The following is a 132,508-nucleotide window of genomic DNA, read 5'->3' on the forward strand; positions in this document are numbered from 1 at the left end:
ATGTGGGGTGCCTGGGTGGCTCAGTGGGTTAAAGCCTCTGCCTTCAGCTCAGGTCATGATCCCGGGGTCCTGGGATTGAGCCCCGCATCAGGCTCTCTGCTCAGCGGGGAGCCAGTTTCCTCCTCTCTATCTCTGCCTGCCTCTCTGCCTACTTGTGATCTCTGTCTGTCAAATAAATAAATAAAATCTTTAAAAAAATTATCTGAATGCTTCTTCTTTTTAAAAATGGAATGTAAAAATGGAATGTAATATCTTCCTCCCTGAGAGTTTCATGATATATCTATTTTTTGAGATTTCTTCTCCCTGTATAGTCTGTTGGAAAAGTTAATTTAATTTAATTTTAAAAGTCTGTTTCTATGTTAGAGGCTTTGCCTACCCTCTATGTCTCATAATCCTTGGCTGATCAAGAATGGTTTTAGTCAAGAATGAGGAACTGGAAAACTCTCTATCATGTTGGTAGTCTTTGAGTGTCAAAGTGATTTGATGGGTTGTTTGTTGAGAACTCCTAATGTCAATTATTTCAGTCAGCGTCTTCAGAGAAGGACCTTCCAATCTCCTGTGGAAGGATAGGATCTTTCTACCTGTTTTCTGGGCTGGAGGTGGAATGATCAGGAAAGAAGGCTGGAAATCTCTGGATTCACAATTCAGTATGCACATGGTCACCTTATAGCCCTCTTTGAGCATAGTGTCTCTGTCCTCCAGTGGGCCTGGTAGCTTCTGGTCTGGAGGCTGTTCTATTCTCTCTGCACTGTAAACCTCTAGGTTTTGGCTAGAATAGGGGTGGGGGTCGGTTCCTAGTGGCATGGAGTGGGAAAAAGAACCTGAGGATCTAGCTTCTTCTCAAATAGCTTTTACTCGGTTTTATTTAGCCTTTTCCCTTTCACCTCTAGATCCTGTACTAACTTAATTGATACTGCCAATTTCTGCAACTTTTCTGAATTTTGTGGTGCAAATTGTCTTAATTCTCAGTCTTCCTCACATTGGGTTTGGAATTTGGCTCTTTCAGTTCTTCCGAATCTGGTTTCCAGTTTCCAAAACTTGTTAATTTTGTCTCAGTTCCCAATGCACTATGTTTTCATTAAAAAAATTCATTTGCTGCAGTGAAGTGTGTAAACCTGGCGATTCACAGACCTGTACCCCTGGGTCCTGGGGTACATTATATGTTAATAAAAAATAAAAGATTAAAAAAAATAAAAGATTTTAAAAAACAATAGCAATGCTATAAAACTCAAAAATAAAATTAGGAGGGCGCCTGGGTGACTCAGTTGTTGGGCGTCTGCTTTCGTCTCAGGTCATGATCCTGGGGTCCTGGGATCCAGCCCCACATCAGGTTCTCTGCTCAGTGGGGAGCCTGCTTCTTCCTCTCCCACTCCCCTGCTTGTGTTCCCTCTCTCGCTGCCTCTCTCTCTCTGTGTCAAATAAATAAATAAAATCTTAAAAAAAATTAGGAAAAACAAAACAAAACAAAAAATTCATTTGCTGTTGCTTTAATGGAGTTTCTGGATGATATAGAATTGGATGCATGTGTTCAGTCTTCCATCTTAATCCAGAAGTCTCCAATCCACAAAAAAAATCTGATATTTTTCTTCCCATCCGAATTAGTCACAATTTAATTAGGGGATTAAAAACTACTATACTTATTTTAATAGAATTTAATATAAAGAATTGTTAATGAAGTATAAAGAATTGTTCCCTAAAAAGCTAGAATAGAAAACTCATCTGTTAGGGGAATAGAAATTGTGGGAAGCAGCTACCACCGCTCCTAGGCCTGCAGAACAAAGAGAGGAAGTCAGAATGACTAAAAGTTAGAAACTTAATGAAAGGGCCTCCCGGAGCTGAAACTCGGGCATCTGAGGAAGAACACTTGGCTGGAACGGGAATCTCTGAGCCCACACGGTGAGGCCAGCTAGGAGTCCTGGAAAGCTCCATTCAGTTGCTTCTGAACCTTTGCCCTGGGGGGAAGAAGCAGCAGCCTTGAAGGATAGCAACAGGCACAGAAGCCAAAGAGAAGTTAAACAGAAAAGAACACATGCCAGGGCACCTGGGTGGCTCAATTGGTTAAGTATCTGCCTCTGGCTCAGGTCATGATCTTGGGGTCCAGGAATGGAGCTCCTTGTTGGGTTCCCTGCTCTGCCGGTAATCTGCTCTTCCCTCTCCCTCCACCCCTCCCCGCACTTGTGCTTGTGTCTCTCTCCCAAATAAATCAGTAATATCTTGAAAAAAGAAAGAAAGAAAGAAAGAAGAAAGAAAGAAAGAAAGAAAGTAAGGAGACATGTGCCATCCTCCTCCACTAGCCTTGAAGTTTCTCCTGAATGGGCCTTATTGTCAGAGCTTAAAAAGAGATCAGCTGGCAAAGGAGAAACATGGTGTATCAAATACCAAGCTCCATAAACATTAGCAAGTAGGCTTAGTGTCAACAAGTTGATTTGCTAATGGTCCAATGTGCATGCGTTCCCAAAAGCAGGATGAGTTCAAGTGCTTGTACATCATCTACTTTTAAGTTTTGCCAACCTCTGAATGAGAAATTGCATCTCACCATTGTTTAATCTGTGTTTCCCTTAGTGAGGGGGAGGTGCATCTTTTTTTCATATGTTTACTGGAACTGGATTTCCTTTTCTTCTTATATATTTGCCCATTTCCCTAATTTTTTTCCTTAATGATTTGCAGGAACTCTTAACTTTTTCGGCAAATGTATCTGAAACATAGAGGTAAGAATAGAGGCTAATATAAAAACATGCATGTTCCAATTACCGAGCTTTATTAAATTATCTTATTTGTATTCATTCATTGTCTTACTCTAGGTTTTGTTTTGTTTTGTTTTTAAGAAATAAAGCATGTATATACTTGAGATCCTTTTGACCCCCTTCTTCAATCCTATTCTCTTCCATTCTCCACAATAATCACTATCAGGAATTCAGTGTGCCATTCCCATGCAAAGTTTTTATATTGAGTAGAAGTTATATTCTGGATACTAACCCTTTGTTAATTTTATGCATTTTGAATTGCAAATATCTCCTCTCATTCTGTGCTGTGTTTTTCACTTTGCTTATGGTGTTTTTTGATATATGAAAGTTTAAATTTTAATGTGATCATATTTATCAGATGTTTCTTTTATGGGGTATGCTTTTTGTGTTACATTTTAAAAATCCTTCTATCTTTCCTGTATTCTTTGTAGGTCTTATCTTTTTGACAAATCTCTATGTTCCCTTGAGGAAAGGATCATGATTTATGTACTTTCATCCTCTACAATATTAATTCCAGTAAATCCCAACTGGTGGGTCATCAGCCCTAGCTGATGGACAGCAGCATATTGTGTTTCTTTGCCTATCTGGCTCTCGCAGCTGATCTCTTCAGTCCCTATCTTGAGTTCTTCGCTCTTTTTCCCTTTATCTTCATGTCTGCATTTCTCCTTCCTATTCTTTTAGGCAAGAGTGATGCGTTTAGAAGAATATCAGTTATAGCCAAAAATTATTAGAAATAAGGGGGATTACTAAAAAGTTAAAAAAATAAAGGGGATTAATAGGATCATACAAGGCTGAAGCCTTGAACTTCAGCAGATCATCGAGTAGGTCAGCGACCAGATACAGTATCTTTCTGTCTTTTTGACCTACTTCCTACTATGTCAGCTTTATTCTTTTTTTCTTTTTTAAAGATTTTATTTATTTATTTGACAGACAGAAATCACAAGTAGACAGAGAGGCAGGCAGAGAGAGAGGGGGGACGCAGGTTCCCCGCCGAGCAGAGAGCCTCACATGGGGATCGATCCCAGGACCCTGAGACCATGACCCGAGCCGAAGGCAGAGGCTTTAACCCACTGAGCCACCCAGGCACCCCCGTCAGCTTTATTCTAAAGTTTATTCTTTGTTACAGCTACAGGACATTTTTATGCCTAACTCAGTGACATTTGGGCTATAATTCTTTGTTGAGGAAGGTGTCTATCTTAAGCATTGTAGGATGTAAGAAGCATCTCTGGCTTCTACCTGTTAGATATCAGTATCATTCCTCTCCACCTTGGACTGGGACAAGCAAGATTGGTCCAGACATTGCTAGAAGTCTCCTGGGGGGGTGAGATCACCCCCAGTTGAGAGCTGCTCACCTAATCCGATGGGCCTTAATCATGTGTCTGGTCTGAAACAATCATAGAAGGTGCTACTTGGCTTAAGCCAATCTGGACTTATCTCTAGAGATGGATCAGCTTTTGGTCTGTGTTGGTGAAGGGCAGAAATCAAAGAGAAAAGCTAGGTACTAATGGGAAGGTAGAGGTGATACTTGATAGTCAAGAAAAGGCTACCCCCAGAAAAATCTGATATGAGGCACAAAGTGGCAGTTAAATGACCATTGCCATATTTTCCCATTATAATACCTGATAATTAATCAATGAGTCCTAGGCCCCCATTATCTCTTCCATTATAATGGATAGAAGGTGGGGGTGGGGAGCAGAGAGAGAGAGATATCTCTGAGGTCTCCTCTTATTAGGGCACTAATTTCACCATGAAGACCCTGCTTTCATTACTTTATCTAAACCTAAGTATCTCCCAAAGGTCTCATATCCAAATACAATCACATTGATGGTTAGGGCCTCAACACACGAATTTTGGAGGAAACATAATTCAGTATTATAATATCATTATTTGGAAGTTTGGTAATTATAATTCATTTAAAGAAGAAGTAGAAATGCATATCTTTCCATTATAGATTAGCCCCTGATCAGCTAGTATGCCCATCATTGAATTTTCATACAGATGACAGTAGAGGATGTCAAGAGTTTATATACGTGCCAGTATGTCAGAGACTTTTGAGTTAACTATCATAGGTCCTCAGGTTCCTTGGAAATGGTTTCTGAGACTGATGGTTTTGAGAGTTTGAGCAGAGGTGGTTTACTGAACAATAGCTGTAAGGATTGTTAGGAAGCAGGACTGAATGGAAGAGGATGTTGAACTGGGCTAAAGTTGCAACAGAAGCTCAGCCAATGGTATGGTATGGCTGAGACCTGGGCGGGCCCTGCACAGAGGTCTCACTCTGAGGCAAGGGGCCATGTCCCTGGACCGCTGTAGTCGTTAGATGCAAACTGTCTCCAGGGAGGGTGCGACCAAGCGGGAAACAGCTCCCTAATGCTGACAGTGTTTTCTAGAACGGAAGTAGCCTTTAGTCCTGAAAACCTGTGGTGAGGGAGGGGGAAGCGTGGGCAGCAAACCACAGCCTTCACTACAGGACTAGAACAATCTAAAAGCAGGTGCCTCTAAACTCATCGAGGGGATAGCACTGCAGTCACTGATCATGTTCCCCTTCTAATTGCTTACGTCTCCAGGCAAGCATGTTTTCAATTATCTCGAGGATTTCAAAAACAAGTCTTTCTGGCAGCTTCTAAAATTGGCTTAATGCCTGGTTTATCAAACTGAGCCTTGCTTCTTAATACTATAATTTCAGTGCAATAAAATGCCCGAGTTTTTGGTTGAACCCTCTGAGACAGATGTTTTCAGGGATAGAAGGACAGCAGACTTTCGTACCTTTTCCATGATCTCTGATCCCCCGGGGATAGCATATTCCTTCCTGTGGTGATCTCTTGATTGTGGAGTGCTGACAGTCCTGTGCCAAGGTATTTGGTAACAAATGTGGAAGCTTTTGTGATTTTTGTTACAATAACATCACCATCCAGTTTCCGTAGTGTAGTGGTTATCACCTTCGCCTCACACATCACCATCCAGCAGACTTTCATATTTTGTCTCTATACAACAGGGATTGTGTACTCCCAAGCATATTTTACTCACAAAAATATTTTTTATGTTCTGAAGTATCGCATTTTTCATGTCCACTCTTTTCTGAGAGCTTCACAGATGTAAGTGATTGTCAACCCCAGTAGCTATATTTGTAAAAAGCTCTTCCGATTGGATAGAAGTTTGTCCCCATCATAAATTCATATAAAATGGGTCATTATATGTTCATTACAGATATGTTCATTGCAGATGGGAGAGGGAAAATAGGACTAAAAGCAAAGAGCCAAAGTCCTAGTCATATATTTTACCCTACTCTTTAGAAATATCCTCAGGCCAAGAGAGCTCCATGTAGAAAATTAGTACTTGGTTCTTATAACCTCCCTTCTCTCCCATAAAACAAGAACATGGAAATAATTTCATAGGACAAAACCCAGTTTGGAGAAAATATGATACCTGCTGAAATGCTTCCATATATTAGAAAACTCAAGTTAGCTTGAGGTATAGAGAAACTACTGGGTTACTTTTACTGAGAAATTAGGGAAGTCACTGTTGTTTGCTCTAAGACCAGCAACAAAAGTGGATGGTGGGGGCACCTGGGTGGCTCGGTGGGTTAAAGCCTCTGCCTTCGGCTAGGGTCATGGTCCCAGGGTCCTGGGATCAAGCCCCGCCTCGGGCTCTCTGCTCAGCAGGGAGCCTACTTCCTCCTCTCCCTCTGCCTGCTTCTCTGCCTACTTGTGATCTCTGTCTGTCAAATAAATAAATAAAATCTTAAAAAAAAAAAAAAAAGAGAGGGATGGTCTCGTGTTTAAAGACAGAACGGCAGCAACAATTCAGGCTCTTGGGCTCATCTCTCACTCATAGACACTGAATGAGCTCCATATCACAGTGCAACAGGGAACCCGTCCCTCCAGATTCTTATGCTGGACTTATGTTTACTAAAACGGACCGGCTGATGATCTTGACAGAAACTCCTTTTATTTATTTATATTTATTTATTTATTTAAAGATTTTATTTATTTATTTAACAGACAGAGATCACAAGTAGGCAGAGAGGCAGAGTCACCTAGGCGCCCCCAGAAACTCCTTTAAAATAGGTACAGTGTTCTTTTTTTAAAATTTTAATTATTATTATTTATTATTATTATTTTTTTAAGTTAGGTATGGTGTTCTTAAGAATGTTTTATGAGGGGCACCTGGGTGGCTCAGTGGGTTAAGCCTCTGCCTTTGGCTCGGGTCATGATCTCAGGGTCCTGGGATCGAGCCCTGCTATGGACTCTCTGCTCAGCAGGGAGCCTGCTTCCCCCTTCTTTCTCTCTCTGCCTGCCTCTCTGCCTACTTGTGATCTCTCTTTCTGTCAAATAAATAAATAAAATCTTTAAAAAATGTTTTATGGAAAACTCAGGGTCACAAACGCTCACACTTAGCCTCCCACAGAACAAAATTTGGCATATATTTTAAAAACAGTTTCAGTTCTTTCTCTCTCGCATGGTTTTTCATGTTCTCCTAGACTCCAAAGCTCTTTCTCTTGGGAGACTCCCCTGTCCTCATGGCATAAGTCCAAGAAGTACCATCACCATTGCAATTTCTGTGGTAGGCGACTCAGATTCCCTCCATGTTTGTTAGCACCTCATCTGTTGTTTTTAAGTTTTCCCTGTCATTTTTGATACTTTCCTAGTGTTTTGGCAAATAATTGACTGTACAGCACAGTGTAATGTGAAGCCATGTGGTGATTAAATCATCGTGGTGGCTATTTGTTGGTTGCTTGCCCAACTTCCCTTATCCCTTCTTCCTGACAATATGACTCTATCTCCTAGAAGGCACTTCAAGCTTCCCTGAACTTCAACAAGTTTTTTTGGGGGGCAAAATTGACCCTCTACTCCCAGGAGCGGGTTCTGATCAGCCAATTAGCATATCCTTTTTCCCTGGTCTCAGTGATTTATCCAGGGATGGGTGTATTACCCAATCAGAGCTAATTTGATGGAAGAAGATAAATATCTCTTCTTTCTCCTCCCACTTCTGTGTGAGCCACTAGAAACATTTCACTCTTTCCTGCTGCATGTAATAGAGGAACGTGGCAGTGAACAAAATGCCAAACCTCTTTCCTCAGGAACATACATTTTAGTAGGAGGAAGAGGGCAGTACACAAGATATATTTATTAGATGGTGTTCAGAAACATGGGGAAAAGTTGATAAGGGAAAGGAGTAGAGAGATAACGGGTGGCAAGATCTGTGTAAAAATTTGTAGACTGGGGTGCCTGGGTGGCTCAGTGGGTTAAGCCTCTGCCTTCAGCTCAGGTCATGATCTTGGGGTCCTGGGATCGAGCCTGGATCGGGCTCTCTGCTCAGCAGGGAACCTTCTTCTGCCTCTCTGCCTACTTGTGATCTCTCTCTCTCTGTCAAATAAATAAATAAAATCTTAAAAAACAATAACAATAACAACTTCATAGACTCTTATGGATACTTTAGCTTTTACTCTGAGTGAAATGAGAAGTCATTGGAAATTTCAAGCAGAGGAATGACAGGGTATGACTTAAACTACGATAGGACATTCTGGCCGTTGTGTTGAAAAGGGAAAATGGTGGAAGTAAGGAGACTAATGGTTGTGATAGTTATGAGGCTTTAGTATATTGATATATTGGTTCCAATTCTGCATTCCTTTTAATATAATTAAATCTAGAGCAGGGGAGGCATATCTTGAAAGAAATTATAGGTTCAGCTTTTGGCTTCTGAAGTTGATTAGAGTCAAACACAAAACACTTGCAAAAAGTTTTTAAGAAAAGTCTATTGGCAAAAGTATTTCCAACAACTAAAGGAGATAATGATGTGCAAGATGTGAAGAGAAATTTGGGTTCTCAATTTTCTACAAGCAGGAATCAGGTTCAGAAATTCACTTATCGGGGTGCCTGGGTGACTCAGTGGGTTAAAAGCCTCTGCTTTTGGCTCAGGTCATGATCCCAGGGTCCTGGGATTGAGCTCCACATTGGGCTCTCTGCTCAGCAGGGAGCCTGCTTCCTCCTCTCTCTCTGCCTGCTTCTCTGCCTATTTGTGATCTCTGTCTGCCAAATAAATAAATAAAATCTTAGGGAAAAAAAAGAAAAGAAATTCACTTATTCACCAAGAAAGACGTATTTGCCAATGCCCTTTACCAGTGACTAAGGAAGATGATGGGAAAAGGATAATTTTCTAGACTGAAGAACCAAGAGTTAGGTGAATAGACTGGAAAGTTATACTTGAAGAGGAGAACCTGTGCTTAATCATGGAAAATTATCCTCTTTTCCCAAATATAGGAACCTGACAATCTTCACTCAATGGGATTTCATAATTGTTATGGGCCAGTGACTCCTCTTCGCTCCCATTGTTTTATTTTTTGACTAAGAGTATATTTTTGTGGTTATATTGTCTCTGTCCATCATTTGTTGCATGCTGGGTGTATGAGAAGAAGAAACTTGCTTTTTTAATCCATAGGCTCAAGAACAGGCATATCTGGACCTGTTATAGATCCAGAATTTCAAGAATTTGATGGATCTTTTAGAGGTCTTGGGAATAGGAGTGAATCATTTTGTGCATATTTGAAAGGGACGTGAATAGTTATAACCAAGAGAGCAGACTGTGGTAGATTAAATTATTGATCCGTCACAGTTCTTCATTACCCTGTAGTGGTGTTATGCATATATGAGGACTTTGCTACGGTTGCGTGGTGAGCAGTGTATTTTCTCACCTCTTGACTTTGGGCTCAGTGAAGTGGTTTTCTTTGGTCAATGGGATGTCAGGGGAAGTAATATGGGCAAAAGCTTGAGATATTCTGTGTTGGCTTTTCCTGCTTGTGCTTCTGTGACTGCCACGAGAAGAACATGCCTTCAGTAGCATTTTTAGTATGGGCTCTGAATAGGATGTATGAAGCAGAGGTCCTGCACTTGACTCCTGTTCTTACAGCCTGAAGCAGACCTTCTCCAATCAACCCATGAACCTTCAGCATACAGCTGATCTAAACCTAATCTCCAGCCTACATCCAGCCTACCTCAACAAATGATCCACAGACTCATGAGAAAAAAATAATTGTTTTAAATCTCTGATCTTTGGGATGGGTTATGAGGCGTTAATGTGGTAATGGCTGAGCACTAAGGAGGTAATTGCAATAATTCATGAGAGAGAAAGAGAGGATGGGAACTAGGACCAGGGTGGTCACAGTAGAAGTGTTCAGATTCTGGATGTATTTATACATAGAACCCACAGGTTTAGCTGATAGATTATAAATGGAGTGTTAAAGAAAGAGAGGCATTGAGGATGAAGTCTAGGCTCTTGACTTGAGCAAACTGGAGAATGGAATGGTCATTTTCTGGGATGGGAAAAACAGAGGGACTTGAAGACTTGGCATAATATTAGGAGAGGTTGTCAGGAGCAGTAACATGGTATTGGCTGTGTCAAGTTTGAGTTGCCTCTAGACATCAGTAGGGATGCTAAGCTGGCCATTTCTGAATATACAAGTCTGGAGTTGGAGAAAGTGTATACAGGTACACAGTGTATACTGGTGCACATCTGAGAGTAGCTAGTCTGTAGATGGCTTCTAAAGCCATGAGACTGGGTCAGATCAATAAGTGTGATCACTTGAAAAGGGGGCCAGTGACTGAGCCTGGGGACATTTTAGAGTTTCATGGTTGGGGAGTTGAAGTTATCAGCAAAGGAGTTTGAGAAGGATCAGGCAGAGATATAAGAGGAAAACCAGTTAAATGATAGTAAAGTGTTAATATGTTTTGTTATGAGATGAATCTATTCCTCCCTACTCTCTTCTCTTTTCTTCCTTCTTCTTCCTTCACCAAAAATGTCACCACCACTAGATTTGTGTATGTGTGTGTGGATATGTGGAAAGCACAGTGTTAATCACTTTATATATAGAAAAGAATTATTAAAAAGCTAACAGGTATATATTTTTCTTTTTTCCTTTCTATATACTTGCTAGGGGGAAAATAAAATCTTTTTCTCTTCTGGATTTCTTTCCAGGACGGAGAAGCTAAGTCTTTGTATTAATTCTGGGATCCCTTCATAATCCTGCAAGCAGGATGGCTTTAAAGAGCAAGTAGATTGGAGGCTGATGCTTTGAAAGGAATAGGGGAATGAGTAGCTGGGATGCTGGAGGAGAGTTGATTAATTTTTTTCTCCCTAAGCCTGGGAGGCAGAGGGCGGGGGGTTCAGGTAGGAGGAAGAGGTCCAATGGGCATTAGAGACTTGTGTTTAGCTAGTATGCAGCTCCCTAGTGGAAGTCAGACCTTGGAAGGGGGGATGGCTCTCTGGAGGTGAGTGGAGATCGGAGATTGAATGCCACAACCTTGAAATTGTTTTCACAAGTCATCTGATTTGAGTGGAGAAGATCACTTGGGTGAACTTCTGTTGTACACCCTGATAAAGGCTCAGGGATGGTGGTGGGGGGAAATGGGGCACCTGAAATAAAAGTGCTTTGCAGAAAGAGAATGTCTGAGCTTGAGACAAGGATCTAAGTGTTGGCAGGTGTACTCCTGTTACACATAACATGGGGCTGGTTTTAGAAGCTCCTCAAGACAGAGCCAGGCATTTTACTGAACTTTGGGGAACAATGGCTGTGTTACTGTGAACTTAGAGAGGTGTCGTCCTAGAACCAAAGCTCGGGACACCCAGTGTGTACAGACAGGAGTCCGAACCAGCCAGGACGTTACCATGTGTCGCATCATTGCAGTAGAAGGTAACAGCATTGGTTAAACAAGACTCCACCTCCTCTCTCTTTTGTTTTGGGAAGGGAACTGCATCTTTTGGTCTAAGTCATGAACCTCACAGTGTCTTAAGATATTCAAGGATGAGAAGGTCTAAAAAAGGAGAGACTAAACTTTCTAAAAGGGGGCTTGAATGATTCACTGAAAAAAAAAAAAAAAAGACGTAAGGCCTCTGAGTTTATGACACAGGTATTTACCATTTCATGCTTTGGGGAAAACTTGGGAAGTTCTAGTATTTATGGGAGAGTGTTTATGATGTTATGATGGCTTCTGTTTTTGTTTTTGTTTTTGTTTTTTTGCAAATATGTATTTGTCTTATTCTGTGAGGTTCTGGGTAGCAAGATAATACAAAAGTGTGTTAGCGGCATGGGTGTAGGAACAGATATTCCCTAGCAAATCCCAGCACACGTTTTGGGCTCAATACATTTTTCAATAAATGACTGCATGTCTGCCGGCAGGACCAATGAAAACATATGGATGAAACTTACAGGGAGGCAGATTTTGGATTCAGCTTATCTTTTTAATAATTTGAGTTACCCATAAATTAAATGGGACTATGCGGGAAAGGCAATAAAATTCTCTATTACTGGGAGTGAAACAGAAGCAGAAAGACCATTTTTCAGGGAGGTGATAGAGGATTTATTTATTAGATACTGGTTAGACCACATAAGCACCGAGAGTCCTAAAAACTCAGATATGCCAGTTCTAAGACTTTAAATCCAGGGGTCTTCATACAGAAACTTGGGAGAAATATAAATAAGACTCATGAACTCTGAGAAATCTTTAAGAGGCATGTGTTCAATGGCATGTTTATTAAACAAACGCTCATGACAGATTTTCATAACAGCAACAAATGTTATTTCACTACATCAAATCTCCCTTCCTAAGAAAAAAAACAACAATCACAGCGAGGTTGATGGATCTGGATGGTTTGCTCATGTGTGTTTTTTTTTTTCCCCCTGGGGAGCGGGGGAGTAAAACCAGTCTTCTCACTCGTTTTCTTCTCTTTTCTCTTCTTGAGCCTCACCTGATTTCATTTTCTTCACCTCCTCTCTGGCTAAGTATCCCCGGAAGGCTGCTTGAATTTTGAGAGCAGCGTTCTCTCTTTCTTCTTCAGAAGTTTCCTTCATGGAAAGGAGAACAAGTAAGAGACTTCTTAAATATCCAAATTAAAAAAAATTAACATATAATGTATTATTAGCCCCCGGGGTACAGGTCTGTGAATCGCCAGGTTTACACACTTAACAGCACTCACCATAGCACATACCCTCCCCAATGTCCATAATTAAATATCCAATATTTTGATGCCATAAAAATAAGTGCAGAAATGTAATCAATATAGGGATGTAACAGTCGAGATCTGTTGCTTCCTAAGGGAATTTTATATACTGTCATGTTGTGCATGTTCCAAATGATGAGTGCCAAAATAGCAGGCATTTTGTTTTCTCATTCTTTAATATGCCTCTGCAATAAATGATCAGTGCCAACTTCCCCCCTCAAAATAGCTCCTATTTAACAGTTTCCTAAGCAATGACATTTTTTTTTTGGAAAATAAGTAAGAATCCTTGAAGCATGGTAAAAACGTCAAGAATAGTAAATGTGCTGTTTCAAAATAATGATCACATGAAATTAATTTCTTAATTTTTCAATGATTAGCTAATCAGAATCATACATGTAAAGTGGACTACCAAAGAAATCCTTTTAGTCCAATAATGTCAGTTTTAAGGTGGTTGGCTGAACTTCTGCATATAGTTTTTGTTTTTGTTTTGTTTTTTAAAATTTAGGTATAGGGGTGCCTGGGTTGCTCAGTCCCTTGAGCACAAGGCTCTTGATTTCGGTTCAGGTCCTGATCTCAAGGTCCTGGGATCGAGCCCTGTATTGGGCATCATGCTCATCAAGGAGTCTGCCTGTCTCTGTCTTTCTCTGTCTCCCTGCTCTCTCCTCTCAAGTAAACAAATAAATAAACAAAACCTTTCAAAAAAGAAATTTAGGTATTATTTACCTAAATTATAATAAGTGAGACACACAGATCTTAAGTGTCTAATTCAAAAGATATATAGTTTTTTAAAAATTATTTATTTATTTATTTGTCAGAGAGAGAGAGAGAGAGAGAGAGAGAGAGAGAGTACACAGCAGGGGTGGGGTGGGGCAGCAGGCAGAGGCAGAGGGAGAAGCAGGCTTCCCATGGAGCAAGTAGCCCCATATGGGAATCAATCCCAGGGCCCCAGGAACATGACCCAAGCCAAAGGCAGATGCTTAACCGACTGAGCCACCTAGGTGTCCAATATTTAGTTTTAGTTTTTTTTTAAGATTTTATTTATTTGGCAAACAGAGATCACAAGTAGGCAGAGATAGAAGGAGAAGCAGGCTCTATGCTGAGTAGAGAGCCGGATGCAGGGCTCGATCCCAGAATCCTGGGATCATGACCTGAGCCGAAGGCAGAGGCTGTAACCCACTGAGCCACCCAGGTGCCCCCGATACATAGTTTTTAATATATAGTTTTAAATTATAACAGTGATACATATACACTCAAAAACTTAAACATCAGGGAGCCTGGGTAGCTCAGTGGGTTAAGCCTCTGCCTTCGGCTCAGGTCATGATCCCAGGGTCCTGGGCTTAAGCCCCATGTCTGGCTCTCTACTCCGCAGGAGACTGCTTCTCCCTCTCCTTGCCACTCCCCCTGTTTGTACTCTCTCTCTCTCTGTCAAATAAACAAAATCTTAAGAAGTAAATAAATAAAAACTTAAATGTCACTCATATTGGAAGTTCTCTCCCCCTTTCCAAATCTACTCCTAAGATGTAACCATTACCATGGGTTGAGTATATACAACTTTCAAAAATTTCTCTATATAAAAAGTATTTATATGGGTATATACATGGCTTTTTATTTTAAAAATGAGATAATACTAACTATAGTGTTCCCAATGACTTTTTCCTCATAACTATATATCTTGGTTCTCTTCTCTTTATTATTATTCAGTATGTAACTGCCCATTCTTCTTCTTTTTTAATGATACCATTGTATTACATGTACTAATGCAACTTGATTTATTTACTCAGTCTCCTGTTGACAGACCTTCAGGTTGTTTACACCCCTCACCCTATTAAAAAAACAATGAGGCAAATGTAGATCTCAAACTTCTAAATGCAAACAGAATGGTATTAAATCCTTTGAGATGATGCCCCAGTAGGAGCAAATGAATTATAATGAAGCTGGAAATCAATAGGATCTCAACTCAAAGTCATGAAATGCTGGTTAAAGTCAACTACTAAAGATGTAAGGAAATGACTCCCTTTCTTCCCTGACCTCCCATTGCATCGTATGGCAATGCTAGGCTGACTGGGTTGTGTAGATACAATTCTGGAATAATTTATAAAGGTTATAGGGAAAAGTTAAGCCTCCAACAGGGGAGGAGGTAAGGTATTCCTTGAAGAGGATGTCTACTTTGGGTGTCAGTTAATGGGTGACTAATGGGGACATTAGAACATGAAAAGGAACTCAGAAGTTTGGCCTTCAGCACTGTAGAGAGTGAGTTCTTTCTTACTAGGTTTGGTTCTCTAGCATCTGGGCTGTGAAGAGTATAGATAGTGATATGCTGGTAAATGCTTAGATATAGACTCTCCAGAAAAAATGTCTGATTTGCAATATTGGCCATGATCTTCATACTCCTACCATGGCTGATTTCAAGCTACCAAGCAGACATTGCTGATCATGGGTTGTATAGAGAGAGATGTGCACAATTGTCTCTTGAGAGCTGGATGTAGCACACTCCTGGGCATAGGTGTCTTTGAAGGTGGGCCCTACTCAAGTCTTTATTGCTTAGAGGTAGGCTGCTCATCAGGAAGTCATTTTGTAGACAACAGTACATGGAAGGTGAATAAGACCCATTGTGTAAAGCCATTCTGTTTGGTGGTATGTGATTCTCTGGGTTTCCTTTTGTTATCTCTGAACCTTTGTCACTGTGTGGTGGTGAGAGCATCAATTAGTGAAAAATTCTCAAAGTGGAAAGTGAATCTGAAGGATGAAGAGTGAGGCAGTGAGTTCTGTCTGTTTTTCCCTTTGGGGAGATTTCCCCACTCATTGAATTCTTGGAAAAAACAAAGATTTAATTTTTAAGGGGAAGAAGGAGTTTTCCTTTACGATAGGCATAGCTAAAAATGATCCACCAGTTAGTTTATCACTGATGCCAGTTATCTAGAAAGCAAAATCATAATTTTAGCAATATGGGTAACAGACTGGATTCCTATTTGGAGTATAATTTTAAATTGAGTGATATGATTCTTTGTAGGAATCTAATAGTATATGGAAAACATAACTTACTAAGACTTTGACTGGTGTCTCGTCCTCTTTCACAGATGTGCTAGACTTTTCTTTTTCAGACTCACAACTCTCAGGTGATTCATGTTCCTGGAGGAGGGGTGACAGGACCAAATAGTCAATCCAAAATAGTAAAGTGTTGGATCAAACCTCTTAAAGTCATTAAATACTGCTGTTATTGAGAAGTAGTAGGAATTAAATATATACTGATTTTTTAAAAAAGGAAAGTAGGTTGGAAAAAAAGAAATACATGAAAATTTTCAAAGGAATATGACCAAATGGTGGATTGGTGAATCAGTGAAAAATGCAGATTTTTTGCTTTTGGAATGTGTGTAATATTATTTCATATGAAAAACAAACTATTGTCTTATACTAAAAGGTGTTAAGATGCTGTAATGAATCTTGAACAAAGTATAAAAAAGAAGTGCTGTTAGTTTTTAAAATAAGAGCAAAATATATGCTACTATGTCCCATAGTGTGAGTCAAGTTTTGATGGTGTTCCCCAGTAGATTTGGGGAATTTGGAGAAAGTCAAGTTGACTTTTTAATGGAGTCTGTAGATTCAAAACCATGTCCAAGAGTTAAGTTCTGCTTGGGGAACAATTTAAGTAAAAAAAGGGAAATCAGCTCTGCCTATTTTGACATGGTTGTTGAAATATTCCACCAAAATATTAGAGGCATTGCTAATTTACAGCTTATGGGAAGAGTTTCTTTAATCTATAAAACAGAAATTTGAAGACATATAAGCTAATTAGTAAAGTCTTTAGAATTCAAAAGAGATGAAAAAAACACCTTGAAATTGCCATGTGACACAAAGATTTAAAACTTTCTGACATTATTCCTTTGATTGAAATAAAACATGAACACAGAGAATCTTGTTAAATGACTAGATGGAAACAAACTCAACACCCCCATATCTGGCAGGCACAAATGGATGGAACTTTACTTTTGAACTCATGGAATAAGTGACAGGTATTTCCCCAGGAAATTCCCCAAATCTACTGGGGAACACAATCAAAACTTGAACTTGGCTAATTCCCTTTAATTCTAATATCTGATGGAGCTTTGTGGCTAACGTAATATCTGAGTTGTCAGGAAGAGTGCTTCTCAGACTTGAATGTACCTACAAATTACTTTGGGGGAGCCTGTTAAAGTTCAGCTTCCAACTTGCAGATCTGGAGTAGGGCCTGAGACAAAATTTCCATCAAGTTACCAGTTAGATGATGGCAGTGATGCAGGGTTGTACACAGCTTTTCTCAACCAGTGTTCCTCTTCTGGACCACAGAACACAGAAAGTTTTGAGTGATTCGTCTTGTAATTCTCTCAAGGATGGTATATAATTAGAGCCATTCGAGGAAAAAAGGAGGGACACCAATGCCTTACATGCAGTGAGTGCCTTTGGCTTAGGCAAAATATTATTATTTTATTTTATTTTTTAAAGATTTTATTCCTTTATTTGACAGAGAGACACAGCAAGAGAGGAAACACAAGCAGGGGGAGTGGGGGAGAGGGAGAAGCAGGCTTCCCGCTGAGCAGGGAGCCTGATGCAGGGCAGGCAGCCCGATGTGGGGCAGGGAGCCCTATTCAGGACTCTATCAAAGGACCCTGGGATCATGACCTGAACCACCCAGGTGCCCTAGGGCTTAATTATTTTGAGGAACCTTGGCTGAAAAAGGCTGATTCTGAGAATGCTGCTAAAGAGAAGGTAGGTTCAGTCTCTGAACAGATTAGCTTTGTAGAAAAAACTCTCCCATTATGAATTTAAATTATAATCAGTCTTTTGTAAGATGTCAATGATGATGAAACAACGGGATGAATGGTGTTTTATGAAATGCCATTCATGAATTCAACAAAAGTTTATTGAAGATCTGCTATTGCTAAGCATTGTGATACCCAATACAATTTGAAGAATAAATGAGTAATTACTCTGTAACTTTCAAGTTCATTCTTCCTGTTGATCACCTTTCCATTTCCGCTAAGTATCTGTCCAAGATTCAAATAATTTAGAAAAAAATTTCTCATCAGAAAGAACAGCACAATTAAAAAGGTTTAATAAGATATTTGTTTGCCTTTCATGATGTTCATGATTCTGGGAAGACTGCAATATTCTCTGTTTTGGAGACAGGGAGAAGAAGATAACCAAATCCACGAGTTTCCTGGGTCCATACCTTGAAAGCATGGTTGTTATAGAAGCGGTCATCTACCTTAGTCCCCCATTCTGCTGGGTCAAAGTTGGTTTCTAAATAACAAAAATATTATAATTTTGGACTTATTTTGAGTTCATTAAAGTAAATCCAGAATAGTAACACAAAACAAGTTTTCTTTTTTAAACCACAGGTTCTTTACTGCCAGTTGAAAATATTATTATGTATATAACCTAACATTGTAAACATAACCAGTGATCACAGAATAAATGATGATGAATTAAACATTAGATGAGCCCTTGGGGATATTTAGAAAGGCACTTAAAAAAAACATAATTTCTGCTTTATAGAATTTATAATATGGGAGAGAACAAATGCCAATACTTAAATACAAATACAGAAACTCATAAACATGTATCAGTAAACACAAGAAAATGTATAAAAATAAATGCTAAATAGCAAGGAAGTTTGGAAAAGTGAAGAATGGGAGAGGTTATTAAAAATGAGGCACATTATATAGTTAGTAGACATAGACAGGCTATATTTATATTCAAGCAGAATTTTCCTTTAACTTTTTATTATAAACAATTTCAAACTTAGAAAGTAGAAAGAAATAATACAGCAGAATCTCATGTGCACATTATTCACATTCAACAATTATAAACTCATGATTTATCTTATTTTATCTGTAATTTCACTCAATTGACCTCTCTTTCGTCTGATTATTTTCAAGCCTGTTCCAGGCACCCTATTGTTTTATCTGCAAATATTTATTTTAAACCCATAATACTATTATCACGTCTAAAAATACTAACAATAATGCCTTAATATCAGCTATCCAAATTTTCCCTATTGTCTAATATATTTTTGGCTTTTTTCTTTTTATTGTTGATTTGTTCAAATCAAAACCCAAACATTAGGCACACACAGTATTTTGTTATGCCTTTCCCATCTCTTAATTGAACGAGATTTTCACCTATCTCTCAGCCCACATTTTTTCCCTGCAATGTTTTTGTTGAGGAAATTGGATCATTTTTCCTTTGGAGTTTTCCACAGTTCAGATATTTCTCATTCCACTCCTGTGATGACTTTTAACAAGTTCCTTTGCTTTTGAATTTCCTGTAGCTGATTCAGGATTTGTTTATTTACGTATTTATTTATTTATTTGGAAAGCATACTTTATAGATAGCGTAGTGTAATATAATATCTGGTTGTATCTCTTTTTATAATCTTTAAAAGCCAATTGATGATGATTGCTTAGATCATTTCTTTAGGGGTTGCAAAATGGCAATGTTCTTATTTGATCATGACTTCTTTATTTCTGGAGTAATCAGTAAAGAAAAACTTACCCATAGCAATTATTTGGTTACCCTGACATACAGTTCATCAATAAAAGGCATTTTAAAGTTTTGATTATTTCCCCTTATCAACCAGTTTACAGAATAATCAGTTGGTTCCTTAGGGTCCTCTTAAGGAGGTTTTCTTTGTTTGTTTGTTTTGATCATTATGAACAAATGAATATTTAAGAAATTGGATCAACTTCAATCCCTTGCATTTATTCTTCTTCTTGATGCTCTAATTGTCCAGAGTTGGCTGGTAGGAGCTCATTCAGGTGTTCAGATGCTCCTGAGTGCTTTGGAAACAACTCTAGTAATCTTTGACAGTTTCCTTCTTTTCTGGTATGACTAGATGTTCAGGTTCAGCTTGCATATTTCCTCACCAATTCACAGAATTAGGTAGTTCTCTAAGAAACCTTGGTTCCTGGGAAATGGTAGCTAAAGGCCACAGTCTAGAAGCTAAGTGCTCACCAGTACTGGGTTAATTATTGTTTTGTGGCCTTTTAAAAAATGCATACAGTTAGAAAACATTTTTTCATTTTTACAGAGAAAACATGTCATTGAAGTCACACTGATATTTTTCTGTTCAAATTTAGGATTATTAACTTCCTTCATTTTTATGTTTGTCATTTTTCTTATGGTAAAAATCTTAGTCCTAATAACATTGGATAGTGACTTATTTGCTATGTCCCACAGTGTATAAGAACTATAATTATACTATAACTTTAATTAAACTATGATATTATTAACAATGATTACTGAAAACAATTCAAGACTATCTAATGTCATTTTGTTTTTAGGCTATCTCCACTGAGGGATGTATAGTCAAATTACTGTGTTATAAAGTCACTTGAAAAAAAAAAAGAATTAATTCTTTTCTGTGTGGTTATATCTACCCAGTCAATACTAGCTAGGTTTGTTTGTTTCATTTTGCTTCTGAACTTTAGAGATTCAACAATTTAAAAAATTTATTTCCACTTTAAATTATGTTAAACATTTATGATTTTCAGTTCAAAATATATTCAGAGAAGTCTAGTTTTTTTTTTTTTTCTCAAGATTTATTTGACAGAGAGAGACCTAGTGAGGGAGGGAACACAAGCAGCGGGGGTGGGAGAGGGAGAAGCAGGCTTCCTGTGGAGCAAGGAGCTTGATGGGGGGCTCCCGCTGAGCAGGGAGCCTGATAGTGGCTCAATCCCAGGACCCTGGGATCATGACCTGAGCTGAAGGCAGACACTTAACATACAGTTAATGTATATGTTAACTGTGACGGAGCCACGCAGGCGCCCCTAAACATACTTTTTCCTATGTTACTTTTTTCACCTAATGTATCCTGAAGATCACTCCATGGCAACATATAGAGATCGTCCTCACGATCTCTATATGTTTGTTTTACAGTTGTATATAATTCCACTCTGTGGATGTCCTCTAGTTTATACAACAAATCCCCTATGATGGATATTTGGCTTGTTCCCCTCAAAGAATGATGCCATGAAATGGGGAGAATTTGAATTTCTATGTCAAATTCTCTCTCTAGGTGTTCTATCATTTTGTGTCTCCTCCAGCAATGTATATGACTGCCTATTTCCTTTCCAGTCCTGCCTGGAATAAATTGGCAAACTTTGGCTTTTTGCCAGTCTGATGGGAGTGGTCCCCACTGTAGTTTTGATTTTCAGCTTCTGTTGCTATGGGTTAGTTTTAGTATGTTCTCATATGTTAAGGGCCATTTGCATTTTTTGTGTGTTTGCTCATATCTCTAGACCATTCTTTTATATAAGGTTTATTAGTTTTTTCTTCAGTATTTCTTTAACGATTTTATTTATTTATTTGACAGACAGAGATCACAAGTAGGCTGAGAGGCAGGCAGAGAGAAAGGAGGAAGCAGGCTCCCTACTGAGCAGAGAGCCCAAGGCGGGGCTCCATCCCAGGACCCTGAGATCATGACCTGAGCCGAAAGCAGAGCCTTTAACCCACTGAGCCACCCAGGCGCCCCTAGTTTTTTCTTCGGTATTTTTACAAACCTTTAGTTATTAAGTTTATTAACCTTTTGTGATATAAATTACAAAGTTTTCCTCAGTTTGTCATTTGTAGTTTCATTTTTCTTATGGTGATTTTGTCATGGAAAAGCTTGCTTTTATGTAGTCAATCCTATTAGTCTTTTTCCCTAATTGCTTTTGAATTTTTAAGCAATTATTGATAGCAATTAGCTAGCAAATTTTTTTCCTCTCTTATATTACAGAGAAATTCATCCACGTTTCCTTCTAGTATTTGTATGGTTTCATTAAAAAATAATTTATTTATTAATTTTTTTTTTTAAAGATTTTTTTTATTTTTATTTATTTGACAGAACACAAGTAGGCAGAGAGGCAGGCAGAGAGAGAGGAGGAAGCAGGCTCCCTGCTGAGCAGAGAGCCCGATGCGGGACTCGATCCCAGGACCCTGGGATCATGACCTGAGCCGAAGGCAGTGGCTTAACCCACTGAGCCACCCAGGCGCCCTAAAAAATAATTTAAATCTTCGGTCAATTTGGAATTTACCCTCGTGTATGTTGCAAGGAACAGATCTAATTTTATCTTTTTCCATCTTTATCTCAACATAGTCTACCTTATAAAAAGTCTACCTTCTCCCTAGTGATCTCAGATACCACTTATATCAAATGCTGATAGTTTTCTGTCAGAAAAAAATCAAAATTAAGACTAATAATTACCTATGAAGATTGCTGGCAAGGGAATTCTTGCATCGTGTGAGGGACTGGGCTAGAGGACTTTTTCTTCCCTTTTGGAGAGACTACATTCTGATAGATGTATCATTTGGATAATTTGCTTTTAGTTTGCATAAATGGAAATGGGTATGGTGCTTTAAATTTTTTTAAATAGTTTTGTCTAATTCTTATTAGAGACTAGTAAGCTGAGACCATTAATCTGAATCACAAATTTCTTTAATTATCATGATCAGTAACAATGACTCAAATGTTTTTGTAATGGGACATTTCTGAGATCTAAAATTAAATAAATGACTAAAGACTTTTTAATCATGAATTTGTAAAATTAATGTTATAATAACAAAATTAAATTAATGCTCATTAGAATTCACCTCTTACCCTAAAAGATTTTTCTTAATAGCTTTTTAGAGGCACATAAGTTTCAAATTGTGCAACAGATATTCACAATGGAAAAGACCAACAACGTTCAGGAGTTTGGCAGAGATTCTAAGCTCTGCCAGGGTTCAGCAAAGAAGACAAGATGGCGGAGCTGTGCAGTGTGTATGGGAGTTGCCTGAATTCAAAACTTGTGGGAGGGGGCGCCTGGGTGGCTCAATGGGTTAAGCCTCTGCCTTCAGCTCAGGTCATGGTCTCAGGGTCCTGGGATTGAGCTCCTCAACGGGCTCTCTGCTCAGCAGGGAGCCTGCTTCCCCCTCTCTCTGTGCCTGCCTCTCTGCCTACTTGTGATCTCTCTCTTATCAAATAAAAAAATATAAAATCTTTTTTAAAAAAGTTAAAAAAAAAACTTGTGGAAGGTTTCCTTCTTCTGGAAAATGATTTCAAATCAAATGCTTACTTACTTGTAGTTATTTCTTGTCACCTTTACCACTCTGTTGGAATACTGCAGTCAACAGTAATGATGGAAACAGCTTATACGAAGTGGTTGTTCTAGTCAAAAAGGGTTTTTTTTAATGGTAATATATAGCTGTAATAATTCCCATTTTGACTACTGGATCAGGTCTTGATAGTTATGAACCTTCAAGAATTGGAATTTGGACATTTTATTTCTGGAAATGAAGAAAAACTGCTTTGGCTCTCAGCCAAAGAATCACTGTGAGTATGAATCTGGGCAGGACAGGACCTTGGGAGAATAGAGAAAGGATATAAATCACCTTCCCAAGCTGGAATTTCATTTTCTAATTTTTAAGTAGGCTCCACATCCAGTGTAGAACCCAATGTGGGGCATGAGTTCATGACCCCAAAATCAAGACTTGAGCCAAAATCAAGCTTAACTGACTGAGCCACCAAGCACTTCTGGAATTTCACTTTAAAAGTAGTGTTTCTCTGTGACTTTTTGCAGACTAGTTTCATATACCCCAGCAAATACCAATCTATTTAAGGAGCATGGAATTATTATTATTATTATTTAACAATACTTATAATACTTTCAAGTAAGAAGAGTCACCATGTAAAGAAAACTACAAACTTTCTCCCCAGGAGGACGAGACAGTCAACTGCCTGGCATGCACTGAAACAGACTTGTTGGAAAATCGAGAGCTAGACTGGATGACCTCTTGAGGTTTCCTTCCACCCAGTGTGTCCATGAAGAATACAATGAAGAAGGTCTGTGTAACCAACTGGTAATTTTCAATAATGTGAAATAACTTGATTTATGAGATCTTGTCATAAAGCCATATGTTTTCAATAGCAAAAACTGTTATTTGAAGCTACCTGCCTCGTAAAAACTTTCTAAGGAATGAGGACTTAAGCCAGTTTCACCATAACCAAATACTTAGTCTCTTACTTTAAAAAAAAAAAAAAAAAGCCTATTTAAAAAAAGCTTACTCTCTCGTTTCTCTAGAAGATTTTCAAAGTATGCTGCTGCAAAAGCTGGTATATTTTCTGGTTGCTCCCTCAGAATCTCGCGTGTCAGCCCTTCAAGCAGATTTCCAAATCCTTGTGGAATTCGGTAGTGGGTGTTGGAGAATGGAATCGACATCTCCTTGGAAGGAACTGCCTATTGTACCTAGAGATTCATTAGAGAGTATTCTCTTTAAATTTGTCTGATTTTACTTATATAATCACAATTATGACAATAAATTATTCCTGAGCTCCCAATTTTCTGGACTTCAATTCTTTCCCCCCAACACAACTCCAGTCCATCACTTCTTCGAGTTTTGAACTCTCCATCATTAATTAGAATATTACAAAAACAGACTCATTTACTAGGCCAAGTCATCTTTTTAAATTACAAAAATTACAGATTTTTTCACAACGTTAAGTACTTTTTCTCTCTGTCCCTCTTGTCTTTAAAAGGTGAGGGTAATTTCTGCTATCCCACAGGAACTTAGAGAGAAGCATGTTAAAAATTCATCATAAATCGCTGTTTGGGGTCAAAAATTTTTAAAAAATTGAATTAAGAACTAACCTTGGTTCTAGAAATTATTCTAATTCGTTGAATGAAGAAGTTTAACACTTAAGGTCTTGCCCTTTGTTTCCACTTCTGAAGCATGACTTAAAATGCCCCAGAGTACCTACATACTCTGAAAGGGGCAGCAGGGTCAGAGGGGGGCGGAGGCAAGGTCACGATTTTGCAGTCGGAAGAGTCCATGATTTGGGGATTCTTGTGTTTTCTGGTTTGGTTTTGACCAGGTCTTATCTCCCTGTCTTGGAATACAAGGACTGGATTAAGGACAGCTGCCAAGCAGCGGGTTGGGCTGCTGAGTATGCAAACGACACTCAGGGACCTGACCTTTTTGTGAAGGTGCCCATTTTTGGACAAATCCGCAAGCCGGAGTCGGGGTCTGGGTGAGGGACTAGAAGGTTTGATGAGGCCCAAAGTGCGGAGGACGTTTTTCTGTTTTTGAGGGAACAGGAGATGAGGCACTGAATCATTGTCGGGTTGTGAGAAGGACAGCTAACACCCTGAACCACTGTGGGGAGTGGAGGGCGGCCGGAAGGGGGACACGTCGAGGATCTGGGATTTCAGACTCTCGCCGAACCGGCTGCCTTGGCGCCCACTCTGCCTTCGCGATCCCGCAATGTGTCTGGGATCGGAGAGAATGCGAGAGGCGAAGGGAAAAGGCGAGGTGTCGGATTTGGAGAGGAAGTGGGGTAAACCGCCTCACCTCTTCGTTCTCTCAGAGCTGGTGCCGATGGTTCCGGTTGTTATTTCTCGTTGCTGGGTAACCGTTTTTTTTTTTTTTTTTAATTCAAGTACGGCGGCCGGGAAGGGGTGAGGCATGGTCACACCGGGCCGCCAGGGGCCGGCTTCGCGACAGAACTGCCCGGGAGGGGGTGGAGTCAGGCCTCCCCGCCCCGCGCAGGCCCCGCCCACGACTCCGGCACCCCATTTCCCCCCCACCCGCCGCCGCCCCTGAAGTCCGTGTCCAGAGTCCCGCACCCGGGTGGCGGATCTTCGCCAACATGGTAGCGCCGGGATTTGTGTTTGGGCTGGTGCTGCCTTTAATCCTGCCGGCCGACACGAGTGCAGGTGAGGCGGTCCGGCTCGGCCCGACCCCTGCCCGTCCACCTGCGCGGGCTCCGAGATGCCGCGTCCTCTGCAGGACCCGCGAACCGCGACCCTGGAGCCGGCCTGGGGACCCAGGCCTAGGCCGCAATGTCTGCGGTCGGTCCGCAACCTCCACACCCTTGCACGGTCCTGATGACCGGTGTGGCGCAGAGGCACATGTGGGCGTATCTTAAGGGGGAGGCCCAAAGGTCCCAGACCAGGCCCTCGGGGTCTTTGAATAACCGCAGGGGAAGTGGAAGGGGGGTGGCGAAGCTCGTTAGATAATATTTGGAAACAGGTGACTGAGTCATCCCCAACATTTCCCTGCAGCCCCCTCAGTAGTACCCTTGGGGAGGGTTTGCTTCAAGCCTGGTTCCTTAGGGGAATTATATTTGACTAGTTTAAGTGGTGATTAGGATTAGGAAATACTACCCCCTCACGAGCTCAGAATATTTAAGGCTTAGCCTTGATTTCTGGCGCAGGTTACGGATTTCGGTGGTGGGATAGTAGGCACGGCATTGGGGAGGAGGGCGACTCACTTTGACTACTGTCCAGGGCGGATCCTGTCATTTGACTACTCCAGGCTGGACACCGAGCCACAGCCATGGAGAACCAGAGGGTGGACTCTGCCCTCTATGTCAAGTACAGTGAAAATGCTGGACCCGTTGTTTCCCTCAAACCAAACAGTGGAGCCCACAGATCCCTGCTAAGATAAGAAAGTTGAAGTGAGAATGGGGACAGGGTGCAGAAAAATGACTCTTGCTCCACCTGCGAAACCAGAAGTACCCAGACTGAGACCGCCTGCAGCCCATCAGAAGTGTCTGGGGCTTTAACAAAAGTGTAGACCAGCACTGCTCTGTATAGCACTTTCTGACTCTCGTTCCCACTCAGTGACCTTTGAGTCCAGCCTAGGAGAGGAGAGTAAGGCCATTTTCAAATTAGTTTTTCTTTTAAAGGCTGTGAACTTTAATGCCAATACGGTATTCTGTCTTCACCTTTGGGTCTTACCGTTCCATTACTTTGATTTACAATGACTGTATTTTTCATTAATGCTTTAAATTTTCTTTACTTCTTATTTGGTTGCATATCCTGGCATCTTTCTTTCCAGTCGTTCCCCCTGTGCCCATGTTGACTGTGTAAAATAGTTGAAATGTATAAAAATATATGAGCAATGAAACAAAAAAATTCAATACCCACGGGTGTTGCACCCAACTTAATAACTAGGTCATTGCATTTTATTGAGACTCTCTGGGTGTTCCTCTCCAATGCATCCATCAGAGGTAACCTAAACACTGTCCTAATTTTGTCAGTCTAATTTTAATGACTACTTTTAATGTCCCCAGAATGCTAATTCCTGTTGTCTACTCCAACACCCAAATGAAGGAAAAATTGAAGACCTAAAAAAAAAAAAATTCAAATGCCAAGTGTCTTGTATTTGACAAAAGGAATGACCAGCCCCGCCTCCTTTCCTAGTCTCCTATTTTGTCCATTGCTCAATTCCTTGGTAATGTTCCACTGTCTACTCTTATCGGCTTGGAATGTGAGCTTTATAAGGGCAGGGAATAGGACTTTTTTTTTTTTTTTTTTAATTTACCACCAGTATCTAACTGCAGCAGAGTGGAAATTGCAGTAGCTTTGGAATCCAAGGTGGCTTGGTTTCTAGGCCTGTCCTAAACCACCTGTGTGGTTTCAGATTGGTCAAAGGAGTTGATGATGTGCAGTGTACTTAGCACTGTGCCTGCCACAAGTAAGCTCCCAGTAAAATGTAAGCTCCCTGCTGCTAGCGGGATTTTTGTCTGTTTTCTTTTTCTTTCTTTTTCTTCCTGTTATATTTGCAGTGCTTAAAGTGGTGCCTGGCACACAAGGCATCAATAAATATTTGTCGAATTAATTAATTAATACTCAAGCTATTAACTGTAATTACCTAAGCTACCTGGGTGTCAGTCTGGTGATCAGTAAGTAACATGATTGTACGTTGGGGTGTGAAAGATCCTTTCTACCTCTAAAATTCTTTAACGCAGGATGCCTGGGTGGCTCAGTCATTAAGCGTCTGCTTTGACTCCGGTCGTGATCCCAGGGTTGTGGGATCGAGTCCCACATCAGGCTGCCCGACCTGCGGGAGGCCCGTTCTTCCCTCTTCCTCTCCACCTGCTTGTGTTCCCTCTCCCTCTGTGTCTCCCTCTGTCAAATAAGTAAATAAAATCTTAAAAATAAATAAATAAAAGTCTTTAACGCAGAAAAGAACCAGGCACAAGGAGGTCCTGTAAATGCGTGTTGGCGAAAACAGACGGACTCGGAAAGATGTGTCCCCTGTCTGGAAGACAATGGCTGCACTCAGAGAGCCCATCGGTCTGCACAGGCTCATGTGGGAGCGGACAGCTGGTTTCCTTCATTCTGTTCCCCCCCTCCCCTCACCCTCACTCTGCTTAGCTCTTAGCCCTTTGGTTTCCAGTTTTTGTTCCATATGAGGTACCTACCCAAGACTAGGCCCTCCCACACATGTGCCTCTCCCCTTCCCTCCAGCTTGCTGCCAACCTGCTTATGCAATTGTGGGGTGGGAGAGTCTCTACTCCGAGCATTTTGCTTGTGGTAGCTGTGCCTCTCCAGTCCATTATCCAGCCTTCTGGATGATCTTTGGTTGTCATGTCAGTTATATGATGGGACTAAAAGCTCATGAGAGAGAGGGAGAGCAGAGCATGTTTAGCGACTGGGCTGTTCCTTGAAACGCAGGACAAATAGGCCACCGGGTCTGTGTGGGATAGACCCCATTAACTGTGCTGTCCTGTTAAGCATAGCCTAAGGGGCCATCCTTATTTGTAGCTTCCAGGGAGGAAAATGTCAACCTTGTTAGTTCTCATTCTCCTTCCTGCCTATCATTTTTGCTTAAAGCCCTTAAAAAAACCCATAACTTTGTTAATTATTTTCTTCTAGGGATTTTAGTCTGTTTTGCTCAGACAAATTGGGACATAACTTAAGTTTTTTTTTTTCCCCTTGTTAAGTTTTGATGAGGAACTCACTGAGATAATTTGGATAGATGCTTGTTATTAATAAAATACTTCAATATAGGCTGCATGTTAAAAATAGGAATGATCTCGTTAAAGTGAGTTCTTATTCAGTCTTGTTAGTGACTCTAGAATAGAATCTGCAGTTTCAAGTGCTCTCCCTCTTGTTCTTTTTATATAATTTAGCTTGTGAGATGGGTAAAATTGAGACAGAAGACCTTTGTTCTGACATTTTGACCTTCTCTTTCTCACTGACCTTATTATTTCATCTTAATTTATCCTTATTATTTCATCTTTAATTTGCCTTAGAAGGAAGCAGACATGGCAGATATTCATAAATGCTTATTTAGAATTTTCAGTGGGTTGTCCAAAAAAAAAAAAAACCCACCACAATAAGGGGAATTCTTTGTGGGAAATCGACACTGGTAGGATGGAAAAGGGGAGATAAAGAGTGAGGGGAAAGATTAGGGAAGGCTGTATTGGAGGGAGACAGGTTTCTTTATTCCCAGCAACAAGGAGTGGGTGTGGTAATAGAAAGTAGGGGAAGGAAGTGGTTTATTTTTCTCATAAATACCATCTGTGGGGTGTATAAGAGGAGCATGTTAGCAATATGGGGGGAGAAAGTGAAGCAGCAGGGCCAAGCCCCAGGGCAAAGTCAGATCAGGAGCTCTGAGGGGGAGGAGGCTGGTGGCACATGGGTTGCCCTAGGCTCTTTGAGTTTTTCTTTTATTGGTCACCTTGTACTATGCTGCCTATTGTTGGCAACCGTTCTTGTTAGGTCGCTTACCTAATTGGGAGGAATAAGATCTGGGCTTAGAAGAATGAAAAGGGCTGGATATAGTCAAATTGTCCTGTATACTTTCTGTTCCTTGCTGTTTGAGCAGGTTCAATTGGTGATGACGCTTTTCTAAGGGTTTGTTACATTTTTTAGATGTCGCCTTTCGCTTCGCCTCATACATCAATAACTACATGGTGCTGCAGAAGGAGCCTGCCGGGGCAGTGATCTGGGGCTATGGCACATCGGGAGCCACGGTGACAGTGACTCTGTGGCAAGGTCAGGAAACCATCATGAGGAAAGTGACAAGTGTGAAAGGTAAGGAGGCTGGTCCTCTGTTCAGCTTTTGTCCTCTTCTGCCACCTGCTGGATAATCTGGAAATGAATGCTTAGGCTCCAGTTTAGGTTATCGCAGCCATCCACCATCCCTAAGAGCTCAAGTATTTACCATGTGTAGGGCCCTGGGGATACAAAGGAAATCAAGACAAAGTCAAAGCCCCTGCCGTCCACGGTCTCATGGAGTAATGGGAATAGACACCAAGTCATAAATTGCAGCGTGATGAATACTATGGTCAAGGTGTATATAAGGTGTCATGGGATTCAGAAGAGAAACGTCTCACTCAGACTGGATGGTAAGAGACGGTTTCTGCAGGAACTACCGTTTGAACTGAATCATATATGAAGGAGAGGCGGTTCTGGATTCACCGTCTGGCTTCAGGTTCTGACTCTGTAACATTATCACCATAAAGCCTCAGGCATGTTATTTAATGTCTCTGCATCACAATTTCCTTATTTTTGAAGTGGGGATAATATTGATATTTAAGGGTGCCTCGGTGACTCAGTCAGTGAAGTGGCTGCCTTTGGCTCAGGTCATGATCCCAGGGTCCTGGGATCGAGTCCCATATCGGGATCCATGCTCAGCAGGGAGTCTGTTTCTCCTTCTCACTCTTCTTCTGTGCTCTCTGTCTCAAATATATATACATAAGATATTTTAAAAAATGATATTTAGAATTATTGCAAAGATTAAATGAATTTACACATGTAAAGTACTTAGAACAGTGCCAGGCGCACAGGAAGTACTGAATAAATGTTAGCTGCCACTATATTGTTATATTTAGTCGGTCAAATATTTATTGAGTCCCCGTGTGCCAGATACTGTGCTAGGTAGTGGTGATACCATGATCAGCGAGATAGATGTGGTATTCTTCTTCTTTTTCTTTTTAAAGATTTTATTTATTTATTTGGCAGAGAGAGACACAGCAAGAGAGAGAACGCAAACAGAGTTAGAGGGAGAAGCAGGCTTCCTGCTGAGCGGGGAACCTGATGTGGGGCTCCATCCCAGGACCCCGGGATCATGACTTGAGATGAAGGCAGATGTTTAATGACTGAGCCACCCAGGCACCCCTAGATGTGGTCTTCTAAGGAAGCTTACAGGTAGGGGAGGAGAGAGAAAAATAATAAGCAATGACAGGTAAGTGCGTTAGGTGCCACAGTCTAGAAGTGCAGTGTGCTCTGGGAGTACCTAGAGGAAATAACTCACTTAGCCTGAGGTTTATCTTGAAAGATGAGTAGGGCAAACCAGGTAGGGGGAATAGCCTGGACGAAAGCATGGAGGTGTGAGTGAGCATGGGTCCTTGGCGAGATGGCAAACAGGCTGGTTTGCTTGAACGCTGGGGTGTATGACTGCTGGCAGATGAGGGGGAGAAGGTTGGAAATGTAGGAAGGCTTGTCTGTCACTGCTAAGGAGTATATATTCTGGTTTGGATTTTTAGATTTTAAGCAGCAAAATAACTCAGTTGGATTTGTATTTTAGAAAGATGACTGGCAGCACGGTGGGAAATGGGTTGGAGATCAGTAAGAGTAGAGGTGGTGAGAACTGGTAGGCAGTTATGCGATTCTGGCAATAGACTGTGAAGGCCTTACCCAAGGTGGTGGCTGCAGGAATGTTCAAGAAGTTGAGAACCAGAAGCTTCCATGAGCAGACAGGTCCTACAAAGGATTCTCTGTCTAGAAGAGATAAAGCCATGTAAGGTAGCATGGGAAGAGCATAGCTGGAATTTACTGGAGGCAGGAAGTCACAGTCAGGGCTGGGTCAAGTGGAGATTGGATCAGATCTTGGTTAGAAGTAGCAATATAGCTATGGAGTATTCCAGGTGAGAGGCAGACGGGTAAGGAGGGTACTCTGGGGAGCAGTGGGGTGAAGGTGGGAGTTGGTGGTTTGAGCTGTGAGTTGAATATATGGATGACTGGGAAGCTTATGGAAATCCTTTTGGCCCTTAAAAACAAAGATGGCCGAATCAGTTCTTGTCAATATCCAATTCAGAGTGATCCAGACCCTGGTGCAGGCTCTTTGTAATTAGTTTCCATTCAATGAATATTTTTAACTATTATGTACCAGCCGTAGATGCAAGGCGAGTGCTTCTAGTTCTTGGATTTTAAAACTTCTTGAGGTAGGAATGTTATTGGGTAAGACTAAGAGTTAAAAGGGAAGCTTAAGCTGATTGAGAAATTGTTCTCTGTTAGATTTAAATGCTACTGGTGACCTATAGGATAAACTGAAAAGGAATTCAAGAGATGAGCAGTGCTTTCTTTTTGTGTTGTGTCCATCTCAGAAATTAGCAGCACAGAGTATTTATTGAGTGTAATCTCAGTAAATGATGTCGATTTATAAATCCAAAGAACCACTGTAGTTTAAATATAATAAATAGGATATTCTTGGTGCCAATAATTAACATACCAATAAATATTTAGAAGACAGAGGCAACATAGTACTATAATGGTAGATACAGAAGATATATATATATTTATATGTATATACATATATACATATGTATGTGTATACTTTATATATATTTATTAGGCTCTCCACATTTGCTTGGTACAAAAAAAGGTATTTATTTAATGTAGATCCATAAACCTCCTTATAGGGGCATCTTGATCTTTGCCCATATATATAGCATTTCAGATTTTTAAAAATGTTCTTATGCATTATTTTAAGTCTTTTTTCCCCTCATGGCTATTGTAAGACCAATATTGGGAATGGCCAGAGATGGGACATGAGGGTAGGTAGTGACAACAAGGCGTGAAATGTAATTAATTAGGGGGTGAGCCTTTCTTTTCCTTCATGGTGATAGAGAACTTGCTCACTTGTATTGAGTTCAATCCTATAAATATCAACTGAAGGCTTATTGTGTATAAAACCCTGAAACCCTAGAAAATACGAAGAAGAATACAAATTGTGCCCATCCTGCAAGAACGCACTCTCTCATGCTTTCCATTCACATTCGGTACTTTAGGTTTAAGTAATGCTTCTGTTGCTTTACTGCAGAGTGATGTGTCATTTGAAGTTAAAATATTCAGCAGCACCCTAAGGGAACTGAGTGATTCATAGACTATTGACGGTAATTTCACAGGGAAAGGGGGCTGTTATTGGTAGCAGTGGGGGTAGATCTCTTTATTAGGCTGTCCACGTTTACTAGGTAAGGAAGAAAGGTATGCATTGTATGTAGATCCATGAACTACCAATAGGGGCATCTCACTCTGTTCTGCACAAGAAGCAAAACAGATAAAGTGTTATTTGGAGTAAAGGACGCAAACATATAGGAAATTTTATAGGGCAGCAAAGAAAATGCTTCTGAAAGGAAACACTACAGGGTATATCAGAGGGTTGATTTCTGTCTGAATTTTCATGAGGGCTCTGGGATTTTCAGCTAGACTACCTCAATTTGTCACTCTATCTCTGTTAATATTTACCTTATTACCTATAATCAATCCCTCGGGTGCCCGCAACAAAATGGATTTAACAGCATGAAGGTTTTTGTCCAGCAGACTGACACTCAAGCTTTGGGAAAATTAAAAACTTGAGGGAATGATTGGGAATATGGGTCAGGTATGGGCCTATTCAGACCATCTTGTCAAATGATGCCTGATGATTCTTTCAGACACAAGGAATAAAATGAAGGGGGGGAAGCGTGTATCCTCTCACTCTGATGCACATGGGGGGTGCGTGGGGGGTGGTAACATGAGGGTGTGTCTGGATTTGTCATCACGACTGTGGTAAGCAGAGATATTTTCTCTAACTTAGAGAATTCCAAAAAGCTTAAACCCCTTAGAGAAGCAAAAAGCTCCCAGTTGCAGTGTTAGCATGCATGCTCCTTTTCTATGCTACATAATAAAGAAACTACCACAAACTTAGGTGCTTACGAGAACACATATTTATTATGACCCAGTTTCTAGCGATCTGGAAGCCTGGGCCATCACTCAGCTGGGTTCTCTGCTCAGGGTCTCACAAGACTGAAATCAAGTGTTGGCTGGGCTGTGTTCTCGTCTGGAAGCTTGACTAGGGAATGATGCCCCGCTCTTGTAGATTGCAGGCAGATTCATTTCCTTATGCCGACAGCATTCGTGGAAGCAATTCTGTGGCTCCAAGTCTCCGATCTTGAGACCTTCTTTATTTTATTTTATTTTTTTTAAAGATTTTGTTTATTTATTTAACAGACAGAGATCACAAGTAGGCAGAGAGGCAGGCAGAGAGAGAGAGGGAAGCAGGCTCCCTGCTGAGCAGAGAGCCCGATTCGATTCGGGGCTCCATCCCAGGGCCCTGGGATCATGACCCAAGCTGAAGGCAGAGGCTTACCCCGCTGAGCCACCCAGGCGCCCCAAGACCTTCTTTATTTTAAAGGGCTCACCTTATTAGGTCGGGGCCCACCCAAGGATTTCTCCCTTTTCATTAACTTAAAGTCCGCTGATTAGGGACTTTAATTCCATTGGCAAAACTCCTTTATCTTTAACCAAGTCATCATGAGAATGACATCTCCTCCCCCATGCCATTTTCTGTTGGTTAGAAGCAAATCACAGATTCTGCCTGTATTTGAAGGGGAGGGGACTACATAAGGGTGTGACTTATGGGGGGTCACTGTGTCTGCCGTAGTGTGCTATCATTTAAACAACTTGCATAAACAGTTTTATTGCTAGAAAAATACTCAAGCTTTTTTTTTTTTCTTTTTACATTCATATTTGGTGGTGGTGGAGGTGAACTTTATACAGAATAAATGTAGGTTGTCAAGGGGCATTTTGGGCACTGAGATCTCCCAGTCACTTCCACAAATCACTGAGCTGATTTGCGGCTGGTGAAGTGCCAGGGTTTCTGTGGGAAGAAGCAAATAAGGCTGCTTCTTCCAGCTCTAGGCTTTCCTTTTGGGAAGGGAACGGTCATGGATAATTTTCCTTTTTCTCTTGGCATCTGAGATTTGGCACAATAACCCGAAAACTAATTACCATCTGATGTGAATAGCAAAAGGGAAGAAAGCATGAAAGCACTTTATGACTAATCATGTCTTTAGACAAATTCCTTTAATATTTTTTTTCCCTTTGATGATTTGTTCTTCCGATTTTTGAGGTGGGGGTTGGCCAGGGAGTTGGAATGAAAAAAAAAAAAAAAGAGTTCTTTACCTAAGCCCTTGTCCCGGTATGTAGAGAAGTAGGAAGAGAAGAGGGACAGGAAGAAATAGGCCACAAGATACGCTCAACATTGGACACAGAAACACAAAGCCCTAATTGGTTTGCGTGGTCAGCGCTGGCCTTTACTCTCTGTGGGTTACCTGATGGCAAGCCTGGCACACGGTAAGCACTCAAAGACACTTTATAATGAGGGAAGGACATGAATCTTCCCCCATGGGAGAAGAAAGAATGGGAGGAAGCATAAATTTGAATGTAACAAAAATGAGAATGTACAGAAACCTGGGCCTGGATTGATAAGTGAGGTGGTAAGATGGCAGGTGATGAGGGCCCAGAAGAAGGAACCAGAGCCGCTGTTGCTCGGAAAGCCCATCAGGATCAGCGGAAAGCCAGCTGGGGGGTGAACTTCCCACTCTTGTTAACGACTCAGTTGTATTGTTTGGCTTCAACCTCATGGATGTGGTGGGTCAACACAGTTTCTAAATACTCTAAGTGGATTTCATCATCCTGTGGTGAGCTCCGCTTTATCCAGCCGTTCTCTGTGGGAAACGGGGTGACTTTTGCCTTTGTCATTCTACCCTTGCCTTTAGTCTAAGAAGCAGCCTTCGCAGGGGTTGCCCTCCTTTGTGTGTACTTAACCAGGGAGGGAATCCTTGTTGTTTTAACCGAATTGTTTCTGAGTTAGTTTGACCCCTAGTCAGCTCTCTGCAGTGGGTCTGGTGTCTCCTGCATTCCCAGCCAGGCAGCTTCACTTAACCCTCATTATTGTGTCAGAGTTTATTTATTTATTTTTATCAAGTGGGAGAGGGAAACTGCTTGAAACTGAGAGAACTTGAGGAGCAGGGCAGAGGCAGTTCTCCAGGGTCTGTGAGGGAGCTGAGAGCTTTCCTCAGGAGAGCAGTGCTTGGGGATAAGCGTCAGGCCTGCATCCCTAGTCCTCTTCAGAATATTTAGGTTCTAGAAGGAGCTCATCCTCCTGCTGTCGTAGGCCGATGTTGCCATCTCTTGTCCAAACGTCTCCCCTTGCTCTTATTTTTCTTCTTGTTGCTGGGCAGCAAAACGTTTTGTTCCAGAGGGCCCAGTGAAGACCATTTTGTTTACCAGCCATACTGGTGTGACATACTGTGTGACTGAGGCAAAGTGTAAATATCTAGTAAGCAACAGTGAGTAGAAGTAGATTGTTTAGTAGTAAAAAGCTAAAAAATCGTCCTGCCTAAGTTTTTTGACCTCCTCATCAGTAAATGAGTAACGTTGGTGGCAGAAGGACAGAGCTTCGGGAAGATATGTCCGTGCAAGAAGCCTGGAAAGACCTTGGCAAGCCTGTCGTTGGGACAGATTGGCGTGTCTGTCTGCTCAGAAGCGTGAGCCATACGGCACATATCACACCTGTGCGACACAATCTGCACTAGCTGCCCACTGTTTCCAAAACAGTGATTTTTTCCGCTTTAGGTGAATTATACATTTAATATGTTGCTGTCTGGCTACTGGTGGTGTAAAAACAATAGTGAACATTTGGACCTGGCTTTAACTGACCTCCAAGAGACGGGAGAAGCAATCTCAGTCAGTTTTACTTTTGAGAGGAACACGCGTGTACCCTTTTGCTGGTGCCTTGGGCCTTTTCGACACTTTCCCCAAGACTGAGCAATCCTGTATGGCCCAAGCTGTTACTCATCTCCTGTCGTGCATCTGGACCCCTCATGCTCCTGCGTAGCTTTTGCTGATTTGGAAGAACCTAGCACCGTGTCTAGCACACAGTAGGCACCTGGATAGTATTTTTTCATTATTATTTTTTTTACAGGTTGCTGTGATGACTTCAGGCTGCTCTATTTCCAGTTCTTACCATTGTTTCCCTTTGAACTAACATTGATCTGATGGGCACGGATTAGAAATGATTTTGTATTCTTTGGCATTGTGCCAATAATATTTATTTTAAAATGATCACTTCTCTATGTTCTTTATTTTTCTCACTCACATTTCTTCAATTTTGTGCATGTTGTTTGGTTCTCCGAGGCATAATTTTGCCATTTTGAAGATATTTTCCTTAAGTTTCCGAGTATGATGTTGGCAGTGGTGGTAGTATGAGTGGGTGAGAGGTAGGAAGGTGGTAGGGGGGTGGTTCTTAAGGAATATGCTATGCATTTCTGAAATAGGGTCTTGGATAGCTTTTTCATCTTCCTAATTGAGTCCGAAAACCTTGTGTCTGGTAAATAACTCTGAAAATAATTAATTGGGCACGTCTGAATAGCTTCTTCATAGAGATTAATTTGTATTCTCCTACCATTTCCTTGTATGTCACTCTCTCTGCTCACCTGTGAGTCTGGAGAACCCAGACCCAACGGTAGCGTTAATCCTTGGATGCAACATGGGGCGTGGGTCGGGGAGCGATGACAAGGATGATACCATCAAGTAAGGGGAAAGTTCCAGATTGTAAATGATTTTCTCTAACCTGTGTTCATTTTTGATTATATAATACAGACTAGTTTGGGGCACTGTAAATCCATTAGATTACAATTCTATTAATATTGGCAGTTGGATGAGAGTTTCTATTTAATGTTTTTTTTTTTTAAATTAAACTCCCTAAATTTTAATCTCAGTATGTTTTTGTCTGTTCTCACTTAGGATTATAACCGGGTGAGTTATTTTTCCTGTAAATGCTTCAGTTACAAGGAAGGAGGGACTGGTACAGATTAAGGATAGAAATGCCACTGGTTTTGTTATTTCTATTTGCTTGTGTGAAATTTGGCCAATCTTCCTATCTTTGAATTCAGCTCATCACAATGTCTGGGTTTAGCCACAAATGAGTGTGACGCATGGCAGGACTGGACTTTAATTTCATTTTAATTGATTGATTAATTCCTTGGAGCCTCTTAATGCTTTTAGGACACTCTAACAGCTGGATGGTGGTTCTGGATCCTGTGAAGCCTGGGGGACCTTACGAGATGGTGGCACAACAGACTTTTGGGAGAACGAACAGCACGCTGAGAGTTCATGATGTCCTGTTTGGAGATGTCTGGCTTTGCAGTGGGCAGAGTAACATGCAGATGACAGTTTCACAGGTAATTTTCAGAAGTTCAGTGTTAATAATGTTGATGATGATGAAGAAGAAGAAAAAAGAAGGAGGAAGGAGGAGGTAGAAACCTTCTTTTTTACCAGAGGCCAAAATCTGTTCTAAGTGTTTGGAATGTAATAATTTGATTTAATGACTTGATGAGGTGAAGATCATTCATTTCCTAGATGGGGACACTGGCCAGGGAGGTTAAAATGACCTGCTTAAGGTCAGCAGTTAATAATAGAGCCAGGTGACTCCAGAGCCTTTCTTAATCATGCCTGGTGCACTGCAAGGGTGTGGGGCACTCTTTCCTCCCCTTCCTGAGCTAAAGGCAGAAGCTGGAGTATCTCATGGTCAGAGAGATTTCATATCAAATTGAAGACAAAGTAGATTACTCTTCTTCTTGATAGGTTTTAGAAGATGAGCTTCTGGAGAGAGCCTGGGAAATCAAAACAATTAGATTTTGTTTTAAGCTATGCATCTAGTAGAATACACGTCTTTTGTTGTCATGGAGATTTAACAAATTGAGACCAAATGTTGGCTTTGCCTTTCATCAGTTGTATGACTTGGAGCAAATTACTGTATTTCTGAGACTTTGTTTTCAAAATGTACTTTTTATTTTTATTTTTTTAAAGATTTTATTTATTTATTTGACAGACAGAGAGTACAAGTAGGCAGAGAGTACAAATAGGCAAATCAACTATTTGATTTGCAAATAGTTTCCCAGTCTGTATGCAGAGAGAGAGGAAGGGAAGCAGTCTCCCCGCTGAGCAGAGAGCCCAATGTGGGACTCAATCCCAGAACCCTGAGATCATGACCTGAGCCGAAGGCAGCGCCTTAACCCACTGAGCCACCCAGTCGCCCTCAAAATGTACTTTTTAAAACAATCATTGTTAAAATGAATATAACATCATATTTATCATTTTAACCATTGCCAAGTGTACAACTCTGGGGCATTAAACATATTCACGGTCCTGTGAGTACCTATCACTAGTATCTATACTCAAGATTTTTCATCATCCCTGTTGTAAACTCTGTACCCATTAAACAAGAACTCCTTTTCTCTCCCTCTTCCAGCCCCTGGTAACCTCTGTTCTGCTTTCTTCCTAAGAATTTGCCTGTTCTTGTACCTCAGTTTTCAGTGTATAAGTCTCTTACCTCCTTGGCTAGATTTATTCCCAAGTATTAAATTCATTCATTCCTTCATTCATTCATGCATTCATTTTCTGCCTAGAAACCATCTTCCTTTCTTTTTCTTCTTTTTTAGATGCTGTTGTAAATGGAATCATGCAATCTTTGTCCTTCTATGTCTCACTCATTTTACTAAGTATAATGTTTTCAAGGTCTATCCGTGTTGTAGCATATATCAAAATTTTGCCCTTTTTTATGACTCATTTTGTTTATGCATTCTTCTGTTGGTGGATGCATGGGGGTTTCTGTCTTTTGGCTGTTGTGAATGATGCTGCTAGGAGCATCACTTTACAGATATCTGTTCAAGTCCCTGCTTTCAGTTTTTTTGGATATATACCTATGAGTGAAATTGCTGGATCATCTGTTAGTTCTATGTTTAACTTTTGAGGAACCACCAAACCATTCTTCCACAGTGCCTGTACTATTTTATGTTCCTACTAGGAATCTGCAAAGGTTTCAATTTCTTTAACACATGTTACTTTCTAGTTTTTTGTTAGTTAAAAAAATTTTTTTATTATAGCCATGCTAGGAGATATGATTGTAGTTTTGATTTGCTTTTCCCTAATGATTTAATGATGTTGAGTGTTATTTCATGTACTTATTGGCCATTTATATATTTTCTTGGGGAACTAAGTTCTTTTTATTTATTTTTAAAAGAATTTTATTATTTTTTGTTACATTATCTTAGTCACCATACAGTACATCATTAGTTTTTGATGTAGTGTTCCATGATTCATTGTTTGCATATAACACCCAGTGTGCCATGCAATATGTACCTTCCTTAATCTTTGTCCATTTTTCAATTGGGGTGTTTGTTGTTGAGTTGTAGGAATTATTTATATATTCTAGATATTAATCCCTTTTCAGATATTTGATTTGAAAATAGTTTCCCACTCTGTAGGTTGTCATTTCACATTCTTGAGAGTATCCTTTGATACACAAAATTTCTTAATTTTGTTGAAGTCTAGTTCATTTATTAATGTTTTGTTGTCTATGCTTTTGGTGTCATACTGATGAAATTGTTGCCAAATACAAAGGTTTTCCCCAGGGTTGTCCTCTAAGAATTCTATAGTTTTACCATAAATCCATTTTTTGGATTATTTGATCCATTTTTGGGGGTCAGTTTTTATTGGGTGAAGGTATAAGGTGAAGGTCTAACTTCATCCTTTTGCAAGTGGATATCCGGTTCTCCCAGCATAATTTGTTGAGGATTAGCCTTTTGCTATCATACTCTTGGAATTTCAATTGACCATATATGTGTGTTTATTTCTGGGCTTCCTCTTTTATTCCATTGGTCTATATGTCTCTGCTTATCCTCATACCATACTGTTTATATACTTCTACAAAGGTTTCAAAGTTGCGAAGTATAAGTCTTCCAACTTTATTCTTCTTTTTCAAGATTGCTTTTTGCTAGTCATGGTTCCTTGCAATTCTGTATGAATATGAGGATATACTTTTCCATTTCTGCAAAAAAAGGCTACTGTAATTTTGATAGATACTGTGTTGAATCTATAGATTGCTTTGGGTAATATTGACATTTTAATGGGGTTAAGCCTACTTAATATGAAGGGATGTTTTCCCATTAATTTACATCTTTATTTTTTTTCAGCAGCATTTTACAGTTTTCAATGTACACATTTCTTACCTCCTTTGCTAGCTTTATTCCTAAGTAATTATTTTTGATACTATTATAAATTAATTTTCTCATAAGACTGCTCATTGCTGGTGTATAGAAACAAGTGAGTTTTGCATGTTGGTTTTGTACCCTGAAACTTAGCATATCATCTGTGAATAGAGATAGTTATACCTATTTGGATGCCTTTTATTTCTTTTTTCTTTTCTAATAGCTCTGGCTAGAACTTTTAGTGTGATATTGAGTAATAGTGGTGAAAACAGACATCCTTTTCTTGTCCTGGTTTTAGGGAGAAAGCTTTCACTCTTTCACCACTGAGTGTGATCTTACTTGTGGGTTTTTCATAAGTGCCTTTTATCATGTTGAGGAAATTTCTCTCTATTTCTAGTTGTCTGAATTTTTTTTTTTTAATCATGAAAGTATGTTGAATTTTGTTAAATGTCTGGGACTTAGTTTTCATGACTGTACTGACCTAATTTACAAAGATTAAATTATTGTGTTTGTTTCTAAAAGGTCTTTATAAATTGAAAACTGCTGTCTAAAAGTAAGATGTCACTATGTTTTTAAACTTTTTATTATAAAACATTTCAAGCACACACAAAAATTAAGAGACTTATACACACCTATATACCCATCACTTAGATTGACAGTTGTGAATATTTTGTCATATTTGGTTTATGTATGTGTGTGTGTGTGTGTGTGTGTGTGTGTGAACTATCTCAAGGTAAGCTGAAGACATCCTGATACTTCACTTGGGTATCATATATGAAATTAATATATATTCGTATGTCAAATTAATATGCTTAGATGTGTTTTTTCTTTACACAGAAAGGAGAGATAATAGGCCAGTGATGATTATTTTTGCTCAGTTTTTTCATAGCCTAGGATTTCTTTTGTTGGCATCAATTCTTCTTTCTCTCTTTCAGTCGTGGTCTTTGAAGAGTAACTGTTCTTAAATATTGAGACCTCATATTTTTTCTCCTCTCTTATGATATAACTATATAGAGCTTCACTGCTAGAATATTGGGTGGAAGAGCACTGGTAGGCTCCCAAGGAGGGATGGGGCACATAGAGTACATGGAGAATCAAGTGGGGCAGAGCAAGGGAATTCTGATTTGCCAATGTCAGTCAGTGATGAAATTCACTTTGAAGGTTCATGTCTTCATTGCTCTTAGAGAATAGGGCCCCTCCTCTGATTGAGTGAGGTTTCTTAAGTAAAGCTGGATAGAAAGGACACTGGAAAAAGTTGCCAAGGGAAGCATGCCTCGTACTTTGGTATTCTAGCAAGACAGTAGTGGTAGCACAAAGCCTTGGTGCTCTATGTCTTTAGCACTCAGCTTCCTTTTTAAAATCTGCTCTACTTTCCAAATGAAAGCCCAAAACTATCTAGAATGAGGAGGTTGGATTTTGGGATAGGGTGTGATAGGTTTAGTGCTTTGGGCCTCCGAATTGTCATGGCTTCATTGGTTTGGTGGAAGCTATCTGACTTAAAAATAAAGTAAGGGAGGGGCGCCTCGGTGGCTCAGTGAGTTAAAGCTTCTACCTTCAGCTGAGGTCAGGATCTCAGGGTCCTGGGATCAGGCCCTCCATCGGGCCCCGCATCGGGCCCCCGCATCGGGCCCCCGCATCGAATCGGGCTCTCTGCTCAGCAGGGAGCCTGCTTCCCCCTCTCTCGCTGCCTGCCTCTCTGCCTACTGGTGATCTCTGTCGGTCAAATAAATAAATAAAATCTTTTTTAAAAAAGAAAGTAAGGGAGACTGTTGTGGTTTCATTTCAATTGGAATCAGGGCTGAATAGTGTATTAGCAAGTTCATAGATATATTGAAACTAATCCGCTTAAAGTATTGCTGAAAGAGGAGTAAAGATTTTTCTGTGCAGTATCAGAACTTAAGAGAAATTACTCTGACTTAAGTTCTTTGACACATTTGAAACTGGGATTGATTTTCTTTGCTTATCTGTATGTTCTTATTTTTCTATAATGAGCATGAAATAACTAATTTTTAAAAGAAAGCTGTAAGAACGGAAATTGATACTGACTTAACTAATCTCTTAAATATTTATCGAATGCACTATTTACAACGAAGAGTCATATTATATACACAGGAATCTTAGGAATAAATTCTTTAATTTGCATCATGGGTTGGCACAGATATGTTCTGCGTACTTTGATTTATTTCCTTTAATCGGCTAAGAACTTGAAAACCTTATTGTCTTCCCAGGTCTTCCTAAAACTTAATTTCTTCTCAAGTTGATTTTTATTTTCCTGCCTTTCTCTCATTACCTACTTCTCCATTTTTGAGAAATACTTAAATTTGAGATTTAAAAATCTCTATGATGACACTGTGATCTCAGTTCATTTATCTTAAAAGAAAATTATAAAATTGGGTCCTTTCACATACTTTGATTTCTTGTTTTACTTCTGTTTCTTCTACCCATGATTGCTTTATTTTCTTTTTCATTTGTTAACCAATCACTAAATAGTGCTACTAAAAAGGTTCTACTCTGGACATATCTACTTCATTTTTTATTAGTTTTGTAATTCAGAATCTAAATTCTTGCATTTATGTCTTCATAACTGATATCTTATTTACTCTTGCTTCCTGCCCTGCTTAAATATATGGATACCTTTGAGTTTAAATGTTTATTAAGGTGAATTTTAACGGGGCTCCCTTTCAGCACTAGTGAGTGGAAGCAAAATTGAAGTTTTATATCTTAAGAGAAAGCATGGTTTTGTATAGAACCGGGATTGCTGCTAACTCCCTAAGGAAAACAGTACTTTCCTTAATGTTTTAATTGTAGTTCCCTGTTTGCACAGAAAGTCATGGACCAGATGTATTTGTATCTATACAGTCAGGTTCCCAATAGCAGTCTATGCCAGGGGATCTCATCCCATTTTCTGTCAAGCTGAATGAGATTTTGATATTGTTAAGAGTGAACACATTCTCTCTGCCTAGAATTTACTCTTATGCATCTTCTGCATTAGACCAAGGCTACAAGCTCTGGCATATAAGAAGACAGAAAAAAGATTCCCTCTGACACAGCCAAGAGTTAATTTTTAAAAATTTTTTTTGTTTTAAATCATACGCTTAGTTTGCAAGACAGCATTTTAGGTGCTGACAGTATCCAAACCAAATTCTCCAGTTTCTTAACACTGTGTAAAACTTTATTTTTTTGATCAAAAGAGTGCTTTATATGACTCCTTCTTTATCCCTTTTCCTCCTTTTCGTTTAAAGACTACCGACACGAACACACACACACACACACACGTACACATACACATACACACATGTACACACAGTGTCTATCTCTTCTTTTTGCTCCCCTCCACGTGACTTTTCTGAGGAGGTAAGATTTCTACTATAACCTACCACTCTTCACATTCAAATGAAGGCAATGGCAGATTGTATGCCCATCTTGTTGTTAGGGTAAAGTAGAATTTTAAGATTGAGTGTTATTTATAACACTGAGTGAGATGTGTATAAATGGAGAAGAGTCTAAATGTTCATCTGTCGCCTCCTAAGTCAGGGTAGGTCTTAAGACTTGGATATTTCTAGTTAGGCTCAGAAGAAGATGGCCACTGTTAGACAGGAAACCCAGTTTTCAATATCCTGACATTCCTACCTTACACGTGGAGAAGTCAAAATCCAGAAGAAAAGGATTGGTACCATATTACAATGAAAGATTCATGGGAATGATGACGGCTGGCTTATTTATAGTAATTCCCTCAACTTTAAACCTGCTCTATGATACTGTGGTAGAAGGGACTATAACTTACAGAATCCAAAGCTTTTTTAAGTAAAGTTCACCCTTGTCCCCTGTGTGCACGCACACACACACACACACACACACACACACACACAACACACACATATTCTTACACATGTGCCTTGCTTCCTCATGCAGACCCCATGCCAAGATTCTCTGAGGAAATAGATTCTTGACGTTTCTTCATTAATTCAAGAATGTGGCATAAAGGTTACAAAATGAACACCGGGGAGCAGCTGCTTTGATGGTGAACTGCAGGTCCCTTGAGAGCCAATGGTTTTCCCTCTCAGCCGAGGCAGCCTTAATGACTTCAAATACCTTGGTATTCATTTACATCCTCATTTAAATACTTGGTAGAAAAATAATTACACTGAGGTGTTTGATGAGATGAGATTTGATCTCAGCAGATGGAGGAAGGCTTCCCCTTTCATCAGCAGGGAAACCAAGTGTCATTTAAATGAAAATCTTCCTGAAATCTCTTTATTCCTAAATTTGCTGCCAATATCCCTGAGGAAATGCTTCCTTCAAGAAGGCTTGGTGATATTGGGAAAGGGTACCAATTTCAGAAGTAATTGCCATCAGGTAGAGCAAGAATTTCCCCCACCCCCCTGACCCCCATTTTTAACACTTGCTGTGGCTTTCAAGTTTTGGCTTGAGATAGGACACCAATGTGAGTTTGAAAATGGAAGTTTTCCCCAGCCGGGGGTTGGGGACCAGTACCATGTGCTTCGTAATGTGGAGGGTGCCAGCCGCCCAACTCTGGTGGCCTTGTGCTGCTCTGCAGGGCTCTCAGCGGTCTACACGACAAGTAGCTGGTTCGCCCATACCACCTCCCCGCGTTGGCATCTCCCTGTGAGGAGGCACTTGAGTTCCCAGTGCGGAAGCTGGTGTGGGTGGAGGGAAGGGAGGCAGTTTCGTCCCCTGTTCCCATGGCAGCGACGTATGATCCTCCGCGCTGAGAGCGGAGCTGATTTCAAGGGAGGTGACTTTTTACAGGTACTTGCCGCTGAAAAATACTTTTCCTGCCAGAATAGACTGAGAGCACTTGAGCCTGTTTTCACTCTTTACTGTTTACTTTACAGTACGCTTGCCAGGCAGGACTCGGAACAAACAGGGCTGGATTTCCTATGGAATTTTCCCGCCACCATCTGTCATCTCTGTCCTGCTAGCGACGACCACCAGTCACTCTGTCCGGCTAGAGCGGCTGTCACCCAGTGGGCATTTCAGGCTGTGGCTCCCTGGGAGACCCCGAGAGACACTTCACTTGCAGCTGGCCCTCTTATTGGCCACAGCAGGCTCCGTAGCAAGTCAAAAGGCAGTTCAGGGGGCAGCCTATTTCAATGAAGTGCCCTGTGGGGGCACACTGGCTGCTCGGCGGCAGTTTCTCTCACGCTGTGGGCTGGAGGGCCAGCTGTATTCTCCGTGGTGGGTGGGAGGGAGAGGGAGCCAGCTGCACACTCTGTGGCCAGCGGCCAATGGAAAGTCTCCCAGCCTCCTGTGCCTCTCGCTGTGGCGGTCCTGTCAGCTGGAGCTCTTGTTCCCGGAGGCCAACAACGAGGCCAATGATAACTGGGCTTCCTGATGCTCCTTTTAGCCCTTTGTTTTGGTAAAACCAGACTAGTCTAGGGGGATAGTTTCTTGCCAGAGAGAAGGCAAGAAAAAAAACCCCACATAGATTACAAACCAAAACAATATATTTATAATATGTTCTTTGTAAATTAAATTTTAAAAACCTAACTAGAAAATCAGGATGGAAGGAAATAGCACTTTTGTGGAAGCTCACAGAGGAATGACTAACAAAGAAGCTCCTCTGTAGAGCGTGTTCTCATCCAGAAAATCTCCAAGCCATTCTCGTCATACTCTTGGCAACTGGGAAGGTTTCATAAAGGGATTTGGGGAAAAGTGATGTCTTTGGATGGACACTTTTCTTTGTCTGGTTCCTTGGGACTACGCTTCACATTCGCACCAAACACCACCTTTCTCAAACTGCTCTGCCTCCTCCCGTGCTTTTCTTGGGTGATTTGCCATGATGAGATGAGAATATAAGCATTTGAAACGTTTCAGTGTGTTTCCGTACTTTTACAGTCATTTCTCAGGTGTGTTCCTTTGAAAACACTTCTTTTAGGTGCTGTGGATTATGAACTCTACCTCCTCCTGGTCTTTTGGGCTCCATTTTGAAAAGCATTTGATGCTATGGTTTTATGGTATGAGATACCTTTTCTGAATAGAAGTATTTTATTCTTATTGTATATTTTTATATTATATGGTGTAATTGATAGTTGACCTTCTTCAGCCTAAATCTCATCTAATTCAGCCTTGCTCGCTGAGATCTCAAATTTCACTGTGTTCCTCTTTTCTTTGGGGACATGATTCATCATGGTCTCTGTTCATCAAGGTGGCTCAAAGTGACTCAGACTAGCTCATCACTGGTTTTGGTGACTTATTTGATCAGTCTTGGTATATGAAGGCTTAGAAGGAGCTCTGAGGGTTGGCAGTGTTTACTTAGAGGTAGTAGGATAGTTGATCACCCAGTAGGTAGGTGTAAGAAATGACATTCCTGTTTCTTTTCTAGATATTCAATGCCACAAGAGAACTGGCCAACACTGTGGCCTATCAGTCTGTCCGCATCTTCTCCGTGTCACTTATTCAGGCAGAGCAGGAGCTGGAGGACCTTGCTCAGGTTGACCTGCAGTGGGCTAAGCCCTCCTCAGGTAAGGGATGCTGGAACATGTGCCAGCGCCTACATAATGGGTCCGTGCCCTAGGTGGAATCTGTAATCCTGGGTTCGCTTCTGATCTATTTATTGTGATTCAACCATCCCTTTACTCATTTCTGTTGACTTTCCACCCAATTTCTGATGGTAGCCATTTCATGTTTCCTCACAAGATTCCACCAGTGACTCTCCCTCCTTGCTCTGAGCAGATGACGCTTCCTTGAGCTTCGCTGAACACACTGAGGCCCTTCAGCATGAGCTCTGTGAGCATCTCTCCCCACTGCCTCAATGTTCTTCTCCTTTTTTCTCCCTTCCTTTGTTTCTGTGTCTGAACACAATGGGCTGGTGTCCCTTTAGGGTTGCCTCTGATGCAGGCACTCACCTCCTCCATAGCCTTCTTTTACCCTTCGAGCTCTGGTCTTCCATGCCCTTGTCCATTTAGCACAGAATCCTTATTTCCTGCCTGTTCTGTATCAGGCTTTGTGCTGGGCCTCAAGGATACAGCAGTGAGCAGGGCAGAAACAGGCCCTGCTCTCAGATTTAGCCTTTCTTTTATTCTGACAAAACAAAGGAAAACTGAACATCATAAACATCCTTCTCATGATGCCTCACCTCTCTCCTTTGCTTTGTTAAGCTTTTCTAGAACATTTTTTGTTCTCATTCTTTTGACTACCTTTCCTTGTGTTCATTCTTTGTAATTTGGCTTCTGCTTCCACCTCAACAATGGGCTCACCTCAAGGCTAGCACTGTTCTTCCAGTTATGCTCTCTGGACACCCTAGCATTTGACACTGCTGACCACTGCTTTTAGAAACTCCACATTCTAGGGGCGCCTGGGTGGCTCAGTTGACTGAACATCTGACTCTTGATTTTGGCTCCCGTCACGATCTCAGTATCCTGGGATGGAGTCCTGTGTTGTCCTCTGTGCTCACTGGGAGTCTGCGTGGGATTCTCTTTCTCACTCTTACCCTCCCCACCAAACAAACAAATAAATAAATAATAAATTAAAAAAAATAAATAAATTAAAAAAAAGAAACTGCACATTCTTCACTTGCATGATGTCTCCTCCTCTTCCTAGTTTCCCCCTCTGACGTCTCCCTCTCTCTCTCTCTTTCTTCCATCCCTTCCTCCAAATGTCCCTTGTGCTTTTTCTCATCTCTTTTCTTTTTTGTCTGTACCTGCTTTACTTTGGTAACCTCTGCTCCCACATGTTCTTCTTTTTTTAAATTCAATTAATTAACATATAGAGGATTGTTAGTTTTAGAAGTAGAGTTCAGTGATTCATCAGTTGCATAGAACACCCAGTGCTCCTGACATCACGTGTCCTCCTGAATGTCCATCATCCAGTAACCTCATCCCTCATCCCTCCCCCCAGCAACCCTCAGTTTGTTTCCTGTGATTCAGACTCTCTTAAGAATTGTCTCACTCTCTGATTTCATCCTGTTTCACTTTTCCCTCCCTTCCCCTAGGCTTCTCTGTTTCTTAAATTCCACGTATGAATGAGAACATATGATAATTGTCTTTCTCTGATTGACTTATTTTGCTTAGCGTAATACCCTCTAGTTCCAACCACATCGTTGCAAATGGCAAGATTTTGGTTTTTTGATGGCTGAGTAATATTCCATTGTATATAGATACCACATTTTCTTTACCCATTCATTGGTTATTGGGCATCTGGGCTCTTTCCATAGTTTGGCTATCATGGACATTGCTGCTATAAACGTTGGGGTGCAGGTGCCACTTCAGATCACTACATTTGTTCTTTGGGGTAAATACCCAGTAGTGCAATTGCTGGGTCATAGGGTAGCTCTATTTTCAACTTTTTGAGGAACCTCCATACTGTTTTCCACAGTGGCTGCACCAGTTTGCATTCCCACCAACGATGTAAAAGGATTCCCCTTTCTCCGCATCCTTACCAACATCTTTCGTTTCCTGCGTGCTCCCACATTTTCAAGTGTTAATTCATTCAACAAATATTCGAGAGCCTGCTGTGTGCTAAGCACTGTTCTAAGTGCTTCGGGGATAGCAGCGAATTAGACAGGCAAGAACACCTGATCTCATGGAGCTTCCGTTCTAGTGCGGGGGAATACAGGAAATGAATAATAAAGTCAGTACATTATATACCAGCCAGTATCACACCATCTAAATTCTCCCTATGAGAACTCAGGAGCTGAATTGATTTGGGTTAATTTTTGGATAAATCTTTTGGTCTATGAACTTTCCCTGCGTGTTATCCAAAGCTCAGGAATCAGTTAGATCTGGGTAATGCATTTTACTTTGCTACCAGCTCCCTTTCACTCCAAACTTGGAGACCGAATACATTTGGGTATCAAGGGGTAGGGTAGATGGTGAGCAAACTAACGAGACAAAAATACATAAATGAAATACATCAGGGAAAGGAGTGCATGTAGGACTGTTGGGGCTGGGCTGGGGTTTTGGTTTCCAGTGGAGAGTGGCCATGGAGGTCCCAACTGAGAAAGGCGAGGCAGTGCAGATATTGGGGAAGAGCATAGTAGGTCAAGTCGCTCTCATATTCCAAATTTCCGCCACCTCTCCTTCTGTTGTTACATCTCTCTGACTACAGCTGGGAAGAACTCATGATTAGATGGGAGCCACCTAGGTAAGACAGGGCAATCTCCCCATCTCAAGGTCCTCAACCCCTGTCACATCTACAAAGCCCCACAGCCACGTAAGGTAACATAGCCACAGACTGCAGGCATTGGGCTGTGGACATCTTTGGAGGCTGTTCTGCCTTCCAACCAGTCTTATTCCCAAGCATTTCAAGTGGCTTTCTGGCATTCTGCTTTCTTTCCTCCAAGATGTGATTCCCCTGCCATCTAATCTTTCACTATTCCCCTTCTGTGCTCTAGGCTCTAGTCACATCCGTTCAACAGTTTTCCTACTCCACGTGCTTTTTGGCACATTGTTTCCTCTGTCTAGAACGCCAGCTCCGCATCCCCCCCTTTCTCCTCCTCTTTCCTTTTCCTTCTCCCGCCCATCAGAGGGTCCACCTTTATACCCACAGCCACCGGACACCAGCCAATGGACATTTACTGACCCCCCCGCCCCCCGTCAGGTAGTAGACACTGGGGATGCAGAAGGGAAGAAGATAAGGTTCCTGTTTTTGACTAGCTAATAGTTTTTTGGGGGGGGGGTCAGGGAAACACTATGCAGAGAATATTATGGAAGCCTAGGGGAGGGGTCAGTCTTATAGGCTTTTTGTGATCTGCCTTCCATTTGCTATTCTTCATCTTGCTGTTGAAACCCCTTACCACTTGTTTGTATTTCTTGAGGCACTCAACTGTATCTTGCCATGTATTTTGTGCAGCTGAATGTTTGACTTACTGTGTAAGTCTTTATTTACTTTATTTACTTTATGTACTCTTTATTTACTGTATCCCAGCCAGTAGAAGGGCCTTTGGCACTCAGTCAATTTTATTTCATTCGAAATTGATTTGAATTCCCAGGATTACACTGGCAATGTTTGGAGTGTGGGTGTTCTGCAGTGCCAAGCCGGTGACCTACAGGCAGCAGTAGAACTACTGCATTTCTGACTTCTTTTCTTGAACTTTTCCTCAACAGAGAACTTAGGCCATGGGATTTTCACGTACATGTCAGCAGTGTGCTGGCTCTTCGGGCGCCACCTGTATGATGTCCTGCAGTACCCCATCGGGCTGATGTCCTCCTCGTGGGGTGGGACACCCATCGAAGCGTGGTCTTCTGGAAGGCCACTGAGAGCCTGTGGTGTTCCAGCACGAGGGTAAGAACGTATCCTGAAGTACGGGAGAAAGATCCAGGAAATTTTATAAGAAAGAAGGACAATAGTTTTCTCGGGAGAATCAAGGATTTGCTGAATGTCCAAATAGGTATTGAATGTACGTAACTTATTCCACAAACACGTCAGGTGTTTTTCTCACTGTGCTTGGCACCAGCCTCATTTGAGGATATGTCAGGAAGCCATTACGATCCTTTTCCTTAATAGCTAATACTTACTGAAAGCTTTCTCTATGTCGCATACTGTTGTAATCACTTTCTATGCATTAACTCGCTTAGTACTCCCGACAGCCTCTAGAAGTGTAGATACTATTAACCTAAATCATATGTGAATAAAGCTGCCGAGTCTCAGGTTTAGTAACTTGCTTATGGGTACAACTGGCAAGGGGCAAAGTCTGGCTTCAGTGTCTGTGCTCTCAGCCACCGTGCTGTATTGCCCATGAGAACAAAGAGTCTAATAGGAAAAGCAAATATACACGTGATCAAAGAAATCTATTTGATTATGAAATACTTATGATGAAAGCACCATCAGGAAAAGCAGGATCCAGAAGAAGACCTGGAGTTGAGGAGAAAGGAGTAGTTAATAAAATCCCGACACTGATATTAACACAGAGATTTACAGGATGTGAACTGCTTTCTCAGACATCATTTCATTCATTCTGGGAAGGCCCCTGGGGAGAGGATGGACTTGAGCTCTTGGTGTAGCTCAGGTAAAGACACCCCTGTGGGGGAGGGAGGACAGTCAGCTTTGGAACTGAGAGAATGGGAGGGATCTCAAGCCAGGCTTCCCAGATCCCTGGGGACAGGAAGGGACTCTACTGACAGTGTGGGGAAGTGGGCATTATTCTCATATACAGCTGCCATGAGTATAAACTCATCTATGTATTTTACAGAGAAATTTAAGAATGTGTTCAAAGCCTTGAAAAAATATGCCCTTTGACCCAGGAATTTCACTTCTGGGAATTTATCTTAAGGACATAATTAAGCATCTATGCAGTAATTTTAGCTATAAGGAATGTAAGAAGAAAAATTAATCCAAGTGTCCATCCACTGAATGCTGGTTAGATAAAATGTCTGCATGAGACACTCATAATAAAAAACTTCTCTTCTCTGGTCTTAGTGACCTTATCTGGAAACTGGAATGGTCCCCTCTGGACTCACAAAAAGCTGACTGATACACTTATCCCAGGGAGAACCTGGATAGATAAGAAAGTTGGAGGCTGTTCACATGGGAAACAGAGTGGTTCAGTCTGATTCTGTGTGGTTTCATGAGAGTTTCACCCCAAGTGAAAGCTGGATAGACAACAAGTTTCAGGATCATCATGTGATCGGTCACTAGTGCTCTCGTGACACTTGTGGATCTTATCAATTGCAGGTTCACTCAGTCTGATTATGTGACGGGTCCCAGTAAGCACTCTGTTCTCTGGAATGCCATGATCCACCCACTGCATAACATGACTCTGAAAGGGGTGATATGGTACCAGGGTGAGTGCTCATTCTGCTGTCTCTCCATTGTATCAGTTAGCTTCTGCTGCATAACAAAGCACCCCAGCACTGAGTGACTTAGACAATAATAATTTTATTTGGCTCACCATTCACTGGGTTATTTGGGTAATTTTCCCGTACAGACTGCTTTGGTTAATTTCTGTTGGGATGTCTGATGTTGGCCACCTGGCAGGTGTCTGATGGCTGGGTGACCTAGGATGGCTTCTCCTTCCTGTCTGTCTTTTGAGACAAACGGCCACATGGTCTCAAGTGGCCTCTCAGCCTTGAGCAAATTAGTTTAGACTTCTTTATCATTGACATTGCAGTGTCAGGGTTCCCCATGCATCAAGAGAGAGAGAAACCCAAAGCTGAAATACTTTTCAAGCCTCTGCTTGCAGCCTGTTTGCTAAGGCCCCCTTGGCCAGTCCAGAAGGACTGCAGGAAGGCCCACTCCCTAAGGGCATGGATAGAGGTTGGGGAGCAATTCATGGCCATGTCTGCACTCATCCCAAGCACTCACCTCTCACAATCTGGACTGTTTTTAGGGGAGTCCAACGTGGATTTTAACAGGGACCTGTACAATTGTACATTCCCTGCGCTCATTGAAGACTGGCGCCAGACCTTCCACTGGGGGTCCCAGGGGCAGACAGAGCGTTTCTTCCCATTTGGATTTGTCCAGGTATGTGTTGAGGGAAGAAAGGTTTGGGCATCAGTGTGGGGGTGTGCTGTGGAGGTCTCTTTCCTGGGATCCATATTCCTTTTTTTGCCCTCATTGTCTGGTTAAGAAATGAGTGTAAGACTTAATTCATTTCAGTTCACAGATGGGCAAGTGCATCTGCAACATAAGGTTAATAAGTGACTAATACTTATTAAAAAAGGTATATATGTGCATTAAAGCTATTTAAAAGTAAGCAACAAAGAAGCTGAAACATTTTTTGGTCACTGAACCTCTACTTTATTTATTTTATTTTATTTTTATCTTTTTTTCATTATTATGTTCAATTAACCAACATATAGAACATTCTTTCTTTTTTTTTTTTTTAAAGATTTTATTTATTTATTTGACAGACAGAGATCACAAGCAGGCAGAGAGAGAGAGAGAGAGAGAGAGAGAGAGAGGGGGAAGCAGTTTCCCCGCTGAGCAAAGAGCCCAATGCAGGGCTCGATCCCAGGACCCTGGGATCATGACCTGAGCTGAAGGCAGAGGCTTAACCCACTGAGGCCCCCAGGTGCCCCTCAATTAACCAACATATAGTACATCATTAGTTTTTGATGTAGTGTTCAGTGGTTCATCAGTTGCATATACATTTCTAATTCCCCAATCCTGACATCGGCAGACCTCTTCTGCTCATGTGTTTTTGCAGTGAGATCCACACCATAACATTGTACCATAGCTTGCTTCTGCCTTAATGTTATATTGTGAGCAGTTTTTCATGCCAGTTAATATTAATCTTAAGCACAACTTATAATAATTGCTGAGTACTTTGAAATACAGCTGTATTCTAATTTATTTAACTAGTTCTCAATAAATGGGCCCTTAGGTTGCTTTAAACACCTTGCTTTTAAAAGCAGCAGCATGCTTATTTTCCTTGTGGCTAAATCATTGCATATGTACTTAATTCTTTCCGTAAGATAAATTCCCAGAAATGAAATTGCTAGGTCAAGTTGAACGTTTTTTAAGGCGTTGAACATGTCCTCAAGTTTCTTTGTAGAAGTGTATAAATTTGGATTAATTGTATATTCTCAGCAGGTATGTGTGAGAATGTCCACTTCCCCACAGCCTCCCTAACCAGTGCTGCCCCTTCCCCACCAACAGTGACGTTTTGCTCTCTCACTGCCCGCCCACTGCTCGTGCTCTTTGCTTGGAGCAACCTTCCTCTCCCACACTTTCCTAGCCAACTTCATGCCTCAGACCTCAGCCTGGGTATCAGGTTAGGAAGCTTTCTGGGAGTTTTTAGCATGGGGTACTTAGCACCCTCTCCTTCCCCATGTTACTTTCATGTCAGTTGTACACATGACCTCTTTTTCCTGGATCACATTTGTGTCCCAGTACCTTACTGGTTGGCAGTCATTAAATACGGCCTAACACATGAATGGAAAAAGATGTCAAGAGAAATCATACTTTTAATTAGTGGCAACTAGTTGGAAAGATTCTGCTCTCCTCTTGCTGAAAAGGAAGAAATATATTTAACCAAGTTCATAATGGTGTTACCCTACCTGTTCGTTTGGCCCCTCCAAGACATAGACATCTTAGCAGGGTGGTCATTCTGACTTGCCTGGAATATAGGAAATAAAACAAGTAAGGTGTTGGAAAAGCGGGGCCCAACTCACAGTGTGATAATGGAATAGGCTTTAATATTTGAATGAGACGCACGTGCGTCCAGCTGTCTGGCTCTGCACGGCCCCCAGATCCCTCGCGCTCGCCGTCCTCACATCTCCCCCACCCTGTCCTATTTCACCATACCTTTTTTTGGATAAAGATTTTTATAGACCTTCTTTCCACTTATAATTACTTTACAACCGTGTTCTTTCTCCTTTCTCACATTTGTTTTGACTTCAAAACAAGATGATTCTACTCATTATTATCAAAATAGCAAGCCCTGTCATCAGCTCTGTTTCTGTTGGTGGAAACTCCATTTGGACTTTTGTGGTTCTTTTTTTGTCTTTGCTGTGTAGATGGTGATTTGAATGTGACTTCAGCCAATACCAGCCATGTGTCGTATGCTTATTATATGCCATGAACTGTGTAAGGTGCTAGAAATAGCACGTGAATCAGAGAGACCTGGTCCTTGCACTCAGGCCTTTCTGTTTCGTGAGACTAAGTCCCTTAGTCTCCCGGCTTTAGCGATCCTCATCAACAAAAATCTGTTGGTTGCTTGTGGAAAGCTGAGAATGCAAACGTATACCTTCAAGGAGACATATCAAACATGACAAAATAGTGGTTCAGCACGTGGCTGTGGAGCTAGTCTGCCTGGATTCAAATCCAGCTCTGACTCCAGCCATGTGATTTTTAAAAATATATTTAACTTATTTGACAGAGAGCAGAAGCTGGGGAGCAGGGGAGGGAGAAGCGGGCTCCCTGCTGACCAGGGAGTCCTGTGTGGGGCTCCAGGACCGTGGGATCATGACCTGAGTTGAAGGCAGAGGCTTAACCCACTGAGCTACCCAGACACCCCTAAAACATTATTTTTATTATTATCTTTATTATTTTAGATATTATGTGAGTTAATCCATATAAAATCTGGCCCATGCCAGGTAATGTTAGTCTTAATTATTATCAATGTTAGAAGTCAGAACATGTGGAGGGACAGTTGGTCTGCGAGGAAAGATGAGTTTATAGCGGTGTTGAGTTTGAAATGATGGTGGCAATAGCTAGAGAGACGTTAGAGACGGAGGACTGGAGCTCAGTGGAGTTAGATACGTGTGTGCGAGAGGTAGTAGGAAGTTGATCTGGAGCGTGGGAGGAAAGGAAGACTAGGAGGCTAGGAAGTCCGTGGGAGTATGCTTTTGTACCAAGGGTCTGGAGGAACGGTGGAGTGGACTGCAGAATGCAGTATGCTGTTGTAAAGTGCCCTGAGTGTGGCCACTTCATTATTCTGTGGCCAATCATATGCCTTCATTAGGAGCAGTATTTCTACTCATTGCTATGGGAGGCTGAACAGCACCCTAGTAGATCTCAGATCTGGGAAAACATGAATTTCTTTTGGGTATGGAGTGTGCTGGTGCCTCCGTGTGGCCGCTTTGGAGTAGAGCAAGCCATGAAACGGGCCTCCCTGCTGCCATTTTGAAACAACTTCCTGGGCTGCCGTGGCTGCATTTAGCATTTCTCTCTCTCGTGCTTCAGGCTAGTACTTACCCTAGACTCTTTCTGGTAGCTTTGTTGCCGTGATCCTCATCGTGACACTGGCTGATGACCACGGTTCTGCTCTCAGTCTTCTGGCGGTGGTGTGGGAAGGAGTAGGGTCACTCACTGTGTCTTCTCACCCAGTTCCTTTATGAAGCTTCAGCAGCCTTTATCATTTCCTATGTTCAAGCAGATTTGCCCAAGAGATTTTAATAAGAGAACTGGAAGTGTCCCCTTGGTTCAAGATCGTGTCCTTTCTTCTACCATTGCAACCTCTCCAGGGTTTTCCTGAGGATTTTCTAGAAGGTCAAGAAGCAGAACACTTCCTGTGCTCAAAGCTCCATTTGGCCACATTTGTCGGGATGATCTCAGGTATTTGCTCGCTCTGAGAGTGAGAAGGCTGGGGGAGCAGTCTCTACATGACATAGCTCCCCTCATGGGGACAGAAATTTGCAAATGGCGTCCAAAGATAGCGTGGTTGCTCCGTTTTCCAGCTTGTGGCCTGACTGCCTGTTAGATCATGGCTGTGAAAGAGGGGTGGCGGGTTGATGCCTCTCACTGGCTGGACAGGGGCTAAGAATAAGGTATGGTCTAATTCAGAGAACAGGGTGATATAAATATCAGAGAAGTGAGGAAGGAAGGGTTGGGACCACATGCGTCTGAGTAATATTAAAGAATTTTCCCAGGAGCTCTGTCTTCTGCAGGAGTAGGAGTCTGTCGACTTTAAGTCGAGATGAAAGCATTTACTCAGGATGTTAGAGTCAGACGCCCTTTTACTGCCTTTACTGCTCCTGCACTAGTCTGAGGTGCCATCATCTCTCCCTTGAAGTCTTGCCTCCTCTCTGGTCTTCCTGCTTCTACCTTTTCTCCCCTTTACGATAGTCTCATCATTTCAATTATAGCCATCCTTTGAAATGTAAGCTGCATCAGAAGGCTCCAGTGGTTCCGCCACGCAAGCGAGGTCAGCAAAGCGACAGGCGGTCCGCCCCTGCCGCACTGCCCGTCTGACCTCACGCCCTAACTCTCTTTGCCTTACTTGCTCCACGTCAGCTGCACTGGCTGCCTTAGTCTTCCAGCACACCAGGCATACTTGGCCCTAGGGCCGGCCATTTTCCTTTCCTTCTGCCTGGAAAGTTCTTTCCCTGGTATGTTAGTTTTCTGTTGCTGCATAAAAAATTTCTGCATATTTAGCAGCTTCAAACAATGATGCACACATTTCTTATCTCACAGTTTGTGTGGGCGAGGAGTCTGGCATGCCTGGCTTAGCTGAGTCCTCTGCTCGGGGCTGCAGTGAAGGTGTTGGACAGAGCTGGGGTCTCAGCTGAGGCTTGGGGTTGTCTTCCAAGCTTAGGTGGCTGTTGGTAGAATTAGTTTCTTTGAAGCTGTAGAACTCAGGGCAACTGATTTCTTGAAGGCAAGCAGGAGAGAGTCTCAGACTTCTCTTTTCAGACTTCCCCTTTTTAAAGAATTTGCTGACTGAGTTGGGCTCTGCATCTACTCTTCCTTTGGTTACCTTGAAGTCTGCCGATAAAGGGCCTTACCTACACTTGCAGAATCCCGAGATGGGTGTTGTCCTTTCTCTGGGTCCCATCCCCTATCCAGGTGGTTGCTTGCTTCTGTCATTTTGTCTTTTAGGCTGTCTTATTCCTGCCCATCCCATTTTGCTGCTCTCCTAGGTCAGGCCTTTTCTCTCATGTGTCTAGAATGTTCTAGTAGCTTTTAAACCAGTCAGCCTCTCTGCTTTTGGGCTCTTTTCTTCACAGAATCATTTGCACGATCACTAGGTTATTAATCCTTTGAAATAGTCCTTTTATCATTTTCAGTGGCTCTCTAATTTCTAAATTAAGGTTAAATTCACACAGAATTAACCATTTTAAAGCATTCAGTTCAGTGGCATTAGTACATTCACAGTGTTCTGCAACCATCACCTCCATAGTGATCCCCTGTTGCTTGTGGGGGAGTTAGAAACGCTATCCAAACACTTGCCTCACCGTCTTAACAACATTGTCTTTCCTACATAAACCCTTCAGTTCAGCTCGATTACTCTCTCTCTTGCTTTCAAAATTGCCTTTTTCTTTCTTGGGTTTGCATATTATAAGATTCTGACATATCCTGTTTGTAGTGACTACTCATATTTTCTGGGCCCATCCAAGTTTTTTTTTTTTCCCCCAACATATTCTGAGGTCCTGTTGTCTTAGAATAATAAACTTTAATGCAGAGTACTTGCTGTCTGTGCCTCCATTGTAGCATTTAATTCATGCTATTTTATATTACTCTTTAACATTTCTTATGTATGGGTCTGTCCCCTCAACAAAGCTGGGAAGTACTTGTACCAGTTAGCTATTGCTATGTAACAGATCACCTCAAAACTCCATGGCTTAGCATAACATTTACTGTAGCTCACATGTGTGGGCTGCTGGAGGCTGGTTGATCTTGACTGAGCACCACCGAACTCTTTCATATCTCTGTGGGTCAGTGGCAGGTGCGGGCTCTCACTTAGGCTTGGCTGGAGTGGGTTAGAGGAGGACAGTCCGTCCCACGGCGCTCACCCTTCTGCAGAGAGCTGTGGACTAGGCCAGGCATGTCATTCTCCCGACAGCAGAAATGTGACACAGCAAGTGGAACCACACGGGTCTCTGGAGGCTGAGGCTAGGAACTGACGTGTCCTAACTTCTGTTTCAGTCTGTTGACCAAAGAAAACCACCTTAGAAAGTGGTGGGGGAACCCAGCCTTTCTTTTCCTGGGAGAAACCCCAAAGCCAGATGGCAGGAAGGTGTGACTGTAGGAAGGGGGGAAGAATTGGGGTCTTTGCTGCAATTTACCACATGCTCACAGTTGCTTTCCTCTCAGGTTCCTTATAGCACTTGAACATGTTTTAGATCGATGTGTCAGTTACCTGTTGCTATGTAACAAACAACCCCCAAAATTAGTGGCTTTAAAACGTCAGCCATTGTATTTGCTCATGATGCCATGGGTGGGTCAGGCAGGGCTCAGCTGGGGCGGCTCGGCTCTGCTTGATGTGATGTCAGCCCGGCTTGCTTCTGTGGCTACAATTTGAACTGAAGTCTCAAGCTTTCACGTGACTGTCCCCTCTGCTGAGTCCACAGGGTCATTAACCCCTCTCCCTCCTAAGGATCTTCCAATGTCCAAGGCCCCATCTCCATGTAGTTTCTCCGGGAGCGCAGCTGGACTGTTTTTACCTGGCCATCCCCAGGGGCCAGGAGAATGAAATCAGAAGGCAAGGGCACTTGGGACAATGACTCAGAGGCCAAGGGTGACTTCTACTGCATTCTGCTGGGTGGAGAATATCACAGGCTCAGCCCAGATTCAGTGGGAGGAGGAATAGGCTCCGCCTCTTGATGGGCGTTACAGCACAGACACACTGGGGTGTCGGGGGAGGGGTATTCAGCCACAATGGTAAGAAGCTCACTAAGTACTTGTTGAATGAGCATTTGAATGAATGAATGAAGCAGAAGCAGAGTCTGCTTATGAAGAAGACTCTAGGACAGGGTTCTGATGCAACATTCTCTGCTTTTTAGTTATCTTCATATCTTTCTGCAACCTCGGATGACGCATTCCCCCAGATCCGTTGGCATCAAACAGCAGATTTTGGCTATGTCCCCAACGCAAGGATGCCCAACACTTTCATGGCAGTAGCAATGGATCTCTGTGATAGGAAGTCACCTTTTGGCAGGTACGGGTGCTTCTTGGGCTTTGTTTGAACAATACTCCCTGTTCTTTGTCTGTGGCCTTCACTCTGACGTTCACTTGTGAGAGGGCAAAGAGTGGGTGCCCTAAGGACTGGACCTTAGGAGCATTATCTGTTCATCATTTACACTGGCATGGGTTGCAGTAAATTAAACTTCTACATCTCAGTGCCTGGTGCAAGGACATTTTATTTCTTGTTCACACCACATGTCTGAAGAAGGTCAACAGAGGTCATCAGAGAGGTTTTGCCGGTTAGAGTCATTCACAGATCCAGAGCAACAAGATTCCAAGTTGGTCTGGGCTTCCAGGCACCTTAAAGTCTCCCCCTGGTGGTGAAAGGAGCTTTTGCTCACATCGCATTGGCCAGAGCAGGTCATCTGGCTCTGCTGGGCTTCAAGCTTCGGGCTTGGGGGAGAGCAGGAAGTGGACTTCTTCCCTGAACTCAGAGGGGCAGTGATGGGATATCTGTGAATGGCTCCATTGACTACCGCATGCTAGCTGTGGGATACAGGGGGATCTGAAGGGACATGGGGCCCAACTCATAGTGTCTGGTTTATTGTAGGAACTTGAACAAATATTTATTTTTTTGTTTTATTTTTAAAAGATTTTATTTATTTATTTGACAGAGAGAGATCACAAGTAGGCAGAGAGGCAGGCAGAGAGAGAGAGAGAGAGGGGTAAGCAGGCTCCCTGCTGAGCAGAGAGCCCCATGCAGGACTCGATCCCAGGGCCCTGAGATCATGACCTGGGCCGAAGGCAGAGGCTTAACCCACTGAACCACCCAGGTGCCCCAAATATTTATTTTTGAACAAATGAAGATTGATTGATTGAATGAATAAAACCTGGAGGGGGCTGAGTGATGAACGATGGATTCAGACGAAACACAGGACTTTCAGTGGCTAGAAGAATTTTGCGTAAGCTCTCCTCCAGTGCCTTTCCTCCCTCCCTGGGGGACCTTTATTCCTTCCTTCTAAGTCACCTGCTTTTTCATGGTTTCTCACCCATAGGAGGCCCAGAGCCCCATTTATGGTCACAATTCACCATGTCTCCTAAACAGACAAGCCACTGGTCACTGGCTATTAGATTTAGTCAGCTTCATTCTTATATTCCTGAAGGGTGCTTTGTGTAATCCTTTTCTCTTTTTTCTTTTTTTTAAAGTGTGGTTACTGTTGCGCTCAAGTTCTCTGCTTGTTCTTTCTCCTGCAGCATCCACCCTCGAGACAAACAGACAGTGGCTTACAGGCTGCACTTGGGGGCCCGGGCTGTGGCTTATGGTGAGAAGTTGATCTTTCAAGGACCACTGCCTGAGAACATGGAGCTCCTGGCTGACAAGGGGCTGCTCAACGTCACGTATTCACAGGAAATCCAGGTGCAGAGGCAGGACAAGATATTTGAGGTGAGAAGAATGTTGAAACAGTAGGGATTCATCCTATGTCAGGGTTTTCTCCACACCGAGGCCCATCTCTAATTGTAACATTTCTGTGAGGCAGAGCTTGGCTTTTAGTAGGGTGGAGTTTATCTCAGAGGAGTGACTGAGTAGCTATTAATTCTTTCACTTAGTGGTAATTTGATAGGACAGCCCAGGAAAGGAATTCATATTAAATATTCCTTTTGTATTTCTGCTCCCAGAGCAGCCATCTTTGCTCTGGTAAGGGCTTGGGGCTTTCTGTGGAGGTTACCTATTGAAAGATTCCTTACTCCTGAGTATTTCCCTCATCTTTGGATGTCTTTTTATATCACACGATCCCAAATTCTAATATATTTTTCAATTTAGTGTTTCCTTTGAGAGGCTTAGCTTGGGGGTTTGTAAGTCAGTGTGAATTAATGTAATGAAACTACTTTCTTCTAGTATCTAGTGAGGGAGAGAAGGAGCCACACTTACCCTCGTTCCACCGTGGAACGAGGGCAAATAATTAAAGAGCCTTTGAGGGGTCTTCCATGGTTGGGGGTGCAGGTCGAGGCATTCCTCTTGGAACATGGAGATGAGCGTCTCTGGGAACCTGAGGCCATCAGGCTGGATGGGGTGGGGGGAGCAGTGTATGAAAAGAGGGCACTGGAGGGAATGAAAGAACATGGAAGACCAACTTGAATTATACACTAGCTTCTCTAGGGCTGTTCTCCTCTGGTGTCCCAGCTGCAACACCCACTTGCCTCAGGTGCTTGGGCAGCACTAAACCGCCCTGAGCTTCTCTGGACACTGGGGCTAAGGTAATTCTAGCTCTCCAGAAGTCTCCATGCTGAGTTCAGTTCTTCCCTGTAGTCAGCGGCTGGCAGTCTGCCTGTCATCCAGACCCAGAATCCTAGTTGGGAGCAGGACAGAATTTCACCTATGGGTACTGGATAATTTATGTCCCCTTCCTTGGATTGTTTCTGGTTGGAGAGAGGCTTATTATCCAAGGTCCCTTTGTGCCCCTTCTTCATTCCCTAGCTCCTTTGGGCGGGCCAGAGCGCTCACAGCAGCTGGACTGCTCCATCGGCTCAGTTCTGCCTGCTGTGCCATCTGGTCAGACGCGGATGTTGCTGGGAGCCTAAATTCAAAAATATATTAGAATTTGGGATCGTGTGATCTCAACGCTCTATGTGATGATGCCTCCTTGTCTCCCTGTCACTGAATGGTTTATTGATTGATTGATTTGATCACATGAGCATTTCTCATCACACTATGGCTGTGTTGACCAAACCCAACCTGAACTCGGGTTTGTTCTGGTTCTTGTAGGAAAGGCATCCTTGGCTAAGTGTGGCTCCCTCTCTCCCTGTGACCCCTGTTTCCAGTCTTTTGGAATGGCCTCACTGACCCAAGCATTGCGATGTTATCATTCTCTTGTTAGGTCTCATGTTGCCGTGACCGTCAGTGCAAGTGGCTCCCAGCTCCCATGGACGCTTTCTCAGCCCAGACGGTGGCCCTGAATATCCGTTCTTGCCGTGGCGCTCTGGCTGCCGTTCGCTACGGCTGGACCACGTGGCCTTGTGAATATAAGCAGTGCCCCCTGTACCACCCCATCAGCACCCTGCCAGCCCCTCCCTTCATTGCGTCCCTGACAGACCCAAGGCGGGGCAAGCACAGCGAGCTTGCTGAGTGACGTAGTGGCCTCATGACCTTCATCTTGGACTTGTGGGTCCTTGAGATTTGGGCATTTAGGTGTTGAAGTGATGACAACTAATGCTTTTAAAGGCAACTAATAGCAAAGCCGCCTGGCCAGCTCCCAGCCAGCACATGGTTGTTTCTAGATTCTGAATAGGAGACAAGCCAGTGCTGGCAGGCAAAGGAGATGCTTGCCTTTTGTCCCCTAGACAGCCTAGTGTCTTACTGGACTAATTCCCAGCTACAAACAAATGCAGCCTGTGTCATTCACTTGCCTTGTGGAGAGCGTGCGGTGTCACACTTTTGTGACCTTATGTCCAGCGTTGGGTGGAAATACACGGCTGGAAGAGATTTCAAGGCTCATTATTTATGTGTTCTTTACAGGATCTGGCTAGTGGTTACTGAGTCTCTGTACAAAGTTTCTAAACTTCCCAACAGTTTTTCCTTATGTAGAACTGAACTCTTTCTAGCCCTATTTGTGTTCTCAAAGCCAAAAACAGTTCTGTTCCTTCAGTCTAAATAATGATAATGTGACTGTCTGAAACCAACCAGCCCCGTGTGCAGGCATGTGGGATGGCGCGGAGGGGCTGCCTGAGGGAGGAGGAGATGGGGGCGTTGGTAGCGGCCCAGGAACGTATGTGGGCAGCCAGGGACGGGTGGGGGAGTCACAGGCTCAGGACTTGACAACAGAGGTTCCTGAGAAGCAAGCAGGTTCAGTATAATCTCAGGCTTTTTAAGGTAAGAGGTTTACCTATAAAAAGGATAACCCAGATGGAAGAAAAAAGAGGCTGAAAATAAAGCTCCATGATAAGCATGTAGAAAAATAATCCAGATGGGACAAATGTGAAAGCGTGCTCTGTGTGGACTGTTAAGAATTGTAATGCTATTTATTGGTTGATTAAAAACAGCTAACAGCAACTTGATAACTGTGTCATCTATTGGAATCTGGAAATAAAAATATAATCATTAGTGGCAATTTATAGCCCATCAAAACCGGGTTAGGAACAGGTTTGTAAATTGTCCTCTGAAGCATGAGTAGCTTCCTCTCCCTTAATGGGAAAAAGAACTAAAGCACGAAGCACCTGACCCACGGGGCCCTGGTGTAGCTCCGAGCACCCCCAAGTCAGTGCCAGGATTTATTTTGTAAAAAACCAATACAACTACACAGTCTGCAAGGAGCTTTGGCTCCTCAGAGGGCTTTTGGTGTACAGTTAACTCCCAACACCCATGCCTTGGCCTCGTATGCATCTGACCTAAGGGGAACCACAAACCTAGGAACAGACTCCTGAGAAAAAGTAAATCTGCCCTCCCCTCTGGCAACACACATGCACACGGGCTTTTCTAATTCGCAGGTGGCTTGACATGATCAGGATCCATACGCCCAGGCTCCTTCCTTCCCCAATCACCAAGTGTAACACAGGGAAGAAATTAGCTTCAAGAAGTAGATAAATTAATGAGAAGTCATGTGAAACTTCATTTTTAGTGGCTGAATCATTTAAAACATTCTGCGGGAATTCAGTTTATTTTCCAAATGAAAATAACTTTTTAGTATTTGAAAAATGAAGTTTATAATTACTGTAGATTTGGACACTAACAAAAAAGAATAAACAAGTAAGAATCACCCCCAAAATTTATCATTTGGCAAAAAACATTTAATATTTTGGTAAACATTCACTTGATTTTCTTGGGTTATATTTTACATACTACATGTCATATTATAATGTTTTTGACTTACTCTAGTAAAATATTTTTCCTACGTAAATTGAGTATAACTGAAGTGTTTCAGTTTGTGGGAGCCCCCCTACTTTAACCAATTTTCCATCAGTGGACATAGAGATGTTTTCCAATCTTTCCCTGTTCTAACAAATACTATGAGAATGTTATGTGCAGACATCATAGTGCACTTACCTCCTTGGGATTCTTAATGTGGAGTAACAATTTTAAGGGAAATACGTTTAAAATTTTGATACTTACAGCTTAATTCTCTTGAAGGGTCCAATAGTGTACAGCCCAAGGTATAGTGCCATTTAGCCTCACTCCCATTGACACTGGATATTGTCAAATTTAAACCTACTGGGGGGGGATCAAGTTTTTAAAAATGATCCACAGTAAACACATTTTACATTTATTCCATGTACCCCTTTTGTGTGTATTGATGTGATTTTTATATAAATACACATATACACACTATAGTTGAAACCCAAATTTCAACAATTTGACATGTGATGTCTTCTACTTAGTTCTGTTTTATTTAACTTAAAAAATGGAGGTCTTGGCTCCCTAAGTTTAGGAACAAACAATGGGTTGAGATCTCTATTTAGAACCACTCCTCCAGGAAAGTTAAAGTAAATACTCAGATTAAAGCAAATAGCATGATAACTTATTTAAAAAAAAATAATAAGTCTTTCTTAAAGTGAGGGTGGCTTTTGAGGGGGCGCCTGTGTGGCTCAGTGGGTTAAGCCTCTGCCTCAGCTCAGCTCATGCGTCCTGGAATCGAGCCCCGCTTTGGGCTCGCTGGTCAGCAGCAAGTCTGCTTCTCTAGCACCCCCGCCTGCCCCTCTGCCTACTTGTGGTCTCTGTCAAATAAATAAATAAAATCTTTAAAAAAAAAAAGAAAAAAAGCGAGGCTCGCTTTTATGTGTTTTACTCCAACAGCACTACAAGAAGATATTTGCTCTATGTAAAAGCAGCAGCTGTCATTTCTGTGGAAGTGCACATGTCCAGCCAACTTAGGCAGTGACAGAAGGAAAACATGAAAGCATTAACAGCTTTGAGTCTCCCCTTTATACCTCTGGTTTGCTGTTACCCAAATTTTATCTTTTTATACTGTAAAAACTATACAAACTTATAAAAGGACTATAGGGAAGAGTCATAGAGTTAACAGAGGTTACTCTAGTTTCTGAGTCTCGTGGCCAGTGCGCTCTGCTCTCAACATGGCTGTCCGACCGATCTACTCCTGGGAAACAAGATCCCCTTCTTCTTGTCCCCAGTCAGCAGCTAGGAACTGCAGCAGTGACACCTGTCACCACTCCTTCCCCGTTCCACCCCTTCCGGGGTCCTTCCGTGGCTTCCATCCAGCCGGCCTGGGTACCTGGTGGGGCGCATGGTTCCACTGTGGTCCAGGTCGGGTGAGGCGGGTTTGAAACCTCCCCCTCAGCCCCATAGGCAAGGCCGACACGTTCAGATGCGTGGAATACAGTCATGTCATTAGCCGGCTAGCGAAGTGACGGGGTCAGCCTGTCCTGCGGATGGATGGGGGCTGCCCTCCAACACGATGTATCTGTGTGTTCATGTGGACTCTGCGTTCAGCGACAAGCACATTCTCGGATAAAGAACAGCAAAGGGGGCAGACAGGATTACTGAGGACCTTTTGATTCCCTTGAAGGATGTGGCATGTGAAGAAAAAGATGAACGGTGGGCCTCGGCCTGGCCTCTCCAGCTTGGGGACAAGCAGCACTGGGCTGTGAGTGTACCGACATGAAAACAAGGCAGCTGCTTGGGTAGCAGGGGCCGGGACGTCGTTTCTGGAGCTAGGATCAGAATCCAGGCGGAAGGCTGTCAGACTCCTACCTCTCCCTGAGTCAGCAGCCTTCTCTCACTCGGGCTCACAGAACACTAAGTTTACACTACCTCAGGCAGAGCTAAGTGGGGGGGGGGGGGGGGGGAGAATCCTGATTACAACAAGATGAAAATAAGCAGATTTGTAAAGAGAAATTTATTGCTAAAAATAAAGCAGCTGAAGTTTTTCCCAGGGAACACTGTCACCACGGGAGCCTCCATGACAAAATGTGCTATCTCCTTCACTCCTGAAATGTGGTCTTCTTCCATATTTGGAATTTTACTTTAGTTAAATGACATGGTATGTGGTCCCCTCCCGCTCAGTCTGAGGACGGAGTTGGGCTACACTGTGACAGAGGCTTCAGGCGCTGCAGGAGAGTGTCCACCAGGGGTTCGTGTGTCAGGAACACGGGTTGGTAAGAAGACACGAAGGGTGTGGGCTGAAGCTCTGGAAGGTCCAAGGATCCTGAAGAAGAAAATCCCTTCAGTTCCCCGATGCCTGGGAATCTCAGGGGACTGCTCAGACACATGGATGTCCTTTCAATTCCCAACACCCTTACACCTGTCAGCCAAATCTTGCCCTTGTTTGGGAAGACATGACAGAAACTTGACTTTTATAATGAAGGAAACTGTGGCCGGAATAGATTCAGTGATTTGCCTCAGGTTATACAGTAAATTAGAGAGAGAGAATTTGAATTCTATAATTTCTAGCACAGGGCTCTCCCTATAGGACCCAGTGCCAGATCCCTCATTGTTCCACCCATCGGTGGGGGGAAGTGGGGGGAATCCACCAAACATAGGTGGGACCAAGGCCATGACCTGGTTTCTCCCACTTCCTTTGAAATTTTACACAGCAGACTCTCCCCTGGAGCTCTGCTTGGGTCTTACTCAGGTTAGGAAAAAAGCCTAATTTCTCTGCGGGCCGAGCCTCATCCTGATGGCGGCCACTCCATGTGACTGCTGCCAGCACTGCCGGGGAGCCTGGCAGGCCAGCCCATCCTCACGCCCGGGACCCTCTGTGGTCGGGGGGAGGTGAAGTTTCTATCCCTTACTGCCCAGCAATTTGCAGTACTCAACTCTGAATGAAGCGTAGAAGTCAGCCTAGAAATAGTCCATTTTCAAACCAGAAAGGTAAAGTTAAGATACCTGGCAGGATGGGATCACTGTGATCTTCACCAAAGGCCTGTCTCTGAAAGGCTTCGAAGCTTATAGCTGCATTACTGTCCGGTAGTCCTTGCGGCAGCTGCCCGTCTCCGGGTTTCCACACCTCAAATTTCACCCACTGGTAACTGCAGGATCCAAGGGCATTGTCATAAGGGATGTCTGTGAGCCGTAATAGCCCATTCTTACTTCCAGAGATTGCTCCCATATGTATCTAAAAATCATATTAACAAAGTAACTAAGAGAAGATCCGGTGTCTGCAGGGACACGTTCTCCTGCAGGACTTCCCAGTGCCTTTGCTGTCGTGGTACTCAGAGAAAATGGTAACTCTGGTTCCGTGGGGTGCTGGCTCCTGCTCACCCGAGGCTGAGCGCTACCACTGATGTACACTGGCTGAGGAGCAAGCGCGCTCTGCACGCAGAAGCGGCTCAGTGAGTTTCAGAACGAGCAAAGCAGTAACTGCCGCTCATGGTGCTTCTCTCAAGAGAAATGGATTTGACCACACTTACTTGACACATTTTCGAGCTCCTGGACAGCTCTGGATCAGGTTGTGAATAGTCGGATGAGAAAACCCAAAAAAGTCAGCTCCAGAAGGAAGCAGGCTGGGCATTAGTTTCCCCCTAAATAGGAGAGGAAGGATTTGTAGTTTAAGAGGGGAGAGGGAGAGGAGAATGGGTTTAGGACTGGGGTATGAATGTAGAGAACACACTTTCTTGATGTGGATACTCTGTGGTAAGAAACAGAAAGGATGCAAGGATCTGTAGAGAGCTATCTACAGATATGGGGTCTCCAGACATTAAACACAGGGAAGTCTTACTGTACCACAAGTGATCTCTTTAGGCTGTTTCCAAGCTTCAACTTACAGAGCAGCACTTATGGCCTTGAGCAGTCCTGCATGACAGGCATCTGCAGAAGAGGTGACGATGGCGTTCTGCGGGTCATCTTCAGGAACAATTTCAAACTGAGAAAGACCAAAGGGCAATGAGCTCAACCTTGGAGGAGCAAGTAGTAGAAAGTCACACTCCTTCTCTAACTACATGTTCACTCTAGGTCTTGAAGCTGATGCACACAACACTAGCAGGTGGGCACAGTTTCCTAGAGTGCAATTCAAAATTCAAACGAGTCCAAGAAAACACAAAGTCCTCTGGCTGTTTCAGTTCTATACACCTGCCTGACTGTTCTCCAGCAGTCAACACTTCAATTTGTTACGTACTTTTCCTATCCACTTACTTACATCTATTAAGTACAAATTCAAATGGTATTTAAAAAAATTTTTTTTGAAAATTTATTTATTTATCTGACACAGAGAGAAAGAGCACCACTTTCTCCCTGCTGAGGGGGAGCCTGACATGGGGCTCCATTTCATGACCCTGAGATCATGACCTAAGCCAAAATCAAGAGTCAGATGTTCAACCAACTGAGCCACCCAGGCACCCCACAGATGGTGTTTTAGAAATTATGAAATAAAATAAGATCATGTAATCTTAGCTTTACTTTGTAATATCTAGGAGGAATATACCCATTTTTACTGCAAGGCTCATTTATTTTTTGAACTGCAAAATATCCTGACTATAAAAAACCCTCTTATATTAAAATTATACTAATACTGAGGAATTTTTGCCAAGAGACTATTTTTGTAACAAATACTATCTAGCCAACTTAATTCTTTGACCAATTTTCTGCAATTTCAGTGAATTTTTGTGAAGGAAATTATTTCTGTAGTAAGTTCTGTTTTGCCAACTAAACTCCTTGACCAGTGTTCTACAAAGTTTGGTTAAACAGTATCCATTTGTTTCAAAGACACACAGATGGCTAACAGACACATGAAAAGATGTTCAACATCACTCATCATCAGGGAGATGCAATCAAAATTACAATCAGATACCACATGACACTGGTCAGAATGGCTACAATTAACAACACAGGAAATAATAGGTGTTGGCCAAGATATGGAGAAAGGGAAACCCTCGTTCACTGTTGGTGGGAATGCAAATTCGTATAGCCACTCTGGAAAACAGTATGGAGTTTCCTCCAAATGTTAAAAATAGAACTACTCTGTGATCTAGCAATTGCACTATTATGTATTTATCCAAAGGATACAAACAGGGTTTTGAAGGGAAACATGCACCATTATCAACAACAGCTAAATAACGGAAACAGCCCAAGTGTCCATCAACTGGTGAATGGATAAAGAAGAGGTGGCATACACACACACACACACACACACACACACACACACTGAAATGTTACTCAGCAATCAAAAAAGAATGAAATCTTGTCATTTCCAACAACATGGATAGAACTAGAATGTATTATACTAAGAGAAATAAGTAGAAAAAAAGACAGATACCATATGATTTCACTCCTATGTGGAATTTAAGAAACAGAACAGATGAGCATGGGGGAAAAAAAGGCGAGAGAGAGGCAAACCATAAAACAGACTCTTAACTAGAGAGAACAAACTGAGGTTTACTGGAGGAGTGGTGGGGAGGTGGTGCTGCGTGGGGGACAGGGATTAAGGAGGGCACATGTGATGAGCGCTGGGTGCCGTAAGTGATGAGTCACTAAATTTACTCCTGAAGCTAATATTAATTACACTGTATGTTGACTAGAATTTAAACAAAAACTTAATAAAAACAAAAACAGTATCCAGCTTTTTAATGTTTAATCAAATCATTCCATAAGATTTATTTTCTGTGTATTTTCAATCATGTGATTAATCATTTCTTAGAATCCAAAACCTATTTTACCTACTTTCTGCAGCTGTTTTCTTCTGCAGTTTTTACTTCAATTTTACTGTGTCAAATTCAGAGCTCTTTCAATTTTCTCAATAATTTATCTTGTGAGTTTTGGTCAGTGGTTTTGTTACTTCTCTTATTTTGATCTTGGAGAGCGTTCCCTGTTTGTATGCATAACTCTACTTCATTCTTTTAACTGCTATATAATATTACACAAGGTGGATAAATGTTAATTTTTAACCATTCTCCTACTGATGTTCATTTTGGCTATTTCTAATTTCTTGCTATTGCATACAATGCTATGATGTATATTGTTATATGTAACTCTTTTATTCACATTTGCATATTTTTCTAGGAGATGCTCTAATACCTAGCAGTATTCTGGGTCAAAGGACACACGTATTAAACTTGTTGATATTGCCAAGTTGCCTTCCAAAAGACTGAAAACGTTTTCACACATACTAATGCATACTTGTTTTCCTACACCCTGGCCAACACTAAGTTTTACCACTCTCTCTGCTCTTCACTCTCTCTGCTGTTTTAATATGAACAGCAAATGAGCAAAGTAAGACCTTTTTATTTGCATTTCCCTCATTGCTAAGGAGGTCCATTCTTACCAACCATCTGCACTATTTCTATCCAATACCAGTTGTATCTGCTTGTTTTTTATATTTGACCACAGGAGCACTATATCTGGATATTAATCCCCTTATATATTTTCCTCCTGTTTTTTCCTTGAGTTTTAACTTGGATTATTGGGCCTTTTGTTGTTCATTCAATTTTTAAGGGTCAAATCTGTTACTATTTTCCTTCATGGCTCCTACTACAGTTCATGCTTTGCTAAAGAAAAGCTTTTACCCCAAAGATTATAAAAATATTCTTCTATATTTTCTGTTAACATATAGTACAAAACATTCTATAAAGCTAAAGTAATTAAAAGTCCTTGTAGCATTTATAAACAAAGAGATGAAGAAAAATCATGTGGAAGCATACTCAAGTATTCTATGCATAATATGCATACTAGAGATACCACTTCATGTTAGTTTTGAAAAAAAAGAACTGAAACTCATGATGTACCTGAAAATTATGCCTAGAGGGGTTAACAAGTTTAAAAAAAAAGGAAACTAAAACCCCACAAACCTTTCTTCTCAGAAATAGTCCAGCAGTTTGTCTTTCAGGAAATTAAGAATCAGCTTGTCTATATCCATTATAATGCTATTAACTTTTGATTAAACTTGCACTGAATTTATAAATCTGTTATAAAGATGGTATATTGCTACAATAGGACTCTTTCGGTTGAAGTACTCTCTACACAGAACTCCTGCAATGGTCAGGTCATCTGAACACTCATGTGCATCTAACAGTGCTCTAACCAGGACTGGGGCAGGGCACTATTATCCACATGCATCAGCAGGCTCTCAGCTTCTGCTCAAAGGTTCTTTCCTTGCCTCTATCTCCTTCCACCTAACTTTCTAGTGATCTGTAACATAATCAGACAGTGAAGCCTGGAACTCTGAAAATGGTCTGTTTTTTTCCCAATGATCAGAGGTGATGGCTGGGGAAAATGAACTGCCTTCAACCACAGCAGTGGGAAGGATGAACAGAGAGATTTCATAAGCCTAATGTTCACGTCTCCCAAGTCCTTAAGAGTGTGTGCAATCAGAAACCAATATGCAGTCTCTTTGTTTCCTCTGTTTCAGTCCTTCTTGAAATAGTGGAGTATCCAAGTCCTCGTTCTGGTATATAGGCCTGCAGCTCGCACATAAGCAGACTCACTCAGCCTCACGGTCACCATAGCAACAATGCAAGTGGCAGGTTTCAAAGGAAAGGGCGTCAGGATGGGAGTAAGACAGATTCAAATCCCAACTTAAGCACTTATTAACAAAGGTCTGACTTAGGGCCAATTGCTCTTCTGCATCTTGGAGTTATCCAGATGGTTATTATACAGTATGTATTCTAAGTGTTGAATCAGGTAATACTTATTCAAGTGGCTGCCATACAGAAGGTTCTTAAAGACAGACAGGAAGAAAGAAAGAAAGAAAGAGAAAAAAAAGGAAAAGGGTGGTTATTCGTAGAGCCGGTACCTGAGGCTGCATGCCGCCATCCTTGATCTGGCAGGTGTACAGACACTTCTGATCTGGGCACTTGATGCTGGCATATGTCCGTGTACTGCAGTAGCCCACGGGGTAGATGGCACTCTCGTCATGGAAGCCAGGTCGGTCGGTGATGATCTATAAGAAAGATGCCCCCAATCAGCAAATGAGGTCGCTGGAGAGAATTCAGGAGTCCAGTGGACTGTGGTAGCCTTTAAGACCACTTTGGGACTGTAAAGAGTGACTCGAATCACTGAGAGTGTGTTGGTTGGGCAGCAGACACAACTGACCTGGAAATTCTCTGGGATTGGTCTGGATCAGCAAGGGGCTGCGGCTAATGGGAACAGGGAGGGAAGGCTCAACCCCGTTCCCGTATTTCTGATTCTCCTCTCTATGTATCGCTGGTCTCACTCACCTCCCCCAGGCTATATACTGTTAGACCCCCCAGTCCGATGGGGAACACAGGCCGTCCTGAGGGATCCAGGGCAATGGGCTGAACCAGCTTGCGAGCACCTCCCTCCATTTTCTTTCTCTTGGATGTTTTCTTCAGAACTGAAACGCAAATCTGGGGTCACCCACTTTAGGCCCCTCCCAATGCGGAGAGGAAGGGAAAAATTTACACGTGAATGCTAAGAGCAATAAGCCAATCCTCATTCTATGTACTCACTGAATGGGCACATGGGACTTTCCCTCAAAGCCCAGAGTATCTTTCTAACCCACCCACCTGGCAGTCGCTAATTTTAATATTAGTGCTGAGGACCTAAAAGGCTTGCATTTTTTAAGGCCTCTTACCTTCATTTATCAGATCAGAAATTTCCCAAGCCATCCGTGTGCTCAAAAGGCCACCTAGCCCATTTCCCTACCTCTGGGAAAGATAAAACTGAAGGCCCCCCAGGGAATTGGGGGTGTGTGTGCAGGGGGTGGCGGGGGGGGGGGAAGCCTGAGCCTGCTCCCTTCACATTTACCCAGGTTTGTCCACAATTCCTCCACCCAAAGTGGCTCAAATACACTTGCCTTCCAAGGCTATTAGGGCTGGTTAAGGATCAAAAGAGGGTTTCAGGACATCCGTGGTCGTTTGTGTCTATCAGTGAGTTCCAGGTCTTTGCCATTAGTCACTGGGCCACTGGGGCAAGTGATACCCTCTCCCCAAGGTACCTTCCAGTTTGTTGTTCTCTTTGCCTTTTTCTTTTTTCTCCTTCTTGGATTTCTTCCCAAATGGCTCCTCAGCCCCAGTGCTGGGCCCAGTAATGGACCCGGCTCCCTGTACAGTTCCCACAGAGCTGGCCAGACTGTAAGTCAGGGGCAAACTGGAGCCGTGGGAAGGAGCTGCGGCCTGTACCTCCCCTTCAGTTAGAGCCTGAAGCTGGAGGAGCTTCTTTAGCAAATACCTGAGGTGGGGAAGGAAAGGGAGCAGAGGTATGAACTTCTGGTTTATCTCAGTTCAGTATTTCACTCAAGCATTGGAAAAGCCACAGTTATATACAAAGATTATTACACTCATAAAAACAAGGTTCTTCTTGGGTCCAGGGAATAATGAAGCTCCAGAAGACAGTATGTTAAGGAGCAAAAGATAAAGACTATAGCTTGTCTCTCTTGCATCTACACAAGGGTTCCTCTCCTTTGATATTGACAGGTGTTAGGGTGCCAAAGGACATACTCCACAACCTGCTTATGTATATGTTTTCTATGTACCCACTGTGCTTTGCAGAGAGCAGTCTGTACTGAGTGTTTGCGGAATGAGAGGCAGTTTCTCTTATTACTTCTCCTTTATAATTGGGGAGTTATAAGAAGATAGCTCCTTATATGTGGCAAGGGGGCTGTGTGAGAAAGGTGAATAGAGGAGCTGTCTCATCCCCAGGGTCCAACAAGACTTGGGTAAATGGGAACTGTTTCTCTGTACTTGATCAGTAGCCAATCAGTTGTATAATGCACAAAAATTCCACTGGAGAAAAATTACAGAAGAGTAACACCATATCAATCGCTGAAAATGTGATTCTGAACACAAAGCGAAGGCAGCTCACCGTCTTTCTTCTTTCGCTTTAAGAAATTTTTCCTCCAGACGAGCAATTTCATCACAAATAGCAGCATTTTCCTTTAAGAAAAATTTTTTGATATAATCACATAAAAAGAATACAAGATCAAAGTATTACGCTGGGAAGAGGAGCTGTATTTCTTTTCTTCTTTTTTGAGAGAGAACTCACATGCAGGAACGACATGGGAAGGAAGGTGAGGGGAAAGGGCTGAGGGAGTGGAAAGAGAGAGAATCTGAAGCAGGCTCCATGCCCAGCAAGAAGCCCAACTCAGGGCTAGATCTCATGATCCTGAGATCATGACCTGAGCTGAAATCAAGAGTCAGGTGCTTAACAGACTGAGTCACCTAGGTACCCTAAGAGGAGCTATATTTCAAACCAAAAATCTGTGTTGCTGGGTGAGAAGGATGAGCTACTCTACCTTGCAAACTATTAAAAAAACCTACAGGTAAAGGTAGAGTAAGTTCCACTATGGGTAATTACAAAACTTATTGAATCTGGGGCAATTCTGAGTGAAAAGGGGGTGCTATTAATTATGATGCCAGTACAGTATGGTAGACTATGGTCTCCTAGGCAAACCAAGATGTAGGATCACCCTGATTGGGGTAGCCTTTGGCAGAGAAAAGGGAATACTACTTAAATTTAACCCTTACAAATATGAGAAGTACCTGTTCCTGAGTGCCTTGACTTACAAAACCAACCTAACTCAAAGCATCCCATGCAATATGAACCTTAAAGAGAAAAACTGGATAGAATAAAATCAACTGTAGTATGCAAAATTCTTAAACTTCATAATCTACTTATGTGTACTCAAGTATCATCTTCCTGACTTGATCTGTTTCCCAAGCATCAGTTGTAAAGGAAATGCTCCCATCTGGACGCTCCACAGGTGAGACCTCAGACTCTTCACAAAGCCTACTTCATGTCCTTAGTGGACCCAACATCCTAGGAACAAGAGACTTTAAGTACCTCTGACATGGAGGGGATAAAAGAAGGGGAATGGCCAATGAAGTATCAAGTCCCCTTAATTCTATTTTCTTCATTTCTCTCCAGAGCACAAAGCAAGTGCTTCTGGAAAGAATGTTCTCATTTCCAAACCTTCCCTTATCCTTCCAAAAATGCTGAGAGATGTTCAAGGCTTTTGGCAGAAAGAAGAGGTAAGGTGGTGACTCAGACATGGAAGCCCACTGGAGAGCTCCATTCCCTATTGCCCAGCACAGAGGCAAGCTCCAGCAAGCCAGAGCACCCCACCACAAATTGTGGCTGGTACGCCAGTTCTCTCATTCAACACACTCAGTGCCTCGGCGGTAAAAGAACAGCAGAAATACTTGGGAGACTCAAGGGATAAGGGGTAAACTGCCGAAAGCTTCGCAAACGTGTTGAGGGAAGAGGTCAGTTATGCTGGGGTGCTGGGGCCTACGCTGTGCAGTGGAAGTAGTAAAGAAACGAGGACCAGGGTGTGTATGCTGGAATCTGACACAGTGCCCTGGAGCAAGTCATCTCTCCGGGTTTCAGGGCGGCCATTTCTAAAAACAATGCCTCACTCTAGGGTTCTCCTGAGAATCAAACGCCCTTCCAAGAGTTTTGCGGTAAGAACTACAATGACTGAGACTTATGGGCGCTTTACTTTCCTCACTTAATCTTCACAACTCTGAAAAGCAGTCGGGTCGGGAAACAGAAGAGTACAGACATTACCTAATTTGTTTAAGGACACAAGGCCAACGGCAAGTAACGTGTACTGCAAAAGCTAATGCTACTGTTCCTGCCACTCGGGAGGGGGACGGTGTGGGGGGAAGATGTCGCGAATCAGGAGTGTCGAAGCGGAGAGGGGCCGAGTGACGGTCAGACTCACAAACACGGTAGCTTTGGCCGCTTTGCGCAGCCGCAGGTACTTAAGCCGGTACTTCTCGTTCTGGCTCTTCTTCGGGAGCTTTTTCATCCTGGCCTTGCCGGACTGCAGCGGGGTCCGAGGCGAGGAGGCCGGGCCGCCCAGCAGGCTCATGGTCCGGCCCCGCTACGGGGCCTTTGGGGCGCGGCCGGCATCGGCTCCAATGCGGAGAAGCGCCGGTTTCGTCTTGTATGGGCCGCCGGGATCCGGCCTCTTAGGAATCTATCCTTCCAGAACGTTCGCAAGGCGGACAGCGGCGCCAGAAGTCCGGCAACCGACCTCGGCCCGGGACCTCCCCGCACTTCCGCGTCTGTCTCGGAAGTGAGCCGTGGCCGGAAGTTACGTAATGGCGCCGGCCGCGTGTAACTTCCGGGCCCGTGAGTCTGCGGCGGTCGCCGCTCTGCTGGTCCGCCGGCCGGGGGGAAGGGGGCGGGTGAGAGGGCTCTGTGACTGCGCGCTCTGCGCTTGGCTGAGGAGTCTTTGGAGCTAACCCTAACCCCCTTCCGCTCAGTCTTCCCGGCGCGAACGTCGCCCGTGCTCCCTCCAGCCCGCTGCGTTTCAGCGCCGGTTTTCCACACTTCCTAACACAGTCTTCCCGTTGTGGGACGCGCTTGAACCCAGGTGCTGGGACTGCGGCGTTCCTGTACAGAGCTCGCAGAAAGGTCTCTTGAGAGAAAGGTCTCTGTGAGGGCAGGGATTTGACGAGGATCTGAGACACTAGTGAACAGAAAACCAGGCCGGTGCCTCCCCCGGTGGAATCTAATCGGGAAAACAAGATCCAACACGCAGTTTTGAAAACATGCTAGGGCCAGGGCACTTGGTAAACGTTTCCTTGACGGAACTAAAAGTATGTGTCTGGACCTGGACCTGTGTTTATTTAGCGCTAACTTTGTAACCAAGGATTCTCCGAAGTCCTCAGATGAAGAGGGTAGACAGTTGTTTAGGAAGCCGTGTTGGTAATGGCTCCGGTAGGAAGACGAAAGGCTTGTGTTGCTGCTTATGCCAGCAATGCCGCTAACCGGCCGAGGGAGCCTCTGCGTCCCAGGTCTTCCGTTTAAGAACGGAATCTCCTGTTTAGAATAATGGGAACTAATGGGGGTTCTGAGCCGTAAGATACTCCTAGTGATGTAAGCTATAATCACAGTTACGTATTCCAAATGTAGACTTCTAGAGTTGTATGTGGAAATTAAGGAAAGCGTGTACATAGTGAAAACAAGTTCAGTGAATTACAGGAGGAAAATGTAACGCTAATGGGTCTAAGTAACTTAGAGAGTTCCAGAAGAGAGGTTTTAGAATTGACCCAGATATGTAATTTCTGATAACTAAAAAATAGTGACAGGGTCCGACAAAATAGTTTTAAAGTTCTTTTATGTCCCTCCATGTTCAAAGCTGCCCTTTGTGGGACTTGTCTGGGTTTTCATAGAGCAACTCTTCAGGGAGCCAGTGTGTTTTCACAAAGGCAGGCGTATCAGAATCATTTTGGAAACTGCCAGGAATATTTTCGGCCTACAAAATATCCTCAATCCTACCTTCGCTAGTATAGATTGGTTCTTGCAACATGAGAAAAGAGAACAGTGATAGGAAGAGATTGTCTTTTTTTTTTTTTTTAATCTGTTTGCCAGCTGCATGATTTACTTGCTGTCCAGCTGTATTTTGTACCTTGCAGGCTTTTTGATCTGACTTTATTTTCACTATTCCTCTTCATATACCGGTATCATAACTGGTGGGAGGAAAGTGTGATCATTGCTTTAGTTTTCAAGCTGCTCTGGCCAATGGATTTCAGTGGAATTTGCATTAAAATATTATTTTTCATCACTAAAACCATTTCCTTACAACTCATAAAACACTGTGCAAATTTTATATATTTAGAACATATAGTACAAAGAAGATTTTTAAAAATCCACAATGTTGCCACATAGACATAAAGATCTTCATTCTTCATTCTTTTATTTCACTAAAATGAAGTGAATTTTTATTCACTTGGCAGATTGCCCCACATATTCAACAGCACATAGGGTGAGCCACTTTTAACATGTGTGTTTAATACTTTCATGCATTTTGATGTATGTTGGATAATAAAATGTTTTCTTCTTGTTCACTTAACATTATTATAGTTATTTTGTGGTGTTATGACTGCTTTATATGCATAATTTCAAACTGATTCTTAATAAGAATATTAAGAATATACTTAAGTATTAAGTATAATAAGTAATATTAAGTATGGCATAAGAATTTTGCATGTTTACTTCTATGTTATTTGGATTTTTGGTCATCAGTTGCTGTGAAGTGCACCTTTGTGCACAAAACTTTTTTGTTTTTATTTTTTTTAAAAAAGATTTTATTTATTTATTTGACAGAGATCACAAGTAGGCAGAGAGGCAGGCAGAGAGAGAGAGGGAAGGAGGATGCGGGGCTGGATCCCAGGACCCTGGGATCATGACCTGAGTGGAAGGCAGAGGCTTTAACCCACTGAGCCACCCAGGTGCCCCACAAAGCTTTTTTTAGACAAGATTATTTAGGGGCTGGGTCTGTGCGCTCCAAACAATGTAACATTGTCAAGCAACATTCAGTCACTTATTTATTCAGAAGAGTATTTATTGAGTGCCCACTATGACACAACTTTTAGGAAACTTGTTTTAGAGGAAAAGACAGGCCAGTGAATGGACAGTGTTAATACAGTGTACTAACTTTTATCTCAGAGGTAGGTATTGAATGATATGGTAGCAAATAGGGAAGAGGGGAGGAGATAGGAAACCATCCTGAAGAAAATATGGCTGGACAGACTCTGAAGGAGAGCTGATGGCTGGCCAGTGAAGAACGGAGGAGGGCATCTTGGGCAGTGAAGACAGCACATTCAAAGGCTCAGCATTATTAGAAGCAAGGGAACAATGTAATTTTTCTGCTTACCTATATGAAGAGGGGTCTAAATGGCTTATACAAAAGTTCTCTGAAGAAATCTGCAACTCTAAAAAGAAATATCCAATGAGAGACAACCTGGTATTGTAGACTGAGTAGGGCCTCTGAACTCAGACCAAGTTTCCATTAAATCCAGACATAGGAATGGAAGCTAGAAGCTAAGACGGGGTAATGAGTCAGAGAAGAGAGAGAAGGGGCTCAACAGCACTTTACTGTCAATCCCTTATAGTTCTAAAGAGGTTGCTATTCAGTGATTGGCTCTAAGTGGAGAAGGCATAGCATCCCCTGGAATATTAGAAACACATCTGGGCCCATTAGGAGTTGTGAGTCCACAGTCCATTATCCCAGCCCATGAGTCTTTGGTTTAGATGATTAAAACCACCGTAGCTCCACCCACAGCTGAGGTGTGGCCCTAGCCTTGTTCTATGCTGGCCTAACCCCCAAGAGCAGATAAGTTCCTGCATCAATATCTTCTGGCCAACTCTGTGGGCCACACAGGGTCTGGGCAAGTCAATGACTTCCACAAAGCAAGCTGGCAAGTTCCTAGGAGGTCAGGCCACAGCACAAGGTTTCCAGGGATTTCACATTTTTATTCACCTTTTTCACTTGGCAGATTGCCTCACATACTCTTTGGGTTAAGCTGAGTGTGCATCCTAGAAGGGACATGGAGTAAATACACGGAGAAGAACCTGCCTCCATAAATAGCCTTTAGAATTTTCTTTCCTTGTAGAATATTTAGACTTCTGGTTTAGTTTTAGTTTTTTTTTTTTTTTTTCTATCGTAGAATGCTCTAGACCTAATTTATTTTAGTACTTTGACTCTTCAGCTCCAATTTTCAGATTTGTTTTCATGCGTTGATTTTATCTTCTCACCTTTAGGAAAACATAATACAGGATGTATGATTCAGCTGAAACCACACTTAGCATTTCTAAAGTGGTATTTTTGTACATTAGTGTGTGAGGCTTGTGAAGAAGGAGATAGAGTTTTACTTACCATAAAATTTTCTTGCTCCATGGGTTCTTAACTATGGGTTTTCATCACCTATTCTGTGGGTGAGATGTTTAGGTTTTGAGGGTTCTAAGCCAGCCAATAATGTCATGAAATCGACCACTGTGTCAATGTTGTGCTTCTCGGTGGTCATGTCCTTCAAAACACATAAGACACTCAACCAGCTAAAAGAGATGAGCTCAGAGATGTTGGCTCGGAGGAAAAGAAGGATCACATTGAGGTCATTAATGGGGCATCCCAGCATCTTTCTGCTCAGGAGATCAAAAGCTGGGAGCATCTCGTAGATGGAGAGGAGTCGTTTGTCCCACCGACACAGTCGTGTGAGGTTGTATATTATCACTGGAACCAACAGCGTGTATATTGTTAAACTGGAGAGACTAACAATTTGCAAGACCGACAGAGAGGTCAGCCTGCACGTGATCAGATGGGGCATGTGGGTCTCATCACCTAGCAGCCCTGTCTTGACGGAACAGCTGAATTCCTCTTGGAAGAAGACGTCCAGGTGGAAGTGGCCAAGGTACAGGTAGATGACTGAGGTGAAGAGGAGCAAGAGTGAGTTCCTCAGCAGGTAGGCAGCCACTAGGAAATGTGAGCGCTGCTTACATGCCAGGTACCACTCTAGCAAGGGGAATTCAAAGTATCGTTCTTTCCGAGCCCTGGGCAGGGGAAGAAAGGAGGCAGGGTTAGGAGAGATCATTTAGAATCACATCCCAAGAGAGCCATGTGGGGAAGTAATGGAATCTGAGCACCCAACATGGCGTTCGTTCTTGGCTCCCATGAAGATCTGCCTTCCCTGAGCACAGCTCCTCCTCTCCCCAAAGGGTGTGTGAGTACATTTTCATTCTCCAACTAGTGAGTGCAGTGTGGTCAACCCAGTGAGTGATCAGTGGATAACAAATGGTCACACTCGACTTCTGCCCTGCAGAGCACGCTAAACCTTCAAGCTAAAACAGGATCCTTAGGTAGCAATAGGCTTATTAAATTGGCACTGGCCTGGGAGTCTAGATAACCACATTCTTGTTCTTGGTCTGCATACTCTGTGGATGATTTCTAGGGCAACCTAGAAATTTTATTTTATTTTAAAAGTTTTATTTTATATTATAAATTTTATTTACCTTATTTTATAAAAATAAACATGCTAACAGGGGTCTGTGGAGAGCTGTGGTGTTCAGGCACGTGTAAGCCAGTCTTGGCTCTGAAGGAGCCTATGGTCTGGCTTGTGGGGAAGGGGCAGATACGATATGAAAACAGTAAATGAAAATCATGCTTGACTTGCGGCTAAAATGATGGATATAAACCACGGTGTCATAAAAAGTTAGGAGAGAGGTAATGGCATGGCCCAAAGCGTTTAGAAAACTTTACAGAGAATACTGTCTTAGACATGGCCTTCAAGAGGTAGATCAAGTTCAGAGAGGTAGATGGGAGAAGATATTTTCTCAGAGGATAGACTGTGTGTACAAACATGAGACAGAATACGGTTTCAGGGCTCAGCTCAACACTCCTCTTGGTGGGGCTTCCCTTGGCTGCCCAATTTAAAACTGCACCCCTCCACCACCTTCCAGCTTTCCTGACCCCCTCACTCAGCTTTACATTTCCCCCCACTTCTTACCACTTATCTTCTGCCATATAATTTGCTTACGTGTTGTGTTTATTTGTTGTCTGTTTCCCCTCAGTAGAATGGATAGGTGTAGCTTTGTCTCCCTCCAACCCTTGCCCCAGCACACACAGCACACACCAGGTTGGAGGCACCCAGAACAGCCCCTGGGACGCTGCGAAAGCTGCGTGAATGCTTCGGTGTATGAACCGTAGGTTATTCAGGAGAAGACGAGACTGCGGGTAGAGGGGGAGGTTTCTGTCACTTGGTGGTCAGAGGTGTGAGGTGTGAAAAAGTAGTTGGTGACAGTGTGTGCAAGGCCTTGGAAAAATACTTGGGAGAATTTGGGTCGTCTTCTGGAGGCATGGGGGGAGGTTCTGAGTGGGGGAATGGTACATGGAAGTGGTACATTAGAGAGATTAGTCCCCCGTGACTCGGGGTGTCCTTTCTCCCCTCCCTGTAGAGAAATGATAGAAAGTGGGTGAGATGGTGTGTTAAACACGTTGGATTCTTGAGAAGGATGGTACAGAGGATAAAGATGACCTTGCAAGGGTATCTTGTTAGCGCGCAGCTGAGTCCTTCAGAAAGAGGTAGAAGAGGCCACTCACTTCTCCAGCTCATCCCAGAAAACGTGGGGGTCCGAGCTGTTCTGCCGGATCTTCAGCATGTGCTGGACCAGGCGGATGGAGCGATTGTAGGATTTGTCCAGTTCGCTGATGATGAAGAGCAGGTCCGAGCTGAGGGCCGGCGCGGCCGCATACTGCCACAGCAGGACCGGCAGGTACATGGCCACCGCCAGGGCCAGCAGGGAGTAGGGGAGGGCCTGTGGGGTGACAGTGAGCAGAGGAGGGAAGCCCAGGGGGCAGGGGCCTTGTAGAGAGAATACTTAGTGAGGGGTTCTTATTCCCACCTCCTGCCTCAGAAGGGGGAGGCAGTGTGGGCAACAAGCCACCGCAGGCCTAGGACTTAGGGCTCTCTGCTGACTTGGCTGAATATAGTGAAGCCCAGAGGAGAAGGGATGGCGGGTCTCTCCGCTCCCCAGCTCCACTCCTCAGATGTCGGGTCTGTGTAGGTGTGGAGGACCTCAGGGAGGACAGAAGGAGGGAGAGGGAGAGGGATCGAGGGAGGAAAAGAGGGAGACAGAAGGGGAGAAGGGAACAAAGAGAGAACATGACAACCCTCCCCTCTTTCTGTCCCCCACGAATGTTAGCCTGGGTCGCTAGCCAGAGATCATGGCCAGCTGTGGTCATGGAGTCACATCCCCAGGGAGAGCGACCTTCATTCTCAATCGTCACTCTCCATCAACTTCTCTTTCTCTGACTGTTCCAAGTTCTTATCACCAGGCATCCAGAGTCTGTTAGCTTTGAAAGCCCAACCACCAGGGGTCCTAACATTGCTGAGAGGGGGAGGTCCACTCCCACATCCTGCATGCCTTCCCTGACTCCTCTCCTGTGCGGTGGTCTTTACAGCTCTGCAGCCATGGTCACGCCGCATGACATCATCGGGGACTGTCTTGGAATTCTTTGGAGGCCACTTCTGTTGTGCATGCACACAAGCTGACACTTAGGTACGAGGGAGTATTGTGTCCTCACTACACACTTTGCTACCCGAGATAAGCCACTATTTGGCCACAGTAAAAACTCTACTTGTTTCAGGCTTTTTGAAGCTACATTTGTGTGAGGTGTTTCACATGCGTATTTCATTTGACCATCAGGAGGATGCCACCAGGCAGACACTATTAATATCTCTATCTTCCAGACAAGGAGAGTCAAGCATGAAAAGCTTAAGTGACCTGGACAGGGTCACACATCTCATGGCGGAGGGAGCAGGATCGGGGAACTAGGCAGTCTGATCTGGGAGCTTTTTGCCTTAGGGACTACGTGACTAAAGCTTCTGCTGAGGAAAGGATGCTTTTTATTTCAGCGGAGAGTTTGAAGAAAAAGAGGGAGGATGCATATTTGGTTGCACCTAGGTAGAGAAGAAAAGGGTGTGCGCACGCGTGTGTGTGTTTCTGAACTAAACACCAGAGACAGGCTAGGAATACTACACCCATCCACTTGAGAAAATCAGAACCTTTTCATTCCTGTTCAGGAAATGGCATTTCTTGAAAATAAAAGTCACCCCCAGAGATTTGGTCTCAGTGGCTTTGAAATGGAGCCAGAGAATCTGGGTTTAAAGGGCACTCAGGCCATCCTGACAGACTGTCTGACTCTTTTCTGGCATTTAAATCTCGTCTGCAATATCTTGACCTTTTGGCCATCTGGATCCTGTTTGAACACTTCCAGTGACAGAGACCCCCATGAACTCTTTCCATTAAGTCTCTGGTTTTGTCTGGGTCCCAGACCCGAGTGGCCTTTGGAGGCCTTGTAGACTGTCAGCTGGAAAATGTCACGAGTGACTTCTGATTCAACACGGTGAATTGGACCAACACATGACTTTGGCTCCCTCATGAAGCCCCACGAGAATGACAATAAAGGGATTTAAAAAAAGACCTAATTCTAGGTTCACTGTCATCAGTACGACAAGGAAAACAGGAGACAAGAGCCTGCCGTAAAATGTTGCGAGCTAGAAAGTAGCGTGCTAGGAAGCAGCAGCGCGTGGGTAGGATGGGGAGTTGAGGCAGGCCAAGCAAGCTGTTAAGCCAGAAAGACCCAAGAATTGCAGATATGAGGAACCTCTGAAAATGGGTACAGGTGGGCTGTCAACAGGAATACTGAAAACACAGACCCGCAGATCCTCCCTAGAACACGACGCCCTTATCAAGCGACTGCCCTTTCCACCCCCTGGCAGAGGCTTATGGTTCACTCTCTGGAAACATTAGACAAAAGAGCTTCTGCACTTGTCTCCACTGAGGGCAGGGGAACAACACTGAGGACCATGTTAGTTGAGTGACTACTGAGTGCTGAGACCCACAGCTGTGTTCCTAGTGGGTTGGAAGCTTAGAACCCACTTGCTCTGTGTCCCCTCTGCACAGATTAAGGATCCCCCAGTGATTCTTCTTGGGAACTGGCCCAAAAGAAAGGATCACATATACCCATGTTTGAGGGTTTCCCAATGAAATGGCCCAAAGGGTTCACTGTCATCAGTAGGCTGGTCGGCCAGCGTCACCCACAGGCACAAAGCTTCCAGCCAGATAAAAGATCACTGGACACTTGAAGAAACACAAGAGTCAATGACGAAAATAAAAAAGCAAGGGAGCAGAGTGGCTAAGAGGCCAGAGAGAAGACACTGATGGAGCTCTGGCCTGCCCTGCCCTGCCCCAAAGCAGCTGGATGGAGCCCGGGCCCACCTACCTTGTGAGGCCACAGGGACTTCATCTTGTGCGGGCCAAGCTCGTCCGGTTCATGGTGGATGAGTGAGTCCCAGCAGGAACTGTCCACGTACGCGGCCTGCCGGATGGTGAAGTTACTGGGAGAGAAGCAGCGGATGGGAGGCCCTGGAACAGGAACACAGCTTGGAGGCAGCCCGGAGCCGGAGTGGAGGAATGGGGACCCAGGGATCAACCAGCCAAGAGCTTCCCAAGGGTTGCCACCACGGCTCTGCCGATTTCCGTATCTGACAGGCACTTTCTCCGTCCCAGGCCCCAGTTTCTGGCTGCAAGGCCGAGTCACCACAAGTCGGTTTGGCTCAGGCCTGCCAGTGTGACTGGCCTTTGATGAGGGTTCTTTCCTCTCAGAGCTCCCCCTGGACTCCCAGACATGTGGGCAGCAGAGTCGCCCTACTCTCCAGGGTATGGGGGTAAGACCTTTCTGATAGGACTGACATCTTCTAGGTTCTAAACTTTAGAGGGTTAATTGCCTGGACTTCTGAACCCACATCAAGAGGAGGGGTGAGCAGGCTGTGCAGAAAGGAAAGTGGGCTTGGTTGGGGGAGAGTTTTGTTTTCCCGTCATTCTCTAGAGAGAGGCAGAAATGGGAACCAATGGTTCTCCCCATCTTGTGGGAGAATGAAGAGGCAGTGAGAGGTTGATATGCAAGCTAATTGCACAGCCAGAAAAGAAAGCCAGAAATCCGAATTCTCTACCTTTTCCTTAACAGAGGAAATCTGCTGAGTTAATCTAGTGCCTAGAACAGCAGACATATGTGTCTGTTCATGTTTGTGTGCGTGGCCATGGTCTGTGGGGAAGAAGAAATGGATTTACTTAGCATCTATATGTCAGGCTCTTAATGTAAGTCCTCAAATCGGAAGCCTTGGAAGGGGGAAATGGAGAGTAGGAGAAGGCCGAGACGGTGAGCGGCTCGTCTGAAGTGTGGCGGACTAGAACCGTTAGCGGTCCTATGTCCTGAAAACACAGAGCCCCAGTCTTTCTCATCCATAGGAAAATGAAAATGAAAGTTTATTTTATTGCAATGACATAAAACATTATGAAATGCCATGATTAAAACTAGATATTTTTATTACAAAAGTTGGGAAATGATTTTCAAAATTTTCAGTGCCTCGGCTCTGCTGGTGCCTTACCCATCCCCCCAACCCCTGCCCCACATCGTCTGCCTTTTGGGTAATGCCCAGGCCAAAGTCACCGAAGCTGGACACGGTGGGAGCTGTCTCATCTCAGAGCCTATGCAAAGAGTGAAAGGAAGTGGGTCTCTCATACACTGGGTCTTGGAGGCCACTTACCGGCGGAGAACTCTTGGGCGAAGGCCAGAGACATCAGCAACAAGGGGAAGCCCACAGCTATGAACTTGACCATTCGGTCCAGGGGAAGTTCCAGGCGCAGTCCTTTGAGGCGGGGGCCTCTGCGGTCCGGCAGCAAGGCATCTGACAGCATGTATTCTGCAGCTGCGTGTGCGAGCGACATGGTGCCAGGGACCTTTGGGGTGCAGCGACGGAAGGAGGGGTCCCAGGACAGTCGTTGGGGAGGGATGGCAGCTTCAAGCAGCTGGCTTTGAGCAGACAGTGACTACAGCACCAGCCTCGCGGAGATATGTGCTAGGAGCAGGCACTGGTTCTCTAAATAACCGGCCAGGCCCTGAGCCAGGCATCTGGTAATTAGAGGGAGGCACAGCTTAGTGGGTCCTCACTGGAGGAGGGTCGGGCTTCAGCTGGGGCTGGTGCCAGGCTGCTCTCTCTGGATTGTCCCCTAGCAGATGCAGTCCGTGGTTTTATGCTGCCCTCTCATTAATAAAGTATTTTTGGTGGGGTGGTGGAGAGGAGGAGGGTGGTGGAGCCGGGCCCCCCAAGTAATTGGTGTGGAATTTGGGTGGAGATTGCTTAAATCTGTTGAGGGCCCTCATTTTGTGGTTAGGGTGGGAGTGGAGCCCCTAAGACCCCGCCAGGATTGTTGCTCCTACATAGTATTCTTTGTCTCCGCGAAGACTTTTGCCTTGGGCCCAGGCTCTTTCCCAGAAACTACTCTATATTTGCTGTTAAATTTGCCTCTGGTCTTCTCCCACAGTTTCAACCACATACGTACAATTTCCATCTATTTACAATTTTTTTTTTTTTAGCCCCCATCAGTTCTCTAGAAAGCTGAGGGATGGGGGGCAGTATTGAATAGTGGAAAGAACATGGTCTTTAAATTTTAGAGGGAAAAGTCTCCCACTGGAGACCTAGCAGAACTCTTTTTTTAAAATTAAAAAATTTTTTTTTTATTATGTGACTTGAGGCGAGTCACTTTTGCTTCAATATTCTCATCTATCAAATGGTATTATGTTGTAATCTTACAAGATTGTGAGGGTGATGAAGAGTATTTGTATGTGAAGGTGTAAACTGTAAAGTGCAGGGAAAATGTCAACTCTGTTTCAATTGGGTGGGTGGAAAATCAAACACTGGGGCCTAGGGCACTTTGTCTTTAGCACTATCTTGAGACTTGGCAATTGAGGCCTTGACCTTGGCCTTAACACTGGTCCCCTTTGGTTGTATCCTTCTCCCAAGGCAAGAGTCCCAGGGGCTGAGGGGAAGTGTCCATTCAGAGCATGTGCACCGGCTGTGGGCCACTCTCCTAGCACTAGGACACTGTAATTCCCTGTCGAGGTGGCCCCGGCCTGCTTCCAGGGCTGGTATGGGCCTTCTCCTCGGGTGCATCCTCCCAAAGGCAGATTGTGCTGCTGGTGTGCGCTCCTGGGCCTAAGAAATGGCTTGTTATAGGGATTTGGGTAGAATTTTAAAGTTGTGGGGTGCCCACACAGGCAATTGTGTGAAGCTTTTTGCAATGTGGAACTTAGGTGGTTTGGAAAGAAGGGATCTGGAAAGTCTGGGGATTCTAAATTCAAGTCTGGTATTCCTGATGATAACAGAGGGTGTATGTATATGTCTGTATGTGTGTCAAGGTAGAAAGAACATATTTTATTTAACATTTTGTTAGCTTGATTTATAACTTTTAAGTGTTTAGATATATGGTCTGTGGGCCTCTATTTGAACTGCTTTTCCTGGGCTCACAAATGTTCAGGCTGGACCTGCCTGTCGCTTCACTCCCGGGCTAGAGGCCGACTCTGATTCAGAGCTGCCCTGTGTGTTAAATGGACTGACCCAGGCATGGGAACAGGATCTATTCTATTCCCCATTTTTATCTTTTCATTGTGTGTGTTTTTATCAAATGTTCATTATTGGTTTGTATGTATGTATTTTCTTTTGCCTAAATCAGTTTACATTTTGTTGGAAGATATACAGACATTAGTAATCACATATCATAAGTGTATAGTTCAATGAACTTTCTTCTGATCAAGAAATAGAACCTTAGTAATACCCCAGAAGCTACCTTTGTGCTCCTTCCCAAGTATCATTTCCCAAATGGTAACCATTATGCTAACTTCTAATAACATACATTAGTGTTGTGTCTTCTTTGTATATTCTAGAAACGGTATCAGATGGATATACTCTTTTGTGTCTGGCTTCTTTTGCACTACATTATGTTCTTGGTTTTTTTTGGTGGTTTCAGTTTGTTAAAATTTGGTCAAAGATTTTTGCATTTATATTTACAAAAAAGAACAAGCTTGATCTAATTTTCTTTTCTTGGAAGGACTCTGGCACGTAATGCCAGCCTCATGAAAAGAATTAGAAAATACTTCTTTTTTATTTGTTCTCTGGAAAAGTTTGTGCAAGATCAGTGTCAATTCTCTTCACTAAATATTTGCAAGAATTCATAGGTGAAGCCATCTAGGCATGGGGTTTTATTTGTGGGGAAGTTTTAGTTAATGGATTCAAGTTCCTTAGTAAGTATTTGACTATTCAGATTTTCTGGTCTCTCTTCTATTAGCTTAAAGGCACTAGTTTTCTATTGTTATGTATAAAACTGTCCCAAAACTGAGGGCTTGAAACAATCATATATTCATTTAATCTCCTCCTTTGCCTATTGACGAACATTCATTTTGCTTGTACTCCTTGTGCCACAGAAAATGTACATTTCCCCTTGTGGTCCTTCAAGAGAATTCAATTGGAATATATATCGAGGACCTAGAAGTTTTAGGTCATAGGACAGCATATCTTGTCTTGAGTACTATCATATTGCTCTCTAGAATGGCCACAGTACATAAAGATCATCTCAAAGAGTCTGTAGATCAGAAATCTAAGAGCAGCTTGGCTGGGTTGTTCTGACTCAAGGTCCGTCATGATGTTACAGTCAAGATGTTGGACAGGGTTTGCACAACCAAAGGCTTTAGCGGGACTGGAGGATCCAAATCCAGGCTCACCCACTAATTATACTGGCTGGAGTCTTAGGTCCTCACTGGGTGTTGGCAGGAGGCCTCCATTTCTTACCCTGGGGGCCTCTCCATGGGGGCAACATGGCACCGGTTTTTCCAGAGCAGATGCTCCAACAGGTAGATCAAACAGGAAGCTGTAGTGCCTTTCAGGACCTCACCTCTGACACTGCAATGGCTGTTTCTATTTTTTTTTTTTTTTTTTTTTTTACTGATCATTAGAAGGGAGTCATGAAATCCAGCCCATGTTCAAGGGGAGGGGAATTAGGCACCACATATTGAAGGGAGTGTCAAAAAATATGTGGAATATTTTAAAAACACTACAAGTGGCTAGTTAAATTTCTGAGGAAATTGTCCATTTTTCATCTAAATTGTCAAATTTATTTTGCATACCAGTATTTACGATATCCTTTCATTATACTGTAGCAATAGCTTGTCATGAAAACACTGAATATAAAACAAAGTTGAAAGTTTATACAGTGAATATCTGTAATATTTCCATCATTAGTATATGTACTCTGCTTGATTTTTTTGCACATCTATCAATCCATCCCTCTATCCACCTATCAATTGATGTTATTTTTCTGGGTACATGTCAAAGTAAATGACAAATATTCGCATACTTCTCCCTAAATAATTCAGCATGAATATCACTAATTATACTTAAAATTTGTCTACAGTTTGTTTCTTTCAAGGTAAAATTTACATACAAGGTGCACAAAACTTAAGTATGCATACACTGAGTTTGACAAATGCAGACACAGGTGTAATGCACACCTAACTAAAGATTAGAATGTTATCATCACTCCAGAAAATTCCACTTTATTCTTTTTTAAGGATCCTTATTTTCTGGTGAAAATCTCCACTCTTTTGTCTGATTCATCCATCGTATTAATCAGAATTATTTTAAAATCTTTGTTGCCAACTCCAGAATTGGGGACGATCTGAAGGTCTGCTTCTATTGTCTCTTTTTTGCAAAGGGTCTTACCTCCTTGTCATTTTTGTACTACATGCTGAACACTGAAAGAACCAGAGATGGCTCTAGATGATGCTATTTTTTGTCATAGATGCTTCCCCTTTTTTCCCTTAGGTACATAGGGCAAGATGCTGATCACTGAATCTGATCAGGGACTGAGCTGAATTAGGCCAGCGCTGGAGTTTTAATAAGATTCATTCCACAACTTAGTTTTTTCTAATCTTAGAGCCTGATCTTTCCAGGTTTTTGATTGGGAGCCTGTTGGGTCTTTGTCTCTTAATCTCTGAAAGACTGGAGAGTTTCCATTATCCTCTTTAGAGGATTTCAGCTTAATTCTTTAGCCTCCCACTGCCTGTAGTTAGTTTCACAATCTGGCACCTGTTTTGAAGGAGAGTTGGGTTGAGTATATTTGTATCAGTGAGTTGAATGCAGGCTCCCTCCCTGTGTAGTGTCTTTGTTTCCTAAATACCACAAAGCAGTAGGAGATGTCACTGTTGGTCTAGTCCACCAGTATGTGGGGAATGTCCTGTGGGGAAGTCTGTGTGCGTGTTTAAAGTCCCTCAAATCTCCAAATGTCCCTTCACCTTCCTAACAACTGCGGAGGGATCCAATAGTTCATTTTAGCCCCAACAGAGCCCCTTTGCTTGGACCAAGGCCAATGGTGAGCTGGCAGCCACAAGCAGAAAATTCCTCCAGAGTGAAAATTCCTGGAGATTGTCCTCTTACCTCGAAATGGGTGTGTCCTCTCTGGAAGTTTAATTCATCTTGTCCTTATTTCTTCCAAAGCTTCCTGATATTCTGATAACAAAACACAATTTTTGTAGTAAATACAGCCTTTTATTCCCTGCCCTGACATACTGCACTTTACCTAAAAGTCTATGTACTAGAATTTTTAAAAAAGATTTTATTTATTTATTTGATAGAGACACAGCGAGAAAGGGAACACAAGCAGAGGGAGTGAGAGAGGGAGAAGCAGGCTTCCCACTGAGCAAGGAGCCTGATGCAGGGCTCGATCCCAGGCCCAGGATGCTGAGATCATGACCCAAGCAGAAGGCAGATGCTTAACCCACTGAGCCACAGCAGGCACCCCTATGTACTACAATTTTAATATTCAAAAGTGATTTTGTGTTTTATATCTTATTGTTTGTTTGTTTGTTTCTTTTCTATTTTTTTTTTTTTTTTACACAGCCCTGTGCCTCTAAAGTCAATTCATGTTGCTTGTTCACAGCTAATCTGTTGTTTCTACCTCCTCCTTTGCCTGTTGACGAACACACATTTTGCTCTTACGTGTGCCCCAGAAAATGTACATTTCCCCACGTGGTCCTTCAGGAAAATTCTGTTGGGATATATATCAAGGACCTAGAAGTTCTGGGTCATAGGGCAGCATGTAGTTACCTTGTCTCAAGTCGTATCCTATTGCTCTCTAGAATGGCCGTGGTGCATAAAGTTTCTTATATTCCCTTATCTTCACTGACAATTAACATCCCCCAACTTTTTTTTTTCTTTAAGATTTTATTTATTTATTTGACAGAGAGGGATCACAAGCAGGCAGAGAGAGACAGAGGGGAAGGGGGAAGCAGGCCCCCCGCTGAGCAGAAAGCCGGATGTGGGGCTCTATCCCAGGACCCCAATCATGACCCCAGCAGAAGGCAGAGAGACTCAACCCACCGAGCCATCCGGGCACTCCAACATCCTCCAAATTTAAAGTTTGTGTCTGTTGAATGCAAAGCAGAGGTTCTCAAAATGTGGTCCAGGAGCCCCTGAGAGTACCTGAGGAGCTTTTAAGGGGTACGCAAGGCTGGAACTCTTTTCCTAATTAATATTAATGCACCATTTGGTTTTTAAACTTCCATTCTTGGAGGACAGTGTAACGGTGTTTTCTGGAGGCTGCATGATATTGATCTTTCAGTGGCTTCTTCACAGCAAGCAATCGGAGAGGCAACAATCTGAACACGAACATATCAGACCCATAGAAAAATCTCAGAGCTTTTGCTGAAGGCTTTGGACCTGCCTCCGTGATGCCTGCTGCATTGGAGGATGCAGGAGAGAAAGGCATAAGACGCAAAGACTGTTAATAGGGACTACAATGTTGAATTAAGCCAAAAAGAAAATTGTCCTATCAGTATCCTGCATGCTAGACTATGGGAGAAGTAATGACTGATGAATAATTCACAAAAGGATAGTTTTAATAATTTAATGTCTACTGTCGAGCCAATCAACCCCATCACAAACACCACGACCAGTAAGTTTCTGATGTAGTATATGGGAGTGTGAGGCTGAGAAGGAAGAAATATTAGAGCATTCAGCATGCATGCGCCCCCTCCCCTCCCCCGCCCCGGTGGTGCCCCCTAGAAGAGGAGGAGCCAGAGCCCTGGCTGCCATGGGGAGTCCCAGAGAATGAGCTCTGTCCCTATATGGCTATGTTCTGCAGGAATTCTCTTCCAAGTGGGAGGCCAGTTTTGAGCATCTGCCCCACTTAGCTGTTGCCTGTGTTTTACTCATCTCACTACATTCTGTGTTTCTTAGCAGTCAGAAGGTCCAGGCCGTGTTTCAGAGATCAGCATGGTTAGAGGAAATGGCCAAGGCCTGGGGAGTTTTTCCTGCCTACAGACTTTTCATACATTCAGAGATAAAACTTTTTGTGCTGCATTTCTTGGGTCTGGATGTGTATTTTGCTTCAGAAATTTAATCTCCTTTTTCATACAGGCGATCCCAAAATATTCACCAGAACATGATAATGTAAAGCTGACATTATCCCAATCCAGGGAGTGCCACGTGGCATGGTTCTAGTTCTGCCATGTACTGAATGACAAGTCCTGCCCTGATCTACCAAGTGAGAAGTCGGAATATCAACTCTCAAGGTGTTCTGTAAACCCAAAATGGGATAATGCACATGGAAATTTTTTTTTCAAATGCTCAGTTGCTATAGAAATATAAGTTGCCATCAGGCAGCTGGAAATTGACTTCAGATTTTCCCTGTTCCTGAAGCTCTATGATTCAATTCAGCAGGAGACACTAGTTACCAGCTAAGTCAGAGGGCAGTCGTTGGGGTGACAGCAAAAGGGGTATAGTCTGCACTCTGACAGCCCATGTGTATCAGTATATTTCTTTTTATTATGTTCAATTAGTCAACATTGGTGATGGGTATTAAGGTGGGGACACGTGTGATCATGCATATTGGTATTGATGGAGATTGACTCATTGAATTTTAATGCACACAGATGTAGAAGTTAGAAGACCATGAAGAATCTGTTTTACATGCCTGCATGTGGTATATGGTTGATGAGCCAAAGACGAAGGAAAGAAATAATTAAAAAAAATTGTATATATCCACACAAAAAAAGATGTATGTATCACAGTTATTTATCTGTGAAAAATTATATATGTTTGTGAGTATACATTTTGAAAATTGTAAAAAAGCAAAAAAGAAGTAGGATATAGTACTTTGTGTATTTATGCCAGTAACTAGATTTTCTTTGTATATGAAACTGAATCCAATAAGTTGGCAGTTGGGTTAAGCCCCATGATGCTGGAAAGTCAAGGATCTATGACTCTCTACAGTGTTCTATTAAAGAAAGATTAGATTATATCAACTGAGAATTTTCTAGCTTGAAAAATTCAGGATCAGAATAATTTTATAGCTTAAAATTTGGGTAGATTAGGCTCGCAATGTAGTTTGTCTTGAATAAAATCAGGGAACTAAGAAAAAAAGATGAGATCTATTGGTCTTTCTGTACTGAGAGGAGCTCAGGAAAATTCAGGTTAGGTCAGGGTTAGAAGTAGTGAAACTAGAAATAAAATATAATATTTTTATAGATCAAAAGAAAGATAATTTGAGTGGGGAACCAGATGTCCCTTCTCTATGTATCCTTTATATTGGGGTCCCAAGAAGTCTGTCTGTTCTTAAATTCCCATCTCATGTCGTACTCCACTCCTGAGAGTGAAGTATGCAGAAATATTAAGAAGAAGGACATAGAAAGTCATGGGGACAGCATTCACTCTGGAAAAAACCAGAACCAATTAAGAAACTTACTCATAGTGCAGTAGACAATAAGTATTGAGAAATTCAAACTGTGATGTATGTATGTTGGGGGGATAAGTAAGAAGCATTGGGGGTTCAGCAAGTTTAAGAAAACTAAATCCCAATCAAATCTAATTGACAGCAATTCCCTTAGCAAAGAACTTATAATAACTATAATGAGTTAGACACTATTCTAGGCCCTGAATCAACAAATAATATCTAAATGAAGTGAATCAACAAAGATCACTGTAAGCATATTATTTAGAAACTCTATTTCCCATCTTGACTGTGTGACCCCGAGCAAGTTATATGACCACTAGAAGCCTAAACTACCTTAGCTACAGCTTGGGAATCATTATAGTAGCTACTTCATAGAATCATGAGGTTTAAATCACTGTGGGACCTGGTAAACAAGTGTTCAATAAATTTTAACTCTTGGGTTGTTTATTATTATTATTTAGTTGTTCACATCATGGTATTTAACCAAAGTGCTATTATCTCCACAGTGGCAAAGTACTCAAGTCTTAGACATGTTTTCTAGAAGCATGCATCTTCATTGTTAGGAATCTAAACTGACAGACATCTGTGTCTAAGATGTATTTCCTAAAATAAAAATAATTTAAATTCTAGTTACTTTAGTTGCCTTACTTATATAATTAATGCCATTTGCATAATTCAGTAGAGTTTATGCATTCCTTTCACACATTTAAATCATTTAATCCTCATAAAAATCTTGGGGGCAGATGGTACTTATTAGCAGGAATTGTAATATGTTTTTTATCATTGAAGAAACTCAAGAGCAGATAGATTAAGAGATTTGCCCAAGGTCACAGAACTGAGAGATGACTTGGAACTTGAAACCGAAGAACTTTTTTTCCCCTTGCCTCTAGTTCAGTGGTTCTTAACATGTGGTGCCCAGATCAGCATGATCAGCAACCCCTGGGAATTTGTAATAGAAACCGTGGGCCCTACCCAGATCTATCAGAATTCTGGAGATGAGTCCTGTGATCTGAGTCTTAACAACTTTTCTAGGCGATTCTGGTGTAAATGAACATTAGAGAGCCACTATCCTAAGTTTGTATCCTCTTAAATATGTACACCGGTGTCTCTCAGGCACCTTATTCTTGAGAGTTTGCTATTTGCACTGCACAGGGGAAAAGAGGAATGCTGTATTATTATAATTTTTTCATCTTCCAGGAAACTAAAGCTCAAAAAGTTACTCAAGTTACCAGGTAGCTAGCAAGAGACAGAACTGGGCCTGGGACCCAGGACTTCTGGCCACCAGTCCATCCTGCAACATGCTGTTTTGCTATAATTGACTTTTGTGTAGGACTTTATTTTTTGAAGTAAAATGGATTTACTGGGTTTCTGCAGATAAACAGGAGAGGGATCTTATTACTTTTTTTTTTAATTTCAAAAGCATTTTAAAGCGTTTTTTAAAAATTTCAAAACCAATGTATGCACATGAAAAAAAGGGAAAATATAAGTAGGTAAGAAAAAAATGAGAAATTAAAAACACCATATTTCCTCTATTAATGATGACCATTTTTAATTACTTAATGTCTGCCTTCCAGATATTTTTTGTATGGACACATGTACCTTTTTTTCCTTGAAATGAGACCATATTATATACACTGTTTATAACTTACTTTTTGTGTTGCATTTTAAAATACATGGTTTCATATGATTCCCTCCACTCCTCTCCACTAACAATACCCGTCATAACCATGTTCCTTTAGGCTTGGCTCAGATTTCAATAGTAAAGACAGAGAAACCCACATTGCATCATAAACTTTATACCTTAAATTATCGTGCCAGAAATGGCACCATTTATTCATGAATATAACTCTTTGAGTTGTGTTTATCATCCCATTTTAAGATAAGGGGTTTGAAAGTCAGAGAGAGGTTACTCAACTTTGCAACTGTCATTCAGCTAAGAAGTGGCAGAGGCAGAATTTGTACTGAGATCAGACTGATTCCAAAGTGTATGATCTGAATAATTAGCGGGGCCATATAATTTATCACGGAACTAGGATATATCTGATGATCCTACAGTGATGTCAGCAGAAATGTCAGAGTAGGGAACTCCCCACATCCTTTCATACACAAAAGCAATAAATAAACTGACGAAAGACTTCTGAAATTAACTTTCTAGGAACTCTGGATACCAACCAAAAGCTTGCAGCAACAGAGACACACAATTAAGGGAAAAAAGCTAAATCTCAGGAGGACAGCTTTGTGATATTTTAATTTATCCTCGATGCATCTCCTGCTCTGGGCTTGTTGTTGGCCTTGGAGACAACAGCCTGCATTCCTGGCACAAGTACCAGTGCTGGAGGGAGAACAGCAGACCCAATTCTCAAAGAATATGGCCATTTGTTTTGACCTCTCTGATGGTTCTCTGAAAGGCCAGCTCAAAGATCTCTACTTTAAGTAACCCGGACTTTTCCCAGGGCTAGGGTGGCTGCAGGGGAAGAGGACATGTGTGAGAAGTGTTTAAAGGCAAATACATTAGTGACTGTAAGGATAAGAGTTGGGGCAAACTTGGGAAGAAAGACTAGGGAATAAGATGTTTTGGGAAATAGAGGCTTTGAAAAGTTCCTGTATATTCCTGAGAATCAAGAAGGGCACACTCATGCCCAGCAGGGGCACGTGCTCAGAATAGATCTGAGAAGATCCTAAGTTCTCACCTCTGACTGCTCTTCAGGCAGCATTATTTACAAAAGTCCATCAACAGATGCATGGATAAGAGAAATGTAGTATATCCATACAATGGAATATTATTCAGCCATGAAAAGGTTGAAATAGTGACATACACTATAACGTGAATGAATCTTGAAAACATTACACTGAGTAAAAGAAGACAGACACGAAAGGCCACATATTTACAATTCCATTTATATGAAATGACCGAATTAGGCAACTCAATAGGGACAGAAAGCAGATTAGTGGTTGTCAGGGGCTGAGAGTAGGTGGGAGTAGGGAGTGACTATTTACAATAGCAAGGCATTGCAAATGTACTAAAAACTATAGTATACACAACCTAAAATGCTTAAAGTGGTGAATTTTACCTCAATAGAAACCAAAAATAAAACAGAAAATAAAAAAGCAGGTGGCTCTAATAGTTTTGAGATGCCTTTGAAATGATGTCTCCATGGCAACAGTCTCTGAAGTGACATCAAGTCAGAGGATCTCCTCCTGGGGTTGTTATCATCCAAGCAAGAGCCCTCAAAGGTTCTTAGAGAAAACTCAACTTTTAATGAACCCCTGAGGTCTTATTTGTGTTCAAGTTCCAAGGAGACTATGCCTTATGGGGCTTATGTGAAGTTTGTGATAATGAATTGTTTTTCTCTATTTGTAAATTTTGTGCAGTAAGATTGAGGAGATAGCTTGGGATTTATTAATGACACTGAAGGACGCAGAAAAATTCTAAGCAAAAATCTATAAATAAGGTACCAACTGGCACTGCTGAGATTGGTTTAATAGGGGCCACAAAGAAAACTAAGCAGTCACTGATAAGTGTGCATATATACTCATCAACATAAACAGGCCTTGAAGAAGATTGGTTTTGGTATTTGTGCTATAATTCCATAATTTCTCCAAAGGGACTCCAGCCCTCAACTCTGACCAGAAATACATCTAACTCTCCAACTTGCTGAGACTTGAATTTCCTCAAATCAAGATTTATTGGCTAAAAGTCCTCATTAAAATAAAAATGTACCTAATAAGGAATGTAGAATACAGATTTTCACATACCAACTATATTAGTCCCTTCCACAAGGAATGGAATTCAGAGCAGCCAGGAATGGGTGTTTAAGAACAGAATTGGATATATAGGTATACCCTATAAAGGGATATACATGTATATAGTATACATGTATATACCCTATATATCCTATAGACCTACATAGGTATGTAGGAAAAGAATATAGGTGCCTTTGTTATATGACTTGTGATTTCTGAGTTTTTAAAAAAAGATTTTATTTATTTATTTGACAGAAAAAGAGAGATCACAAGTAGGCAGAGAGGCAGGCAGAGGGCAAGGGGGAAGCATGCTCCCTGCTGAGCAGAAAGCCCAATGCGGGGCTTGATTCCAGGACCCTGAGATCATGATCTGAGCCAAAGGCAGAGGCTTAGCCCACTGAACTACCAAGGCACCCATAGCATCTTTTTAAAAAGATTTTATTTATTTGTCAGAGAGAGAGAGTGAGCAAGCACAAGCAGGGGGAGTGACAGGCAGAGGGAGAAGCTGGCTTCTCCCTAAGTGAGGAGCCCGATGCTGGGCTCAGTCCGAGGACCCTGGGATCATGACTTGAGTTGAAAGCAGACACTTAACTGAGTAAGCCACCCGGGCATCCCCATTTGTGATTTCTTAAAATGCTCAGAAACTACTTTTCTTCTTTAATTTCTGTGTCTAAAGCTTTCTCCCTTAAAGCCAGGGCTTTGGATTAAGGTATGGTTACTAAAATGCATGACAAAAATGTATTGCCTGGGAAGGATGTTTCATTGAGCTATGTTTACACAACAGGATATCAGAATAGCTGATATTACCAAGCACAATTTAGCCATGTCTTTTTCAAGTATTTGTTCAATTATCACCTTTATGATGAGGCCTAACCTCACCATCTTACATAAAATTGCAGCCCATTTCCCTCCCTTTCTATCATCTTTCCTTGCTTTATTTTTAAGGATATAAAAAATTACAAAAAATATCTTTTATATTTATCCATGTATTTATAATTTTAAGTGCTCTCCAGGTTTACATTTATATTATATATACAAGGTTACATTTTACAATTTCAAGGGCTCCCCAAATTATCTTTGTCATTCTGCCTAGAGAAATTCCCCTAACATTTCTTTCAGTGCAGTCAACTGACAACAGAATCTTGAAACTTTTGTATGGAAAAAATCTTGATTTCACCTTCAATTTTGAAAGATACTTCCATTGAATACAGAATTCTAGAATGCTAATTGTTTTCTTTCTGCACTCTAACCATGTTATTCCATTATCTTCTTGCTTGCATTGTTTCTGATGAGAAATCTGCAGTAATTCTTATCTTTGTACCTTAGTCTATAATGTGTTTCTATCCTTTGATGGCTTTTATTTTTAATTTTCATTTATTTATTTATTTTCTTTGGCTGCTTTTAAAATGTTCACTTTATGATTGCTATTTAGCAATTTGATTATGGTACAACTTTGTGTGGTTTTATTTGTGTCATTTCTGCTTGAAGATTAAATGAGCCTCTTGGATACATGGATATATAATTTTCATCTAATTTGGAAACATTTCAACCATTACTTTAAAAAAATATTTTCCCCCCTTTCTCTTGCTAGGACTCAAATTACACCTGGTTAGTTAGAAAGAGGTTAGACTGGTTGCTATTGTTCTAAAGGTTACTGAGGTTCTATTAATTTTTATGTCAGTCTTTTTTCTGTCTTTCTTCCTAGAGAGTTTCTATTGCTCTGTCTTCAAGGGCCTTGACATTTTCTTCTGCAGTGTAAAATCTGATGTTAATATAATTGAGTGATTTTTTTTCCCTCTTCAGATATTTATTTTTAAGTTTCTAGATATTCCATTTGCTTTTTCTTATACCTTCAATTTCTTTTAGCATCATGTTCATTTTTTCTTTAAATTATTGAGAATATTGAATATATTTAAAATAGTTAATTGTAAAGTCCTTATCTGCAAATTCCATCATCTCTGTCACTTCTGGGCTGTTTCTATTGACTTATTTTCCTCCTGGTTTTGGATCACATTTTTCTGCTTCTTCCATATCTGGTAATTTTTAGTGGCATGTAAAATTACAGATTTTATGTTCTTGAGTGCAGAATCTTATTGTATTTCTTTTAAGTGTATTGGGCTTTCTTCCAGCAGGCTTTCTTTTAAAATTTGAAGCTTTTCTGGATGCATCTAGAATAGCCTAGGGTATGCCCTGTCTGGCAGGAATTCGAATGATTTCAGGCTGCATGAGCTCTGGGAATTATTCTGCTTAATATTCTCTGGTAGTTGGTTTTGTCCTAGATTCTTTTCCCCCCTTCCTCCTTCCCCCAAATCTGGCCTCATGGAATTTAACTGTATTCAGATTTGGTACTGAACCAAAGTCTCAAGTAGACCTTTATGCAGGTTTCTGGAGCTCTCCTGAGCAGGCTCTCTTTGCTCCAATACTCTAGTTGCTTTGGGCTCCCCACCTGCAGCATCTGTCTCCTCAGTTCAGCACAATTACCAGACTATGGTTGCTTTGCTTTCCCTGCACTCCTGTTTGGAAATTGCCTCTAGGAATAAAATCAAGGTGATCATATTTATCCACGCCCCCTTTGTCCCCTGGACCTATATTCTTCTGCTGCTTTTTGTCAACATCTGAGAACAGTTGTTTCATATATTCTATTTTTCTAATTTAAGGCATAGGGCAAATCTGAACCCTAGTACTCCCTCATGGTTGGAAGAGGAAGTTTCAACCCCAATTTTTCTTGAATTATCTTTTCTGTATATTTTTCAAGACATCTCACATGGGAAAAGTTGAGCATTTTTTCATGTGTTTAAAAGGAATTAATATTTCTATTTTCTTTGAAATCTCTATTCATGTCTTTTGTCCATTTTCTCTTGGGTTGTAGGTCTTTTTATCCTCAATTTTTAGAAGCTCTCTATATTACAGACTTTAGCTTTTTGTCTGAGATATAAATATACACATTTGAAATTTCCACTGTTTATGGTGTGAGAAATGGATCTAATTTTATTATTGTTCATATGGCTATCCAGTTGTACCATCACTATTTAAAAAAATGGAAACTCATCTTTTTCCTACTGCTTGAGATGCTACCTTCATCAAATATTAAATTTCTTCTTGTTCTCAAGTCCATATGCAAGTTTTATATTCTTCTCCAGCCATATACCATTCTCTTCATGTGCTGTTATAGAAGCTTTATAATGTCTCCATATCTTAGGGTCAGCTCTTATACATTGTGCATTCCCCACCAATCCCCACACCCCCAGGATTTTCTGTGCTATTTTTGTTTATTTATTCTTTCTTACAAACTTTATAATCAGTTTGTATTCTCCAGAAAAAAACTGAGACTATATTTATTGAGATGTTACATTTGCAAACAGAATTAGAATTGATATATTTTGGTTGACTCTTCCAATCCAAGAACATGGAATGTCTTCCTATTTGTTAGATCTCATTTGTGTCCTAAGTATGTTTATATCTTTAGTCAGAGAGGTTTTATAAAGTTCTTGTTGAATTTTTACCTAGGAATTTTATTTTAATTTTTCTATTATAATGAGGTCTATGATTGCATGTTTCAACAGGCTACTATTTGTATATGAAGTATGTTGATTTTTTACTTTATTCCTGTAATTTTATTGGTATTATTTTTAGTATACTTTCATTATTTCTTTTGAAGTTTTCAGATATATAATAATGTCATCTGCACATACACATGTCTTTACTTCTTTCTCATTCTTTTGCCTCTAATTCTGTTCTCTTGCCTAATGGCATTTTCCTCTTCCCTCCTATACAATACTAAGTATAGTGGGCATCCTCTTCTTGGTGTAGGTTTTAGTGGGAATGCATTAGTTTGCTGGGGCTGCCATAACAAAATAGTATTGATTGGGTGGCATAAACAACAGAAATTTATTTCATCACAGTTTTGGAGGCTAGAAATTAAGATCAAGGTTATCAGCAGGTGGCCTTCTCCCAAGGACTCCACTTGGCTTGCAGATGGATGTCCTCTCCCTGTGCCCTCCCATGGTTTTCCCTCTGTATGCACACATCCCTGGTGTCTCTCTCAGTGTCCAAATTTCCTCATTTTATAAGGACACCAGTTGGATGAGGTGTTGGATTAGGGCCCACCCTAATGGCATCATTGTAACTTAATTACCTATTTAAAGGACCCTTTCCCAATGTAGTCATATTAAGGCTTCAACACATGAATTTGGAGGGGGAGGGGCACAAACCAGTCTATAACAGTAATGAATATTTTTACATTAAGAATGTTTTCAATTCATCTGAAGAACTACCAATTTCTATTTATTTAATGTTTAGACATAATGAATGAGTATGGAATTTGGTAAAATGCCTTTTCATGTGCTCTTGGCCCCACCTCATCACATCCCCTCAGGTACTTCAAATCCTAAATGTTCCATTTTCTTCCTTGTACCTTTAATATTCTCTTCCCTACTAACTTTTTCTCAGTGTACAAGCAGAAGATCACCTTCCTTACACTAAAAATGTTCTCCCAATACTCTTTCCCTCTCTTTTTCTTTTACTGTAAAAAATTTAGATGTATATTGTATATTGATGTATATTGTACTTTCCATTTCTGTCTACATTCAAGGGCTGGTGTTCATTTTTAAATGTTATGGCATTCCTTTCCCATTTCTCTCTCCTAATACCCAGGCACCTCTGTGCAGATATACCGGTAAATCAAAATCTGGGTTTTCTGTGCGTTTATGAACTAATTGTCAGTCTTTCCTGGAATACAGGGAGCTCCTGAGCAGGATCTTTGATTTCCGTCCTTGAATTTTAGGCATGTTGCCACCAGGTGGCAGTAGATAAAGGAATCATCCACTCTGAACCCATATTGAAGATGTTTAGGCCTTTGCTGATTTTTAAACACCATCTTCAACCTCTTTTTAATGGAAATATAAAAATGTATATAAATTTGTATTTAAATGTGTACATATTTATGTATATAAATATTTACTTATTTACATTTTATATATACACATATACATATATAATTTATTTAATGGAGGAATATATATGCATATACATAGTAAAATAGTGTGTGTGTATACATATACATACATATTTTAAAAAGTAAAATAAAATCAAGCATTACTGTCATGTGGAAATGTTACAACCCCATCCAATATCCAGATCTGTAAGTTGTGCTATGGAATTTTGGTCATCTTTGAAGACAGCCAGTGTGGGGATTCCTGTGTAGCATCCACCCTGGGCCCTGGGACCAAATTGGGGAGCGGAAAGAGTAGGCACCTGCCTCCATTGTTCTGAAGTAAGCAGTGCAAGGGTTGAAGTGAAATTGTGTATCATATTGGTTAAACTGTGCTTCACGTATGATCTCAAAGGCCATGGTACCCTGTTTCCTATAATATCTAGGTGAGTATTTGAAGAAACCACTTCTTGATTACTACTTAGGCCTCTGATTTATCTACACGTAAAATAAAATTCTTTTATTTATTTATTTATTTATTTGACAGAGATAGATCACAAGTAGGCAGAGAGGCAGGCAGAGAGAGAGAGAGGAGGAAGCAGGCTCCCTGCTGAGCAGAGAGCCCGATGCGGGACTCGAGCCCAGGACCCTGAGATCATGACCTGAGCCGAAGGCAGCGCCTTAACCCACTGAGCCACCCAGGCGCCCCTAAAATAAAATTCTTTAAAATATCATCTTATGGCTGTGTGCCTGGGTATCTCAGTTGGTTAAGCGTCTGCCTTCAGCTCAGGCTATGATGCCAGGGTCTCGGGATCAAGTCCTACATCGGGCTCCCTGCTCGCCCGGAACCTGGTTCTCCCTCTGCCTGCAGCTCCCCCTGCTTGTGCTCTTTTTCTCTCTCTCTGTCAAATAAATAAATAAAATTTAAAAAAATGATCTTATGGCCACAGTGATACAGGCAAAGGATATTTTCCTCCTTGATTGGAAAGGAGCTTCTAGGCACAGTCTTAATTGGAAATCATGGTCTTTAGCTCAGAATTCCTGCCAGGCTAACAAAAAGAGAAAGGAACTAGGCTCTTCTTTTCCTGGAATAATAGGGAAAAGAAGGATCTAGGTTCAGGATTGCCCCCCACCTCCACTATCAGCATTTTCCCTTCTAGAAGCAGCAGGGGAAGGGAACATAGGACTTGGCTCTGATGTCACTATTGGGAGAGTGGCTGCATTTCATGTCTTTTGGTATCATTCCCAACCTAGAGTCCCACAATGGAATGTTTTGGATGTGGATTTTGGTTTGGATTTGTCCCCTCCTCTTGTTTGGATCTGGGGTGGGGGAGAATGAATCAAGGGAGGAGGTCTTTCCAGGTATCAGTCTTTTTTTTTTTTAGGATTTTAAAAATTTATTTATTTGACACACACAGAGAGAGAAAGATCACAAGTAGGCAGAGAGGCAGGCAGAGGGAGAAGGGGAAGCAGGCTCCCTGCTAAGCAGTGAGCCTGATGCGGGGCTAGATCTCAGGACCCTGAGATCATAACCTGAGCTGAAGGCAGAGGCTTAACCCACTGAGCCACCCAGGTGCTCCCCCAGGTATCAGTCTTAAACCTGGTTCAAGGTCAAGTTCTGAGTAGCCTGGGCAACTACTCAATCTCTCTGAGATGCTGTCAGTACTGGATTCTGGCGCACAGTCTGGCACCACTCCACTTGGCCTGGAGATATGCTGAGGACCTATGGACACTTCAGACCTGCAGATGAATTGATAAGGGAAGAGCACACATAAGTGTGGAAAGGGACAAAAAGGGATAGCCATAACTACCTCCCTCCCCTTCCTTTGCATGGAAACTAGACATTCTCTTGATTTGGAGATAAAGTCTCATTCTGAAGGTAAGGAAATGGCTCGACCTCTAATAAGGTTCTTCTTTTCTAAACCGAGAGATTACTGTCCAAGAAAGGGTGGCTCAGGCATGATTGCTAGATCCCTGCAGAGTTCACACATAGACCAGAGCTGCAGGTCATTTACCTTTTCTTGATCTTAGGGAAGTGGTGTGTCACTCCATACCCCTTTGTCTTCTTATTTTTCTTATCTTTAGTTTATCCTTCAAAGATGTCTTTTATTCATTTTTCAATGCCCCGCAAATAATTGAAGTCATTAATCATCATCACTACATAAATTAAAAGACTTTTATTTCTTTCTTTGTCATCAGTGACCACTGTGTTTTGAGACTAGGGGCTTATGGTCACTGTGGAGGCTGTGTTCTCTAATGATTCCTTCCTGCACATGCTTGGTTCCCACATTACAATGTTTGGTAGAGCCGTGGCTTGACTGGAAGGCCCGGACTGACCACCTTTTATGATGACAACAGTAACAACTCTTACAGGTTGTAGCCCCTTCCTCTGGCTCTCCTGAAATAGCTCCGGTGTTATGCCTGGTGGATTTTGTAGTCATGGGCACTAACTTTGTAGTCATCAGTCTTAGTATCTTTATTTCAGGTTTTTACTCACTTTATCTCTGTAGGCATCATCTCTGATGGGGAGGGGCCAGGTCCAAAGTTTCAATACCTACAGAGTCCATTTAAAACTGATCACTCTCTCTTCCTCTTCTTTCCTTTTCACCCTTCCCCATTTCTTTAGCACTCATGCTCTTTTAAAAAAGATTTATTCATTTATTTTAGAGAGAGAGCATGTGAGAGAGCATGAGCAAGGGGAAGGGCAGAGGAAGAGGGAGAGAATCTTAAGCAGACTTGGCACTGAGTGATGAGCCCAATGTGGGGCTCAATCCCATGACCCTGAGATCATGACCAGAGCCGAAATTAAGAGTTGGACACTTAGCTGACTGAGCCTCCCAGGCGCCCCAGCATCCATGTTCTTCATAAATTCTTTTGGAATTTGAGTGTAGGGTAAACTGTCCAATGTGAGTGTGCTATTTTCTAGTGGGACTCTGAGTGACATTGTCTGAATTTTCTGGGCAAGCCCTCATTTCCTTGACCTAGATTTTAACCTTGCCTCTTACCAGTCCTCTCTCTGGGAAACATTTTATTTCCCACCAGCCGCTGATGGTGGCCCTACTCTGTATGTAAAGATCACCAGGAAGCAGGAAATGATCAGCTGCTGATGGTGGCCCTACCCTACTCTGTATGTAAAGGTCACCAGGAAGCAGGAAGTGATTCCTACCTACCTTCAAGTATTCCTTCCTGCCTTTGCTTTTCTAGCTCCTGTGCCTTATTGGCCCTTGGCTAGGGCCTCTCTCTTCTCCCTGCCTCACCCAATACGGGATTTGCTTTGCTCTCTGGATCCCGTGCACTAAATCTTGTATCCTTGCCTGCCCCAGCAGCCCACAGGACAAAAAAGGACAGGACACAGGAAAGCTAAAGATTAAGAATGATAGTTGTACATCTCTCTGCTCCCCTCCCTCACAAACAGCTCGTCTCCCAAAAGAACTCCCAGATTGGATTGGGAGATCTCTGAATTGCTCTTGACTTGAGAAGCACTTTGTATATTTACCCCAAATTACACATGGGTTCCCAGCAACAGATCCAAACTCTGACCAGTGGAGAGAAAGGCTAAAAGGGAAATAGTCTTTTAAAGAGGTTGTATCTTAAGATTTCTTAATTATTTCTTGGGGGTAGTTTAAAAATTGAAGGTATCACAGTATTGAACTATATTTAATGGAACTTAATAAGGGAGTCTTTGAGATGTGATAGGAAGGGAACCTGCTGTGGACAAATGATTGCCCCATCTGTGAAGGGGGCCACTGGCTCTGGCCTAACTGGTAACTGGGTACCTATTCCTTCTGTACCCCAGGATGATGAAAAATGGGAGGAATCCTTTCTCTTTGTTTGAATTCCCTCCTGACTCATCCCCAAGAGAGAATAGTGAGTCCTGAGTGTGGGGGCTAGGACACAGGACTGGTGAAGTATGGCCCCAACCCCTGAACCTTCCCTTTTTAGGACAGGCCTGTCCTCAGGAGTTTCCTCGTGTTCAGAGTGGCCTCCCTTTGCAGGGAAGACTACTATGGCCAGTTCTGTTGGTTTGTAAAGTTAATCTGGGGAAGTAGGTAGGAAATTACAGAGTCCTTTTATGGTTATAGCTCCAACCTCTTTAGTTTATCTTTTTAAAATAACGCTTTTGTGAGACAAATGGCTTACAGACTTCCCCTACCCTTTTCCGCAAAGACATTACTCTCTGAAAGAATAATCATCTCTGGAATTTGGCCTATTTGTACTTTTTTTTTTTGTGGGGAGGGTTTACTATAGCAACAAAAGAGCCTGGAAGGGAAAAAAAAAACAAGTGTAAGTACACACTGAGTATTGTGTGGAAGCAAGAGGGGAGGGCAGTTCTCACTCCACGAGGAAGATGGTGGAGGTGTTCCTGACAGTCACAGGATGTGAGAGCTGTTCTCCAGCCTGGAATGCTCTCTGTCCCCCTCCCTTCCCTTGGGTGCTCCAACAGGCTAGCGGTGCGGGTGCATCTTATCAACTTCTCAGTGTTTGGGTTGGTCTTATCTTGTGTTGTGTGGCTCCTGTCTTCTTTCTCAGTTAGCTCACGACTCTGAGTGTGGAGGGGAGGAGGATTAATTATCAGCAGCCGATATCAGTCAGTGTTCTCCAGATAAGCAGAATCAATAGGATTTATCTATCTACAGGTTTTTTTTTTTTTTTTTAAAGATTTTATTTATTTATTTGACAGACAGAGATCACAAGTAGGCAGAGAGGCAGGCAGAGAGAGAGGAGGAAGCAGACTCCCCACTGAGCAGAGAGCCCGATGGGCTTGACCCCAGGACCCTGAGATCATGACCTGAGCCGAAGGCAGAGGCTCAACCCACTGAGCCACCCAGGTGCCCCCACTCTACAGATTTGTTTTAAGGAACTGGCTCACATGGCTGTGGAAGCAAACAAGTCTGCAATTTGTAGAGCAGGCTGGCTTGCTGGAATTCAGTAAGAGCTGATGTTGTAGTTTTGAATCTCAAAGTCATGGGGCACACCAGCAGGTGGAGACTAAGGCAGGATTCTATGTCTTGAGGCAAAACTCCTTCCGGAAATTTCTTTGCTTTTAAGGCTTTCAAGCAACTGGAGAGCTACCCACACTATGGTTTAGAGTCAGATGATCATGAATGTTAACCATATTTACAAAATACATGCAGGGCAACTTCTAGACTAATGTTTGTTCGAACAACTGGATACTATAGTACAGAGAAGCTGACATATAAAATCACCTGTCACAGTCCATCCATTGTCAACTTGGCATCTAAACGTATCTCCTTGAACTGTACTTAATCTCCATATAAAGACAATAACAAAGCCATACTTCTTCCCAACATGATACAGCCAAACTGACACATAAGATCAAGAATCACACCACTCGGGCGCCTGGGTGGCTCAGTGGGTTAAGCCGCTGCCTTCGGCTCAGGTCATGATCTCAGGGTCCTGGGATCGAGTCCCACATCGGGCTCTCTGCTCAGCAGGGAGCCTGCTTCCCTCTCTCTCTCTGCCTGCCTCTCTGTCTACTTGTGATTTCTGTCAAATAAATAAATAAAATCTTTAAAAAAAAAAAAAGAATCACACCACTCTTACCCAAAGCTCTCTTAACTCTTCAGTACACTCACTGATTTAGCCCATCACTCACCTTTTCCTAAATATACTTGTATTCTTATTTATTTTTAAAATTTCTTTTCAGTATTTCAGAATTCATTGTTTACGCACCACACCCAGTGCTCCATGCAATCTGTGCCCTCCATAATACCCACCACCAGGCTCACCCAACCTCCCACCTCCCTCCCCTCCAAAACCCTCAGATTGTTTCTCAGAGTCCATAATCTCTCATGGTTCATCTCCCCCTCCAATTTTTCCCCCAACTCCCTTCTCCTTTCCATCTCCCTATGTCCTCTGTGTTATTCCTTATGCTCCACAATGTATTTTCTATACATCCTCATCTTTTTTTTAGCTTTGCTTTCCCTACCTGGAAATCCTTCTCCCCTTGTCTGCCAGACACCTTATACTTATCACTTAGGACTCTGAGAAAAGAGTTCTTAGCACACTGTAAAACTTAATCGTGTATTTCCATAGCAACGATGTTAAGAAATAGGACATGGTTTCCAAGTGAAGATTGAATATAAAACAAATAAAGGCCTGGCCAATTATCTGTCATAAAGACACACCCCATATTATACACTATAATCTTTCAAAACAAAACCAATTAAATAAATTGTATAACATAGGCAATGAGTTAGTCCTCAGCAGACAACAAAGTGTGCATGTATGTGTGTGTGGGTGCATGTGTGTGTCACATAAAAGGAGCACTACTATAACCAGGGTTCATTTAAAATAGAAATGCCAACTATGCTACATGTTAGCCTGTAAACAATAAGGATGTCATTAGCCTTATTTGAGTTTGAAAATAATTTGGGGGACGTATTAAATTATTTAAAGAAGTTTCCCAGTAAATTTTGAGCAGATTCATAGATATCTAGATTGCAAACAAATGTGGTTAGAGTTGTTTTGCTCACATTAGAGCATTAGTTTATCTTTTTAAAATACAGTTCTTGTGAGACAAATGGCCTATAGACTTCCCGTACCCACTTCCTCAAAGATGATGCTCTCTGAAGGAATAATCATCTCTGGAATTTGGCCTCTTTGTACTTTTTTTGGGAGGGGGCATATTACACCAGTAAAAAGAGCCTGGAAGGGAAGAAACAAGTATAAGTACACATTGAGTATTGTGTGGAAGCAAGAGGGGAGGGCAGTTCTCACCCCACGAGGAAGATGGTGGAGGGGCTCCTGACAGTCACAGGATGTGAGAGCTGTTCTCCAGCCAGGAATGCTCTCTGACCCCCTCCCTTCCCTTGGGTGCTCCAACAGGCTATCTCTGGATACAGCCTGTGATGGTTCCTAGCTGCAAGAAGCAATCTGACTCTGGTTAACTTCAGCAGGGGAGAAATTTATTGGAAAGATACGGGGTAATTGACAAAACTGTACAGAATCTAGGGAACCAAGTTTAGAAAATAATTAGGAACCACGGGAAGCCCCAGGGGCTAGAATCATAGTTATGACCACAAGTAAGGGATGTGCTGCTTTAAGTCACACCGGACATTGGCCATCATCACTGGTTCCATTACACATGTATCACCATTGGTTGCAAGAGAGCACAACCTTTGTCTTTCCATTATGGACTCAAAATTCTCCTTGCTTCTTCATACCACTTGCTCTGGAAGCAAATCTAAGTGGGGGAATCTGATTGGCTGAGGTCTCTCTCTACCTTGTAGAGATCTGGAGAGTACTGTCTGGCCTTACTAGCTACCAACTGGGAAGAATTCCAGTCGAACCGGGAAGGTCTCCAGACAGACAAGGGGGTTCTGGTGCTGGGGAGCCCAATATCGACTACATTCTGAATTTCACTTCCTCAGGGAACAAGGTTATACATACCGATAAGGTGACTTACATGGACACCTTTTAATTAAAGCAGTGCTTCTCGAAGTGCAGTCCCCAACTTATAGCATTAGCATCACCTGGGAACTTTAAAGAAATACAGGTTCTCAAACCCGGCTCCAGAGTTAGTAAATCAGAAACTCTGGGGTACAGCCCTGCACATTGTCTTCCTAAGCCTCTTAGGTCATTCTGATGCAGGCTCAAGTTTGACATCCACTCCTCTATCAGTCAAGGACACATTTCAATGACAGTGGGGTTTCAGGCCATGAATCAATTATGGTGCCCACTCTCTCTCAGCCACATGAAATTCAAAATTTAATTTTAATATTTGAAATGGAGCAAAAATTACCTCTATTCTGAAATTAAAGTAGTTTCTGGCTTTTTTTTTTCTTTTTTAAACTAGGAGATTGTGGAGATGTTTTTAAAAATCTTTTTGGTGTCCTGATTTACTGATACCTAAGCACTTGCTTCATTGCTTCCAGCCCAGCCCCAAGTAATGAAACTCGGTCAATGTATTCTTCACACCTGGAGCTGCCTTCCTATAAATTCCAGGCAAAGACAGGAAATAAGGTGGTGGAGACTCCTACTGTATGATGCAGTGGCAGTTCCCCAGGGGGTAACTCGTGGGCCAGTGATATGAGTGGCAGGAGGAAGCCCAAGGATATAAATGTGACGGTACGTTGGCCAGGAGGCCTTCAGAGAGCATGTGCCCTGCAGTTGTGTATACAAGCCCCAAGATACTGCTGGGCCCTGGGGTAGGGGTGGAGAGGGGTGGGGGCAGAGACAGCAGGAGGGATCCTGGGACAGGACAGCTTCAGGCAGTTGGCTCTGAGCAGTTATCTATGCTGGGAGCGGGAGATGCTTCTCTAACTGTTCTGGCCTCGGGTCATTAGAGGGAGGCTTGGCCTTGAGAGAGTCTTTGCTGGAAAAGGATCCAACTTCAGCTGAGCCTGGTGCCAGACTGCTTACCCTGAGCTGCCCGGAGCTGGTAGAGCTCCACTGCTTTGTGCTAAACCCTCACAAAGGAATTTTCAGCATGGTGATAGGGAAAGGGAAGCTATGGGCCAGTGACCCTCCATTACTGGTGTGGGACTTGGAGCGAAATTTGCTTAAATGTGTTGAAGGTTCTCATTTTGAGGTTTGGAATGAGAATGGAACCCCAAGACTCTGCTTGGGATTATTATGACTGCATTTTCTTCTTTTACCTAATGAAGGTTTAGCTGTGGTTCCCATTCCAAAACTGTGCATTTGATGCTAAAGACCATCTTTTCTATACCTTTGCCCTGGAATTTTTCCAAGCTGTTTCAACTACACGAGAGCCTTCTGAAAAGCTCTGGATCGCATAGCAGGATACAGAAGTACAAAAGGCACGAACTTTGAAAGCTGCAGTCGAAAGACCGGGGATGGTAGTATTAGTTTTTCACTGTGTAACTTTTGAGGAACTGAATACACAAACACGTAATGGCCAGACCTTGTGTAAAAATGGAATTCCTGGGGTGCCTGGGTGGTTCAGTGAGTTAAAGCCTCTGCCTTCAGCTCAGGTTATGATCCCAGGGTCCTGGGATAGAGCCCCACATCAGGCTCTCTGCTCAGTGGGGAGTCTGCTTCCTCCTCTCTCTGCCTGCCTCTCTGCCTACTTGTGATCTCTGTCAAATAAATAAATAAATTAAAATCTTAAAAAAAAATGGAATTCTTACCCACGACCTGTGGAGCAACCAGCCTGTAAAGCCTAACCACAGCCTGTGCAAGAATTAGCCCAGAAGGGGCGCCTGGGTGGCTCAGTGGGTTAAGCCTCTGCTTTTGGCTCAGGTCATGATCTCAGGGTCCTGGGATCTAGACCCACATCCAGCTCCTTGCTCAGCGGGGAGCCTGCTTCTCCCTCTCTTTCTGCTTGCCTGTCTCCCTACTTGTGATCTCTCTTTCTCTGTCAAATTAAAAAAAAAAAATTAGCCAAGAATGGTCAGGATTCAGTTGCTGACTGCCAGTTTTGCTGCTGTCTGTCCTCTGTTCCAACGCTGGACCAGAGAAAGCCAAATCCGCTCCCTCAGCCAATCACAGAGGGAGCCCCGCCTCTAACTTCCCCATGCCAACCACCTCTAATGAAAGCATCACTGAAATCCTTCCCTTTTTTCCACCTCCTTGACCTCCTCATGAGTCTCTCTACTGAAGGCAAGCTACAGTGGCTCGTTCCTTGTTACAGCAAGCTCTGAATAAATAGCCTTTGCTTGTTCTCTTTCGGTGGTCTTTGTTTTTTCCACACTTTGGACAACTCACTTAGCTCTATTTTTCTTATTTTTTTTTTTTAAGATTTACTTATTTATTTGAAAGAGACAGAGTGAGCACATGTGCATGCGAGTTGGGGAGGGGCAAAGAGAGAGGGAGAGAAGCAGACTTCCCACTCAGCGCAGAGTGCAACGGGCTCCATCCTGTGACCCCATGACCCTGAGAGCATGACCTGAGCTGAAATCAAGAGTCGGAGGCCACAAGAAGTGAGCCACCCACGCACCCCCTATTTTTCTTATTTGTAAACTCTATATAAGATGGTCTCACAAGACAGTAAGTATTAACTGCTGTTGAGCATTGAGATGACATTTAAAAGAAAAACACTTTATTGAGGTGATTGATGTATTGAATGTATACAACTAGATGAGCTCATAGATAAGTATACATCCACGAAAACCATCACCACACTCAATGCCATGAACATATGCATTGCCTCCAAAAGTTTCCTTCTGTCTCCTATCTAAAAAATTTTTTTGTGACACCAACACAACACAAGACTTACCATTTTAGCAAATCTTGGAGTATACAATGCCGTATTGTTACCTACAGACAAAAAAAGAAAAAGACCCTTTGAGGTTCGGGCTGAGTGTCCTTCTCAGAGGACACATGAGAGAAGATGCTCCAGTGAACACACTTCTTCTCTCTCTAATGGTCTGAAAAATGAGTGAGAAGCTTATGCACTCACATGGCCTTCCTCTCTTTTTAAGAAAACTCCATGCCACACCCATAATAAGTAGGAAAAAACCCCAAGAAAGCTGAAATTAAAGTTATCTCAAACTTAGTATGCTTTCTGATAAAGAACAGTCTTTTGCATACAAATTTGAATTCACTCTAAAAAAAGATGCTTTGGGAAGTGCAATATGAAGGACAAACTTATCTCAACTATAGGACTTACCAGTCAGGGAGAGAAGCAGCTATGGGCAGACGCATAGGCAAAGGTCACCTCCCTCCACTCCAGCCTTCTTAGACCTGGTGAGAGGTGTGTCATCCTCAGTGTCTCTCTGGCTGTGCCTCCCCTTCCCCAAAAGATGAACAGATCTAAAGGGGACTTGCTTTCAATGTTGGGATGCCAGAATTCCCTCCTCGAATGCCCTTGACCTGCTTATAGGGCTTTTCCCAAGGTCCATCCCCTAAAAGTAAACCACATAGATGGTTGTTCATCCCTAGACCAAAGGGGTTACCAGGGGATGGCTGTGTCTAGGGGACATGGATGGAGATTGGACGCGAGGATATCCATAAATGTGTCTGTATGAGACCCCTCACAGAGGGGGCTGAATCTGGCGGGGGGATGTGGAGGGAGCACACTGTGGCCCGTGGGCAGGGGGCTGGAGACCAGGCAGAGCCTTCCTTTAATATCACATTCTGGTGCAGAACTCTTAACATTCTGAGATTTCTAAATTTGAACCTGGCATTTTAGCTGGTTGTGAAGGTATATTTGTCAAGGTAGGAAGAAGAAAATATTTAACATTTTGTTAGCTTGATTATTCATTTCCAAATATTAAGAGAATCTTTCTCTAGGCCTCACAGATGTTGAGGGTGGGCTTGCCTGTCTCCATATTTAGCAGTCCACTGGCCAGCTCTGATCCCCAGGCTCTTGGGCCGTGTTGATTGGTATGCATCTGGGGGTTGAGTCTAAAAAAAGAACTTTTATTTCTATTTCTCTTTTCCCCACTCCCTACTTCCATGCATCTTATCTCTTTGGGTATCCATTCTAACCTATTTAATGTATATTTTATGTTATTATTTTTTCTTTCTAATTTTTTTGTTTGTTTGTGTACATGTAATTTTATGTACATAAGTAATGTGTTGTCGATCTCGCACAGCCCTCGAGCTCTAGTCTCCATCGCTCATAGCTGATCCTCTGCTTTTAACTGCTGCCGAGTCTCTGCCATAGCCTGTCCTTTTATGTACCCAGTGGTGGGTATAAAGAGAGAGCTTTTAATTTGCCCTGCTCTGTTTAGTAATTGGTTGAAGCGTCTCTTGACATGCGTGGTGGCCCTTCAGGTTTTGTCATGTAATATGATTGTCGTATATACCTTGCCCATGTTTTCTCTTGATGGTTTTCTTCTCGTTGGTTTGCCTGCATTTCTAATATATGTTAGTTAGATATCATCTTCCACTCTGTTTCTATTATCTCCATCCCCTATGTCCTTTGCTGAACAAATATCCCAATTCCTGATATGATATTCACCAATTTATTTGGCTTTACGGTGTCTCTTCTTCAGTTAAAAAGTATTTTCCCACTTGCTTCCCCCCCCCCCCCAACCAGTGGACTTCTATAGTGGTAGCGATCTTATTTCTGAGGAAAGATCAGGAAAGAATGGGTAGCCACCTGGGAATGGCTCTTTCAATATCCATTCTACTCTCATTTTGGTCAGGTTAAAAACTAAATATTACATACCCAGATGCCCTGGTAGCTGGAGCCCTGGGATGTGAATTGCCACTGGAAAGGTGGTGGAAGGGGGTTCCCCATACTTCACTGTGTCTTGGGATCATCTGAGGGTTGACTAAAGCACAGATTTTGGCTAATTCTATAGGCCTGGAGCCCACAGAGGACCTGGAAATTTGCATTTCTGACAGGTTTCCAGGTGATGCTCATCCTAGGTTCTGCTATTCATGAGTGTGAAAAGCAATTTTCATGGGGGAAGTGAGGACAGGGGCAGTAGGACCCCTAGATCATGTCTATTGTGGGGTCACTCTGGGGGTCTTCTCACCCCTTCTCCAGTCATTCAAAAATCTTTAAGCAACTAGTTTCCTATATTAGATTTCTTTCTCCTTGAGAAGAGTAGTTATTTCTGTTTCCCATAATAAACCACTGCTTGATATAATAGCATACCAAAAAGAACTATAAATGACAAGAGGATGTCCATAAATTCTTTGCCCTATGTCAGGCCGCTGAGCTTAACCCTTTTACCCTTGATATCGTTATAAACAAGGGGAGCAGGAAGAAACTTTGTCCCAAGGCCACTGGATTTACTGAGTGAGGCTGGCACTAAATCTATCAGTTATTTAAGCAGAACAAGAGATTTTGCTGCAATGTGTCATCTAGGGTGACCCCCTCCCCCAACCTGCTTTGTCTGGGACTGGACAGATTTCCTGAAATGTAGGGCTTTCAGTGCTAATGCTGGGAAAAGGCCTGGCAACCTGGGTCAGGTTGGTCACTCTGGTGTAATCTTCCCTTAGTCATCTTGAAGAAGTTTCCTACAAAGGGAAAGAGGCTAGGGCAGGCGATCAAAGGTGGGGACCTGAGAAATTATTTTTTGGAGGTACCTGAAACTGGAAAAGCATACATAGGTCAAACTTAAGAGGCTGTTCAAACGGAGTGTCAGCCTGAAGGTGAGGGATAATGTGTGAGAGCCAACCGTGAGCTCTAAGTTACTAGATTCAGATTCCAGTGTTGTTTGTTCACCAGCTGTGTGACCACAGCAAGTGACGGAACGAAGTTTACATATCTGTGGGATGGGGATAACAATAGTACCTATGTGTGGTGAGGCATTATTGAAATAACACCTATGAAGCATTTAGGGGAGTTGCATGGCTCAGGGTAAGCATCTCAAAACATGTGACTGGCTCTTAACTACTTTTATTGTTGCTATGAAATTACATAAAGGGATCATGCAGAGGTGCTCGGGCAGGAACAAGTAGAGAGGAGTGAAGAGAGGAGAGGAGGTCTGGATGAGCAAGTAGCTGTGTCTCACTTCTCAGTGACTTTCACATTCACCTCTCTTTGTACACTCCCTGGCGCACGCGCGCACGCACGCGCACACACACACACACACACACACACACACAAAAGAACTGGGTTGAGTAATATTTTCTGTAGGGAAGGTAATAAAACAATGGGTGACTTTCAAACTCAATGCTGAAAGTTTAAAATTTATGTTAAATTCTAGTTAAGATAGTAAATGTTTACCAAAGGGTCCAGGACAGAAAAAATGGATCTCAAGTGAAAGAAAACATGACCTTGAAGTCATCTGATTTCAAACAGAAAGGAGAGTCCAGAGAAGGAGGGAAGGAAGATGGAAGAAGGGGAGGAGGCATTCATCCAACATGTAGTCAAGCACCCATTTCCCGTCATGGTTGGGTAAGCATTCAGGGAGCTTCCCTCTGGCATTAAAACAACTTAATTTTAAAATTGAGAAACAGTAACACTAAACCTCAAAACACGTTTCTCCTCAGTGTTTTCTGCATGGCGGCCTTTACCTCCTTATTCCTCAAGCTGTAGATTAGGGGATTCAGCATGGGGATCACTGTGGTGTAGAACACGGAGGCCACGTTCTCCTGAGCCAGGGAACTGGCTGTGGAGGGTTTTAAGTACATGAACGCAGTAGATCCATAGAACATCCCCACAGCCACAAGGTGGGAGCTGCAGGTGCTGAAGGCTTTGGACCTGCCCTCTGTGGTGCTGATGCGGAGGATGTTGGAGAGGATGAAGACGTAGGAAACAAGGACTGTTAAACTGGTGACTATGATGTTGAATCCAGCTAAAAAGAAGACTGTCATCTCAATATCATAGGTGCTAGAGCAGGAGAGCTTCATGAGAGGGAGGATGTCACAGAAGTAGTGACTGATGAAGAGCTCACAATAGGACAGTTTTAACATGAGGCCAGTCTCTATTGTTGAGCCAATGAGCCCCATGGCATAGACCACAGCCACCAGCCGGGAGCAGACTTGACGGCACATGATGACATTGTAGAGCAAAGGGCTGCAGATGGCGACGTAGCGGTCATAGGCCATCACTGTCAGCATGTAACACTCGGCAATGACAAACACAAGGAAGAAGTAGAGCTGTGACATGCACCCTGCATAGGAGATGGTGTTCTTCTCTGACACAAAGTTCACCAACATTTTTGGGGTAATGACAGAGGAGTAGCAGAGGTCCACAAATGACAGATTGCTAAGGAAGTAGTACATGGGGGTGTGAAGCTGAGGATTCAGACAGATCAGTGTGAACATGCCCAGGTTCCCTATCATGGTGACCAAGTAGATCCCAAGGAAGAGGAAGAAAAGGGGGAGCTGGAGCTCTAGCTGATTTGTCAATCCCCTGAGAATGAACTCGGTCACTGTAGAGTGATTTTCTGCAGCCATTTTCCTGTTTTGGAGGCCCTGTGGGGATGGGAGAGAAGAGCCCATGAAAGGCTGCATCTTTGACTTTAGATGAAGTTAGTTTTGAGCACTTGGGCTCGGCTGGACGATCCTGGGCTCTTTCCGGATGAATCCTCTCCTCACCTTGCAGTTTGCTGGGAGAAAGACCAGCCTCTGGGTGTTTCAAAGATCATGAGGATGAGGGGAAAAAAGGGGCAAGATCTGGGACGTTTACCCCTTGTATATTTCTCAAATATCCTACAGCAATTGTTCTGAAATTGTTGTCCCTGGATCAGCAGCATCAGCCTCATGTTAGAGATACAAACCCTCAAGACTCACCCAGGACCTACCAAATGAGAAACCGTGGGGCAGGGGGAAGCAATCTGGGTTTAACACTCTCTCCAGGTGATGCTGTATGCTTAGGTTTGAGAACCTCTAACCTATAGGTAACAAGCAGCAAGCATCTTTCATAGTCTGTACTTGGAGATGTATTTTGCTTCAGAAATAAAATGTCCTTGTCATCTGTGCAATTCCCAAATAGTCTCGAGTGTGAATGCACAAATACCCATCTCAAATCCACACAGTGTCAGGATAGTACAGCAATTACAATTGTATCACTGAGTGACAAGTCGGCGTCTGTATCTGAAAGATGCAGATGAGGACAAGAGGCCGCAGTAATTGGACAGTAATGGCTGACAGGCAAGTTGGGTGCCTTCATGTCAAGGGAGAAAAACTAAAATTTTAATCAGGCCAAATGACCACAGGGAACAAAACCAGTCAGCACAGCCTGAGATGACAAGCTTGCACAAAATTCAGCAACATTTAAAAAAAAACCCTCGCAACACATCCTGTCATGCTCTTTAGCGGCTGCCACATCCTGAAACTGTTACCAGAAATAGCGAGCTGTGTATCCTGCTTGCCACTCTGCTCCTGAAACTTGGAGCTTGGGACCTGAGTCTGACCAATGTCCATAAAGGGCACAGAGCTTTCCCTAGGGTTTTTGCTTCTTTAAACTCCAAGCCTGATCCTTCTCTGACAGAGCTACTGTGGTTTTGTAGCCCAAAGCCATGTCTCACTGGTTGCAAACTGCAGGGCAATGAACCTTTCCCTTGTCTCTGATGGAGACCTTGCATTCCAAGATATTTTTTGTTGATTACGAAATCAGTCCAGGGCCTGAGGGCTTCCCAAGGGAATTTTAACAAACACTTAAAGAAGAACTAATACCTATTCTTCTGAAGCTGTTTCAAAAAATAGAAATGGAAGGAAAACTTCCAAACTTGTTCTATGTGACCAACATTACCTTGATCCCAAAACCAGACAACGACCCCATCAAAAAGGATAATTACAGACCAATAACCCTGATGAACACGGATGCCAAAATTCTCACCAAGATACTAGCCAATAGGATCCAACAGTACATTAAAAGAGTTATTCACCACGACCGAGTGGAATTTATCCCTGGGCTGCAAGGTTGGTTCAACATCCACAAATCAATTAATGTGATACATTACATTAATAAAAGAAAAGACAAGAACCATATGATCCTTTCAATAGATCCAGAAAGAGCATTTGACAAAATACAGCATCCTCTCTTCATTAAAACTATCCACAGTATAGGGATAGAGAGAATATATCATATCATAAAAGCCATCTATGAAAAGCCCACAGTGAATATCATTTGCAATGGGGAAAAATGGAGAGCTTTCCCCCTAAGGTCGGATATATGACAGGGATGCCCGCGGTCACCACTATTGTTCAACATAGTACTAAAAGTCCTAGCCTCAGCCATCAGACAATGAAAGGAAATAAAGGGCATCCAAACTGGCAAAGAAGTAGTCAAACTCCCTTCACAGATGACATGAAACTTTATGTGGAAAACCCAAAAGACTCTGCCCCCAAATTGCTAGAACTCATACAGGAATTGAGCAAAGTGGCAGGATATAAAATCAATGCATAGAAACTAATTGCATTTCTATACAAAAACAATGAGACAGAAGAAAGAGAAACTAAGGAATTGATTCCATTTACAATTGCACCCCAAACCATAAGATACCTAGGAATAAACCTAATCAAAGAGGTAAAGGATTTATACCGCAAAAACTACAGAACATTTACTAAAGAACTGAGGAAGACACAAAGAAAAATGGAAAAACATTCCATGCTCATGGATTGAAAGAATAAATATTGTTAAAATGTCTATGCTATCTAGAGCAATCTACACATTCAATGCAATCCCTATCAAAATACCATTGACATTCTTCACAGAGCTGGAACAAATAATCCTGAAATTTGTATGGAATGGGAAAAGACCCCAAATAGCCACAGGAATTTTGGAAAAGAAAACAAAAGCTGGTGGCATCCCAATGCCAGACTTCAAGCTACACTACAAAGCTGTAATCATCGAGAAAGTATGGTACTGGCACAAAACCAGACACAGATCAGTAGAAAACAGCAGAGAACTCAGAGGAGATAATACAGAACTCCACAGTCAACTAATCTTCAACAAGGCAGGAAAGAATATCCAACGGAAAAAGGACAGTGTCTTCAGCAAATGGTGCTGGGAAAATTAGACAGCCCCATGTAAAAGAATGAAACTGGACCATTTTCTTACACCAGACACAAAGATAAACTCAAAATGGATGAAAGACCTCAATGTGACACAGGAATCCATCAAAATCCTTGAGAACACCTCTTTGACCTTGGCTGCAGCAACTTCTTGCCAGACACATCTCCAAAGGCAAGGGAAACAAAAATGGAAATGAGCTTCATCAGTATAAAAAGCTTCTGCTCAGCAAAGGAAACAGTCATTAAAACTAAAAGGCAACCTATGGAATGGGAAAAGATATTTGCAAATGACATACCAGATAAAGGGTTAATATCCAAGATCTATAAAAAACTCATCAAAGTCAACACCCAAAAACAAATAACCCAGTCAAGAAATGGGCAGAAGAGATTACAAACATATTTTTGAAGAAGACATCCAAACGGCCAACAGACACATAAAAAAATGCTTCACATCACTTGGCATGAGGGAAATACAAATCAAAACCACAATGAGATATTACCTCACACTAGTCAGAATGGCTAAAATTAACAAGTCAGGAAATAAAGAATGTTGGAGAGGATGCAGAGAAAGGGGAACCCTCTTACACTGTCCGTGGGCATGCAAGCTGGTAGAGCCATTTTGGAAAAACAGTATGGACGTTCCTCAAAACAGTATGGATGTTAAAAATAGAGCTACCCTACAACCTGGCAATTGCACTACTAGTTATTTACCCCAAAGATACAAATGTAGTGATCCAAAGGGGCACCTAAACCCCAGCGTTTATAGCAGCAATGTCCAGAATAGCAAAACTGTGTAAAGAGCTGAGATATCCATCAACAGGTGAATGGATAAAGAAGATGTAGTAGATATATCTATATACATATCTATATATAGATACACACACACACGATGGAATAATACTCAGCCATCAGAAAGGATGAATACTTACCATTTACATCAGTGTGGACAGAACTGGAGGGTATTATGCTGAGTGAAATAATTCAATCAGAGGAAGACAACTATCATATGGTTTCACTCATATATGGAATATAAGAAATAGCGCAGAGGATCATAGGTGAAGGGAGGGAAAACTGAATAGGTAGTCTTCAGAGTGGGAGAAAAACCATGAGAGATTCTTAACTCTAGGAAACAAATTGGGTGTGGGGATGGGGTAATTGGGTGACGGGCATTACAGGAGGATATGTGATGTGATGAACACTACATCTTAAACTAATGATGTATTGAATGTTGGCTAATTGAGTTTAAATAAAAAAATCAGTAATATCAATTTCAAAGGTGGTTGTAAAAATAACACAGGATAATGCATATTTAGAAATATTTTTTCAAGCACTCAGTTCGCATAAAAGTGAGCTGTCATTAGGTGTCTGGAATTTGTTCTTAGTTTTTCATGGGACTTGAGGCTCTAAGACAGTGGTTCTCAACACTGACTGTATACTATAATCACCCAGAGCATTTGAAAGTATGGATGCCTGGGATCTACCCATAGAGGTTCAATTTAATTGATCTGTGTGCAGTGTGGGCATGGGCACATAATATAGTACAGAGTAAGTGCCCAAAGGCCATTGGTGTTATGATGATGATTTTCAGATTGCAGTATGAAACCAGGCCCCATGAGCTCCCTAATGACACAGAACTCAAACTGTCAACATGTCCTTAAGAAGCATGGATCATCCTTGTTGGATCTGATACTTATAGACATCCCATCTCTAAGATATATTGCTTAGGCTAAAAACCTTGAGTTCTCATTCTTTCTATTGCTTCCTCATATGATTATTAACTTTTGTATAATGTCTTCAAAGGTCGATCTCTAACTCCTAAAATTTTGGGTATGAGGAGAAATGTGTTCTGAGTAGGATTTTTATTTCCATTTTCCTATCGAGAAAACAGGTACACCAGATCCTCAGTGTCTTGCTTGAAGCATACTAACGATCAGTGACTTAGAACTCTTCTCTCCTGATTGTGAGCTCATTTCTTTTAGCCCAGTGTGCAATCTTGTATATCTGCCCACCTACAGTGATAAGCTTTACACCTGAGATCTTAGCTTCAGCACAGCATTTTTTTTTTCTCACCCTCTACTCTAGGAAATTAGAGCTCTAAATGTTGCCCCAAATCATACAGTTAGTAGAGGCAGAAGTAGGCTACAACCCAGGACTTCTGACTATGATCTCTTTTGCTTCCATTAAATTGTATTGTTTTGCTGTAGCTTATGTTTGGGTAGTACTTTATTACTATTTATAAACTTGATTTATTGAATTTTTGGAGATGCAGGATGGATTTCATTGCCTATTCAGGGGGCATTTAAGAAATTACAAAGGCAGGGGTGTTTGGGTGGCTTAGTCGGTTAAGCCTCTGGCTTTGGCTCAGGTCATGATCCCAGAGTCATGGTATCAAGCCCCATGTTGGGCTCCCTACTGAGCGTGGAGCCTGCTTGGGGTTCTCAATTTCTCTCTCTCTCCTGTCCCTCCCGCTAAAATAAATGAATCATAAAAAAAATACAAATAAGGAAAAGTAAAAATAGCATTTCCCCACTATTTGGAGACTAATACCCGCAGTGACTATCTTTCTAGATTTTTTCTATGTGAATGTATATATATATAATATATATTTACATGTGTATAAGTATATATGTATTTTTATATATGTATTTTTTAAAAAACATTTTGTAACATGCTTTTTGTACTTTATAAAGTAGTTTATAATACATTGTCTCATTTGATTCCTATAATAATAATAACTCTGGCAACTAACTGTGTTTCCTTTTCTTAGATGTAACAGTCTTTAAATCCTTAGGATGTGGTGTGAAGACAAGAAAATCTGCACTGCATTGTAAACCTCATATGTTAAGTTGTTGGTGGTATGGCATTTAACTTCACAATAACTAGTCTCAGAAGTACCTACTTTTCCCCCATTTATTAGAGGAGAAAACAAATTTCTTCTGGATCACAATAGATTAAAAAAATCTTACATATCCCTTTGTACCCAATTTTTACCTCTTACAACAATAAGAAACATAGAAAATCCAGCTTGAATATACTATTACGAGAAACCAAAGTGCTTTACAAAATTGCAGAGTAAACAGCGCTCAGTGTGGTGCAGATGGCGAAAATCCTAGACAGCACTGAGTTAATGTTTTACTCCTATAATCATCTAATGATATAAAATCAGCAAACATGATCCATGTATTTGGTGTCAGTTACTACAAGGATTACCTCTAGCTTTACCTGACCATCAGAGGCTTGGGATTGCTGCCGATGAGAATGCAGAACACAAAGAAAAGACTCTGAGAGATGAAGGTAGACAAGTGTTAGAAATAAAGCCTGCATTAGAAACAGGAGCTCATGGAAGAAATATTTTACTTATACAATTGCTTAAAATCCATAATTAAATACCTGGGGTGAGAAAAAAGTAACACGGTCTCCTGGAAATTTTAGGGGATGCCTTGATTCCTGTAGTAGGAAATAAAGAGTGAGAAAGGAGAGAGCCATACAGATTTATATCTAGTCCAAAATGGATTCTGAGGCACCAGCACGGTTAGGAAAAATGGGGTTACTGAGACTGGGAGACTTGGGGGTCTGTTTATGTAACACACAGGCAGAACCTCCTGGGATGCCGTGACTCTGGAGCCTGGAGTCCTCGCTGAAGGAGCAATTAGAGTCTTGGTGTGAAGCATGGTTTGTCTCCCAGGTGTGTTAATTTTCCTTTCATCTGGAGTCACCTTCATCTTGGGAAATCTAGAGTCTAATGCCAGCCTTCAAATCTCTGACAGCCAACAACCCCGTGATCCTCACCCCCCACCCCCACTCACCACGCTACTAGTCATCACCCGTTACTGCCCACTACCCGTTACACCCACATCACCTGTTACTACCATTATGGCTACTACTCAATGTTGCTCTTCAGTAGGCATAATCAATTAGGCTGAAAACGTTTATTTTAAATGTTTCTGAAACAAACGAAAATATTTTACTAAAACAAGCCAGAACTTTGGTAGAGGGATGCTAAATTTATAAGAAACACTAAACTTGTCACCCTGCTGCCATACCTATAGATGGCCACTGTGGAATGAATGGCAAGAGGTTGAGGGATGTAAGAGGTAGAATTATAAGAACTCTTCATGCATATTCTCATTCATAAAGGGAATATGTTCATAAGAAAATTTACTTTTAGTGATTATATTCAGCGATATCTTACTCACGAAAATGTTGCTAATGAAGATTTTTTAAAAAAGATTTTATTTATTTAACACAGAGAGATCACAAGTAGAGAGAGAGAGAGAGAGAGAGGAGGAAGCAGGCTCCCTGCCTAGCAGAGAGCCTGATGCGGGGCTCAATCCCAGGACCCTGAGATCATGACCTGAGCTGAAGGCAGAGGCTTAACCCACTGAGCCACCCAGACAACCCCGCTAATGAAGATTTTTATTTTTATTTAATTTTTAAAAAGATTTTATTTATTTATTTGTCTGAGGGGGAGGGGAGGGCACACAAGAAGAGGAGAAGCAGACTCCTCTCTGAGGAGGGAGCCCAATGTGGGGCTCTATCCCAGTACCCTAAGATCGCGACCTGAGCCTAAGGCAGACACTTAACCGACTGAGCCCACCAGGCATGTCAGTAACAAAGATTTTTAGACTTTTAATTTTGAGATAGTTGCAGAATCACATGCAGTTGAAAGAAACATTGTGGAGAGATCCTGTGTACTCTTCATACAGTTTTACCCAATGATAACATTTTGCAAAATTATACTGCAATATCACAATATCACACATGCATACGGCCATACATACCCCATGCACTTCATTCAGGTTTCCCCCATTTTACTTGTGCTCATTTGTGTGTGTGTGTACATTTAGTTCAGTGCAACTTTATTTCATGCACAGGTTCATTATCACAGCTCAGATAAAAACACTCACGTGACATTCATTTTCTGATTTTCAAAATAATGATTTGGTTTATTATCCTCCAAAGGTAACCAGCTACTTTTCTTTGGAAAGCACCCCACTGTTCATAGCAGCAATGTCCACAATAGCCAAACTGTAGAAGGAGCCAAGATGCCCTTCAACAGACCAATGGATAAAGAAGATGTGGTCTGTATATAAATGGAATATTACTCAGCCATCAGAAAGGATGAATACCCAACATTTACATCAGCATGGATGGAACTGGAGGAAATTATGTTAAGTGAAATAAGTCAAACAGAGAAAGACAGTTATCATTTGGTTTCACTTATTTATGGAACATAAGGAATAGCATGAAGGATATTAGGAGAAGGAAGGGAAAAATGAAGGGGAGGAAATCAGAGAGGGAGACAAACCATGAGAGACTGTGGTGTCCAGGAATCAAACTGAGGGTTTTAGAGGGGAGGGAGGTGGGGGGATGGGTGAGCCTGGTGGTGGGTATTAGGGAGGGCACATATTCAATGGAGCACTGGGTGTTATAGGCAAACAATGAATCATGGAACACTACATTAAAATGATGTATGTATGGTGACTAGCATAACACAATACAAAAGAATCATTATACTCTCATCAGTTTAAACACATTTTATGTGTCATTACAATTATTATCCTTTTGTTGCTCAAAGTTTCTATCTTTGGCCTGTGGAATTTTCTCCATTTTGTCTCTTGAGTCTTTGACAGGATGCTCCTAGTCTTTAATATTAATTTTTATCTGTTATGACAAGATGTTCTTAGCTCATCTCATACATTTCATTCTTCAGATTAGGAATCGACCAGTTCTCCAGGAAACATGCTTTCTTTAAGTGGTGAAATGGTATTTCAAGACTAGTAATTAGGTACTAGAGAAGCTCATTGTTTCTGGGTTGGTAATTGTTTCTAAGTCTTTCCAGAAAGAACCAGAAAATTTTAGGTTACATGGTTCTCAAAGGATCTCATTTGAAAAGGCTAATAATTTCACTGGTATATGTTTTAATACTTATTTTGGGGGCAATTTTCTTAGGTGTGATGATTCTTTTCAATATGTCACTTCAAAAAAAACTTTTTGACACTAGGAAAAGATCCAAGAATTATAGTCTTTATTATCTGTTCTGTCCCTTGCTTTGGTTTTCTCCTCTGGAGCTCCTACTCCATGTGGATTAGATCTTCTTTGGCTGGTGTCTGTATTTGCTGCTTTCCCATAAATGCTCTTCGTTTCTTTTCTCTCTCTCTCTCTTTTTTTTAACCCCCCCTTTCACCTTCTATTTCTCCCAAGGTATTATCTGTTGTGTTTATTCACACTTCTGCTAATTCTAAATCAGTCATATTTCTTATTGTTTCCTTTTATTTCTAATAATTTCTTGGGCTCTGTTGCTAATTTAAAAGTTTTCTTAATTCTGACTTTTGCTGTTCTTTCATACATTGTAATATTTTCATTCATTTTTAAATAATGTAATAGTATTAATTTATTTGTAGTCATGGGCAATGGAATAAGTTGCGTTGTGTTCCCCCCACCTGCCAAACTCATATGTTGAAGCCCTAACCCTCACTGTGACTGTATTCTGAGACAGAACCTATATAAGAAGGTGACAAAAGAGGCCATAAAGGTGGGGTCCTAATCTGATAGGGCTGGAGCCATTCCTAAGATAAGGAAGAGGCACCAGAACTCACTGTCTCCTCCACGTGAGGAAATACTGAAGCGGCAGCCATCTGTAAGCCCGGAAAAGTCTTCACCAGAAATCTCCTATGTAGGCACCCTAATTTCCAGAACAGTGAGAAAATATACTTCTGTTGCTTAAGTGACCCATTTTGCGGTATTTTGTTATGGCATCCTAAGCAGACTAATACAGTATGCCTTTGTGGTTTGCTCCATATTTTCTGCAGGAAAATTTTTCTTCTTATCATTTTATATGGAATTTCTTCTTGATTCTTTTCTACTGTTTGTTTTTATATCAAATTATTTTTTTTTCTAATTTCATATCTATAGAATTCCCTATTCTGTCGTTTTTGTGAGGTGTTAAAAAAATATGACTTTACCGCCTGAGATCTCTTGGCATTGTTCCCTTTCTACCTTTATCTGGGCCTTTTCATTCTTTTGTCTGTATCTACCCTGTTCTGTTTAGTTTGGGTTTTATTTCTATTCTTGTAGGGAGCTTTGGTTGCTTTATGTTGAGAGTTCATAGTGCACAAACTGTAGCTCCTTCAGATCTTAGTACAGAGTAATTTAAATTCACACACTATTGAAGAATGCAAAATCCCTTCCAGTTTTAGGTGCTATTTTCAAATTGGCCTTTTGAGAGATACTTGGAATACCGATTAGTTGTTTTGGAGTTTCAGGTTTGCCAGATGTCCCATTGCTTCCTTCTGTTTCTTCCTGCACAGATGCTGATACTAAGCAGATTTTAAGCTCTTGGTGATTTTTGCCCATCTGCTTGTGTTTGGAGGTAAAGGGGATAACATATCACTTATTTTTGTCATAGGCTTTGTTAATGAGATTATGCTTTGCTATTTAGTTATGCTGTTTTTTTCCTTTTTTAATATTTCATTTATTTGTTTCATAGAGGCACAGTGAGAGAGCAAGCACAAGCAGGGGGAGTGGGAGAGACAGAATCAGGCTCCCCATGGGACAGGGAGTCGGATGCAGGGCTCAATCTCAGCACCCTGGAATCATGACCTGAGCCGAAGGCAGCTGCTTAATGGCTGAACCACCCAGGTGCCTTTATGCTGGTTTTTTTTATGGGGGTATCCAGGAAGTCTACAAAACCATGACACAATCTTCCTCAAATCCTCCAAGATTTTCTACGTGCTTTTTCATTGTTTATATTAAGAAAACTAATCATCTGAAGTATATTTACATAAGTAGGATATATTTGTTGACTATATGAGAAAAATATAATCTTGGTATATGTCAAAGATAGCATATTCAATAAGAACATTCAATAAATACATTCTTTAATATTCTGAATATGATACAAGTATTTTTTTATTTAAATTTTTTATTTTTTTAAATTACTTTTCAGTGTACTAGAATACATTGCTTATGCATCACTCCCAGTGCTCCATGCAATACATGCCCTCCACAATACCCACCACCAGTCTGGCCCAACTTCCCACTCCCTGCCCCTTCAAAACCCTCAGATTGTTTTTCAGAGTCCATAGTCTCTCATAGTTCATCTCCCCCCCCAATTTCTCCTCTCCATCTCCCCTTGTCCTCCATGTTATTTCTTATCTTCCACAAATAAGTGAAACCATATGATAATTGACTCTCTATGCTTCACTTATTTCACTCAGCATAATCTCTTCCAGTCCTGTCCATATTGATACAAAAGTTGGGTATTCGTCCTTTCTGATGGAGGCATAATACTCCATAGTGTATATGGACCACATCTTTCTTATCCATTCGTCCGTTGAAGGGCATCTTGGTTCTTTCCACAGTTTGGCGACCATGGCCATTGCTGCTATAAACATTGGGGTACAGATGGCCCTTCTTTTCACTACATCTGTATCTTTGGGGTAAATACCCAGTAGTGTAATTGCAGGGTCATAGGGAAGCTCTATTTTTAATTTCTTAAGGAATCTCCACACTGTTCTCCAAAGTGGCTGCACCAACTTGCATTCCCAGCATCAGTGTAAGAGGGTTCCCCTTTTTCCACATCCCCTCCAACACATGTTGTTTCCTGTCTTGTTAATTCTGGCCATTCTAAATGGTGGAAGGTGGTATCTCAATGTGGTTTTGATTTGAATCTCCCTGATGGCTAGTGATGATGAACATTTTTTCATGTGTCTGATAGTCATTTGTATGTCTTCATTGGAGAAGTGTCTGTTCATGTCTTCTGCCCATTATTTGACTGATTATCTGTTTTGTGTGTGTTGAGTTTGAGAAGTTCTTTATAGATCCTGGATATCAGCCTTTTGTCTGTACTGTCATTTGCAAATATCTTCTCCCATTCCGTGAGTTGCCTCTTTGTTTTGTTGACTGTTTCCTTTGCTGTGCAGAAGCTTTGGATCTTGATGAAGTCCCCAAAGTTCATTTTTGCTTTTGTTTCATTTGCCTTTGGAGACATATCTTGAAAGAAGTTGCTGTGGCTGATATCAAAGAGGTTACTGCCTATGTTTTCCTCTATGATTCTGATGGATTCCACATTGAGTTCTTTTATCCATTTCGAGTTTATCTTTGTGTACAGTGTAAGAGAATGGTCGAGTTTCATTCTTCTACATATAGCTGTCCAATTATCCCAGCACCATTTATTGAAGAGACTGTCTTTTCCCCACTGTATGTTTTTTCCTGCTTTGTTGGAGATTATTTTACCATAGTTGAGTGTCCATATCTGGGGTCTCTACTCTGTTCCACTGGTCTATGTGTCTGTTTTTATGCCAGTACCATGTTGTCTTGGTGATCACAGCTTTGTAGTAAAGCTTGAAATCAGGCAACGTGATGCTGCCAGTTTTGTTTTTCTTTTTCAACACTGCTACAAGTGTTTTTGAATATGAAGAATTAGGAATATGGTACTTAGCATTTACTTAGTGCTTAGTATATTTACTGAGTGCTTAGTATATTCCAGGCATATATTCTTTTTTTTTTTTTTTTTGAAGGTGGTAAAGAAAGATTTTATTCAGAAACTATTGCAATAGGGAATAAGAGACTTCAGTATCAAATTGAGCTCAATTCCAAATATAAGGACAAATGGGAATTTATAGCAAAGAGTAAGGGGAAGAGATCAATGGATGGAAAATTACTAAGAGGAGACATCAAGGGTAGGGCGATTCTTGCTAAACTCACCTAATAGGATTCAAAGCCAAGGTGATCAGATATCAAGGGTAGGGGACTCTCTAAATCAAAGCAGCAGGATTTTTTGCTAGGAATGGACTCAGCAAAGATGGATGTGAAAATCTAAGGTCAGGTCCTAGCTGAGAAGAAGACAAAGACATTGGCCTGTCTAAAGGTTCATCAAAGAGAGATTCTTCCTCCAACTCCATTTCAACAGATACACCCATGTTCACATTCCTACTCTGATTTGGTGTTCTTTGAACTTCAGAGTCCAGGCATATATTTCAATGAACATATTCTTTTGTTTCTCTTGGTCTTTCCCTCTCTCTTTCTTCCAGGCTTTGGAACTCCATAAAAGGCCAGCCAATTGAAGTTAAATAGCTATGATTTCTGGTTTTGGCCATGACAAATAACTTATATTGGGCTTGCCATCTTACCAAAAGCAATTAAAAAGCTAGACAAGATATGTAAAATGATTGCTTCAAAGTAATACAGTAACAGTAAGGGATTTTATCACCGCATTTACATCAATGTATAGATCATCCATAGAAAATCAACAAAGAAATATTGGCTTTGAATGACATATGAGACTAGATGGACCTAACACATTTATACAGAACATTCCACCCCCAAACAGCAAAATACACATTCTTTTCAAATACCCATGGAACATTCTTCAGGATACATCACATGTTAGGGTACAAAACAATCCTCAATAAATTAAAGACTGAAATCGTATCATACATATTTTCTGACCATAATGGTATAAAACTAGAAATTGATTACACAAAAAATCTGGAACAACAAAAATACATGAAGGCTAAACATCATGCTACTGACCACTGAGTGGGTCAACCAAGAAACCACAGAGGAAATTAAAAAATACATTACGAAAAACAAAAATGAAAACACAACATTCCAAAATCTTTGGGATATAGCAAAAGTGGTTTTAAGAGAGCCACTTATAGCAATTCAGGCCTACTAAAGAAACAAGAAAGATCTCAAATAAACAAACCAACTTACATCCAAAGGAGCTAGAAAAAGAAGAACAAACAAAGCCCCAAAACAGGAGAAGGAAGGAATTAAAAAAAGTTAGAGTAGAAATAAATGAAACAGAGACTAAAAAAAACAATAGAACAGATAAATGAATACAGGAGCAGGTTCTTTGAAAAGATCAACAAAATTGATAAACCTTTAATCAGATTCATCAAGAAAAAGAAAGGACTCAAACAAAATTAGAAATGAGGGAAAAGAAATAACTGACACCACAGACATACAAAAGAGTATAAGAGGTAATTATGAAAAAGAATATGTCAACAAACTGGACAACCTAGAAGAAATGGATAAATTTCTAGAAATATACAACCTTCCAAAATGGAATCAGAAGGAAATAGAAAATTTGAAGACTGATTACTAGCAAATAAAAATTGAATCAGAAAGAAAAACAACAAAACCTTATAATATACAAAAGTCCAGGGCCAGATGGTTTTATGGGTGAATTCTACCAAACATTTAAAGAGTATTTTATATGTGTTCCTCTTAAACTATTCCAAAGGGGCGCCTGGGTGGCTCAGTGGGTTAGGCCGCTGCCTTCGGCTCGGGTCATGATCTCAGGGTCCTGGGATCGAGTCCCGCATCGGGCTCTCTGCTCGGCAGGGGGCCTGCTTCCCTTCCTCTCTCTCTGTGATCTCTTCCCTTCCTCTCTCCTACTGTGATCTCTCTCTGTCAAATAAATAAATAAAATCTTTAAAATAAAAAAAAATAAACTATTCCAAAAAGTAGAAGTGTAAGGAAAGCTTCCATATTCATTCTATCAGAGGCCAGCATTACCCTGATACCAAAACAAATATACTGCAAAAAAAAGGAGAACTATAGGCCAGTAGCTCTGATGAACAAGGATCCAAAAATTCCAAACAAAATATTAGCACACCAAACCCAACAATACATTAAAAAAAAAAGATTCACTGCAATCAAACGGGATTTATTTCAGGAATGCAAAGGGTGGTTCTAGATTCATAAATCAAGCAAGGTGGTACATCACTTCAATATGAGAAGGATAAAAACAATATGATCATTTCATCTCTTATTTTCAAAAATCTTTTTTCCCACAATTCTCACTCAATTCACCTTTTAAAACTCTAATTACAGGGGCGCCTGGGTGGCTCAGTGGGTTAAAGCCTCTGTCTTCCGCTCAGGTCATGATCCCGGGGTCCTGGGATCAGTTCTGCATT

The 132,508-nt window shown here is 42.0% G+C and overlaps 5 protein-coding genes across 7 annotated transcripts; 1 reads left to right on the forward strand and 4 right to left on the reverse strand.

Annotated features, from left to right (window-relative positions):
• Window positions 1-12,248: 12,248 nt before the first annotated feature.
• On the reverse strand, window positions 12,249-25,176 carry SPA17 (sperm autoantigenic protein 17). 2 transcript variants are annotated; one of them, XM_059414640.1, is made up of 5 exons: window positions 25,080-25,173; window positions 23,797-23,977; window positions 17,941-18,011; window positions 15,777-15,863; window positions 12,249-12,579 (listed from the first exon to the last, which is right to left on the reverse strand). In XM_059414640.1, exons 2-5 carry the CDS (start codon window positions 23,948-23,950, stop codon window positions 12,445-12,447), a joined length of 447 nt encoding a protein of 148 aa, XP_059270623.1. In that variant the 5' UTR covers window positions 23,951-23,977; window positions 25,080-25,173; the 3' UTR covers window positions 12,249-12,444. The 2 variants fall into 2 exon arrangements, with proteins under 2 accessions (XP_059270623.1, XP_059270633.1); XM_059414650.1 differs by lacking the exon at window positions 15,777-15,863 and having other exon boundaries at window positions 25,080-25,176.
• Window positions 25,177-25,277: 101 nt separating this feature from the next.
• On the forward strand, window positions 25,278-63,301 carry SIAE (sialic acid acetylesterase). The gene is made up of 10 exons (XM_059414607.1): window positions 25,278-25,444; window positions 29,396-29,557; window positions 37,577-37,752; window positions 46,907-47,045; window positions 50,628-50,805; window positions 52,195-52,304; window positions 52,850-52,983; window positions 59,688-59,842; window positions 61,063-61,252; window positions 62,685-63,301. The coding sequence occupies exons 1-10, from the start codon at window positions 25,378-25,380 to the stop codon at window positions 62,934-62,936; spliced, it is 1,563 nt and encodes a 520-aa protein (XP_059270590.1). The 5' UTR covers window positions 25,278-25,377; the 3' UTR covers window positions 62,937-63,301.
• Window positions 63,302-66,634: 3,333 nt separating this feature from the next.
• Window positions 66,635-76,753, reverse strand: TBRG1 (transforming growth factor beta regulator 1). 2 transcript variants are annotated; one of them, XM_059414616.1, is made up of 9 exons: window positions 76,371-76,751; window positions 74,510-74,580; window positions 73,644-73,876; window positions 72,904-73,040; window positions 72,480-72,626; window positions 68,521-68,618; window positions 68,167-68,277; window positions 67,643-67,785; window positions 66,635-66,962 (listed from the first exon to the last, which is right to left on the reverse strand). In XM_059414616.1, the coding sequence occupies exons 1-9, from the start codon at window positions 76,518-76,520 to the stop codon at window positions 66,817-66,819; spliced, it is 1,236 nt and encodes a 411-aa protein (XP_059270599.1). In that variant the 5' UTR covers window positions 76,521-76,751; the 3' UTR covers window positions 66,635-66,816. The 2 variants fall into 2 exon arrangements, with proteins under 2 accessions (XP_059270599.1, XP_059270609.1); XM_059414626.1 differs by lacking the exon at window positions 66,635-66,962 and having other exon boundaries at window positions 67,681-67,871; window positions 76,371-76,753.
• Window positions 76,754-80,346: 3,593 nt separating this feature from the next.
• Window positions 80,347-86,755, reverse strand: PANX3 (pannexin 3). Its single transcript, XM_059392235.1, has 4 exons — window positions 86,542-86,755; window positions 85,218-85,360; window positions 82,533-82,747; window positions 80,347-80,986 (listed from the first exon to the last, which is right to left on the reverse strand). Exons 1-4 carry the CDS (start codon window positions 86,720-86,722, stop codon window positions 80,347-80,349), a joined length of 1,179 nt encoding a protein of 392 aa, XP_059248218.1. The 5' UTR covers window positions 86,723-86,755.
• Window positions 86,756-117,089: 30,334 nt separating this feature from the next.
• LOC132012342 (olfactory receptor 8A1) lies at window positions 117,090-119,135 on the reverse strand. The gene is made up of 2 exons (XM_059392250.1): window positions 119,119-119,135; window positions 117,090-118,023 (listed from the first exon to the last, which is right to left on the reverse strand). Exon 2 carries the CDS (start codon window positions 118,017-118,019, stop codon window positions 117,090-117,092), a length of 930 nt encoding a protein of 309 aa, XP_059248233.1. The 5' UTR covers window positions 118,020-118,023; window positions 119,119-119,135.
• Between the last annotated feature and the right edge of the window lie 13,373 nt (window positions 119,136-132,508).

This window comes from Mustela nigripes, chromosome 1 (assembly GCF_022355385.1).
Source record: "Mustela nigripes isolate SB6536 chromosome 1, MUSNIG.SB6536, whole genome shotgun sequence".
In the NCBI taxonomy this organism is placed as follows: Eukaryota; Metazoa; Chordata; class Mammalia; order Carnivora; family Mustelidae; genus Mustela; species Mustela nigripes.

Bases quoted from the DNA above. Each gene is read 5' to 3' on its own strand.
- SPA17 (XM_059414640.1), bottom strand. From the start codon at position 23,950: ATGTCGATTCCATTCTCCAACACCCACTACCGAATTCCACAAGGATTT. The intron at 18,012-23,796 runs GTAAGCTTTTTT...TTTGTTATTTAG, and splicing joins TCTTCTAGAGAAACGAGAGA to AAACCAACTTTGACCCAGCA. The intron at 15,864-17,940 runs GTATGGACCCAG...CCCCTCCTCCAG, and splicing joins ATAACAACCATGCTTTCAAG to GAACATGAATCACCTGAGAG.
- SIAE (XM_059414607.1), top strand. From the start codon at position 25,378: ATGGTAGCGCCGGGATTTGTGTTTGGGCTGGTGCTGCCTTTAATCCTG. The intron at 29,558-37,576 runs GTAAGGAGGCTG...TAATGCTTTTAG, and splicing joins GAAAGTGACAAGTGTGAAAG to GACACTCTAACAGCTGGATG. The intron at 61,253-62,684 runs GTGAGAAGAATG...TTCTCTTGTTAG, and splicing joins GGCAGGACAAGATATTTGAG to GTCTCATGTTGCCGTGACCG.
- TBRG1 (XM_059414616.1), bottom strand. From the start codon at position 76,520: ATGAGCCTGCTGGGCGGCCCGGCCTCCTCGCCTCGGACCCCGCTGCAG. The intron at 74,581-76,370 runs GTGAGTCTGACC...TTTTTCTTAAAG, and splicing joins CGGCCAAAGCTACCGTGTTT to GAAAATGCTGCTATTTGTGA. The intron at 68,619-72,479 runs GTACCGGCTCTA...GGTCTTTCTCAG, and splicing joins ATGGCGGCATGCAGCCTCAG to TTTGAAATTGTTCCTGAAGA.
- PANX3 (XM_059392235.1), bottom strand. From the start codon at position 86,722: ATGTCGCTCGCACACGCAGCTGCAGAATACATGCTGTCAGATGCCTTG. The intron at 85,361-86,541 runs GTAAGTGGCCTC...TTCCTGTTCCAG, and splicing joins CGCCCAAGAGTTCTCCGCCG to GGCCTCCCATCCGCTGCTTC. The intron at 82,748-85,217 runs GTAGGTGGGCCC...GTCACCCCACAG, and splicing joins AGTCCCTGTGGCCTCACAAG to GCCCTCCCCTACTCCCTGCT.
- LOC132012342 (XM_059392250.1), bottom strand. From the start codon at position 118,019: ATGGCTGCAGAAAATCACTCTACAGTGACCGAGTTCATTCTCAGGGGA.